Here is a 144,179-nt window from a genome sequence, read left to right as displayed (position 1 = left end):
AAAACAGACAAACAGACAGCAAGGAGGGAAGCCAGAGAGACATTCTGGACTGGAGATCAAGTGCGCGCTCTTGCACAGTGGGAGATGGACCACCATGCAAGGACGCCGCCAGGTATGTTACATTGGGCTTCTAGCTGTGTGTGGGACTTGTTCTATTAATCCATCTATACAGACCTCCATCAGGTTGCAAACTGAATATATTTTTTTCTGCATCTACCTCTGAAAAAATATTGGGCTTCTAGCTGTGTGTGGGACTTGTTCTATTAATCCATCTATACAGACCTCCATCAGGTTGCAAACTGAATATATTTTTTTCTGCATCTACCTCTGAAAAAATATTGGGCTTCTAGCTGTGTGTGGGACTTGTTCTATTAATCCATCTATACAGACCTCCATCAGGTTGCAAACTGAATATATTTTTTTCTGCATCTACCTCTGAAAAAATATTGGGCTTCTAGCTGTGTGTGGGACTTGTTGTATTAGTCCATCTATACTGACCTCCATCAGGTTGCAAACTGAATATATTTTTTTCTGCATCTACCTCTGAAAAAATATTGGGCTTCTAGCTGTGTGTGGGACTTGTTCTATTAATCCATCTATACAGACCTCCATCAGGTTGCAAACTGAATATATTTTTTTCTGCATCTACCTCTGAAAAAATATTGGGCTTCTAGCTGTGTGTGGGACTTGTTCTATTAATCCATCTATACAGACCTCCATCAGGTTGCAAACTGAATAAATTTTTTCTGCATCTACCTCTGAAAAAATATTGGGCTTCTAGCTGTGTGTGGGACTTGTTCTATTAATCCATCTATACAGACCTCCATCAGGTTGCAAACTGAATATATTTTTTTCTGCATCTACCTCTGAAAAAATATTGGGCTTCTAGCTGTGTGTGGGACTTGTTCTATTAATCCATCTATACAGACCTCCATCAGGTTGAAAACTGAATATATTTTTTTCTGCATCTACCTCTGAAAAAATATTGGGCTTCTAGCTGTGTGTGGGACTTGTTCTATTAATCCATCTATACAGACCTCCATCAGGTTGCAAACTGAATATATTTTTTTCTGCATCTAGCTCTGAAAAAATGTTTGGCCTTCTAGCAGTGTGTGGGACTTGTTCTATTAGTCCATCTATACTGACCTCCATCAGGTTACAAACTGAATATATTTTTTTCTGCATCTACCTCTGAAAAAATGTTTGGCCTTCTAGCAGTGTGTGGGACTTGTTCTATTAGTCCATCTATACTGACCTCCATCAGGTTGCAAACTGAATATATTTTTTTCTGCATCTACCTCTGAAAAAATATTGGGCTTCTAGCTGTGTGTGGGACTTGTTCTATTAATCCATCTATACAGACCTCCATCAGGTTGCAAACTGAATATATTTTTTTCTGCATCTACCTCTGAAAAAATATTGGGCTTCTAGCTGTGTGTGGGACTTGTTCTATTAATCCATCTATACAGATCTCCATCAGGTTGTAAACTGAATATATTTTTTTCTGCATCTACCTCTGAAAAAATATTGGGCTTCTAGCTGTGTGTGGGACTTGTTCTATTAATACATCTATACAGACCTCCATCAGGTTGCAAACTGAATATAATTTTTTTCTGCATCTACCTCTGAAAAAATATTTGGGCTTCTAGCTGTGTTTGGGACTTGTTCTATTAGTCCATCTATACTGACCTCCATAAGGTTGCAAACTGAATATAATTTTTTTCTGCATCTACCTCTGAAAAAATATTTGGCCTTCTAGCTGTGTGTGGGACTTGTTCTATTAATCCATCTATACAGACCTCCATCAGGTTGCAAACTGAATATATTTTTTTCTGCATCTACCTCTGAAAAAATATTGGGCTTCTAGCTGTGTGTGGGACTTGTTCTATTAATCCATCTATACAGACCTCCATCAGGTTGCAAACTGAATATATTTTTTTCTGCATCTACCTCTGAAAAAATATTGGGCTTCTAGCTGTATGTGGGACTTGTTCTATTAATCCATCTATACAGACCTCCATCAGGTTGCAAACTGAATATATTTTTTTCTGCATCTAGCTCTGAAAAAATGTTTGGCCTTCTAGCAGTGTGTGGGATTTGTTCTATTAGTCCATCTATACTGACCTCCATCAGGTTGCAAACTGAATATATTTTTTTCTGCATATAGCTCTGAAAAAATGTTTGGCCTTCTAGCAGTGTGTGGGACTTGTTCTATTAGTCCATCTATACTGACCTCCATCAGGTTGCAAACTGAATATATTTTTTTCTGCATCTACCTCTGAAAAAATATTGGGCTTCTAGCTGTGTGTGGGACTTGTTCTATTAATCCATCTATACAGACCTCCATCAGGTTGCAAACTGAATATATTTTTTTCTGCATCTACCTCTGAAAAAATATTGGGCTTCTAGCTGTGTGTGGGACTTGTTCTATTAATCCATCTATACAGACCTCCATCAGGTTGCAAACTGAATATATATTTTTCTGCATCTACCTCTGAAAAAATATTTGGGCTTCTAGCTGTGTGTGGGACTTGTTCTATTAATCCATCTATACAGACCTCCATCAGGTTGCAAACTGAATATAATTTTTTTCTGCATCTACCTCTGAAAAAATATTTGGGCTTCTAGCTGTGTGTGGGACTTGTTCTATTAGTCCATCTATACTGACCTCCATAAGGTTGCAAACTGAATATAATTTTTTTCTGCATCTACCTCTGAAAAAATATTTGACCTTCTAGCTGTGTGTGGGACTTGTTCTATTAGTCCATCTATATTGACCTCCATCAGGTTGCAAATTGAATATAATATTTTTCTGCATCTAGCTCTGAAAAAATGTTTGGCCTTCTAGCAGTGTGTGGGACTTGTTCTTTTAGTCCATCTATACTGACCTCCATCAGGTTGCAAACTGAATATAATTTTTTTCTGCATCTACCTCTGAAAAAATATTTGGGCTTCTAGCTGTGTGTGGGACTTGTTCTATTAGTACATCTATACTGACCTCCCTAAGGTTGCAAACTGAATATAATTTTTTTCTGCATCTACCTCTGAAAAAATATTTGGCCTTCTAGCTGTGTGTGGGACTTGTTCTATTAGTCCATCTATACTGACCTCCATCAGGTTGCAAATTGAATATAATATTTTTCTGCATCTAGCTCTGAAAAAATGTTTGGCCTTCTAGCAGTGTGTGGGACTTGTTCTATTAGTCCATCTATACTGACCTCCATCAGGTTGCAAACTGAATATATTTTTTTCTGCATCTAGCTCTGAAAAAATGTTTGGCCTTCTAGCAGTGTGTGGGAATTGTTCTATTAGTCCATCTATACTGACCTCCATCAGGTTGCAAATTGAATATAATTTTTTCTGCATCTAGCACTGAAAAAATGTTTGGCCTTCTAGCAGTGTGTGGGACTTGTTCTATTAGTCCATCTATACTGACCTCCATCAGGTTGCAAACTGAATATATTTTTTCTGCATCTACCTCTGAAAAAATATTGGGCTTCTAGCTGTGTGTGGGACTTGTTCTATTAATCCATCTATACAGACCTCCATCAGGTTGCAAGCTGAATATATTTTTTTCTGCATCTACCTCTGAAAAAATATTGGACTTCTAGCTTTGTGTGGGACTTGTTCTATTAATCCATCTATACAGACCTCCATCAGGTTGCAAACTGAATATATTTTTTTCTGCATCTACCTCTGAAAAAATATTGGGCTTCTAGCTGTGTGTGGGACTTGTTCTATTAATCCATCTATACAGACCTCCATCAGGTTGCAAACTGAGTATAATTTTTTTCTGCATCTACCTCTGAAAAAATATTTGGGCTTCTAGCTGTGTGTGGGACTTGTTCTATTAGTCCATCTATACTGATCTCCATAAGGTTGCAAACTGAATATAATTTTTTTCTGCATCTACCTCTGAAAAAATATTTGGCCTTCTAGCTGTGTGTGGGACTTGTTCTATTAGTCCATCTATACTGACCTCCATCAGGTTGCAAATTGAATATAATTTTTTTCTGCATCTAGCACTGAAAAAATATTTGGCCTTCTAGCAGTGTGTGGGACTTGTTCTGTTAGTCATCTATACTGACATCCATCAGGTTGCAAATTCAAAATAATTTTTTGTCTGCATCTACCTCTGAAAAAATATTTGGCCTTCTAGCAGTGTGTGGGTCTCATTGTATTAGGCCATCTATACCAAGCTCCACCAGCTTTTCAATTAATAATAATTTTTCGCTGCATCTAGCCCTGAAAATGATTTTTCTTCCCAATAGTGGTAGCAATAGAAATATGGGGCGCGCTCCTGGCTTACAAAAATATACGCTTCATAACAAAAAACACCAGCTTAGCGCACTGCATTAATAAGATGGCATCATCGTCTCTCCCAGTGCTAGGCCTACTACCCAGGCTAGCATTCCTTTGCCTAAAACACAATGTATGGGTCCGCGCTAGCCACTATGCTGAGGGGTCTAAAGCTGCTGCTAACGCTTTATAACAATTCAATTGGCAGATTTTCACAGAGCTCTTCCACAATGCCCACCCATCGGGACAACAGTTGCCCACCTTCCCTATGGGATCTAGTGGCGAATAGTTGATGCCATTAATCAGAGCGTCAGTTGCCCCATCGACGTGGCAAGCATACGGTAAGGCATGGGAAGAGTGGACACGACTCGTAGCAGGCAGACGGGTTGACCAATGTGAACAAGCCAGATCACAAGTCACCATAGAATTTCTCCACCAGCTAATGATGAGGGGCATATCAGGGGCGTCAGCTCAGCGGTGTCTGACCGGAGTAGCATTTCACTTCCAACTACTGAATTGGGGAGATGTGACAAAGATTCATCATCAGACAATCCATAAAAGGGTGGAAAAGGGGTCAGCCAAGTCAGGAGTGTAGACGTCCCGTCCCGTGTCACTAAAACTAATTTCTCACATCATATCCCTAATAGTGTTGAGCCACCCCCGTAGTGTTCGAGTTCGGTTCGGTTCGTCGAACACCCGTGTGTTCGCCGAACTGTTCGTCGAACTGTTCGTCGAACACCTTCGAACACCGTTAAAACCAATGGCAGGCAAACAAAAACACATAGAAACACATAGAAAACACCTTCAAAGGTGTCCAAAAGCTGACAAACTGCTCAGAAGACACAACTAACACATGGAAAAGTGACAAGTACATATAGTCATGCGAAAAGAAAAGAGGTGGAGGAGTAAAAGGAGGGGGAGACACAGATATAGGCATGTCATGCCCTTCTAAAATCCAAAAAGTGAGAAGCCGAGACGGCCAGTCCGCTCCTGCCCGTGCCACCTCCGTGTCGCCGGGTTTGTGCCAGAGCCGCGGTGAACCCTGACGGCCAGCCCCCCTCTCCCAATACTGGTGCCTGTCCGCTGGTGGGTCGAGAGAGCCCCCCTGTGGTGGAGGCAGCTCTAAGCTTTTTAATTTAAATTGTCCCTCTAATTTGAATGAATACACTTTAAATCCATTTACAAGGATCTATTGGAGGGCAAGTCTCATGCCAGCAGCCGCGTAATTCCAGCTCCAGTAGCGTCCACTAAAGCTGCTGCAGTTAAAAAGCTTTTATAAGGATCGAGCTCGGCTGTCCACCGCAAGGCATCCTAGTGCCAGTCCCAGCCCCTATGCCTTGGGGTGCCTCCTGATGCTCTTCACTGAGTATCCCGTGGTCCCGAAGCATTTCCTTTGAAAAAATTAAGTGTCCAAACTACAGGTGGTGTAGCTTGCTTAACAGCCGGGATAATCCGCTGACTAGCAGACACTGCTACTAGGCACAAAGTATTTCCTGGGCTAGATGCAGTTAAAAATTTGTAAGTAGATACTCTCGTTGGATGCTGAGAAAGCATTCCATAGAGTCTCCTGGCACGCCATATATGATTCTCTTAAAAAGCTTGGGGTAGGGGTCTAGGGGACCCTTTTATAGCCAAAATCACGGCCCTGTATCACAATACGTCACCTAGGCTGAAGATAAATGGAACTGTAGCACCGAGGGCTCGGTTGCTACAGACGTATTGCACCTCACCCAGAGGTGTGATATCTCACTCTCAGATAAGGATGGAGTGTGGATCAGGACCCGACACCTGCATGCATTACACCACATTGCCGTGGGGCAGGGCGACCAATATGCCCCTGAGATGGGCACGACAGTCCCTGTCCCTGGCTGGAGTGGGGGGAGGGAACACTGAGGAAGGGGAACCCTGCAGTGCAGGAGCAGGGAGGAAGCAGTTCCTGGGTGCATTGAGAAGGGAGTATAAAAGGTGGGCACCATCTTAGTTCAGTGCAGAGAAGTCTGAGCAGAAGTGGCAGGGAGCAGGGGCTCTGCATGAGCTCTGCTCCGGAGGCGGGCCTAGTAACAGAGGCCCAGGCCTGCAAGAGGGAGAAGGAAGGAAGAGGAGCGGAGAAGGCTCCAGGAACGAGGAATGAAGGGATCCCAGGGGTGCGGATGGGCGAGTCGCCACTGCACGCCCGAATCCACCTGCGTGGAGGGGTCAGGCCAAAGGGGGAGACCGGTCCCCGAACTAGTGGAGGCAGGAAACGACCCTCAGCTAGAAACCGGGGGCTCTGACATTTTATGTGGCGCAGCCCCTTGCTCCACCCGCTAGGAAGGCACCACATAGGGTCAGGGAAACTGGCGCCAAGTTTACCAAGAGGAGGCCCGAGGCAGCCGGACAGAAGTGTTGGTAAGAAAGGCCAGACAAAGGACACACAAAGGGGGTCCTCTGAAGCGCTCCAAAGTTATCTGGGAGTTGTCTGAGTCCCTCACCTGGTGAGCACAGTACGACGTGGGCAGCCGTTACCTGCAGACGTGGTCTGGATAATAGGAACTGTGAGTAAAAGCCCTGAACTGCATCACTGACTCCGTGTCGTTACTGCTGCTGCCCTGCACCATCACCCCCATCCTCCGCATACACTGCCCTGAGGCTATACTCCTCCCGTGGGGAGTTATGCTACGCTCTGCTGCACCCACAACACCAGCCTTAGCGGTCTGCCCTGTAGCGGCGGTTCACTCTGACCGCAATCCACGGGTGGCGTAGTTGGACATTTAAACATCAAAACCACATAAATAGTTCCGCCACTGGTTTGACCGCCCTGAGCCACGGAACCGGATCACCGCCACGAAGACTACAACCACCAGCATCCACCAAAAAGGGTCCGGCTCCGGGTGTCCCAAGGCCCAGGGGGTGCGTCAGAACATTTTCATCACCTTTCACAATCACCAATGGGACAAGGCAGGGATGTCCTCTGTCCCCTCTCTTATACATCCTAGTGACGGAGCACCTGCTCTCATCAATTCGCCATAACCCCAATATTAGGTGGATTGAGGTGGGAGGCACCGAGTACAAGTGCTCTCTATTTGCTGATGATGTCCTAGTATATATCACTCAATCACATATATCCATCCCTGCTGTTATGGCTGAAATAGATCACTTTGTTACATGGTCAAATTTTAAAATCAATGCAGCGAAGTCTGAGGCCCTCGATGTCTCCCTCCCTAAATCCATATAGGATTCCATCCAGTCCAACTTTCCCTTTGCCTGGCCCTCACAGGGTATCAAATACTTAGGAATTCCTATTCATAGAGACCTCTCCCATCTATGTTATCTTAATTTTGGGCCCTTTATTGAACAATTCCATACAGACCACGGTTGGCAAGTTAGAACTGTAAGATTCACTACGTGAACCACTGGTGTTTTGTGGAAAAGCACATGTACACCGCGTTCCAAATTATTATGCAAAAAGTGTTTAGGAGTGATAAGGGAAGAATTTGTTTGTTTGTCAGTTAAACTCATTGATGGTGATGTGTGTCAGGGCTCTTTATATCACTGTAAGCAATTGCAGACACCTGTGCTAATTAGTTTGGCAGGTGTGTCCAATGAAAGGCAAGACTACTTAAGAAGGCTCTCTCACATTATTAAGCAGCCTACATTTTCTGCCAAAATGGGAAAGAAAAAGGATGTGTCGGCTGCTGAGAAGCAACAAATTGTGGAGTGTTTAGGTCAAGGCATGACTACAATCAACATTGTGCGATGATCAGGATGAAGTGTCTTGGCAATCAAGAAGTATGTAGCTGATTCACAGTACACACGTGTGCGTGCTGATAAGGGCAAATTGAGGACTCTTTCCTACAGGCAATTACATCAGGTTGAAAGAGCAGCGGCAAAAAAGCCTTGTCATAGCAGCAGACAAGTTTTTGAAGCTGCTTGTGCCTCCAACATCCCCCGAACAACAAGATGCAGGGTCCTTCAGAGGTTTGCAGCTGTGCATACGCCATCCTGTCGACCTCCTCTATCCACTTCACACAAGCAGAAACGGCTCCAGTGGGCCAAACATTACATGAAGACTGATTTCCAAACTGTTTTGTTCACGGATGAGTGCCGTGCAGCGCTCGATGGTCCAGATGAATGGAGTGGAGGATGGCTGGTTGATGGACACCCCACGCAAACACGGCTACAGCGCCAACAAGGAGGAGGTGGAGTAATGTTTTGGGCTGGAATCATGGGGAGAGAGATTGTCGGCCCCTTTAGGATCCCTGAAGGCGCTAAAGATGAACTCCATAATGTATGTGGATTTTCTCAAACAGCACTTCCTGCCATGGTTCAAGAAGAAGAACCGTGTATTTCACAGCAAGATCATTTTTCTGCATGATAATGCACCATCTCATGCTGCACATAAAACATCTGCATCTCTGGCTGATATGGGCATAAAAGGGGACAAACTTATGGTGTGACCCCCATGCTCCCCTGACCTCTACCCCATTCAGAACCTTTGGAGCATCATTAAAAGGAGTGTCTATGATGGCGGGAGGCAGTTCACATCTAAGCAACAGCTCTGGGAGGGTATTCTGTCCTCATGCAAAACAATTGAAGCAGAAACCATCCAAAACCTGACAAATTCAATGGACGAGAGAGTTCAGAAGCTCCTTTCGAACAAGGGGTCCTATGTGAAAATGTAACATCACGTAGAATAAAGTTTTGAGTTGAAAACTGTTTGATTTCAGTTTCTAACAACATGCTAATGCTTATAATTTCAAAAATGACCATTTTTTTGGTCTTTATTAAAATGAAAAGGTTGATCGAAAAGTTTGGGGGATCTAAGAGTGTGGCAACCCAGTAGTCATGATTACTTCGAATTCTGACAATATGAGGGTCATGCTGCATGTAGTGCAGCAAGAAGGCACTTATGTGTCTTGCGCATCTCGGAGCCCCAAAATTATTTTCCGGGCTAGATGCAGCTAAAAATTATTTTTAATTTTAAATCTGGTGAAGCTTATTATAGATGGCCTAATAGGATCAGTGCTGCACACTGCTACAAAGCCCAAATTATTTTCCAGTCAAGATACAGATAAACATGATTAGTAATTTGAAAGCTTAAAATGGTTGGTAGGGTGATTTTAACCAATCATCAAGCTTTTACTCTCCCCAGGATGACACAGGGGTAGAAAAGTCGTTTCGGATCCATGATTTGTTCATCTTTATGAACGTGAGTCTGTCTACATTATCAGTGGAGAGCCGCGTGCGCTTATCTGTCAGAACACCACCAGCAGCGCTGAACACACGTTCAGACAGAACGCTGGCTGCGGGGCATGACAAGATCTCCAAGGCGTAAGTGGCTAGCTCCGGCCATTTATCCAGATTGGAAGCCCAAAAAGAGCAAGGGTCCAGTGACACAGTCGTGGCTTCAATGTTTACTTGGAGATACTCCTGTACCATCGTCTCTAGGCGTTGACTATGTGTCAGACTTCTTGTCTCCTGTGGCCTTGCAATGGATGGGCTAAAAAAGTGGTGAAATGATTCCGCAAAATTGATGTTACCAGCAGATACTGTGGTTCTGTTACGGTTTGAGTGCTGAACACTTGACGGTCCCACGGTTGGCAAGTTGGAACTGTGAGATTCACTACGTGCACCACTGGTATTTTGTGGAAAAGCACATGTAAGATTCTGCAACAGTCTCTGCTGATACTCCTGCATGCGTGCATCCCTTTCTATGGCAGGAATAGTTTCTGCAAATTTACTTTTGTACCGGGGATCTAACAGTGTGGCAACCCAGTAGTCAGGATTATTTCTAATTCTCACAATTCGAGGGTCATGTTGCAGGTAGTGCAGCAAGAAGGCACTCATGTGTGTTGCGCATCCAGGAGCACCAAGTCTCTGTTGTGTTGGTGGCGAGGTAACAATTATGCTTCCTTCCTCTGTCCTCTCCCCCCAACCTCGCACAACAGAAATGTGATCAAGGTCTCCCTCATCTGATGAGTCTTCCATCAGTTCGTCCTCCACTTCTTCCTGGGCTCCTGCACCTTCCTCACTAGTTTGGCTGCTACCATGCGCCCTGGTAAAATCATCTCCCCCACCCTCACATGCCTGCCGCCTTGGTGCTGCCGACCGTCTGGACCTTGCAGATGTTAGCCCTTCCGCATACAACTCCTCCTCCTCTACTTCCTCCACCTCCTCTTGTGCCACCACCTGACTCCGAATTCTGTTTAACATGTGCTCCAGCATGTAAATCACCGGAATAGTCATGCTGATAATGGCATCGTCAGCACTAAACATCTTCGTCGCCATTTCAAAACTGTGCAGAAGGGTGCATAGGTCCCTGATCTGAGACCACTCCTCCAGCGTGATTTGCCCCACCTCTGAATCTCGTTGGCCCAGGCTATACGTCAGAACGTATTGCACCAGGGCTTGTCGGTGCTGCCACAGTCGCTGCAACATGTGCAGAGTTGAATTCCACCGGGTAGGCACATCGCATTTTAGCCGGTGAAGTGGCAGGCCCAACGACTTCTGTAGAGATGTAAGTCGCTGAGCTGCGGGATGCGAACGGCGGAAGTGAGCACACAGCGACCGTGCCCTCTGCAGAAGGCCATCTAGTCCGGGATAGTGGGCTAAAAATTGCTGGACAACCAGGTTCAACACGTGAGCCATACAAGGCACGTGTGTGACATTGCCCCGGCGAAGGGCCGCACCCAGGTTTGCAGCATTGTCGCACACGGCCTTCCCTGGTTTCAGGTCCAGTGGAGACAACCATTCATGAAATTGGTTCTCCAGAGCTGACCACAACTCCTCAGCTGTGTGACTCACATTTCCCAGACATTTCAATGTAAAAACCGCCTGATGACGTTGAGCCCTACTGCCAGCATAGTAAGGAGGTGTGCAGGATCCCTTCTGCGCAGTTAGAAAGCTTGTGGCATGACCAGACAGGCTTTGGGTGCAGGTGGAAGACCGAGAGGAGGTTGAGGAGGCAGAAGCAGTGGAGGAACTTTGACATAAAGAGGATTGACGCACAACTCGTGGGGACGGCAAGACTTGGACAGCAGCCCCTTGTCCTGCTGTCACCATAGTTACCCAGTGCCCAGTCAGCGACATGTAACGCCCCTGTCGATGCCTACTCGTCCAAGTGTCTGTGGTGAAATGCACCCTGTCACACACAGAGTTTCTCAAAGAAGCGGTGATGTTGTGTGCGACATGCTGGTGGAGCGCAGGCACACCTTTCTTTGAGAAGTAGTGCCGACTGGGCATCTGGTACTGGGGCACTGCGACGGACATAAGGTCTCGAAAATCCTCTGTGTCCACCAGGTGGAAAGGCAGCATTTCTGTAGCCAAGAGCTTGCAGATGGTGAAATTCAACCTCTTAGCTTTCTCATGGCTAGGAGGAAATGGTCTTTTACTTGTCCACATCTGAGGGACCGAGGGCTGGCTATTGTGCTTAGACGGGGTTGATAAGGGTGTCCCCGGCAAACTGCCGGTCTGTGAGGAAGATGCAGGCGGACATGTTAGGTTGCCTTGATCCAAAGGTGGTGCTATCGATGTCGGACAGCGCTCAAGACCAGCTGGTGTTACCACCTCCAAAGAAAATGATGACCTGCCAATCACGCTGGCTGTTGCGGGTAAAGAGGTGGCAGGTCTGCGCCCCAAAACAGGTGTGACTGCTGTCCCCCCAGTCACAGAGGATGAAGAGGCCGCGGATGCACAAGATATGGCAGACGGTGGTTGGCCCGGCCGACTAGGCCGCATTGTAGCACACTGAGCTTCCCACTGCAACTTATGCTTCATGTCCATGTGCCGGTTCATGCATGAAGTACTCAAACTATGTATTTTTTGGCCTCTACTTAGCTTTTGCTGACAAATGTTACAGATAACACGAGTTGGGTCATCTTTATCGATCTGAAAAAATGCCCAGGCTATGCAAGGCTTAGCACCCATGCGACCTGAAGAGCCACCACGACTTGTGGTGAGAGGCAGAGTTGTGTTTGAGGATGCAGTTGTTGACGTGCTTCCAGTACTACGTCTCTGTCCAGGAAGGCGCAACCTGACCTCGTCGTCACTAGCATCTTCCTCCACCTCCTCTGCTGACCTCATCTCTTGGCTGACTGTGGGTTGACAGTAAGTGGGATCTCCGACCTCATCATCATCACCCTGTGCGTTATCACACCCGTCGTCCTCAGAGCCAACCTGTTCCTGCCCTGACAAAAAACTAAAGTTGTCGCTCCAATCAGGTATTTGAGTCTTATCATCGTCTTCCTCATTGTCTCCACCAACAGGAGTTACAGTTTGGGAATGAGGGTCTACATTATGGTCAGAACCTTCTGCGTCTGGTCCTGGATCCGACTCATAAAGATTCTGGGCATCAGTGCAGATCATTTCCTCGTCTGGATTCACAGAAGCGCTGGAGTCGACCTCTGATTCCCAGGCTATAGTATGAGTAAACAGCTCTGCAGACTCAACCATCTGTTCTACCTCATACTCAGACGGGCAGCTGGAGATTTGGGAGCTGTGAGGAAGCAAGTGCGATTTGGGTGACACCTTTGAGGACTGGAGTATTTGTGATGTTGAAGTTGATGTGGAGGAGAGCCCACTTAAAGGAGCACTTGATATCCGTTGAAGCACCTGCTGTTTTTGTGCCTCATCTGGAATTTGTAGCGATTGGCGTGGCCGTAAGAAAGGGATCTTATCACATTGTCCGCTAAAAGAAGTAGACATTTTAGTTTGGCTGGAAGATGGTCTTTCTTCTGCACCTACCCCACGGACACAACCTTTTTTCCCCTTCCCAACACGCCTATTCCCCTTTCCACCAGCAGCAGGCCTTTTTCCACTCATTTTGGTGGTTAACTAATTCACAACTCTGGAGTTGTTTGCACAAAAAAACAATGGATGGTAACCGAGCAGAGCTGAGTGGCCAAACTGTGGTATTAGGCCAAAACTATTGGCTGGGTTAGATGCAGAAAAAAATTATTTTTAATTTGCAACCTGATGGAGGTCAGTATAGATGGACTAATAGACCAAGTCCCACACACCGCTAGAAGCCCAAATATTTTTTCAGAGCTAGATGCACAAATTTTTTTTATTCAATTTGCAACCTGATGGAGGTCAGTATAGATGGACTAATAGACCAAGTCCCACACACTGCTAGAAGCCCAAATATTTTTTCAGAGCTAGATGCAGAAAAAAATTATTTTTAATTTGCAACCTGATGGAGGTCAGTATAGATGGACTAATAGAACAAGTCCCACACGCTGCTAGAAGCCCAAATATTTTTTCAGAGATAAATGAAGAAAAAAATTATTTTTAATTTGCAACCTGATGGAGGTCAGTATAGATGGACTAATAGACCAAGTCCCACACACTGCTAGAAGCCCAAATATTTTTTCAGAGCTAGATGCAGAAAAAAAATATTTTTAATTTGCAACCTGATGGAGGTCAGTATAGATGGACTAATAGACCAAGTCCCACACACCGCTAGAAGCCCAAATATTTTTTCAGAGCTAGATGCAGAAAAAATTATATTCAACTTGCAACCTGCTGGAGGTCAGTATAGAAGGACTAATAGAACAAGTCCCACACACTGCTAGAAGCCCAAATATTTTTTCAGAGCTAAATGAAGAAAAAAATTATTTTTAATTTGCAACCTGATGGAGGTCAGTATAGATGGACTAACAGACCAAGTCCCACACACTGCTAGAAGCCCAAATATTTTTTCAGAGCTAGATGCAGAAAAAAATTATTTTTAATTTGCAACCTGATGGAGGTCAGTATAGATGGACTAATAGACCAAGTCCCACACACCGCTAGAAGCCCAAATATTTTTTCAGAGCTAGATGCAGAAAATTTTTTTATTCAATTTGCAAGCTGATGGAGGTCAGTATAGATGGACTAATAGACCAAGTCCCACACACTGCTAGAAGCCCAAATATTTTTTCAGAGCTAGATGCAGAAAAAAATTATTTTTAATTTGCAACCTGATGGAGGTCAGTATAGATGGACTAATAGACCAAGTCCCACACACTGCTAGAAGCCCAAATATTTTTTCAGAGCTAGATGCAGAAAAAAATTATTTTTAATTTGCAACCTGATGGAGGTCAGTATAGATGGACTAATAGAACAAGTCCCACACGCTGCTAGAAGCCCAAATATTTTTTCAGAGATAAATGAAGAAAAAAATTATTTTTAATTTGCAACCTGATGGAGGTCAGTATAGATGGACTAATAGACCAAGTCCCACACACTGCTAGAAGCCCAAATATTTTTTCAGAGCTAGATGCAGAAAAAATTTATTTTTAATTTGCAACCTGATGGAGGTCAGTATAGATGGACTAATAGAATGATGCTATGCCCAAAAGATTTTACTTCACTAGGTGCAGTAAAAAAATTGGTATTCTATACACAGGTGGTATATCTTGCAACACAGATAGGCTACTCCACTGACTAACACACTCTGCAATAGGCCAAAAAGGATTAGCTTTGCTAGATTCAGCCAAATGCTGTGAAAAAAACTTGCACAGCACTGGCACAGACCTGCCTGGCAAAAACTGATAGAAACTGATGTAACCTAGTCCTGAAAAGGACTCCAATTACAATTAGTCTTTACTCCCACAATCTATCTATTTAAGAGCACAGACCTGCTTGATAAAAGTCGTAGGAAATGCTGTAACCTAGTCCTTAAAAGGACTGCAATCACAACTATTCCCTACTCCCAAGCTATCTGTATATTTGTGCGAAAATTGGCTTGAAATTAACAAGGTATAGCGCACACAGCAACAGCGGTGCCGTCTAACACGCAGCTGCAGCAGTGAGAAAATGGTGGCGACGGGGAAAATGGCTTGGTCTTATAGGGCAAGGACATGTGACATACACTGCCAATGACACATGCCATTGCTTGTGTGAAAAAAAAGCACTTCGCTCCGTGTGTGCGCTGCTGATAGGCTGATAGGCTGACAGATTGCACCTCCCCACTGCAAATGCGGGAAAGAGAAAAAAAAATGGAGATCTTCATTGTTCCTGCAGAGATCCATCCCCTGCCCCTCCCCCCGCCCCGCTGTACACTCAAACTGCGTATTAACATTAATTTTCATCATTACTGAGAAAAAATCCAGTTATGATTTTGGTGCACGAACAGTTATCGAACATAACCTCGAACAGCCGAATTTTTCTCAAATTGTTCGTGTTCGCCGACCGGCTCGAACACCGCCCAAAACAGCTCGAATTTGAGATTGGCGAACAGTTCGAGTAGAACAACGCTCATCTTTAATCCCTAACACCATTAACATGACACTCACAATTTGAAGCAACACTACTGTCTACTGCATTTGTGATCGCCTTCTTCGGGGCTTATTACACCAGGACGTAGTCATAGGCAATAATGCAATACGTCTACGCATACACAAATCGAAAATGGTTCCAGCGGGCAGGGGCACTTAGGTACTTCTACAACCCACAAACGGTACACTGAGTCGGGTAACAATAGTAAAACCATATCTAACCATCAGATCACAAAGTAATTTGTTCCTATCACACATTGATGGGACGCCATTATCAAGATACCAGTTCCAAGCTATATTTAATAAATGCATAACATCGGCAGGGAACCACCCCAAAGATTACGGGACACACTCATTCCGCATAGGCACGGCCACAGAAGCAGCAAGAGCAGGACTGTCAGAAACGGAAGTTCAGAGGATAGAGAGATGGTGATCCACGTGTTTGGCAACATACATAAGACCGGACTTGTTATCCTAACGTGGTTTGTTTCTTTTACAGGTGACGCTAAGCCAACAGTGTGGGTGATAGGCCACTCGTATATATATTGGGCAGATTAAAGGGCGAAAGTCCGCCCAGGCGGGAGGAAATTAGAGTTTCATAACACATATTTCAACTGGAGAGGTATTAGAGGCCTGCTATGGCCACAGGTACTAATGGAGGTAATCAAGGTAGGGAGAGAGGCAAGATGTCTGGTCATCTTAGTTATACAGGCCGGGGGAAACAACCTAGGTCATCACAAGAGCGCATAACTAATGGCAATAATGAAACTAGACACAGAGCGCTTCAGAGATTTTTTCACAAAACTAGCTATAGTATGGTCAGAGATTGTGCCGATAGCGGTATGGCAAGGTGCGCGAGACATCACGGCCATCGAACGGACAAGGCGGGTAATAAATATTCGGATGGCAAAATTTAGAAGAGACAGAGGCGGTGTAGTGGTACGACACCGACAACTGGAAGGAGATAAAGCAGGCCTCATACGGCCCGAAGGTGTTCACTTAATGGATATTGGACTGGACATATTCCTGTCAGGACTCCAGGACGGAGTGGAACAAGCGTTAAGAGTGATGGGTGGGGGTCAGAGTCCTGCATACGAGTACGCAGGATCCTCCGTGGCCTGGAAATAGAAAGGACATGTTGGAGAGTTACACTTGTTGGCCAAGTTGCCGGAGTGGAGACCCAGGGCATGCTGCAACAAGCTGAATTATTTTAGAAATAAAATGTCTTTCTAATGGAATGAGTATAAAGAGTTAATAAAGCTGTGACCGATCCTCACCCATCCAGTTGTAAGAGTTACATTATTGTATTGTCAAGGAAAGGGGGGCGGTAGGGGGGCTGAGCGTCTGGGTTTGGTTGGGGGTCCCCACAGTCTGCCTAGGCTAGATGCATTTAAAAATTCTTATTAGATACACAGGCGGTGCAGCTTGCTTCGCAGCTGGGCTACTACGCCCAAAGTATTGCTTAGGCTAGATGCAGTTAAAAATTCTACGCTGACTAGCAGACACTGAAGATTTGGAGCAGACCTCTGAGTAAACAGCTCTTCAGACTCAATCATCTGTGTTACGCCAAGCCATAGTGTATGTAGTTTCTTACAGTTAAAAGGGGGGGGGGAGCGACCCAACCCACCTGGAATTGACGATGCCAACGTCACGTAAGACACAGCAAGGGGACTCCAAAAAGAGTTTCCATTTTTTCCCAAAATTGTGGCACAGACACCACTTAACCCTAGAACGCATACCTGGGGCCTCGCAGTCCCGCCCTGTTAATTGTTTTCTCTTTTCTGCAAGATTACTTTAGTTAGAATTTTGAAACTCTAGGTATTCTTCATGTATATAGTTGTTTGTCATTTGAGTTTGAGTTATTCAATGTTATTTGCACACGGGCCTAAAAGGCCCCAGGTATATGAAAGTGTAGATTTTTATGGTCATGCGTTCTAGGGTTAAGTGGCATCAATTGCCCCACAGTTGCTTAAAACGGTTGGTGAGGTGATATTACCAAATCCTCAAGCTTTTAGCCTCCCAAGGATAACACAGGATTAGAAAAGTCCTTGTGAATCCATGATTTGTTCATCTTTATGAACGTGAGTCTGTCTACATTCTCAGTGGACAGCCGCATGCGCTTATCTGTCAGCACACCATCAGCAGCGCTGAACACACGTTCAGAGAGAACACTGGCTGCAGGGCATGACAAGATTTCCAAGGCGTGAGTGGCGAGCTCCGGCCATTTTTCCAGATTGGAATACCAAAATGAGCAAGGGTCCAGTCACACAGTCATGTCTTCGATGTTCACTTGGAGATACTCCTGCACCATCCTCTCTAGGCATTGACTATGTGTCAGACTTCTTGTCTCCTGTGGCCTTGCAAAGGATGGTCTAAAAAAGTGGTGAAACGATTTCACAAAATTGCTGTTACCAGCAGATACTGTGTTACTGTTACGGTTTGAGTGATGAAGACTCGACAGTCCCGCGGTTGGCAAGTTAGAACTGTGAGATTCACTTCGTGCACCACTGGTGTTTTGTGGAAAAGCACATGTAAGATTCTGCAACAGCGTCTGCAGATACTCCTGCATGCGTCAATCCCTTTTTATGGCAGGAATTATTTCGGCAAATTTACTTTTGTACCGGGGATCTAAGAGTGTGGCAACCCAGTAGTCGAGATTACTTCGAATTCTGCAATCTGAGGGTCATGTTGCAGGTAGTGCAGCAAGAAGGCACTCATGTGTCTTGCGCATCCAGGAGGACCAAGTCCTTGTTGTGTTGGTAGCGAGGTAAGAATCATGCTTCTTTCCTCTGGCCTCTCCCCCCAACCTCGCACAACAGAAATGTGATCAAGGTCTCCCTCATCTGATGAGTCTTCCATGCCCATCGCCAGTTCATCCTCCACTTCTTCCTCGGCTCCTGCACCTTCCTCAACAGTTTGGTTGCTACCATGCGCCCTGTTTAATCCCTCTCCCCCACCCTCCCATGCCTGCCTCCTTGGTGCTGCCAACCGTCTGGACCTTGGAGATGTTATCCCTTCCGCATACGACTCCTCCTCTACTTCCTCCACCTCCTCTTGTCCGACCACCTGACTCTGAATTCTGTTTAATGTGTGCTCCAGCATGTAAATCACCGGAATAGTTATGCTGATAATGGCATCGTCATCAGCACTAAACATCTTCGTCGCCATTTCAAAACTGTGCAGAAAGGTGTGTGGCGCCCCTGAGGGTGCAGTCACCACAGAGTTACTGCATCTCACCCAGAGGTATGGTATCTCACCCTCAGGTAAGGAAGGCGTATGGCTCGGGACCCTAACACCTGCATCCAACACATACCCGCAGTGGGGTTAGGGCGAGATTGCTCCTAAGGGAGAGCACAGTCCCAGGTCCCTAGCTGGTGGGAGGATCCTATGTAGTGGGTGCTTAGGGGAGCAGCTTAGGGGAGCACATGACAGGGAGAGTATAAATAGGAAGCCATCTTAGAAAGAGCAAGCCAGTCAGAGGAGGAAAAGTGACAGGAGCAGAGGCTCGGCATGAGCTCTGCTCCGGAGGCGGGCCTAGCCTGGGAGGCCCAGGACTGAAGGAGAGAAGAGAGGAGTGGGAGCAGGAAGGCTCCAGGAACCGAAGGGACCCTAGGGCTACGGGCCGTGCAGAAGGCCACCTGTACTCCCGCTGCTACCAGGAGGTAGAGGGGTCAGGCCAGTTAGGGGAACCGGTCCCTCAACTAGAGGAGAAACAGCAAGGCTCAACTAGAAACCGGAGGCTGCAGCATTTCATGTACTGCAGGCAAAAGTCCACACCAGTCTCACTAAGAAGGTAGCCACATAGGACCCAGGGGACGGAACACAAGTCGCCCGCCAAGGCCCGAGGATACCGGATAGAAGTGTCACTGGGTGTGAGGTGCAGGGAGAAGGCCAGAGAAAGGACACACAGAAGGGGGTCCTGCTAAGTACTCCGGAGCTATCTGGGGTTGGACTGAGCCCCTCACTGAGTACGCACAGCACGACGGGTGAGATAGCTCTGGTACCTGTAATCTGGACTGCAACAACTGTGAGTAAAGATCTTGGGACTGCATCACACGGACTCTGTGTTCATTACTGACTCCCTGCACTACAACCACCATCATCCACCCACACTGCCCTGAAGCTACACTCTTCCTGTGGTGAGTAATAATACCATTGCAGCAAAACCACCAGCTTCAGAGGACTGTTCCGCAGCGGCGGCCCCTTTGGTTGCACTCCACAGGTGGCGTAGTCGGACATTATAAAATCCATATATACAAATTACCGTTGGATTGACCGCCCTGGGTCACGGACCGGGTCACCGCCACAGTGACTACAACCCCCAGCGTCTACCGGCCCGGCTCCGGGTACCCCACGGCCCAGGGGGCGCGTCAACTTCATAGGTCCCTGATCTGAGACCACTCCTGCTGTGTGATTTGCCCCACCTCTGGATCTCGTTGGCCCAGGCTATACGTCAGAAACTATTGCACCAGGGCTTGTCGGTGCTGCCACAGTCGCTGCAACATGTGCAGAGTTGAATTCCACCGTGTCGGCACATCGCATTTCAGCCGGTGAACTGGCAGGCCCAACGACTTCTGTAGAGATGTAAGTCGTTGAGCTGCGGGATGCGAACGGCGGAAGTGAGCACACAGCGACCGTGCCCTCTGCAGAAGGCCATCTAGTCCGGGATAGTGGGCTAAAAATTTATGGACAACCAGGTTCAACACGTGAGCAATACAAGGCACGTGTGTAACATTGCCCCGGCGAAGGGCCGCACCCAGGTTTGCAGCATTGTCGCACACGGCCTTCCCTGGTTGCAGGTCCAGTGGAGACAACCATTCATGAAACTGGGTCTCCAGAGATGACCACAAGTCCTCAGCTGTGTGACTCACATTTCCCAAACATTTCAAAGTAAACACTGATGCCGTTGAGCCCTGCTGCCAGCATAGTAAGGAGGTGCGCAGTTAGAAAGCAGGTGGCATTACCAGACAGGCTTTGGGTGCAGGTGGAGGACCGAGAGGAGGTTGAGGAGGCAGAACCAGTGGAGGAACTTCTAGATAAAGAGGATTGACGTACAACTCGCGGGGACGGCAAGACTTGGACAGCAGCCCCTTGTCCTGCTGTCACCATAGTTACCCAGTGCCCTGTCAGCGACATGTAACGCCCCTGTCCATGCCTACTCGTCCAAGTGTCTGTGGTGAAATGCACCCTGTCACACACAGAGTTTCTCAAAGAGGCGGTGATGTTGTGTGCGACATGCTGGTGGAGCGCAGGCACACCTTTCTTTGAGAAGTAGTGCCGACTGGGCATCTGGTACTGGGGCACTGCGACGGACATAAGGTCTCAAAAATCCACTGTGTCCTCCAGGCGGAAAGGCAGCATTTCTGTAGCCAACAGCTTGCAGATGGTGAAATTCAACCTCTTAGCTTTCTCATGGCTAGGAGGAAATGGTCTTTTACTTGTCCACATCTGAGGGACCGAGGGCTGGCTGTTGTGCTTTGACGGGGTTGAGTAGGGTGTCCCTGGCAAACTGCCGGTCTGTGAGGAAGATGCAGGCGGACATGTTAGGTTGCCTTGATCCAAAGGTGGTGCTCTCAATGTCAGAGAGCTCTCAACACCAGCTGGTGTTTCCACTTCCCAATGAACTGACGACCTGACAATCACACTGGCTGTTGCAGGTAAAGAGGTGGCAGGTCTGCGTCCAAAAACATGTGTGACTGCTGTCCCCCCAGTCCCCCCACTCTTCGATCAACCTTTTCATTTTAATAAAGACCAAAAAAATGGTCATTTTTGAAATTATAAGCATTAGCAGGTTATTAGAAACTGAAATCAAACAGTCTTCAACTCAAAACTTTATTCTAGGTGATGTTACATTTTCACATAGGACCCCTTGTTCGAAAGGAGCTTCTGAACTCTCTCGTCCATTGAATTTGTCAGGTTTTGGATGGTTTCTGCTTCAATTGTTTTGCATGAGGACAGAATACGCTCCCAGAGGTGTTGCTTAGATATGAACTGCCTCCCGCCATCATAGACACTCCTTTTGATGATGCTCCAGAGGTTCTGAATGGGGTAGAGGTCAGGGGAGCATGGGGGTCACACCATAAGTTTGTCCCCTTTTATGCCCATATCAGCCAGAGATGCAGATGTTTTATGTGCAGCATGAGATGGTGCATTATCATGCAGAAAAAATGATCTAGCTGTGAAATACACGGTTCTTCTTCTTGAAGCATGGCAGGAAGTGCTGTTTGAGAAAATCCACATACATTATGGAGTTCATCTTTAGCGCCTTCAGGGATCCTAAAGGGGCCGACAATCTCTCTCCCCATGATTCCAGCCCAAAACATTACTCCACCTCCTCCTTGTTGGCGCTGTAGCCGTGTTTGCGTGGGGTGTCCATCAACCAGCCATCCTCCACTCCATCCATCTGGACCATCGAGCGCTGCACGGCACTCATCCGTGAACAAAACAGTTTTGAAATCAGTCTTCATGTAATGTTTAGCCCACTGGAGCCGTTTCTGCTTGTGTGAAGTGGATAGAGGAGGTCGACAGGATGGCGTATGCACAGCTGCAAACCTCTGAAGGACCCTGCATCTTGTTGTTCGGGGGACGTTGGAGGCACCAGCAGCTTCAAAAACTTGTCTGCTGCTATGACAAGGCTTTTTTGCCGCTGCTCTTTTAACCTGACGTAATTGCCTGTAGGAAAGAGTCCTCAATTTGCCCTTATCAGCACGCACACGTGTGTACTGTGAATCAGCTACATACTTCTTGATTGCCAAGACACTTCATCCTGATCATCGCACAATGTTGATTGTAGTCATGCCTTGACCTAAACACTCCACAATTTGTTGCTTCTCAGCAGCCGACACATCCTTTTTCTTTCCCATTTTGGCAGAAAATGTAGGCTGCTTAATAATGTGAGACAGCCTTCTTAAGTAGTCTTGCCTTTCATTGGACACACCTGCCAAACTAATTAGAACAGGTGTCTGCAATTGCTTACAGTGATATAAAGAGCCCTGACACGCATCACCATCAATGAGTTTAACTGACAAACAAACAAATTCTTCCCTTATCACTCCTAAACACTTTTTGCATAATAATTTGGAACACAGTGTACATGTGCTTTTCCACAAAACACCAGTGGTTCACGTAGTGAATCTTACAGTTCTAACTTGCTAACCGTGGTCTGTATGGAGTTGTTCAATAAAGGGCCCAAAATTAAGATAACATAGATGGGAGAGGTCTCTATGAATAGGAATTCCTAAGTATTTGATACCCTGTGAGGGCCAGGCAAAGGGAAAGTTGGACTGGATGGAATCCTATATGGATTTGGGGAGGGAGACATCAAGGGCCTCAGACTTCGCTGCATTGATTTTAAAATTTGACCATGTAACAAAGTGATCTATTTCAGCCATAACAGCATGGATGGATATATGTGATTGAGTGATATATACTAGGACATCATCAGCAAATAGAGAGCACTTGTACTCCCACCTCAATCCACCTAATATTGGGGTTATGGCGAATTGATGAGAGCAGGTGCTCCGTCACTAGGATGTATAAGAGAGGGGACAGAGGACATCCCTGCCTTGTCCCATTGGTGATTGTGAAAGGTGATGAAAATGTTCTGATGCACCCCCTGGGCCTTGGGACACCCGGAGCCGGACCCTTTTTGGTGGATGCTGGTGGTTGTAGTCTTCGTGGCGGCGACCCTGTTCCGTGGCTCAGGGTGGTCAAACCAGTGGCAGAACTATTTATGTGGTTTTGATGTTTAAATGTCCGACTACGCCACCCGTGGATTGCGGTCAGAGTGAACCGCCGCTGCAGGGCAGACCGCTGAGGCTGGTGTTGTGGGTGCAGCAGAGCGTAGCATAACTTCCCACGGGAGGAGTATAGCCTCAGGGCAGTGTATGCAGAGGATGGGGGTGATGGTGCAGGGCAGCAGCAGTAACGACACGGAGTCAGTGATGCAGTCCAGGGCCTTTACTCACAGTTCTTATTATCCAGACCACGTCTGTAGGTAACAGCTGCCCACGTCGTACTGTGCTCACCAGGTGAGGGGCTCAGACAACTCCCAGATAACTTTGGAGCGCTTCACAGGACCCCCTTTGTGTGTCCTTTGTCTGGCCTTTCTTACCAACCCTTCTGTCCGGCTGCCTCGGGCCTCCTCTTGGTAAACTTGGCGACAGTTTCCCTGACCCTATGTGGTGCCTTCCTAGCGGGTGTAGCGAGGGGCTGCGCCACATAAAATGTCAGAGCCTCCGGTTTCTAGCTGAGGGTCGTTTCCTGACTCCACTAGTTTCGGGGACCGGTCTCCCCCTTTGGCCTGACCCCTCCACGCAGGTGGATTCGGGCGTGCGGTGGCGACTCGCCCGTCCGCACCCCTGGGATCCCTTCATTCCTCGTTCCTGGAGCCTTCTCCGCTCCTCTTCCTTCCTTCTCCCTCTTCCAGGCCTGGGCCTCTGTTACTAGGCCCGCCTCCGGAGCAGAGCTCTTGCAGAGCCCCTGCTCCCTGCCACTTCTGCTCAGACTTCTCTGCACTAAACTAAGATGGTGCCCACCTTTTATACTCCCTTCTCAATGCACCCAGGAACTGCTCCTGCACTACAGGGTTCCCCTTCCTCAGTGTTCCCTCCCCCCACTCCAGCCAGGGACAGGGACTGTCGTGCCCATCTCAGAGGCATATTGGTCGCCCTGCCCCACGGCAATGTGGTGTAATGCATGCAGGTGTCGGGTCCTGATCCACACTCCATCCTTACCTGAGAGTGAGATATCACACCTCTGGGTGAGGTGCAATACCTCTGTAGCAACCGAGCCCTCAGGGTGCTACAGTTCCATTTATCTTCAGCCTAGGTGACGTATTGTGATACAGGGCCGTGATTTTGGCTATAAAAGGGTCCCCTAGACCCTTACCCCAAGCTTTTTAAGAGAATCATATATGGCGTGCCAGGAGACTCTATGGAATGCTTTCTCAGCATCCAACGAGAGTATCTAATTACAAATATTTAACTGCATCTAGCCCAGGAAATACTTTGTGCCTAGTAGCAGTGTCTGCTAGTCAGCGGATTATCCCGGCTGTTAAGCAAGCTACACCACCTGTAGTTTGGACACTTAATTTTTTCAAAGGAAATGCTTCGGGACCACGGGATACTCAGTGAAGAGCATCAGGAGGCACCCCAAGGCATAGGGGCTGGGACTGGCAGTAGGATGCCTTGCGGTGGACAGCCGAGCTCGATCCTTATAAAAGCTTTTTAACTGCAGCAGCTTTAGTGGACGCTACTGGAGCTGGAATTACGCGGCTGCTGGCATGAGACTTGCCCTCCAATAGATCCTTGTAAATGGATTTAAAGTGTATTCATTCAAATTAGAGAGACAATTTAAATTAAAAAGCTTAGAGCTGCCTCCACCACAGGGGGGCTCGCTCGACCCACCAGCGGACAGGCACCAGTATTGGGAGAGGGAGGCTGGCCGTCAGGGTTCACCGCGGCTCTGGCACAAACCCGGCGACACGGAGGTGGCACGGGCAGGAGCGGACTGAACGTGTCGGCTTCTCACTTTTTGGATTTTAGAAGGGCATGACATGCCTATATTTGTGTCTCCCCCTCCTTTTACTCCTCCACCTCTTTTCTTTTCGCATGACTTTATGTACTTGTCACTTTTCCATGTGTTAGTTGTGTCTTCTGAGCAGTTTGTCAGCTTTTGGACACCTTTGAAGGTGTTTTCTATGTGTTTCTATGTGTTTTTGTTTGCCTGCCATTGGTTTTAACGGTGTTCGAAGGTGTTCGACGAACAGTTCGACGAACAGTTCGGCGAACACACGGGTTTTCGACGAACCGAACCGAACTCGAACACTATGGGGGTGGCTCAACACTAATTAACACCCTTCATTACTTCCCCCCCACAAAAAAAAACCTCATTCCCTCTCCTATCCTTCGTGAGCACTAGGCACTGACATTGCCAATGTTAAGTCGCACCCCCCGCAGCCTCTAATCATTATAAACAAGCTCAATGACACTGCTAGACCTTAGTTCGCATCACGCATGCGCAGTGAATAGCGTCATAACTAGTGTTGAGCGAGCACTAAAATGCTCGGGTGCTCGAAGCTCGGGCCGAGCTCGCCGTGATACTAGGGTGCTCGACCCGAGCAACGAACCCAATGTTAGTCTATGGGAGACCCGAGCATTTTTGCGGCGTCAACCCCGGCAGTCTTTTAAAAGCCTAACAAGTGCCCAAAACGATAGTGACAGTGCTCAAATGACATGGGGACAGCATGGGGATCGCCCCAGGAAGCATTTCTGACCCCCAGGTCACTGCTGTCAACAACGTGGTCAGAGGAATTAAGCCACTTTTAAGGGCTCACAATAAAACATTCAAAAACGAAACTGAAACGGCTTTCCAGTGAAATATGTTAAGGAAGTTCCTTTCCAGGGTAAAGACTTGTGTATAATGTAAAATAAATAACCCCCCCCAAAAAAATACTCCTCCACACCTTGAGCTATGTTCACAAGTAGCATTTTTTATGCGTTTTTGCACTTTTGTATTGCTTTCAACCGTGACAAATGCATTCACCGGGAAATGTAATTTTAACATTTTACAACCTTGTCTGGCCATGTGCTGTGTGACACATGCATACAGTGCTGAAAAGACATGGGAACAGCATGGGAAAGACCCCTGGAAGCATCTCTGACACCCAGGTCACAGCCTAAAAGTGTGCCCATCAGAAGTCATCCTTGCCGCATCAGAAGATGCAGACTTGCAACTATCCCTGTGCAAGTCCTTGTCCCAGGGCAGAGTTCAATTGTACCTCCCCCATTCCTTGCAATGCAAGCGCAAATATGCAGCCAACCACCCACCCGCAGGCTGCAATACTATACTGCTAGCTTGCACTTGAAATGGGACCTTTTAGTTTGGAGGAGGCCACTACCTCATGGCTGCTTCGGCAGCGAGGTATCCATACTCAGTCCCCAGCCGCCCGGCGGCCGGGTGTCCACGCTCGGTCCCCAGCCGCCAGGGGGCGGCCGGGTGTCCATAAACAGTCCCCAGCCGCCCCTATTTCTCCTGTCACCTTCCCACACACTTTTCTTAGATTGGCCTGCTTTAGGGCAGCATTGGACGAGCCCACCAGAGAACCAGACATCTCCGGTGGGCTCTGGCTTCTCCATCAGGGGAGTTGAGAGTGCCAAGGTGAGGAGCATGATGATGATGATAGAAGCTAGCATCTGCTTTGTTTTCTTGGAATGCAAGCGTAAGTGTGCAGCCAGTCACCCACCCACCCACCCCCAGGCTGCAATACCATACTTCTAGCTTGCACTTGAAATGGGGCCTTTTAGTTTGGAGGGGTCCCAAGCTGGCCACTACCTCATGACTGCTTCGGCAGCGAGGTATCCATACTCAGTCCCCAGCCGCCCCTATTTGTCCCGGTGTGCCTTATACATAAGATTAAGCGCGCATACCAAAACATTACCTGTGCCCTCCCCAGTGCATTTAGTGGGAAGGAGAGCCTATTCCACTGTAGTGTGTGCATGCCAAACCCCTGTTCATGGCACATGCAAAGATGACTCCCACCCTGCACCTGTCGTTGCAGACTTGCAACTATCCCCGTTCAAGTCCTTGCCCCAGGGCAGTGTTCAATTGTACCTCCAGGCTGCAAGTATGCAGCCTGCCACCCACCCACCTCCAGGCTGCAATACCATACTGCTTGCTTGCACTTGAAATTGGGCCTTTTAGGCATGTGGAGGTAGAATCTGGCCACCATGTCATGGCTGCGTCGGCTGCCTTGTATCCATACTCAGTCCACAGCCGCCCGGCGGCCGGGTGTCCACACACGGTCCCCAGCCGCCCCTATTTCTCCTGTCAACTTCCCCCCACACACTTTTCTTAGCCCGGCCTGCTTTAGGGCAGCATTGGACGAGCCCACCAGAGAACCAGACTCCTCCGGTGGGCCCTGGCTTCTCCATCAGGGGAGTAGAGAGTGCCAAGGTGAGGAGCATGATGATGATGATAGAAGTTAGCATCTGCTTTGTTTTCTTGGAATGCAAGCGCATGTACAGTACAGACCAAAAGTTTGGACACACCTTCTCATTTAAAGATTTTTCTGGATTTTCATGACTTTGAAAATTGTACATTCACACTGAAGGCATCAATACTATGAATTAACACATGTGGAATTATATACTTAACAAAAAAGTGTGAAACAACTGAAAATATGTCTTATATTCTAGGTTCTTCAAAGTAGCCACCTTTTGCTTTGATGACTGCTTTGCACACGCTTGGCATTCTCTCGATGAGCTTCAAGAGGTAGTCACCGGAAATGGTCTTCCAACAATCTTGAAGGAGTTCCCAGAGATGCTTAGCACTTGTTGGCCCTTTTGCCTTCACTCTGCGGTCCTGCTCACCCCAAACCATCTCGATTGGGTTCAGGTCTGGTGACTGTGGAGGCCAGGTCATCTGGCGTAGCACCCCATCACTCTCCTTTTTGGTCAAATAGCCCTTAAACAGCCTGGAGGTGTGTTTGGGGTCATTGTCCTGTTAAAAAATAAATGATGGTCCAACTAAATGCAAACCAGATGGAATAGCATGCCGCTGCAAGATGCTGTGGTAGCCATGCTGGTTCAGTATGCCTTCAATTTTGAATAAATCCCCAACAGTGTCACCAGCAAAGCACCCCCACACTATCACACCTCCTCCTCCATGCTTCACGGTGGGAACCAGGCATGTAGAGTCCATCCGTTCACCTTTTCTGCGTCGCACAAAGACATGGTGGTTGGAACCAAAGATCTCAAATTTGGACTCATCAGACCAAAGCACAGATTTCCACTGGTCTAATGTCCATTCCTTGTGTTCTTTAGCCCAAACAAGTCTCTTCTGCTTGTTGCCTGTCCTTAGCAGTGGTTTCCTAGCAGCTATTTTACCATGAAGGCCTGCTGCACAAAGTCTCCTCTTAACAGTTGTTGTAGAGATGTGTCTGCTGCTAGAACTCTGTGTGGAATTGACCTGGTCTCTAATCTGAGCTGCTGTTAACCTGCAATTTCTGAGGCTGGTGACTCGGATAAACTTATCCTCAGAAGAAGAGGTGACTCTTGGTCTTCCTTTCCTGGGGCGGTCCTCATGTGTGCCAGTTTCTTTGTAGCACTTGATGGTTTTTGCAACTGCACTTGGGGACACATTGAAAGTTTGCCCAATTTTTTGGACTGACTGACCTACATTTCTTAAAGTAATTATGGGCACTCGCTTTTCTTTACTTAGCTGCTTTTTTCTTGCCATAATACAAATTCTAACAGTCTATTCAGTAGGACTATCAGCTGTGTATCCACCAGACTTCTGCACAACACAACTGATGGTCCCAACCCCATTTATAAGGCAAGAAATCCCACTTATTAAACCTGACTGGGCTCACCTGTGAAGTGAAAACCATTTCCGCTGACTACCTCTTGAAGCTCATCAAGAGAATGCCAAGAGTGTGCAAAGCAGTCATCAAAGCAAAAGGTGGCTACTTTGAAGAACCTAGAATATAAGACATATTTTCAGTTGTTTCACACTTTTTTGTTAAGTATAAAATTAGACATGTGTTAATTAATAGTTTTGATGCCTTCAGTGTGAATGTACAATTTTCATAGTCATGAAAATACAGAAAAATCTTTAAATGAGAAGGTGTGTCCAAACTTTTGGTCTGTACTGTATGTAGTAGCGGCTAGGCCTGAGGTGGTCAGCGTTTTGGCGCATATCCTACCTCCTCCGAGGATTGCTGGATGTTTTCCAGCTACTATCCCAGTTCTATGACTCCCATTAAAACAAAGCTTCTGGTGATAAATGATGGATGAGGTGGTGGCAAAGGAGAAAGAGCAGGAGGAACAGAGACCATTCACATCAATATCAGGCCAGTCAACCACATATGTCTTGTAGGATATGTTTCTGTAACAAAAGGAGCGGTTCGGCTACACAGTTATAGGGCATACAGTGAGTGCAAGCCTACCAAAAATTTTGAGGCACTCCAATGCCCCTTGGAAATGACATGGAGGTCAGAGGGCCTTAACTTAACCGTTTTTTCCATTTATAGCAACTGTGTCTCCTGTACACTGATGGCCTAAGTAGTGAATGGAAGGCTTTCCAAAAATTATGAGGAACTGCAATGCCCCTTGAAACAGACGTGGGTTACAGCGTACTAAAAACCTTCTACCCATTATTGAGAAGTGGGTCTCACTTAGTTTTCGCCTTTGCATTGAAAAGCAAAAGCTGACTAAAATTAGGAGGAAATTTTATGCCTGTTGGAAGAGTCGTGGAGGTTAGAGGTAATTAAAAACAACATTTCAATGCCCCTTGGAAGAGCTGTGGAGTTCAGAGTGGCTTAACAAGACGCTTTTAATGCCCCTCAGAAGAGACGTGGAGGTCCCAATAGCTTAACAAGACGGTTTTAATGCCCCTTGGAAAAGTGGTGGAGGTCACAGTAGCTTAACAAGATGGTTTTAATGCCCCTCGGAACAGAGGTGGAGGTCCCAGTAGCTTAACAAGACGGTTTTAATGCCCCTTGGAAAAGTGGTGGAGGTCACAGTAGCTTAACAAGACGCTTTTAATGCCCCTCAGAAGAGACGTGGAGGTCCCAGTAGCTTTACAAGACGGTTTTAATGCCCCTTGGAAAAGTGGTGGAGGTCACAGTAGCTTAACAAGACGGTTTTAATGCCCCTTACAAGAGCCATACAGTACAGCATCTTAAAAATATTATTCCCATTATTGGGGAGTGGGTCTCCCACAGTCTTTGATTATGCCTTCCAAGCAAAAGCTGCCAAAAATTAGGACGGAGGAACTTGCAATGCCCCTTACAAGAGCCATGCAGTACAGCATATTACAAACATTATTCCCATTATTGGGGAGTGGGTCTCCCATAGACTTTGCTTATGCCTTCCAAGCCAAAGCTGCCAAAAATTAGGACGGAGGAACTTGCAATGCCCCTTACGAGAGCCATGCAACACAGCATATTACAAACATTATTCCCATTACTGGGGAGTGGGTCTCCCATAGTCTTTGCTTATGCCTTCCAAGCAAGAGCTGCCAAAAATTAGGAGGAAATGCAATGCCCGTTCCAAGAGTCGTGGAGGTTAGAGTTAATTAAAAACAACATTTCAATGCCCCTTGGAAGAGCTGTGGAGTTCAGAGTGGTTTAACAAGACACTTTTAATGCCCCTCAGAAGAGACGTGGAGGTCCCAGTAGCTTAATAAGACAGTTTTAATGCCCCTTGGAAAAGTGGTGGAGGTCGCAATAGCTTAACAAGACGGTTTGAATACCCCTTGGAAGAGACGTGGAGGTCGCAGTAGCTTAACAAGACGGTTTTAATGTCCCTTGGAAGAGACGTGAAGGTAGCAGTAGCTTAACAAGACGGTTTTAATGCCCCTTGGAAAAGTGGTTGAGGTCACACTAGCTTAACAAGACGGTTTTAATGCCCCTTGGAAAAGTGATGGAGGTCACAGTAGCTTAATAAGATGGTTTTAATGCCCCTTACAAGAGCAATACAGTACAGCATCTTAAAAATATTATTCCCATTATTGGGGAGTGTGTCTCCCACAGTCTTTGTTTATGCCTTCCAAGCAAAAGCTGACAAAAATAAGGACGGAGGAACTTTCAATAATGGCAACACGGACCACGGTCACCCTGGTGGTATAATGGTGGTGGAGGCTGAGGATAAGGAGAAGAACATAAAACAGCCGAAATGAGGAAGCGTATACCCATGTGTGGGTGTGAAGCGGTGCATGTGAATACACCTCCCGAAATAACACAGTGGATTTGACTTTATGTTACTCTGCTGTCTTTTGGTGGTGATGAGAAGTCTGGCCCAATCCAGCCCTTGTTCATTTTGATAAGGGTCAGCTTGTCAGCATTGTCAGTTGACAGGCGTACACCAGACTATTTTCAACAGATATATTTGTGTCTGAACAATCAGGAGACACTATTACTGTTTTTCTTTACGGCAAAAAATGCCAAAAGCAGGATAATACAGAGATTTGACCTGTGGAACTGCAAAACCACACTTCTATTTCTCGGGCCTACACCAGACTATTTTCAACAGATATATTTGTGTCTGAACAATCAGGAGACACTATTACTGTTTTTCTTTACGGCAAAAAATGGCAAAAGCAGGATAATACAGAGATTTGACCCATGGAACTGCAAAACAACACTTCTATTTCTCGGGCCTACACCAGACTATTTTCAACAGATATATTTGTGTCTGAACAATCAGGAGACACTATTACTGTTTTTCTTTACGGCAAAAAATAGCAAAAGCAGGATAATACAGAGATTTGACCCATGGAACTGCAAAACCACACTTCTATTTCTCGGGCCTACACCAGACTATTTTCAACAGATATATTTGTGTCTGAAAAAATCAGGGAGACACTATTAGTTTTTTTTTCACGGCAAAAAATGCCAAAAGCTGGATAATAGAGATTTTTTACCGTGGAACAGCAAAACCACAGTTATAATTCACTGGTGTATACCAGACTTTTTTAAATAGATATATTTGCGGCTGAACAGTGAGCAACACACTCAAACTGGGTTTTTTTAGATACAAATGGCCCAAAAGTAGATAATATAGAGGTTTGAACCGTGGAGCTGCAAAACCACACTTCTGTTTCTCTGGCCTACACCAGACTATTTTCAACAGATATATTTGTGTCTGAAAAATCAGGGAGACACTTTTTTTTTGGGGGGGGTGGGGGGGTGGGGGGAGGACACCAAAAGGTTAATAAGACGGGTATTTGTACAGTGTGAAGGAGGAAAAAAAATTGAGGATTTAGATGACAAAAAAAGGATTTTTCCTGGCCCCCAAGACCTGGAGCTAAGTCCAGCAATTTTAGCAACAGGAGCACACAGGACTGTAATGCAGCATTTGCTGGTATAACCACTGCATCTCCTATACAGCCTGCCTGCCTGATTGCCTGATATCTGGGGTGGATATTAGTCCTGACAAGGACTGTTTGTTTGATCTGGCAGCCTTTACAGACCCTACACTAACTATTTCGCAGTATATATCTCTCCATAAATCAGCAGCGCTGTCCCTACACTGTCTGATCCCAGCCGTCTGTGTCCAAGATGGCGGCGCCCAGTTTTAAATACTCAAGGTGACGCTGTGCGGCCAGCCAATCAATGTAATGCCCACAACCAACATGGCTGCGGCATTACAGTGACTGGCTGGCAATCCCTGCATGTTCATTGGCTCTGTAAAGAGCGCCAAGCATGCAGCGCGGAGACCCGAGCTCCCGCCCGAGTAACCCGGAAATGCTCGGTGCTCGCCGAACATCCCGAGTAGCGTGATGCTCGTGCTAGTACCGAGCAGTGTCGAGCATGGTCGCTCAACACTAGTCATAACATCTCTATGATATCAACACACAAACAACCGATTTTTATTAAAAAACACTTAAAACACAACCTGTGTAGAAAATATTCAAATACAAGAGGTATGGGAAAATAACCCAGCAATGCAGAAAACCTCTAAACTTTGTAGGTACTGTGAAAAGTCAAGTATCTATTGAGTCCAGATAGAAAACAATACCTTAGGTCACTAACCACTGAATCAATATATTAATAAACAATCAATATTTGCAGTAAAAAACGTGACCTTGGCAGATGAAAGCATTATATATAGGATCAATGCATATAGTTACCTACAAAGTGAGTGGACCCAAAGCGTGTCCCTGCTCACCAGTAGCTTCGTCAGGGCACGTTGGGTCCACTCACTTTGTAGGTAACTATATGCATTGATCCTATATATAATGCTTTCATCTGCCAAGGTCACGTTTTTTACTGCAAATATTGATTGTTTATTAATATATTGATTCAGGAACTATAGGTTAAACCTTGGACCTGTCATCTCCTTTTGGGGTAATTTAAAACATTACAATAACTACCATAGTGCACCATCAATACAGACATCCAATGATAGATTGTATGATTATTCAACAGGTTCTAACACCACCTTACAGTCTTTGCCAACATCACATAGGCAAGCCTCTACGACCACCAGGATGCAAGACTTAAGGGTTAGTGCCCACGATGCAGATTTGATGCAGAGCGTTTTTGCCTCACTCTGGCAGAAAAAAATGCATGCAGATTTACATGCCTTTTTTCTGCCAGGGAGAAGCATTTTTTCAGCGTTTTTACATGCGTTTTCGCATGCGTTTTTTCAAGCACTTTTCCAAGCAATTTTGAGCATCACTTGGAAAAGTGCTTGACAAGTTGGTTACACAATATAAATCCATGCAACTGGCATGGATTTATATTGTGTGACCAACTTAGATGCTTTAAATGCTGCATCTATAGTAAATAAAAAGAATTAAAAAGTTGAAAAAAAAAAACCTGTATACTCACCTCTCCGGTCTCCTCCTGGCCGCATCCTCTCTCTTCAGCGTCCCGTGGTGTACTGGCAGGACCTGCGGTGACGTCATTTAGTCAGCTGATGGTCACGGGACCATCACCTCACCGCTGACGTCTGCGGTCGCGTGACCATCAGCTTATTAAATTACGTCACCGCAGGTCCTGCAAGTACACCGTAGGGCGCCTTGGAGATATGACGCTGCCGAGAGCAGACTGGAGAGGTGAGTATACAGTTTTTTTGTATTTTTAACTTTTTTATTTCTTTTTTTCACCGCGTGGTAGCCGGGATGAAGAGGAGTTGTAGTTTCCTCTTCATCCTGGGTACAACACGCACCGTGATTACGCCGCAAATTCGTGGCCATTGAATTAAATTGAAACGCAGCAAATCCACATATACCTGCGGGTTTGCTGCATTTCAATGTTCCTCAATGGCCACTAATTTGCAGTGTAATTGCGGTAGAAATGGTGATGCTGCGTTTTGAAACGCAATGAGAATTCGGCTCGCTAATTGCCGCATCATGTGCACAGCACATCCGAATTCACATTGCTTTGCATGGCAGACGGTTTTCCAAGCGTTTTCGCGGCCGTAAAAACGCCACAAAAACGCTACAAGAATGCTATGTGGGCACATAGCCTAACATGTACAAACACTCACTTCAAACAATCTGTCCACACAATAACCCACATGCAATTTCTTTCTACCTTTGAACTACTCTCATCTAGATTACCAAGTGATAGTTTATCTTATGAGCTTTCTCTACTTAAATGACACTTGACAAGTGTTCACAAAACATCTGTATATATTGTAAATATTGCAAAAATTGATTCTTTGCATTTATTTTATTATTTTTTTCATTCCTAGCAACATTGATCAAGGCCACTTGTTGGCCGAAACGTCAGCTTCTGCTTTGTCGTTCATTTCACGTTTTGACTATATTTGACTATATTGGAATAAATTATTTTCACTTCAAGCAAAACTATTCAGTAACATGTACAGTAATTACTACCTCTGGCAATGACAGTGATGTCATGCACCAATCATGGCGAGCACGCTGAACTCAGGTGCCGACCTATGCGCCAACTATAGAAGAGGATACCTAGTGCCAAGGGAGTGGAGGAAGCTAAGAAGAATCATTTTTTATTTTTTTAAATGTGTTGGAAAAGAGCGGCAGAACGGATGGAGGACATTATTACTGGGAGGGGCCCAGGATGGAGGACATTATTACTGGAAGGGCCAAAAAGGAATACTTTATACCAGGAAGGGGCCAAGGATGGAAGACATTATCCAAGAAATGGACCCAAGATGGAGGACATTATACCAGGAAGCGGCCTAGAATCAGTGATATTATTACAGGATGGTGACATTATTAAAGTAAATCTTTACAATTCTGGCCTTCATCATGGTACCATATAAGATTATTTAATTTGTACTGGTTAAATCAAACATGTGCTGAGACTGGTTCCAATAGGCAACAAAGACAATTTTCCTCTCAGACATTCTCAGATTTTAATACACAAGAACCCGCTGTGTCTCTCTCATCACTAATCATTTACGAAAATAAAAATAATAATTAAGCCTGAGCAAAGTAATAATGTGTGATAGTTAAATGAAAAACAATACATAAAAGCTAATTATAGAACAAACTCATCACTTTGTCATAATAAAACAGTGCTCATTTCATATAAACTGGCAAATGAAACAAGGGACAAAACCATTTTTACTGCCTTTAAAAAATAAATGTATTATTGGAGGTAAAAAAGTTTATCTTTCAGCTGATCAGATGATTATTTTATTTGCTCTGTTTAATAAGGTAAAAAAAATATTCATCAATCAGAAAAATGTAAGAGCTATGGTAACCTTTACACTGAAATCTTTTTCTTGTTATTTGCTTCTTAAATGCAAAATTCAGGAGACATTATTAAAAATTTCTTACCATTTTGCTGGTGTAACATTTACGTAACTCCTTCACATAGCTAGTGGTGTTACTGCTTCTGATAAAGATCCAACTCAACAGCACACTGCTCCTCAAGGGAGATCATTTGAATTTGATAATTTGAAGCTCCAGGGAGATAATTTGTATACTCGTGGTGCATTCTGGGAAGAGTGAAGAGTCTCCACGAGTCTGAAGATCTTTGGGCGTAGCTGGAACAAGCTGCTTGAAGGGCATCATCAAACCTGTTATTCCACAGAAATTAGTTTTGTTCAACAGTGGAGGGGTCCCCATGAACTCAAGGAACACCGGATTTTGGCCGTTGCAGCGGAAAGGAGGACATCGGAAAACCATGTGAATTTTGGCGCGATCTTCATCGCTTTGACATCATATAAAGATTAAGAACATGGAAGAGGCCAGTAGCCATTTGGTAAGCTGCATTGCATGCAACATGTTCTCAGTCTTACCAGTGGAAAACCAAACTTCACTTGCCAGAAATGCAAGCTTGTGTCCCTGTTGGAGGAAAAGTTGCAAAGTCCAGAAGAGAGAATAGCTACATTGAAAATTATTAAAGAAGGTGAGGAGTTCTTAGACAGAGCAGAAGTATATCTTCAGAATACAGAGAGAGAAGAAATTTGTAGAGCACCTGAAGAAACAGAGGAATGTAAGCATGTGACCCAGAGAAGCAGGAGGATTGGGAAGTCAGCACCCATACTGCTCAGGAACCAGTATCAGGCTCTCACGCAGGAGAACGATGATCAAATACAGGTGCATCTCACAAAATCAGAATATCATCAAAAAGTTAATTTATTTCAGTTCTTCAATACAAAAAGTGAAACTCATATATTATAACTTATATTATTATTATAAACAGAGTGATCTATTTCAAGTGTTTATTTCTGTTAATGTTGATGATTATGGCTTACAGCCAATGAAAACACAAAAGTCATTATCTCATTAAATTAGAATACTTAATAACACCAGCATGAAAAATTATTTTAAATTCCGAAATGTTGGCCTACTAAAATGTATGTTCAGTAAATGCATTCAATACTTGGTCGGGGCTCCTTCTGCATCAATTACTGCACCAATGCGGTGTGACATGGAGGCGATCAGCCTGTGGCACTACTGAGGTGTTATGGTCTGAAGTTGGGACCCGGTCCTATTTGTCTACCCTTTTATATGCATTACTTCAACTTTGATATACAGTAAGGTTTTTAATATAGACAGTGTAGGTACCGTCCCAATTTAGGGTCACCTTGTCGCTGGTGGGATGGCTTGTATACTTTTTTTGATCAAAAATAGTTCACTAAGTACCCTATATTTAATATGCAACTTTGCTTTACATTTATATATTATGATGGTAGGGTAAGAGATATATTTTTTGTCTTTTGTAGGTTTTGCTTCTTTTTGCTAGTGTGAACATGCTCCTATTTCTTGCATGTGTGCCATCTTAGACCTCAGTTCACATTGCTTGTTTTTTTGTCTTGTTTGCATTCTGTGCAAATTAAGGGTATGGCAAGTGTACCATCTTAGACCTCAGTTCACATTGCTTGGTTTTTTGTCTTGTTTGCATTCTGTGCAAACTAAGGGTGTGGCATCCCCTTTGTTGAGCTGATTGGTATATATGTAGCTTACCACGGGCCTAGGTGGTCTGAAGTTGGGACCCGGTCCTATTTGTCTACCCTTTTATATGCATTACTTCAACTTTGATATACAGTAAGGTTTTTAATATAGACACTGTAGGCACCGTCCCAATTTAGGGTCACCTTGTCGCTGGTGGGACGGCTTGTATACTTTTATTGATCAAAAATAGTTCACTAAGTACCCTATATTTAATATGCAACTTTGCTTTACATTTATATATTATGATGGTAGGGTATGAGATATATTTTTTGTCTTTTGTAGGTTTTAAATACAGAGGAAGCCTTTGCAGGTGTTTTTTGCTAATTATTCTAATTTACTGAAATAATTACTTTTGTGTTTTCATTTGCTTTAAGCCATAATCATCAACATTAACAGAAATAAACACTAGAAATAGATCACTCTGTTTGTAATGACTCTATATAATATATGAGTTTCACTTTTTGTATTGAATAACTGAAATAAATTTACTTTTTGATGATATTCTAATTTTGTGAGAAGCACCTGTACATCAAGATAAGACTTTGCCCTCAAAGAATAACCTTGTAAACACTCAGAGTCCTCTTGGTGTCATGCCAGGTGTGAGTGCAACACAGAGAGTCATGCCAGGTGTGAGCGCAACACAGAGGGGAAAGGGAAAGGGACCCCAGACACTAGGGAAAGGGGGAAGTGGTGACCTCCTAATCTGGACTAGCGTCACCCTGTCTCCCCCTAACATCCCTATACAGCCTCCGCAGCTCACCGATCTCGTGCCTCGCCCTACTATCCCTGGCGTAAGGCTAAAGCTGGGGGTGGAAGGAGATGAGCACTAGTCAACCTCTGCTAGCACTCTAAAGACAAAAGGGAATACAACACAGGGAAATAATAACTTAGCTTTAGAAGAACTCCAACAGGGCACTCGGCCTCAAGAATCCAGAGAGGACGTGAAAAGAGCGAACCAATCTGGGAACAATCGTTGGAGACGAGAATCTATTATCCTCGAAATCTCAAACTCCAAATTACCATCAACCATTACTGGGGACGGTGGTAGAGGTGAGAGCTCAAGAGGTTCTATGTACCTTTTGAATAAGGACCTGTGGAACACATTGTGAACTTTAAGGGCCCGAGGAAGTTCAAGACAAAATACTGCTGGGTTAATGACAGCGGTAATTTTGTAGGGACCAATAAACCTAGGTCCCAGCTTCTAAGATGGAACTTTCATTCTTATACTCTTGGTAGAAAACCAAGAGTCTACACATTCAGGTCCAGACCTGGCAAGAGTTTTCTGTGAGCCATACGTTTATACCTGTCACCCATAGTCTTCAAATTACACAGAACACCCTGCTACACTGAGGAGAGCGACGAAGCAAACTGTTCCTCTTCAGGAACTCCTGAAGCTCCTCCCCCACTGAAAATACCAAACTGTGGATGATAACCGTTTGCACCGAAAAACGATGACCTGCCAGTGGATTCTTGACGATGATTATTGATGGCAAATTCTGCCAGCGGTAAGTAGTATGCCCAATCCTCCTGATTTTCGGAGACGAAACACCTGAGGTATGTTTCCAAGTTCTGATTGACCCGCTCGGTCTGACCATTCGAATGAGGGTGGAAGGCAGAGGAAAAGGACAGCTGCACCCCCAGTCGAGAACTGAATGCCTTCCAGAACTTGGAAACAAACTGGGTCCTCCGATCAGATACCACATCGGAGCGAACCCCGTGAAGCTTCACAATCTTATTTATGAACACATGAGCAAGTGTCTTAGCATTGGGAAGTGCAGGTAAAGGGACGAAGTGAACCATTTTACTGAACCTATCTAGTACTACCAACACCACCGTTTTGCCTGCAGAAACTGATAGGTCAGTAATAAAATCCATGGACAAGTGTGTCCATGGCCTGCTAGGGATAGGTAGCAGAAGAAGATTACCAGACTGGTGTGCGAACGCGCGCAAATACAAGCAGCTACGTGTTCAATTACATCCTGATGCAACCCCAGCCACCAAAAACGATGAGAGAGGAGGTCCGCGGTTGCCTTACCACCTGGATGCCCAGCAACCACAGAGTTATGATGGTCCTTGATTACTTTATGGCGCAAATCAGGTGGTACAAATAATTTTCCTGAAGGGCAGGAGGCAGGGGCGTCCCCCTGAGCCTCCAGCACCTCACCCTCCAGTTCAGGAAAAAGAGCCGAAATAACTATCCCTTTCTGTAATATCGGGGCAGGGTTCTCATGGTCACCACCACCAGGGAAGCTCCGGGACAAAGCATCAGCCTTGACGTTTTTGACCCCTGGACAAAAAGTGACAACAAAATTTAACTTAGTAAAAAACAGGGACCATCTGGCTTGCCTAGGGATGAGACGTTTAGCTGACTGGAGATATGACAGGTTCTTATGGTCAGTAATAACAGGAATAGGATGGATAGCCCACTCCAACCAGTGTCGCCATTCCTCGAACACCAATTTGATCGCCAAAAGTTCACTATTACCCACGTCATAATTTCTCTCAGCCGGAGACAATTTTTTAGAAAAGAAGGCGAATGGATGTCATTTACTAGGGGAGGAACCCCGAGACAACACAGCCCCAACCCCAACATCCAAAGCATCGACCTCCACAATAAAGGGTTGAGAAACATCGGGTTGACTGAGAATAGGTGCAGTGGCAAAATGATTCTTTAAGGAAGAAAAAGCCTGGAGGGAAGCCTCCGATCAGTTGGAAAAATCAGACCCCTTCTTAGTCATGTCAATAAGGCGTTTTACTACCACTGATGATGAAACATGCACAATTGGACAGTAACATTTTTTTCACTACCACTGAGCAATTTTGGATGAATTTCCTGTAAAAATTAGTAAAGCCCAGAAAACGTTGTAGAGCCTTCAGGTTCTCAGGATGTTCCCAGTCAAGGACTGCACGGAACTTCTCCGGATCCAACCGAAAACCAGAAGATGACAACAAGTACCCCAAAAACTGCACCTCCTGAACAACGAAAACACATTTCTGTAGTTTGGCATAGAGTTTGTTATCCCTTAATATCTGGAGCACCTACTTAACATGCCCCCAATGGGTCTCAAAATCAGGTGAATAAACCAAAATATCGTCTAGATAGATCACCACAAACCTCCCCACCAAATGATAAAAAATATCATTTATGAAATGCTGGAATACCGCAGGTGCATTGGTCAAGCCAAAAGGCATAACCAGACTCTCGAAATGACCTTCCGTGGTATTAAATGCTGTCTTCCATTCGTCCCCTTCTCTGATTCTAACCAGATTGTAGGCTCTCCTTAAATCCAACTTGGAGAATACCTTAGCTCCCACAACCTGGCTGAACAAATCAGGAATCAGAGGAAGAGGGTATGGATCACGGATGGTAATTTGATTCAATTCTCAGAAATCTAAACAGGGACGTAGACCGCCATCTTTTTTCTTCACAAAGAAGAACCCTGACGCCACGGGCGAAGAGGAGGGTCTGATATGTCCCTTCTCCAGACTTTCCACAGTGAAATCCTTCATGGCTTGTCTATCAGGGCCAGAAAGATTATACAGTCTTGATTTCGGTAGTTTAGCTCCGGGGGTCAGGTTAATAGGACAGTCATATGCACGATGAGGAGGCAAATCCTGACAACCCTTCTCAGAAAAAACATCCTCAAAACCAGACAGAAAAGCAGGCAGTATCTCCACAGAGACAACAGCAATGGAAACATTCAGACAGTTCTCATGGCAGTAATCTCCCCATTCAATAATCTCCCCGGCTTGCCAATCCGCCAATGGATTATGTTTAACAACCCAGGGGATACCTAAAACAATCGGAGTAGGGAGATTCTCCAAAACATAGCAAGGAATGATTTCACAATGAACTGACCCCACCCTCAGTTTCACATTATGTACAATCTGAGTAAATGCATTCTATGCAAGTGGCGCCGAGTCAAGGGCAAAGATGGAAATAGGTTCAGCTAAAGCACTGCAAGCAAGACCATGAGTTTTCACAAACTCAGCATCAACCATTCTGACCCCGGCTCCACTGTCAACAAACACAGAAATTTTTTCGATTTTGTTCTCTAGCACCACCTCTGCAGTCAGGACAAAGCGGGAACTGCAGTTGGCCACAAAATGCACCCCTTGTTTATCCAACTCCAGACTACCAAGAGTTAATCGAGTCTCTTTTTGTTTAGGAATTGAAGGACAGGTCCCAACAAAGTGTCCCTTTTTCCCACAAAAAAAACATACGTCTTTTCTCTTGCAAATCTCGGGGGAGATGTATGATGTAGAGACACCCCCTAACTGCATAGGTTCCTCCACCTCCCCCAGTACTGGTTCACCTCCAGACCGCTCCCTTGGCAAATGTACACAACCCCGACAAGAAGGCCCAGGAGAAGGAGGTCGCACCCGTCTATCTCGAATGCACCTATCCAGACATATGGCCAAAGACATGGCAGCCTCCAGGGACTGAGGGGTATCATATACAGCCAAGGCATCTTTCAACCTTTCCGTTAGCCCCTCACAATATTGACTTTTAAGGGCTGAGTAATTCCATTTGGAATACGTTGCCCATCTACGGAATTTGGAGCTGCATGTTCCACTGACCGAATCCCCTGCTGAAGGTGACATAGCTTAGACTCAGCCAAGGCAACTCGGCCAGGGTCATCATAGATGAGAGCAAGAGCTCCAAAAAAACCTCCACAGATTGGAGACAAACCGAATCCTGGGGTAACAAAAATGCCCTGCAGTAGACAGATCACAATGCCAACCCATTGCTCCTCATTACCGGAGGAGTAGGGACGAAGCTTGAAATACAATTTGCATGCCTCCTTAAACACAAAAAACCTGTCCCTACCTCCTGAAAACATGTCCGGGAGGGCAACCTTGGATTCAGGCTGAACAGGCCTACCTGCAGAGACCCCCACATTGGCGGCCTGTAACCGCTGATACTGCTGCTGAACCTCACAGCGGAGGTCATTCACCTCCCATTGCGAGCTCTGCAACTGATCCCATACTAAAGGGAGTAAGGAAACAAAAAGGTGCACACCCAAAAACACACAAAGAAAAAAAAAATGTCAATCTTGTGTCGTTATTTTTCCAAAATGTGCTCAGCCGTTTATAATGTCACACCAGGTGTGAGTGCAACACAGAGAATCACGCCAGGTGTGAGTGCAACACAGAGAGGAAAGGGAAAGGGAGCCCAGACACTAGGGAAAGGGGGAAGAGGTGACCTCCTAATCTGGACTAGCATCACCCTGTCTCCCCCTAACGTCCCTATACAGCCTCCGCAGCTGTCGCCGATCAGGTGCCTCGCCCTACTGTCCCTGGCATAAGGCTAAAGCTGGGGGTGGAAGGAGATGAGCACTAGTCAACCTCCGCTAGCACTCTAAAGACAAAAAGGGAATACAACACAGAGAAATAATAACTTAGCTTTAGAAGAACTCCAACAGGGCACATTTCCTCAAGACTCCAGAGAGGAAGTAATGCTGCTTCAGCCACGTTCCAAGTAGAAATTAGTTAAACCGGCGATGCCCACCTTAACACACCATGTATATATACACCCAGGCTAAAGGTAGGTAGTTGTTGGTAGTGTTGAGCCACCCCCGTAGTGTTCGAGTTCGGTTCGGTTCGTCGAACACCCGTGTGTTCGCCAAACTGTTCGTCGAACTGTTCGTCGAACACCTTCGAACACCTTTAATACCAATGGCAGGCAAACAAAAACACATAGAAACACATAGAAAACACCTTCAAAGGTGTCCAAAAGCTGACAAACTGCTCAGAAGACATAACTAACACATGGAAAAGTGACAAGTACATATAGTCATGCGAAAAGAAAAGAGGTGGAGGAGTAAAAGGAGGGGGAGACACGCCTATAGCATGTCATGCCCTTCTAAAATCCAAAAAGTGAGAAGCCGACACGGCCAGTTCGTTCCTGCCCGTGCCACCTCCGTGTCGCCGGGTTTGTGCCAGAGCCGCGGTGGACCCTGACGGCCAGCCCCCCTCTCCCAATACTGGTGCCTGTCCGCTGGTGGGTCGAACCCCCCCCGCGGTGGGGGGAGTAACATCTGCAGAAGAAAGACCATCTTCCAGCCAAACTAAAATGTCGACTTCTTTTCGTGGACAATGTGATACGATCCCTTTCTTACGGACACGCCCATCGCTACAAATTCCAGATGAGGCACAAAAACAGCAGGTGCTTCAGCGGATATCAAGTGCTCCTTCAAGTGGGCTCTCCTCCACCTCAATTTCAACATCACAAATACTCCAGTCCTCAGAGGTGTCACCCCAATCGCACTTGCTTCCTCACAGCTCCCAAGTCTCCAGCTGCCCGTCTGAGTATGGGGTAACACAGATGGTTGAGTCTGCAGAGCTGTTTACTCATACTATAGCCTGGGAAATGGAGGTCTGCTCCAGAGCTTCTGTTAATCCAGACGAGGAAATGATCTGCACTGATGCCCAGAATCTTTATAAGTCGGATCCAGGACCAGATGAAGAAGGTTCTGAGCATAATGTAGACCCTCGTTCCCAAACTGTCACTCCTGTTGGTGGAGACAATGATGAAGACGATGATGAGACTCAAATACCTGATTGGAGCGACAACTTGACTTTTCGGTCAGGGCAGGAAGAGGTTGGCTTTGAGGACGACGGGTGTGATAACACACAGGGTGATGATGATGAGGTTGGAGATTCCACTTACTGTCAACCCACAGTCAGCCAGTCGATGAGGTCAATGGAGGAGGTGGAGGAGGATGTGACTAGCCTAGGGGATGGGGATGACTCGGTACCCGGGCCTTTGCCTGGCCTTGGGGATGTCGCGGTGGTCGGCTCCCTGGCCCGTACCCTGGGGTCACTCTTTAAAAGAGTGGATAATTGTTAATTTTATAAGAGTTCGTGACGCCACCTGTGGTATCTGGTGAGAAGCACCAGCGCTGCAGCAGTCCACTGAGACCCGTGATAAGGCAGCTCGATGGTATAGCTCCCCACAGGTGGAGCTAGGTCTCAGGGCAGCGTATGCAGGGGGAATGCAGGACAGGCGAGACCCAGCTGGGTCAGAGCAAGAACGGGAACGGACACGGTAGTCACTTCAGTACCTTTTACTGGAGGAAATTCAGGCACATCCCGGAGCACTGTAGGGTGAAGGGTGAATATCAGGATCCTCCCCAATGAGCGGGTGTAGGGCCTCCTGTTTCTTGCCTCTGCGTAGTAAGTTTCTGACCTGCCTGGAGCTAGGCCTAACTTTGTCACTGTCCTGCGCTGGCTGACCTTGTGGTAGGGCCTTCTCTTGGAGTTCACGCTCCCACTATGCGGGGCCTAAGCGTCTCCTGGCTCTGTTACGTATCAGCACCTTAGCGATCCTGGGACTTGTAGTTCTCCAGGGATTCCGGTTATGCCTTACTGAATCTAGCGAGCAGGAGCCTCGTGCTCCACTGCTGAACTATTAACTGAGTTCTCTAGACTAGACTGAGCTCCACTGCAGACTGACCTCTCTTAGGCTTCTCTACTGCAGGAACTCTTCAGAGGAACTGAACTGCCTAGCTCCACCTTCCCTATTTATATCCCTAACGGGCTCCCTCTGCTTGTCTGAGGTGGAAGGTGGAGATGTGTGAATGTTTATGGGGGCCTCTTGTGGAGGATTCCATCAATACACTCTTCTAGGATCTGTGATACCAAGCACAGCGGGGCGTCACAGATGCTATTGACGACGAGGTTAGGTTGCGCCTTCCTGGACAGAGACGGAGTACTGGAAGCAAGTCAACAACTGCATCCTCAACCACAACTCTGCCTCTGACCACAAGTCGTAGTGGCTCTTCAGGTCGCATGGGCTCTAAGCCTTGCATAGCCTGGGCATTTATTCAGAATGATAAGGATGACCCAACTCGTGTTATCTGTAATATTTGTCACCAAAAGCTAAGTAGAGGCCAAAAAATCCATAGTTTGAGTACTTCATGCATGTACCGTCACATGGATATGAAGCATAAGTTGCATGGGAAGCTCACTGTGCTACAATGCGGCCTAGCAGGCTGGGCCAACCACCGTCTGCCCCATCTTTTGCATCCGCAGCCTCTTCATCCTCTGTGACTGGGGGGACAGCAGTCACACATGTTTTTGGACGCAGACCTGCCACCTCTTTACCTGCAACAGCCAGTGTGATTGGCAGGTCGTCAGTTCATTGGGAAGTGGAAACACCTGCTGGTGTTGAGCGCTCTCTGACATCGAGAGCACCACCTTTGGATCAAGGCAACCTAACATGTCCGCCTGCATCTTCCTCACAGAGCGGCAGTTTGCCGGGGACACCCTACTCAACCCCGTCTAAGCACAACAGCCAGCCCTCGGTCCCTCAGATGTGGAAAAGTAAAAGACCATTTGCTCCTAGCCATGAGAAAGCTAAGAGGTTGAATTTCACCATCTGCAAGCTCTTGGCTACAGAAATGCTGCCTTTCCGCCTAGAGGACACAGTGGATTTTCGAGACCTTATGTCCGTCGCAGTGCCCCAGTACCAGATGCCCAGTCGGCACTACTTCTCAAAGAAAGGTGTGCCTGCGCTCCACCGGCATGTCGCACACAACATCACCACTTCTTTGAGAAACTCTGTGTGTGACAGGGTGCATTTCACCACAGACACTTGGACGAGTAGGCATGGACAGGGGCGTTACATGTCGCTGACTGGGCACTGGGTAACTATGGTGACAGCAGGACAAGGGGCTGCTGTCCAAGTCTTACCGTCCCCACGAGTTGTGCGTCAATCCTCTTTATCTCGAAGTTCCTCCACTGCTTCTGCCTCCTCAACCTCCTCTCGGTCCTCCACCTGCACCCACAGCCTGTCTGGTAATGCCACCTGCTTTCTAACTGCGCAGAAGGAATCCTGCACACCTCCTTACTATGCTGGCAGCAGGGCTCAAGGCATCAATATTTACTTTGAAATGTCTGGGAAATGTGAGTCACACAGCTGAGGAGTTGTGGTCAGCTCTGGAGACCCAGTTTCATGAATGGTTGTCTCCACTGGACCTGCAACCAGGGAAGGCCGTGTGCGACAATGCTGCAAACCTGGGTGCGGCCCTTCGCTGGGGCAATGTCACACACGTGCCTTGTATGGCTCACGTGTTGAACCTGGTTGTCCATAAATTGTTAGCCCACTATCCCGGACTAGATGGCCTTCTGCAGAGGGCACGGTCGCTGTGTGCTCACTTCCGCCGTTCGCATCCCGCAGCTCAACGACTCACATCTCTACAGAAGTCGTTGGGCCTGCCAGTTCACCGGCTGAAGTGCGATGTGCCAACACGGTGGAATTCAACTCTGACCATGTTGCAGCGACTGTGGCAGCACCGACAAGCCCTGGTGCAATACGTTCTGACGTATAGCCTGGGCCAACGAGATCCAGAGGTGGGGCAAATCACGCAGGAGTGGTCTCAGATCAGGGACCTATGAAGTTGACGCGCCCCCTGGGCCGTGAGGTACCCTGAGCCGGGCCGGTAGACGCTGGGGGTTGTAGTCACTGTGGCGGTGACCCTGTCCGTGATCCAGGGCGGTCAATCCAAGAGTAATTTGTATATATGGGTTTTATAATGTCCGACTACGCCACCTCTGGAGTGGGGCAAAAGGGGCCGCCGCTGCGGAACAGTCCTCTGAAGCTGGTGGTTTTGCAGCAACGGTATTATTACTCACCACAGGAAGAGTGTAGCTTCAGGTCAGTGTGGGTGGATGATGGTGGTTGTAGTGCAAGGAGTCAGTAATGAACACAGAGTCCGTGTGATGCAGTCCCAAGATCTTTACTCACAGTTGTTGCAGTCCAGATTACAGGTACCAGAGCAATCTCACCTGTCGTGCTGTGCGTACTCAGGGAGGGGCTCAGTCCACCCCCAGATAGCTCCGGAGTACTTAGTAGGACCCCCTTCTGTGTGTCCTTTCTCTGGCCTTCTCCCTGCACCTCACACCCAGTGACACTTCTATCCGGTATCCTCGGGCCTTGGCGGGCGACTTGTGTTCCGTCCCCTGGGTCCTATGTGGCTACCTTCTTAGTGAGACTGGTGTGGACTTTTACCTGCAGTACATGAAACGCTGCAGTCTCCGGTTTCTAGTTGAGCCTTGCTGTTTCTCCGCTAGTAATCCCGACTACTGGGTTGCCACACTCTTAGATTCCCGGTACAAAAGTAAATTTGCCGAAATAATTCCTGCCATAAAAAGGGATTGACGCATGCAGGAGTATCTGCAGACGCTGTTGCAGAATCTTAATTGTGCTTTTCCACAAAACACCAGTGGTGCACGTAGTGAATCTCACAGTTCTAACTTGCCAACCGTGGGACTGTCGAGTCTTCATCACTCAAACCGTAACAGTAACACAGTATCTGCTGGTAACAGCAATTTTGTGGAATCGTTTCACCACTTTTTTAGACCATCCTTTGCAAGGCCACAGGAGACAAGAAGTCTGACACACAGTCAATGCCTAGAGAGGATGGTGCAGGAGTATCTCCAAGTGAACATCGAAGCCATGACTGTTCCACTGGACCCTTGCTCATTTTGGTATTCCAATCTGGAAAAATGGCCGGAGCTCGCCACTCACGCTTTGGAGATCTTGTCATGCCCTGCAGCCAGTGTTCTCTCTGAACGTGTGTTCAGCGCTGCTGGTGGTGTGCTGACAGATAAGCGCACGCGTCTGTCCACTGAGAATGTAGACAGACTCACGTTCACAAAGATGAACAAATCATGGATTCGCAAGGACTTTTCTACCCCTGTGTTATCCTTGGGAGACTAAAAGCTTGAGGATTTGGTAAAATCACCTCACCAACCGTTTTAAGCAACTGTGGGGCAATTGATGCCACTTAACCCTAGAACGCATGACCATAAAAATCTACAATTTCATATACCTGAGGCCTTTTAGGCCCGTGTGCAAATAACATGGAATAACTCAAACTCAAATGACAAACAACTATATACATGAAGAATACCTAGAGTTTCAAAATTCTAACTAAAGTAATCTTGCAGAAAATAGAAAACAATTAACAGGGCGGGTCTGCGAGGCCCCAGGTATGCGTTCTAGGGTTAAGTGGTGTCTGTGCCACAATTTTGGGAAAAAATGGAGACTCTTTTTGGAGTCCCCTTGCTGTGTCTTACGTGACGTTGGCATCGTCAATTCCAGGTGGGTTGGGTCGCCCCCCACCCCCTTTTAACTGTAAGAAACTACATACACTATGGCTTGGGGTAACACAGATGGTTGAGTCTGAAGAGCTGTTTACTCAGAGGTGTGCTCCAAATCTTCAGTGTCTGCTAGTCAGCGTAGAATTTTTAACTGCATCTAGCCTAGGCAATACTTTGGGCGTAGTAGCCCAGCTGCGAAGCAAGCTGCACCGCCTGTGTATCTAATAAGAATTTTTAAATGCATCTAGCCTAGCCAGACTGTGGGGACCCCCAACCAAACCCAGACGCTCAGCTCCCCTACCGCCCCCCTTTCCTTGACAATACAATAATGCCTGTGTATCTAATAAGAATTTTTAAATGCATCTAGCCTAGCCAGACTGTGGGGACCCCCAACCAAACCCAGACGCTCAGCTCCCCTACCGCCCCCCTTTCCTTGACAATACAATAATGTAACTCTTACAACTGGATGGGTGAGGATCGGTCACAGCTTTATTAACTCTTTATACTCATTCCTTTAGAAAGGCATTTTATTTCTAAAATAATTCAGCTTGTTGCAGCATGCCCTGGGTCTCCACTCCGGCAAGTTGGCCAACAAGTGTAACTCTCCAACATGTCCTTTCTATTTCCAGGCCACGGAGGATCCTGTGTACTCGTATGCAGGACTCTGACCCCCACCCATCACTCTTAACGCTTGTTCCACTCCATCCTGGAGTCCTGACAGGAATATGTCCAGTACAATATCCATTAAGTGAACAACGTTGGGCCGTATGAGGCCTGCTTTATCTCCTTCCAGTTGTCGGTGTCGTAACACTACACCGCCTCTGTCTCTTCTAAATTTTGCCATCCGAATATTTATTACCCGCCTTGTCCGTTCGATGGCCGTGATGTCTCGCGCACCTTGCCATACCGCTATCGGCACAATCTCTGACCATACTATAGCTAGTTTTGTGAAAAATTCTCTGAAGCGCTCAGTGTCTAGTTTCATTATTGCCATTAGTTATGCGCTGTTGTGATGACCTAGGTTGTTTCCCCCGGCCTGTATAACTAAGATGACCGGACATCTTGCCTCTCTCCCTACCTTGATTTCCTCCATTAGTACCTGTGGCCATAGCAGGCCTCTAATACCTCTCTAGTTGAAATATGTGTTATGAAACTCTAATTTCCTCCTGCCTGGGCAGACTTTCGCCCTTTTTTCTGCCCAATACATATACGAGTGGCCTATCACCCACACTGTTGGCTTAGCGTCACCTGTAAAAGAAACAAACCACGTTAGGATAACAAGTCCGGTCTTATGTATCTTGCCAAACACGTGGATCGCCATCTCCCTATCCTCTGAACTTCCGTTTCTGACAGTCCTGCTCTTGCTGCTTCCGTGGCCGCGCCTATGCGGAATGAGTGTGTCCCGTAATCTTTTGGGGTGGTTCCCTGCCGATGTTATGCATTTATTAAATATAGCTTGGAACTGGTATCTTGATAATGGCATTCCATCAATGTGTGATAGGAAGAAATTACTTTGTGATCTGATGGTTAGATATGTTTTTACTATTGTTACCCGACTCAGTGTACCGTTTGTGGGTTGTAGAAGTACCCAAGTGCCCCTGCCCGCTGGAACCGTTTTCGATTTGTGTATGCGTAGACGTATTGCATTATTGGCTATGACTACATCCTGGTGTACTAAGCCTCCACTGGTGGTAATTTTGGATTGAGGGACTAATTCGCTTATGCATAGCGCCCCGAAGAAGGCGATCACAAATGCAGTAGACAGTAGTGTTGCTTCAAATTGTGAGTGTCATGTTAATGGTGTTAGGGATATGATGTGAGAAATCAGTTTTAGTGACACGGGACAGGACGTCTACACTCCTGACTTGGCTGACCCCTTTTCCACCCTTTTATGGATTGTCTGATGATGAACCTTTGTCACATCTCCCCAATTCAGTAGTTGGAAGTGAAATGCTACTCCGGTCAGACGCCGCTGCGCTGACGCCCCTGATATGCCCCTCATAATTAGCTGGTGGAGAAATTCTATGGTGACTTGTGATCTGGCTTGTTCACATTGGTCAACCCGTCTGCCTGCTACTAGTCGTGTCCACTCTTCCCATGCCTTACCATATGCTTGCCACGTCGATGGGGCAACTGACGCTCTGATTAATGGCATCAACTATTCGCCACTAGATTCCATAGGGAAGGTGGGCAACTGTTGCCCGATGGGTGGGCGTTGTGGAAGAGCTCTGCGAAAATCTGCCAATTGAATTTTTATAAAGCGTTAGCAGCAGCTTTAGACCCCTCAGCATAGTGCCTAGCGCGGACCCATACATTGTGTTTTAGGCACAGGAATGCTAGCCTGGGTAGTAGGCCTAGCACTGGGAGAGACGATGATGCCATCTTATTAATGCAGTGTGCTAGGCTGGTGTTTTTTGTTATGAAGCGTATATTTTTGTAAGCCAGGCGCGCGCCCCATATTTCTATTGCTACCACTATTGGGAAGAAAAATTATTTTCAGGGCTAGATGCAGCTAAAAATTATTATTAATTTAAAAGCTGGTGGAGCTTGGTATAGATGGCCTAATACAATGAGTCCCACACACTGCTAGAAGGCCAAATATTTTTTCAGAGCTAGATGCAGATAAAAATTATTTTTCATTTGCAACCTGATGGAGGTCAGTATAGATGGACTAATAGAGAAAGTCCCACACACTGCTAGAAGGCCAAATATTTTTTCAGAGCTAGATGCAGACAAAAAATTATTTTGAATTTGCAACCTGATGGAGGTCAGTATAGATGGACTAATAGAGAAAGTCCCACACACTGCTAGAAGGCCAAATATTTTTTCAGGGCTAGATGCAGATAAAAATTATTTTTAATTTGCAACCTGATGGAGGTCAGTATAGATGGACTAATAGAGAAAGTCCCACACACTGCTAGAAGGCCAAATATTTTTTCAGATCTAGATGCAAAAAAAATTATATTCAATTTGCAACCTGATGGAGGTCAGTATAGATGGACTAATAGCAAAAGTCCCACACACTGCTAGAAGGCCAAATATTTTTTCAGAGCTAGATGCAGATAAAAATTATTTTTCATTTGCAACCTGATGGAGGTCAGTATAGATGGACTAATAGAGAAAGTCCCACACACTGCTAGAAGGCCAAATATTTTTTCAGAGCTAGATGCAAAAAAAATTATATTCAATTTGCAACCTGATGGAGGTCAGTATAGATGGACTAATAGCGAAAGTCCCACACACTGCTAGAAGGCCAAATATTTTTTCAGAGCTAGATGCAGATAAAAATTATTTTTCATTTGCAACCTGATGGAGGTCAGTATAGATGGACTAATAGAGAAAGTCCCACACACTGCTAGAAGGCCAAATATTTTTTCAGAGCTAGATGCAGACAAAAAATTATTTTGAATTTGCAACCTGATGGAGGTCAGTATAGATGGACTAATAGAGAAAGTCCCACACACTGCTAAAAGGCCAAATATTTTTTCAGAGCTAGATGCAGATAAAAATTATTTTTAATTTGCAACCTGATGGAGGTCAGTATAGATGGACTAATAGAGAAAGTCCCACACACTGCTAGAAGGCCAAATATTTTTTCAGAGCTAGATGCAGATAAAAATTATATTCAGTTTGCAACCTGATGGAGGTCAGTATAGATGGACTAATAGAACAAGTCCCACACACAGCTAGAAGGCCAAATATTTTTTCAGAGCTAGATGCAGGAGGTCAGTATAGATGGACTAATAGAATGATGCTATGCCCAAAAGGTTTTACTTCACTAGGTGCAGTAAAAAAATTGGTATTCTATACACATGTGGTGTATCTTGCAACACAGATAGGCTACTCCACTGACTAACACACTCTGCAATAGGCCAAAAAGGATTAGCTTTGCTAGATTCAGCCAAATGCTGTGAAAAAAACTTGCACAGCACTGGCACAGACCTGCCTGGCAAAAAGTGATAGGAACTGATATAACCTAGCCCTGAAAAGGACTGCAATTACAATTAGTCTTTACTCCCAACCTATCTATTTAAGAGCACAGACCTGCCTGATAAAAGTCTTATGAAATTATGTAACCTAGTCCTTAAAAGGACTGCAATCACAACTATTCCCTACTCCCAAGCTATCTATAGATTTGTGCGAAAATTGGCTTGAAATTAACAAGGTATAGCGCACACAGCAACAGCGGTGCCGTCTAACACGCAGCTGCAGCAGTGAGAAAATGGTGGCGACGGGGAAAATGGCTGGGTCTTATAGGGCAAGGACATGTGACATACACTGCCAATGACACATGCCCTTGCTTGTGTGAAAAAAAGCACTTTGCTCCGTGTGTGCGCTGCTGATAGGCTGACAGATTGCACCTCCCCACTGTAAATGCGGGAAAGAGAAAAAAAAATGGAGATCTTCATTATTCCTGCAGAGATCCATCCCCTGCCCCTCCTCCCGCCCCGCTGTACACTCAAACTGCGTATTAACATTAATTTTCATCATTACTGAGAAAAAATCCAGTTATGATTTTGGTGCACGAACAGTTATCGAACATAACCTCGAACAGCCGAATTTTTCTCAAATCGTTCGTGTTCGCTGAACGGCTTGAACACCGCCCAAAACAGCTCGAATTTGAGATTGGCGAACAGTTCGAGTCGAACAACACTCATCTCTAGTTGTTGGGTCTTAAACACAGCCTCCTATCTAGGCAGCTGTCTGCATTGCCAAACGTGGAGACCTCCTGCAAACCACTGCAGGGCGACTGTCTGTCACCTCTAACACACCCGTGATACTTGGATGGAGAAAGGAAAATGTTGTGAAGAAGAAAGAGAGGTGGTCATGAGGGATTCCCTGTTGAGAGGAACAGAGGCTGCTATCTACAGACAGCATATAACCTCAAGAGAAATGTGCTGTCTTCCAAGTGCAAAAATCAAAGATGTGTCTGACAGAATATCAGGACTCTTCAGACCTACAGATGACTACCCATTCTTGCTAATGGAAACCATCTGCAGTGACTTTGAAGATTTAGGCAAAAAAGTGAAAGAACTGGGAATGCAGGTGGTCTTCTCATCCATCCTCCCAGTGAATGGCCATGGATCGGGAGGTGGAACAAGATTCTACAGGTAAACAACTGGCTACGTTGATGATGCCATCAGCAAGGATTTGGATTTCTGGATCACGGAGCAAATTACCTATACAATGGACTACTTGCTAGACTATTATTGAATTCACAGAATACCACATGTTTGGTGAGGATTAACTAATTAATCATGATCATCGCCCACCTTTCATCCCAATCGGGACATGATATTTTATGGAAAGCACACTCCATAGTAAATATATAACCTACAAGCACCATTCGGAGTCGTACGCTTGATAAAATAACAATAACTTTATTAAATATACATAAATACAATGATCACAAAAATAATTCAAAAATAAATACAGGTGTAATTGGAGAGACTCAAAGAGAGAGATGGGCTGCATCTGACCAAGACCGGAAAATACATATTTGGAAGTTGCCTTGGGAAGCGAAAGGCCATGGAAAGCCATACATCAAACAAATACTGTTGCGAGCTCAGCTATTAGAGGTGGAAAGAAAGAACAAAGACAAAAGAGTTAGAATAATAAAAATATTGGAGAAAGAGAAACAGATCACAAACTAATATGTTTCTATACAAATGCACAGAGCACGGGCAACAAACAAGGAGAATTGGAGCTACTAACTCAAGAAAAGAAAAATGATGTCATCGGTATCACTGAAACTTCGTGGGACGATACACATGACTGAAATACAAGGCTAGAAGGATTCAACTTATTTGCAAGGAACAGACTTAATAAACAGGGAAGAGGTGTCACACTGTATGTTAGAAAAGCGTATATCTCCACAGAGATTGAAGCTTCAGAGCCTGGGAGTTCTGTGGAAACTGGGCAAGAATACAGGGAGAGAACAATGGAAAGGATGGAAAGGACACCATTGTAGGCGTTTACAATAGGTCACCTTGAAAAGCTGAAGATATGGATGAACTCTTTATGCATCAGATGGCCAAGTTATCAAAAAAATATGATGTAGTGATCATGGGAGATTTCAACTATCCAGACATTTGTTGGGAATCTCTCTCAGGTAAAAGTAACAGGTCCAGCAAATTCTTATCCTCTCTTGCTGACAACTTTATCTTCCAAAAGGTAGGAGAGAAAAAAGGGATCTGCTACCTAGGATCTAATCCTCATAAACAGGGAGGAAATGATTGAGGAGGTAAGGGTGGCTGGGACCCTAGGAGGCAGCGAATATGCTATCATAAAATTTTGGATAGCGAGTGGAGGAAGACCTGTGAAGAGTCAGACTTTAAGGTTGGACTTCAGAAAAGCAGATTTTAAAGGACTCAGAAAGAGGATAGGAGGGATCCAATGGCTGGATGTTCTTAAGGACAGAAATGTCCAGGAAGGATGAACATTTTTGAAAAATTAGATTCTCAAAGCACAATTGTTAACAATCCCTAAAAGAGGGAAGAATAGGAAGCATTTAAGGAAACCAGGAAGGATGAACACAGAACTTAAACACATTCTAAAAAGTAAGAAAGAAATGTTTATCAAATGGAAAGAGGGAGGCATATCTAAAGAAGAATATAATGCTGTCTGCAGAACCTGTAGGGCACGTATCAGAATAGCTAAAGTTGATAATGAATTAAGGCTTGCAAGAGATGTCAAAAGCAATAGGAAAGGATTTTGGGGGTATGTGAAAAGTAAAAGAAAAGTTAAAGATTCTATAGGAATTTTACAGGATGAAATGGGAAAGTGGTAAAAAAATAATGTTGAGAAGACCAAACTTTTAAATTCCTATTTTGCTTCTGTGTTCACTAAGAAAGTAAATGTAACATCAACTGATCTTCACTGCACTTTTGAAGGGACAGAAGAGTCTACACTATCTATAAACAGAGATAGTGAGGGAATACTTAGCTAACAAATGAATTCAAGTCTCCAGGTCTAGATGAATTACATCCTAGGAGGGTACTGAAAGCGATAGCAGAGGAAAATATTGAACCACTCTTCATAATCTTTGAAAATTCTTGGAGAACAGGAGAAGTACCAGAAGACTGGAGAAGAGCGAATGTTGTCCCTATCTTCAAAAAGGGTAAGAAGGTGGACCCATGGAGCTATAGGCCTGTGAGCCCTACTTCTTTACCAGGAAAGATCTTTGAACAAATTATTAAACAGCATGTATGTAAGTACTTGGATAAGAATACAGTAATTAAGCAAAGCCAGCATGGGTTTGTAACTAATAAGTCATGTCAAACTAAGTTAATTTCCTTCTATGACATAATCAGTGACTGGGTGGGTCAGGGAAACGCAGTAGATATAGTATATCTTGACTTCAGCAAAGCATTTGACAAAGTATCTCACTTATTTATTGTACTCACTTATATAGCGCCATTAATTCCACAGTGCTTTACAGACATTATGGGCACTGTCCCCATTGGGGCTCACATTATAAATTCCCTATCAGTATGTCTTTGGAATGTGGGAGGAAACCCAAGAACCCAGAGGAAACCCATGCAAACACGGGGAGAACATACAAACTCCTTGCAGATGTTGTCCTTGGTGGGATTTGAACCCAGGACCCCAGCGCTGCAAGGCTGAAATGCTATCCACTGAGCCACCATGCTGCCCAATGTGAAGGAACGGCACCAGAGAGACCCCGCAGAATCCCGCTGTCGCCGCTTCTTCCGGTCACCCGCCGGACATCACACTCTGCCAGACGGAGCACGTGATACGGATCTACCCTTTGCACTAATCTGACGTTCCGCACCCCCTCAAGGACGCGTAAGGTCAGATTGACCCAGTTCTACACTGTCACCTCCTGTCTACACGGGTACAGAGAGGCACCAGGGGGTGGGACAAGGTGGTCCACTCATACTATCCTTATTCAAAAAATAACCAACTATGGAATGAACAAGACAACTGTTAAGTGGATTCATAACTGGCTTAGTGGTCAGACCCAAGAAGTGGTCATAAATGATTGCACATCCAGTTGGAAAAATGTCACAAGTGGGGTACCACAAGGTTCTGTCCTGGGCCCTGTGATGTTCAACATCTTTATCATTTATTTAAATGAAGGAATTGAGGGTAAACTGATTAAATTTGCTGATTTGCTGATGATACAAAGCTAGGAGGGATAGGTAAGACTAGAGAAGAGAGAGAGAGAATTCAAAAAGATCTACACAAACTGGAACTGTGGGCAGCAACTAACAGAATGTTTTTTAACAGGGAAAAATGCAAAGTCCTTCATCTGGGCAAGAAAAATGAAAAAAGCATAAGCAGAATGGGAGGAGTAGGGCTAAGAAACAGCACATGTGAAAATGACTTGGGTATACTAATAGATCACAGACTGAACATGAGTCAACAGTGTGATGCAGCAGCAAAAAAGACAAACACAATTCTGAGTTAGATTAACAAAAGCATACAGTCTAGATCACGTGAAGTAATTATCCCCCTCTACTCCTCTTTTGTCAGGCCTCATCTGGAATACTGTGTCCAGTTCTGGGTACCACATCTTAAAAAAAGACATGAAGAAACTGGAGCAAGTTCAGTAAAGAGCGACCAGAATGGTGACCGGTCTGCAAAAAATGTCCTATGAGGAACGGTTAGAGGATTTAGGAATCTTTAGCTTGCAAAAGAGAAGACTGAGAGGAAACTTAATAGCTGTCTACAAATGTCTCAAGGGCTGTCATACTGTAGAGGGATCAGCTTTATTCTCTTTTGCACAAAGAAAGACTAGAAGCAATGGGATGAAACTGAATGGGAAAACATAGAGATTAGATATTAGAAAAAACTTTTTGACAGTTAGGGTGATCAATGAGTGGAACAGGCTGCCACAAGAGGTGGTGAGTTCTCCTTCAATGGAAGTCTTCAAACAGAGGCTGGACAGACATCTGTCTGAGATGGTTTAGTGAATCCTGCATTGAGAAGGGGGTTGGACCAGATGACCCTGGAGGTCCCCTCCAACTCTAACTTTCTATGATTTCTTACTCTGTCTCTCTTCTCCCCAGTGTTGAAAATAGTATCGCTGAGGGGGCATGACAAATCAGAGAGAAAAGAGGGTAACAAGAAACCATCAATTCTTCATTGAAGGCAGATCACACAATCTGTACCGAATGACAACAAAGAGAAAAAAAATATGCACAGCAGATTCTGCAAGGAAAGGTGGGGGGAAATCAGACATTCCTCAGCATGGGCTGTGAAAGAGGAAGTTAGCACAGCAATGAAGCTGTGCTAACACATGAGAAATAGTTATGCCTGCAGCAACCTGGATGAACAAAACTTCACATGCAATTTGTATTGCCAGGAGGAACAATCTCTACAAATGGGAAAATATTAATAACAGATGGTATTTAAAAGAATAAATAAATATACACATTATAATATTTTTCTCTGTCAATAGTGTCCATAGCCTTTAAAAGATTTTTCCGAGAATAAATGTCTGACCACCACCACTGGGATACCAACGAAGACCAGAATAATGGTCCTGTCTTCCCCATTTGAGTGGTGCAGTACTTCAGCATACACACATTGCTTTTCTATCCAAATTCTAGTTAAAGAATAGCATTAGTGCAATAGGACTCTGTCACTGCAGCGGTCGTCTGGCAGCTCTAAAACGGCTACCATGAACAGGCAAAGCATAAGCCACTACATTTCTCAGCTCCTAGGGGTTTCCCTGGCTTTCACACTTTAAACCTTGTACAGGGATTTGGACTTACATAGGGGCCCCTGAGTTGGGGCCATGGAGTCAGTTGATGGCCGATCATGAGGGTAGTCAACGTAATAAATCAGAATGTGGAAGAATGTTACAGGAAATGAGCTGTTGTCAAATAACATCAACCTGAACAAGCAAGCAGGAGCAGATAGCAGAAGTCCTGAATAGTGTTGAGCCACCCCCGTAGTGTTTGAGTTCGGTTGGGTTCGTCGAACACCTTCGAACACCCTTAAAACCAATGGCAGGCAAACAAAAACACATAGAAACACATAGAAAACACATAGAAAACACTTCAAAGGTGTCCAAAATCTGACAAACTGCTCAGAAGACACAACTAACACATGGAAAAGTGTCAAGTACACATAGTCACGCGAAAAGAAAAGAGGTGGAGGAGTAAAAGGAGGGGGAGACACAGATATAGGCATGTCATGCCCTTCTAAAACCAAAAAAGTGCGAGGCCGACACGGCCAGTCCGTTCCTGCCCATGCGACCTCCGTGTCGCCGGGTTTGTGCCAGAGCGGCGGTGGACCCTGACGGCCAGCCCCCCTCTCCCAATACTGGTGCCTGTCCACTGGTGGGTCATGCGAGCCCCCCTGCGGTGGAGGCAGGTCTAATCTTTTTAATTTAAAATGTCTCTCTAATTTGAATGAGTACACTTTAAATCCTTTTACAAGGATCTATTGGAGGGCAAGTCTCATGCCAGCAGCCGCGGTAATTCCAGCTCCAGTAGCATTCACTAAAGCTGCAGTTAAAAAGCTTTTATAAGGCTCGAGCTTGGCGGTCCACCGCAAGGCGTCCTACCGCCAGTCCCAGCCCCTGTGCCTTGGGGTGCCTCCCCGATGCTCTTCACTGAGTGTCCCGGGGGCCCGAACCATTTTCTTTGAAAAAATTAAGTGTCCAAACTACAGGTGGTGTAGCTTGCTTAACAGCTGGGATAATCCACTGACTAGCAGACACTGCTACTGGGTACAAAGTATTTCCTGGGCTAGATGCAGTTAAAAATTTGTAATTAGATACTCTCATTGGATGCTGAGAAAGCATTCCATAGAGTCTCCTGGCACACCATATATTATTCTCTTAAAAAGCTTGGGGTAGGGGTCTAGGGGACCCTTTTATAGGCAAAATCACGGCCCTGTATCGCAATACGTCACCTAGGCTGAAAATAAATGGAACATTTTCATCACCTTTCATAATCACCAATGGGACAAGGCACAGATGTCCTCTGTCCCCTCTCTTATACATCCTAGTGACGGAGCAACTGCTCTCATCAATTCGCCATAACCCCAATATTAGGTGGATTGAGGTGGGAGGCACCGAGTACAAGTGCTCTGCATTTGCTGATGATGTCCTAGTATATATCACTCAATAACATATATCCATCCCTGCTGTTATGGCTGAAATAGATCACTTTGTTACATGGTCAAATTTTAAAATCAATGCAGCGAAGTCTGAAGCCCTCGATGTCTCCCTCCCCAAATCCATACAGGATTCCATCCAGTCCAACCATCCCGTCCAAGTTTGGCTGGTGTGTCCAATGAAAGGCAAGACTACTTAAGAAGGCTGTCCCACATTATTAAGCAGCCTACATTTTCTGCCAAAATGGGAAAGAAAAAGGATGTGTCGGCTGCTGAGAAGCAACAAATTGTGGAGTGTTTAGGTCAAGGCATGACTACAATCAACATTGCCAAGACACTTCATCCTGATGATCGCACAATCAAGAAGTATGTAGCTGATTCACAGTACACACGTGTGCATGCTGATAAGGGAAAATTGAGGACTCTTTCCTACAGGCAATTACGTCAGGTTAAAAGAGCAGCGGCAAAAAAGCCTTGCCATAGCAGCAGACAAGTTTTTGAAGCTGCTGGTGCCTCCAACGTCCCCCGAACAACAAGATGCAGGTTCCTTCAGAGGTTTGCTGCTGTGCGTAAGCCATCCTGTCGACCTCCTCTATCCACTGTACACAAGCAGAAACGGCTCCAGTGGGCCAAACAATACATGAAGACTGACTTCAAAACTGTTTTGTTCACCGATGAGTGCCATGCAACGCTCGATGGTCCAGATGGATGGAGTGGAGGCTGGCTGGTTCATGGACACCCCATGCAAACACGGCTACAGCGCCAACAAGGAGGAGGTGGAGTAATGTTTTGCGCTGGAATCATGGGGAGAGAGATTGTTGGCCCCTTTAGGATCCCTGAAGGGGTAAAGATGAACTCCATAATGTATGTGGAGTTTCTCAAACAGCACTTCCTGCCATGGTCCAAGAAGAAGAACCGTGTATTCCGCAGCAAGATCATTTTCATGCATGATAATGCACCGTCTCATGCTGCACATAACACATCTGCATCTCTGGCTAATATGGGCATAAAAGGGGACAAACTTATGGTGTGACCCCCATGCTCCCCTGACCTCTACCCCATTCAGAACCTCTGGAGCATCATCAAAAGGAGTGTCTATGATGGCGGGAGGCAGTTCACATCTAAGCAACAGCTCTGGGAGGGTATTCTGTCCTCATGCAAAACAATTGAAGCAGAAACCATCCAAAACCTGACAAATTCAATGGACGAGAAAGTTCAGAAGCTCCTTTCGAACAAGGGGTCCTATGTGCAAATGTAACATCACCTAGAATAAAGTTTTGAGTTGAAAACTGTTTGATTTAAGTTTCTAATAACCTGCAAATGCTTATAATTTCAAAAATGACCATTTTTTTTGTTCTTTATTAAAATGAAAAGGTTGATCGAAGAGTGTGGGGGATCTAAGAGTGTGGCAACCCAGTAGTCAGGATTATTTCGAATTCTGACAATCTGAGGGTCATGTTGCAGGTAGTGCAGCAAGAAGGCACTCATGTGTCTTGTGCATCTATGAGCCCCAAAATTATTTTCCGGGCTTGATGCAGCTAAAAATTATTATTAATTTGAAAGCTGGTGGAGCTTAGTATAGATGGCCGAATAGAATCAGTACTGCAAACTGCTACAAGGCCCAAATTATTTTCCAGCCAAGATACAGATAAACATGATAAGTAATTTTAAATCTGGTGGAGTTTAGTATAGATGGCCTAATAGAATCAGTACTGTACACTGCTACAAGGCCCAAATTATTTTCCAGCCAAGATACAGATAAACATGATTAGTAATTTTAAATCTGGTGGAGTTTAGTATAGATGGCCTAATAGAATCAGTACTGCACACTGCTACAAGGCCCAAAGTATTTTCCAGCCAAGATACAGATAAACATGATTAGTCATTTTAAATCTGGTGGAGTTTAGTATAGATGGCCTAATAGAATCACTACTGCACACTGCTGCAAGGCCCAAATTATTTTCCAGCTAAGATACAGATAAACATGATTAGTAATTTGAAAGCTTAAAACGGTTGGTGAGGTGATTTTAACAAATCATCAAGCTTTTACTCTCCCCAGGATGACACAGGGGTAGAAAAGTCGTTTCGGATCCATGATTTGTTCATCTTTATAAACGTGAGTCTGTCTACATTATCAGTGGAGAGCCACGTGTTCTTATCTGTCAGCACACCACCAGCAGCGCTGAACACACGTTCAGACAGAACGCTGGCTGCGGGGCATGACAAGATCTCCAAGGCGTAAGTGGCGAGCTCCGGCCATTTATCTAGATTGGAAGCCCAAAAAGAGCAAGGGTCCAGTGACACAGTCATGGCTTCATTGTTTACTTGGAGATACTCCTGTATCATCGTCTCTAGGCATTGACTATGTGTCAGACTTCTTGTCTCCTGTGGCCTTGCAAAGGATGGGCTAAAAAAGTGGTGAATTGATTCCGCAAAATTGATGCTACCAGCAGATACTGTGTTTCTGTTACGTTTTAAGTGCTGAACACTCGACGGTCCCACGGTTGGCAAGTTGGAACTGTGAGATTCACTACGTGCACCACTAGTGTTTTGGGGAAAAGCACATGTAAGATTCTGCAACAGTCTCTGCTGATACTCCTGCATGCGTGCATCTCTTTCTATGGCAGGAATAATTTCTGAAAATTTACTTTTGTACTGGGGATCTAACAATGTGGCAACCCAGTAGTCAGGATTATTTCTAGTTCTCACAATTCGAGGGCCATGTTACAGGTAGTGCAACAAGAAGGCACTCATGTGTCTTGGGCATCCAGGAGCACCAAGTCCTTGTTGTGTTGGTGGCGAGGTAACAATCATGCTTCCTTCCTCTGCCCTCTCCCCCCAACCTCGCACAACAGAAATGTGATCAAGGTCTCCCTCATCTGATGAGTGTTCCATCAGTTCGTCCTCCACTTCTTCCTGGGCTCCTGCACCTTCCTCACTAGTTTGGCTGCTACCATGCACCCTGGAAAAACCATCTCCCCCACCCTCACATGCCTGCCGCCTTGGTGCTGCCGACCGTCTGAACCTTGCAGATGTTAGCCCTTCCGCATACAACTCCTTCTCCTCTACTTCCTCCACCTCCTCTTGTGCCACCACCTGACTCCGAATTCTGTTTAACATGTGCTCCAGCATGTAAATCACTGGAATAGTCATGCTGATAATGGCATCGTCAACACTAAACATCTTTCTCGCCATTTCAAAACTGTGCAGAAGGGTGCATAGGTCCCTGATCTGAGACCACTCCTCCAGCATGATTTGCCCCACCTCTGGATCTCGTTGGCCCAGGCTATACGTCAGAACATATTGCAGCAGGGCTTGTCGGTGCTGCCACAGTCGCTGCAACATGTGCAGAGTTGAATTCCACCGGGTAGGCACATCGCATTTTAGCCGGTGAAGTGGCAGGCCCAACGACTTCTGTAGAGATGTAAGTCGCTGAGCTGCGGGATGCGAACGGCGGAAGTGAGCACACAGCGAAAGTGCCCTCTGCAGAAGGCCATCTAGTCCAGGATAGTGGGCTAAAAATTGCTGGACAACCAGGTACAACACGTGAGCCATACAAGGCACGTGTGTGACATTGCCCCGGCGAAGGGCCGCACCCAGGTTTGCAGCATTGTCGCACACGGCCTTACCTAGTTTCAGGTCTAGTAGAGACAACCATTCATGAAACTGGTTCTTCAGAGCTTCAGAGCTGACCACAACTCCTGAGCTGTGTGCAGGATCCCTTCTGTGCAGTTAGAAAGCTTGTGACATGACCAGACAGGCTTTGGGTGCAGGTGGAGGACCGAGAGGAGGTTGAGGAGGCAGAAGCAGTGTAGGAACTTTGAGATAAAGAGGATTGACGCACAATTCGTGGGGACGGCAAGACTTGGACAGCAGCCCCTTGTCCTGCTGTCACCATAGTTACCCAGTGCCCAGTCAGCGACATGTAACTCCCCTGTCCAAGCCTACTCGTCCAAGTGTCTGTGGTGAAATGCACCCTGTCACACACAGAGTTTCTCAAAGAAGCGGTGGTGTTGTGTGCGACATGCTGGTGGAGCACAGGCACATCTTTCTTTGAGAAGTAGTGCCGACTGGGCATCTGGTACTGGGGCACTGCGATGGACATAAGGTCTCGAAAATCCTCTGTGTTCACCAGGCGGAAAGGCAGCATTTCTGTAGCCAAGAGCTTGCAGATGGTGAAATTCAACCTCTTAGCTTTCTCATGGCTAGGAGGATATGGTCTTTTACTTGTCCACATCTGAGGGACCGAGGGCTTGCTGTTGTGCTTAGACGAGGTTGAGAAGGGTGTCCCCGGCAAACTGCCGGTCTGTGAGGAAGATGCAGGCGGACATGTTAGGTTGCCTTGATCCAAAGGTGGTGCTATCGATGTCGGACAGCGCTGAACACCAGCTGGTGTTTCCACCTCCAAAGAAAATGATGACCTGCCAATCACGCTGGCTGTTGAGGGTAAAGAGGTGACAGGTCTGCGTCCCAAAACATGTGTGACTGCTGTCCCCCCAGTCACAGAGGATGAAGAGGCCGCGGATGCACAAGATGTGGCAGACGGTGGTTGGCCCGGCCGGCTAGGCCGCATTGTAGCACAGTGAGCTTCCCACTGCAACTTATGCTTCATATCCATGTGCCGGTTCATGCATGAAGTACTCAAACTATGTATTTTTTGGCCTCTACTTAGCTTTTGCTGACAAATGTTACAGATAACACGAGTTTGGTCATCCTTATCGATCTGAAAAATGCCCAGGCTATGCAAGGCTTAGCACCCATGCGACTTGAAGAGCCACCATGCCTTGTGGTCAGAGGTAGAGTTGTGTTTGAGGATGCAGTTGTTGACGTGCTTCCAGTACTGTCCAGGAAGGCGCAACCTGACTTCATCGTCACTAGCATCCTCCTCCACCTCCTCTGCTGACCTCATCGACTGGCTGTCTGTGGGTTGACAGTAAGTGGGATCTCCAACCTCATCATCATCACCCTGTGTGTTATCACACCCGTCGTCCTCAGAGACAACCTCTTCCTGCCATGACAAAAAACTCAAGTTGTCGCTCCAATCAGGTATTTGAGTCTCATCATCGTCTTCCTCATTGTCTCCACCAACAGGAGTTACAGTTTGGGAACGAGGGTCTACATTATGGTCAGAACCTTCTGCGTCTGGTCCTGGATCCGACTCATAAAGATTCTGGACATCAGTGCAGATCATTTCCTCATCTGGATTCACAGAAGCTCTGGAGCCGACCTCTGATTCCCAGGCTATAGTATGAGTAAACAGCTCTGCAGACTCAACCATCTGTTCTACCCCATACTCAGACGGGCAGCTGGAGACTTGGGAGCTGTGAGGAAGCAAGTGCGATTGGGGTGACACCTCTGAGGACTGGAGTATTTGTGATGTTGAAGTTGAGGTGGAGGGGAGCCCACTTAAAGGAGCACTTGATATACGTTGAAGCACCTGCTGTTTTTGTGCCTCATCTGGAATTTGTAGCGATTGGCGTGGCCATAAGAAAGGGATCTTATCACATTGTCCGCTAAAAGAAGTAGACATCTTAGTTTAGCTGGAAGATGGTCTTTCTTCTGCAGATGTTACTGTTGCTTTAACACCTACCCCACGGACACAACCTTTTTTTCCCTTCCCAACACGCCTATTCCCCTTTCCACCAGCAGCAGGCCTTTTTCCTCTCATTTTGGTGGTTAACTAATTGACAACTCTGGAGTTGTTTGCACAAAAAACAATGGATGGGAACCGAGCAGAGCTGAGTGGCCAAACTGTGGTATTAGCCCAAAAGTATTGGCTGGGTTAGATGCAGTAAAACTATTTTATTACATACACAGGTGGTGGAGGTTAGTATAGATGGACTAATAGAACAAGTCCCACACACTGCTACAAGCCCAAATATTTGTTCAGAGCAAGATGCAGATAAAAATTATTTTTAATTTGCAACCTGGTGGAGGTTAGTATAGATGGACTAATAGAACAAGTCACACACACTGCTACAAGCCCAAGCCCAAATTTTTTTTCAGAGCTAGATGCAGATAAAAATTATTTTGAATTTGCAACCTGGTGGAGGTTAGTATAGATGGACTAATAGAACAAGTCCCACACACTGCTACAAGCCCAAATATTTTTTCAGAGCTAGATGCAGATAAAAATTATTTTGAATTTGCAACCTGGTGGAGGTTACTATAGATGGACTAATAGAACAAGTCCCGCACACTGCTACAAGCCCAATCCAAATATTTTTTCAGAGCTAGATGCAGATAAAAATTATTTTGAATTTGCAACCTGGTGGAGGTTAGTATAGATGGACTAATAGAACAAGTCCCACACACTGCAACAAGCAAAAACCCAAATATTTTTTCAGAGCTAGATGCAGATAAAAATTATTTTTAATTTGCAACCTGGTGGAGGTTAATATAGATGGACTAATAGAACAATTTCCACACACTGCTGCAAGCCCAAGCCCAAATATTTTTTCAGAGCTAGATGCAGATAAAATTATTTTGAATTTGCAACCTGGTGGAGGTTAGTATAGATGGACTAATAGAACAAGTCCCACACACTGCTACAAGCCCAAGCCCAAATATTTTTTTCAGAGCTAGATGCAGATAAAAATTATTTTGAATTTGCAACCTGGTGGAGGTTAGTATAGATGGACTAATAGAACAAGTCCCGCACACTGCTACAAGCCCAAATGTTTTTTTCAGAGCTAGATGCAGATAAATATTATTTTGAATTTGCAACCTGGTGGAGGTTAGTATAGATGGACTAATAGAACAAGTCCCACACACTGCTACAAGCCCAAGCCCAAATATTTTTTCAGAGCTAGATGCAGATAAAAATTATTTTGAATTTGCAACCTGGTGGAGGTTAGTATAGATGGACTAATAGAACAAGTCCCACACACTGCTACAAGCCCAAGCCCAAATATTTTTTCAGAGCTAGATGCAGATAAAAATTATTTTGAATTTGCAACCTGGTGGAGGTTAGTATAGATGGACTAATAGAACAAGTCCCACACACTGCAACAAGCCCAAATATTTTTTCAGAGCTAGATGCAGATAAAAATTATTTTGAATTTGAAACCTGGTGGATTTTAGTATAGATGGACTAATAGAATGATGCTATGCCCAAAAGGTTTTACTTGGCTAGGTGCAGTAAAAAAAATTGGATTCTATATACAGGTGGTGTAGCTTGCAACACAGATAGGCTACTCCACTGACTAACACACACTGCAAGAGGCCAAAAAGGATTTGCTTAGCTAGATTTAGCCAAATGCTGTGAAAAAAACTTGCATAGCACTGGCACAGACCTGCCTGGCAAAAAGTGATAGGAACTGATGTAACCTAGCCCTCAAAACGACTGCAATTACAATTAGTCTTTACTCCCAACCTATCTATTTAAGTGCACAGACCTGCCTGATAAAAGTGATAGGAACTGATGTAACCTAGCCGTCAAAAGGACTGCAATTACAATTAGTCTTTACTCCCAACCTATCTATTTAAGAGCACAGACCTGCCTGATAAAAGTGATAGGAACTGATGCAACCTAGCCCTCAAAAGGACTGCAATTACAATTAGTCTTTACTCCCAACTAGAGATGAGCGGTGTTCGACTAGAACTGTTCGCCAATCTCAAATTCGAGCTGTTTTGGGCGGTGTTCGAGTTGTTCGACGAACCCGAACGATTTGCAAAAAAATTCGGCTGTTCGAGGTTATGTTCGATAACTGTTCGTGCACCAAAAGCGTGTCCTACATGTCTGGCGCTATTTAGAGCACCAATCATGCAGGGATTGTCTGCCACTCACTGTAATGCCACAGCCATGGTGGTTGTGGCATTACAGTGATTGCCCAAATCGATGGGAACAGTGCCAACAGTGAAACATGAAAAGCCGGCAATTCAGCAGCGGCATACACCGGTACCCGACAATTTAGAACCGAAAGAATAGAGCTTCACACATAGATTAGATAGATATAAACATGTCAGCCACATATATACGAAGTACAGTGAAAGTGCTGCTTACTGTACTTGTCATTTAGTGTAAAGGATTTATTAAAAAAAATAATAGTGTTTTCATGCACTGTCTCTTTAAAAAAGTCGGCCGGCAATTCAGCATCTGTACCCGACAATTTATAACAGACAGAATAGAGCTTCACACATAGATTAGATAGATAGAAACATGTCAGTCACATATATATGAAGTACAGTGATAGTGTTGGTTACTGTACTTGTCATTTAGTATTAAAATAAAGGATTTATTATTAAAAAAATTGGTGTGGGGTTCCCCTTAATTTTAGGCTCTAGCGGAGGTTAAGCAGACGACTGGGGCAGATGTTTGAAGCCTGGGAAGGGGGTAATACCCACGGAGCTTCCCAGGCTACTAATATCAGCCCCCAGCTGAATACATAGCCTTTACTAGCTATTAAAATGGGGGACCCCCCCAAAAAAATGACGTGGGGTCCCCCCTAATTTAATAGCTAGCAAAGGCTAGGCAGACAGCTGGGGGCTGATATTAATAGCCCAGGAAGGGAGCCATGAATATTGGCCCCCTCCCAGGCTAGAAACACCAGCCGTCAGCCGCCCCAGAAATGGCGCATTCATAGGATGCGCCAATTCTGGCACTTAGCCTCGCTCTTCCATGCTGCCCTGGTGCGGTGGCAGGGGGTAATAGGGTTGGGGTTGATGTCAGCTTATAATGCCAGCTGACATCAAGCCCAGGTTACTAATGGAGAGGCGTCTATAAGACACCCCCATTACTAACCCCATAGTCAAAGTTAAAAAAAACACAAACACCCAGAATAAAGTCCTTTAATTGAAATAAAGACACATTCCTTTATTGTTCTAAATTAAACTATACTTACCGTCACGCCCATTGCAGCTGAAGCCAACGATCTCCTGCAATAAAAGAAAAATAATAAAGCAACCTCATCCTTACCTTTCCATGGTTCCCACGACAGCTTCAGCTCTTCTACATCGAGATGACAGGCTGGACCGCAGCAGAACGCTGCCATCCAGCCTGTCATCCCGCAGACACTGAGAAGCGCAGGCATGCTTGCGCTCTGCAGTGTCTGGCTGTGACGGCATCCAGATGAGCCGAGTTCATGTCCAATGAACTCGGCGCACCTCATGCACGTCACTGACAGCGTGGGAGAATTCTCCTGCACTCAGCACTTCAGCGTGAGAATTCTCCCACGCTGTCAGTGACGTACATGAGGTCAGCTGAGTTCATTGGACATGAATGAGCTCACCTCATGCACTTCACTGACAGCGTGGGAGAATTCTCACACTGAAGTGCTGAATTAAGGAGAATTCTCCCACGCTGTCAGTGACGTGCATGAGGTGCGCCGAGTTCATTGGACATGAACTCGTCTCATCTTTATGCCGTCACAGCCAGACACTGCAGAGCTCAAGCATGCCTGCGCTTCTCAGTGTCTGCGGGATGACAGGCTGGATGGCAGCGTTCTGCTGCGGTCCAGCCTGTCATCTCGATGTAGCAGAGCTGAAGCTGTCGTGGGAACCATGGAAAGGTAAGGATGAGGTTGCTTAATTATTTTACTTTTATTGCAGAAGACATTGGCTTCAGCTGGAATGGGCGTGACGGTAAGTATGGTTTAATTTAGAACAATAAAGAATTGTGTGTTTATTTCAATTAAAGGACTTTTTTCTGGGTGTTTGTGTTTTTTTTAAATACTTTACTAGAAATTCATGGCGGTCATGTCTAATATTGGCGTGACCCCATGAATTTCGGGCTTAGGGCCAGCTGATAATGCCAAGCTGGCCCTAACCCCTTTATTACCCAGTGAGCCACCGCACCAGGGCCCTGGATGAGTTGGGTACAGCGCCAGAAGATGGCGCTTCTATGAATGCGCCATTTTCCGGGGTGGCTGCGGACTGCATTTTGCAGCGGTGGGGACCCAGAAAGCTTGGGCCTCCCTGCGCTGCAGATTCCAGCCCCCAGCTGCCTAGTTGTACCTGGCTGGACACAAAAATAGGGCGAAGCCCCACGTATTTTTTTTTTTAATTATTTCATGAAATTCATGACATAATTAAGAAAAAAAGGGCTTCCCTATATTGTTGTGTCCGGCCAGGTACAAATAGGCAGCTGGTGGTTGGGGGCAGCCCATTCCTGCCTGCTGTACCTGGCTGGACACAAATATAGGGCGAAGCCCCACGTCAATTTTTTTTTTAATTATTTCATGAAACTAGATGGTGGCCCGATTCTAACGCATCGGGTATTCTAGAATATGTATGCGGCAGACCCGACGCAATCAGCAGAGCGGTGTTTAAATTTGGCGCCAAAATCGCTGACTGGTCGCGGCCAGCAACCGCGACCAATCAGCAAAACGGTGTTGAAATTTGGCGACTATATCGCTGATTGGTCACGGCCGGCGGTCACGACTAATCAGCAGAGCGGGGTTTAAATTTTGCGCCAATAATGCTGATTGGTCGCGGTCTCGACCAATCAGCAAAGCGGTGTTTACATTTTGCGTCAATAATGCTGATTGGTTGCCGTCGCAACCAATCAGCAAAGCGGTGTTTAAATTTGGCGCCAATAATGGTGATTGGTCACGACCGCGACCATTCAGCAGAGCGATGTTTAAATTTGGCGGCAACAATGTTGATTAGTCGCGGCCGGCGGTCGCGACCAATCAGCAGAGCGGGGTTTAAATTTGGCGCCAAAATCGCTAATTGGTCGCGGCCGGCAACTGTGACCAATCAGCAGAGCGGGGTTTAAATTTGCCGCCAATACTGCTGATTGGTCGCGGCCGGCAACCGTGACCAATCAGCCGAGCAGGGTTTAAATTTGGCGCCAATACTGCTGATTGGTCGCGGCCGGCAACCGTGACCAATCAGCCGAGCAGGGTTTAAATTTGGCGCCAATACTGCTGATTGGTCGCGGACGGCGACCGCGATCAATCAGCAGAGCGGTGTTTAAATTTGGCGCCAATAATGCTGATTAGTCACGGCCGGCATCCGCGACCAATTAGCAGAGCGGGGTTTAAATTTGGTGCCAATCTCACTGATTGGTCGCGGCTGGAGTCCGCGACCAATCAGCAGAGCGTTGTTTAAATTTGGCGCCAATCTCACTGATTGGTCGCGGACCCCAGACGCGTCCAATCAGCAGAGCGTTGTTTAAATTTGGCGCCAAGCTCGCTGATTGGTCGCGGCCGCTATTTAAATGTGGCGCCCAAATCGGTGATTGGTCGCGGGCAGCGTCCGCGACCAATCAGAAGAGCGGTGTTTAACTTTAGCGCCAAGATCACTAATTGGTCGCGTGCGGAGAGCGCGACCAATCAGCGAATCGTATTGGTGAGGACCGGGGAGCGCCGCTGCCTGGTTGGATACTTCCGCTGCGAGAACCCGGGACATGAGCGACTGGTCGCAGCAGAAGTATCCCGACCCGCAGCGCAGCTCCCCGGTCCTCCCTTGACACCCTAGCCGCTGATGTCCCCACAGTATCCGCATGGTGTTACAAAGATTCGGACATCTGTGTTAAAAATTGCTGATTGGTCGCTGGCGCTGCCAGCGACCAATCACCGATTTTGGCGCCACATTTAAATAGCGTCCGCGACCAATCAGTACAGCGGTGTTTAAATGTGGAGCCAAGATGGGTGATTGGTCGTGGCCGATATTTAAATTTGGCGCCCAAATCGGTGATTGGTCGCGGGCAGCGCCAGCGACCAATCAGCGATTTTTAACACAAATGTCCGGACCTTTGTAACACCATGCGGATACTGTGGGGAGATCAGCAGCTAGGGTGTGAAGGGAGGACCGGGGAGCGGCGCTGCGGGTCGAGATACTTCTGCTGCGAGTACCCGCTCATGTCCTGGGTTCTCGGAGCGGAAGTATCCAACCAGGCAGCGCCGCTGACATCCATGCGGCTAGGGTGTGAAGGGAGGACCGGGGAGCGGCGCTGACATCCAATTGGTCGCGGCCGCTATTTAAATGTGCCGCACAAATCGGTGATTGGTCGCCGTCTTGACCGCGACCAATCACTGATCTTGCCGCCAAAGTTAAACACTACTGTGCTGATTGGTCGCGGACGCTGCCCGCGACCAATCACCGATTTGTGCGCCAAATTTAAATATCAGCCTCATGCACGTCACTGACAGCGTGGGAAAATTCTCCTGCACTCAGCGCGAGAATTCTCCCACGCTGTCAGTGACGTACATCAGGTGAGCCGAGTTCATTGTCGGCTCATCTGGATGCCGTCACAGAGAGACACTGAGGAGCGCAAGCAAGCCTGCGCTTCTCAGTGTGTGCGGCATGGCAAGCTGGATGGCAGCTTTCTGCTGCGGTCCAGCCTGTCATCTCGATGTAGCAGAGCTGAAGCTGTCGTGGGAACCATGGAAAGGTAAGGATGAGGTTGCTTTATTATTTTTCTTTTATTGCAGGAGATCGTTGGCTTCAGCTGGAATGGGCGTGATGGTAAGTATGGTTTAATGTAGAACAATAAAGGAATGTGTCTTTATTTCAATTAAAGGACTTTATTCTGGGTGTTTGTGTTTTCTTTTAACTTTGACTATGGGGTTAGTAATGGGGGTGTCTTATAGACGCCTCTCCATTACCAACCTGGGCTTGATGTCAGCTGGCATTATAAGCTGACATCAACCCCAACCCTATTACCCCCTACCACCGCACCAGGGCAGCGTGGAAGAGCGAGGCTAAGTGCCAGAATTGGCGCATCCTATGAATGCGCCATTTCTGGGGCGGCTGACGGCTGGTGTTTCTAGCCTGGGAGGGGGCCAATATTCATGGCTCCCTTCCTGGGCTATTAATATCAGCCCCCAGCTGTCTGCCTAGCCTTTGCTAGCTATTAAATTAGGGGGGACCCCACGTCATTTTTTTGGGGGGGTCCCCCATTTTAATAGCTAGTAAAGGCTATGTATTCAGCTGGGGGCTGATATTAGTAGCCTAGGAAGCTCCGTGGGTATTACCCCCTTCCCAGGCTTCAAACATCTGCCCCAGTCGTCTGCTTAACCTCCGCTAGAGCCTAAAATTAAGGGGAACCCCACGCCAATTTTTTTAATAATAAATCCTTTATTTTAATACTAAATGACAAGTACAGTAACCAACACTATCACTGTACTTCATATATATGTGACTGACATGTTTCTATCTATCTAATCTATGTGTGAAGCTCTATTCTGTCTGTTATAAATTGTCGGGTACAGATGCTGAATTGCCGGCCGGCTTTTTTAAAGAGACAGTGCATGAAAACACTATTATTTTTTTTAATAAATCCTTTACACTAAATGACAAGTATAGTAAGCAACACTGTCACTGTACTTCATATTTATGTGACTGACATGTTTCTATCTAATCTATGTGTGATTCTCTATTCCTTCTATTCTAAATTGTCGGGTACAGATGCTGAATTGCCGGCCGGCTTTTTTAAAGAGACGGTGCATGAAAACACTATTATTTTTTTTAATAAATCCTTTACACTAAATGACAAGTACAGTAAGCAACACTGTCACTGTACTTCATATATATGTGACTGACATGTTTCTATCTATCTAATCTATGTGTGATTCTCTATTCCTTCTATTCTAAATTGTTGGGTACAGACGCTGAATTGCCGGCCGGCTTTTTTAAAGAGACGGTGCATGAAAACACTATTATTTTTTTTAATAAATCCTTTACACTAAATGAGAAGTACAGTAATCAACACTGTCACTGTACTTCATATATATGTGACTGACATGTTTCTATCTATCTAATCTATGTGTGAAGCTCTATTCTGTCTGTTATAAATTGTCGGGTACCACTGCTGAATTGCCGGCCGGCTTTTTTAAAGAGACGGTGCATGAAAACACTATTATTTTTTTTGATAAATCCTTTACACTAAATGACAAGTACAGTAAGCAGCACTTTCACTGTACTTCGTATATATGTGGCTGACATGTTTATATCTATCTAATCTATGTGTGAAGCTCTATTCTTTCGGTTCTAAATTGTCGGGTACCGGTGTATGCCGCTGCTGAATTGCCGGCTTTTCATGTTTCACTGTTGGCACTGTTCCCATCGATTTGGGCAATCACTGTAATGCCACAACCACCATGGCTGTGGCATTACAGTGAGTGGCAGACAATCCCTGCATGATCGGTGCTCTAAATAGCGCCAGACATGCAGGACACGCTTTTGGTGCACGAATAGTTATCGAACATAACCTCGAACAGCCGAATTTTTTGCAAATCGTTCGGGTTCGTCGAACAACTCGAACACCGCCCAAAACAGCTCGAATTTGAGATTGGCGAACAGTTCTAGTCGAACACCGCTCATCTCTAGCAAGGACATGTGACATACACTGCCAATGACACATGCCCTTGCTTGTGTGAAATAAAGCACTTCGCTCCGTGTGTGCGCTGCTGATAGGCTGACAGATTGCACCTCCCCACTGTAAATGTGGGAAAGAGAAAAAAAAATGGAGATCTTCATTATTCCTGCAGAGATCCATCCCCTGCCCCTCCCCCCACCCCGCTGTACACTCAAACTGCGTATTAACATTAATTTTCATCATTACTGAGAAAAAATCCAGTTATGATTTTGTTGCACGAACAGTTATTGAACATATCCTCGAACAGCCGAATTTTTCTCAAATCGTTCGTGTTCGCCGAACGGCTCGAACACCGCCCAAAACAGCTCGAATTTGAGATTGGCGAACAGTTCGAGTCGAACAACGCTCATCTCTAATTTTGACTTGTTTTAAGGACATTACATCAAAGTTGGATCAGCCTGTAGTGTGTTTTTCCACTTTAATTTTGGGGGTGACTCCAAATCCAGGCCTCCATATGTTAATAAATTTAATTTCCATTAATGATTTTTGTGTGATTATGTTGTCAGCACATTCAACTTTGTACAGAACAAAGTATTCAATGAGAATATTCCATTCATTCAGATCTAGGATGAGTTATTTGAGTGTTTCCTTTATTTTTTTGAGCAGTGTATATCGTCCTGGTGCCAGTCAATAACAGGTTTATGTTTACATAGCAAAGGCATGCCTAAAACCACGGCCACATACAGGTTATCAAGGACAAAAAATGACATAGATTCCAACCGTTTACTGAAAAAAGGACTAAACATTAGTGATAAGTAGTGTTGAGCCACCCCCGTAGTGTTCGGGTTCGGTTCGGTTCGTCGAACACCGGGATGTTCGAGGATCTGTTCGTCGAACTGTTCGTTGAACACCTTAGAACACCGTCGAACACCGTTAAAACCAATGGCAGGCAAACAAAAACACATAGAAACACATAGAAAATACCTGCAAAGGTGTCCAAAAGCTGACAAACTGCTCAGAAGACACTCTCTTTAAAAAAACCGGCCGGCAAATTCAGCAGCGGCATACACCGGTACCCGACAATTTAGACAAGAAGGAATAGAGCATCACACATAGATTAGATAGATAGAAACATGTCAGTCACACATATAAGAAGCACAGTGACAGTGTTGGTTACTGCACTTGTCATTTAGTGTAAAGGATTTATTAAAAAAAATATTAGTGTTTTCATGCACCGTCTCTTTAAAAAAGCCGGCCGGCAATTCAGCATCTGTACCCGACAATTTAGAACAGAAAGAATAGAGCTTCACACATAGATTAGATAGATAGAAACATGTCAGTCACATATATAATAAGTACAGTGATAGTGTTGCTTACTGTACTTGTCATTTAGTGTAAAGGATTTATTTAAAAAAATAATAGTGTTTTCATGCACTGTCTCTTTAAAAAAGCCGGCCGGCAATTCAGCAGCGGTACCCGACAATTTAGAACAGAAAGATAGAGCATCACACATAGATTAGATAGATAGAAACATGTCAGTCACATATATATGAAGTACAGTGATAGTGTTGGTTACTGTACTTGTCATTTAGTATTAAAATAAAGGATTTATTATTAAAAAAATTGGCGTGGGGTTCCCCTTAATTTTAGGCTCTAGCGGAGGTTAAGCAGACGGCTGGGGCAGATGTTTGAAGCCTGGGAAGGGGGTAATACCCACGGAGCTTCCCAGGCTACTAATATCAGCCCCCAGCTGAATACATAGCCTTTACTAGCTATTAAAATGGGGGACCCCCCAAAAAAAATGACGTGGGGTCCCCCCTAATTTAATAGCTAGCAAAGGCTAGGCAGACAGCTGGGGGCTGATATTAATAGCCCAGGAAGGGAGCCATGAATATTGGCCCCCTCCCAGGCTAGAAACACCAGCCGTCAGCCGCCCCAGAAATGGCGCATTCATAGGATGCGCCAGTTCTGGCACTTAGCCTCGCTCTTCCACGCTGCCCTGGTGCGGTGGCAGGGGGTAATAGGGTTGGGGTTGATGTCAGCTTATAATGCCAGCTGACATCAAGCCCAGGTTAGTAATGGAGAGGCGTCTATAAGACACCCCCATTACTAACCCCATAGTCAAAGTTAAAAAAAACACAAACACCCAGAATAAAGTCCTTTAATTGAAATAAAGACACAATCCTTTATTGTTCTAAATTAAACCATACTTACCATCACGCCCATTCCAGCTGAAGCCAACGATCTCCTGCAATAAAAGAAAAATAATAAAGCAACCTCATCCTTACCTTTCCATGGTTCCCACGACAGCTTCAGCTCTGCTACATCGAGATGACAGGCTGGACCGCAGCAGAACGCTGCCATCCAGCCTGTCATCCCGCAGACACTGAGAAGCGCAGGCTTGCTTGCGCTGCTCAGCGTCTCTCTGTGACGACATCCAGATGAGCCGAGTTCATGTCCAATGAACTCGGCTCACCTCATGCACGTCACTGACAGCGTGGGAGAATTCTCACGCTGAAGCGCTGAGTGCAGGAGAATTCTCCCACGCTGTCAGTGACGTGCATAAGGTGAGCTCATGTCCAATGAACTCAGCTCACCTCCTGCACGTCACTGACAGCGTGGGAGAATTCTCCTGCACTCAGCGCTTCAGTGTGAGAATTTTCCCACGCTGTCAGTGACGTGCATGAGGTGAGCCGAGTTCATTGGACATGAACTCGGCTCATCTGGATGTCGTCACAGAGAGACGCTGAGCAGCGCAAGCAAGCCTGCGCTTCTCAGTGTCTGCGGGATGAGAGGCTGGATGGCAGCTTTCTGCTGCGGTCCAGCCTGTCATCTCGATGTAGCAGAGCTGAAGCTGTCGTGGGAACCATGGAAAGGTAAGGATGAGGTTGCTTTATTATTTTTCTTTTATTGCAGGAGATCGTTGGCTTCAGCTGGAATGGGCGTGACGGTAAGTATGGTTTAATTTAGAACAATAAAGGATTGTGTCTTTATTTCAATTAAAGGACTTTATTCTGGGTGTTTGTGTTTTTTTTAACTTTGACTATGGGGTTAGTAATGGGGGTGTCTTATAGACGCCTCTCCATTACTAACCTGGGCTTGATGTCAGCTGGCATTATAAGCTGACATCAACCCCAACCCTATTACCCCCTGCCACCGCACCAGGGCAGCGTGGAAGAGCGAGGCTAAGTGCCAGAATTGGCGCATCCTATGAATGCGCCATTTCTGGGGCGGCTGACGGCTGGTGTTTCTAGCCTGGGAGGGGGCCAATATTCATGGCTCCCTTCCTGGGCTATTAATATCAGCCCCCAGCTGTCTGCCTAGCCTTTGCTAGCTATTAAATTAGGGGGGACCCCACGTCATTTTTTTGGGGGGGTCCCCCATTTTAATAGCTAGTAAAGGCTATGTATTCAGCTGGGGGCTGATATTAGTAGCCTGGGAAGCTCCGTGGGTATTACCCCCTTCCCAGGCTTCAAACATCTGCCCCAGCCGTCTGCTTAACCTCCGCTAGAGCCTAAAATTACGGGGATCCCCACGCCAATTTTTTTAATAATAAATCCTTTATTTTAATACTAAATGACAAGTACAGTAACCAACACTATCACTGTACTTCATATATATGTGACTGACATGTTTCTATCTATCTAATCTATGTGTGAAGCTCTATTCTGTCTGTTATAAATTGTCGGGTACCGCTGCTGAATTGCCGGCCGGCTTTTTTAAAGAGACGGTGCATGAAAACACTATTATTTTTTTTGATAAATCCTTTACACTAAATGACAAGTACAGTAAGCAGCACTTTCACTGTACTTCGTATATATGTGGCTGACATGTTTATATCTATCTAATCTATGTGTGAAGCTCTATTCTTTCGGTTCTAATTTGTCGGGTACCGGTGTATGCCGCTGCTGAATTGCCGGCTTTTCATGTTTCACTGTTGGCACTGTTCCCATCGATTTGGGCAATCACTGTAATGCCACAACCACCATGGCTGTGGCATTACAGTGAGTGGCAGACAATCCCTGCATGATTGGTGCTCTAAATAGCGCCAGACATGCAGGACACGCTTTTGGTGCACGAACAGTTATCGAACATAACCTCGAACAGCCGAATTTTTTGCAAATCGTTCGGGTTCGTCGAACAACTCGAACACCGCCCAAAACAGCTCGAATTTGAGATTGGCGAACAGTTCAAGTCGAACACCGCTCATCTCTAGTGATAAGCGAGTGTATTCGTTACTATTTGCTATTTGCACAGATAGTACGGTATTCGGGTTACTCGTTATTCTGCGAGTATATGTGTACTCGCCTCGCTATATTCGGATGTCCTGCCCTGCAGTTTTGGAACCTTCTTTGCAGCCCCTAAACATGCTGGGCTTCTTAACCAATCACAGTAGTGCCGCAGACATCTTGGTTGTGGCATTACTGTGATTGACTGGCCGCCCTGCGTCATAGGGTCTATTTAATCACTGCCGCCGACATTTTGTGCACATTGCATCTGGAGCCTGCATTCTATAAGCATAGGGAGAGATCGCTGAGCTGCTAGGGAGAGTGTTTAGGCCTCTTGATAAAACAAAAGCCCTTTTAAGGGCTACCTGCAGTGTATACTAGTTCAGTGTAGAGTAGGGAGGTAGAGATACTCGAGCAGGGACAGTTTAAAGGAGCCGCTCACTAGCTCCATAATACCACCAAAAAATAGCTCTTTTCAGAGCTGAAGTCACACAACAAAGTCAGAGTACAGGGAGGGAGAGATTGTATATTAGGTAGGGAGAGGTTAAAGTGTTCTTCTAGTGTCCATCTTAAAACAGCTCTTGTCAGATGCAAAGCAATATTTTTCCAGCACACACAGAAGTAGTGTGGCACCCCAGGGGTCTGGTTGCCACAGTAATAGAAATATTATGTCTGAGAGCAAGTGGGAGGTTTCTCTGGTCAGGAGCCCTAACCATGCAACACGGCCCACCCAGACCTGGGAGGGGAGGAATCTGCCCTTATAAACTGGGTCTGGGGCGGGATTAGGAGTGAAGTTCCAGACACAGGGAGAGTTACAACAGGAACTCTGTAGGAGCAGGAGCAAGTGCCAGAGGCTGGAAGCTAGAAATCTCACCTTGGCTGAAGACACTAAACCCGGACACGGAGTCGGAGGCTGTGGGGACATCCAGGTCCAGCAGCAGAATCCAACCGGCAGGGGATTCCATGTCCTCTGGCCTTAGAAGCCCAGAGGCACGGTCACAAGCAAGGGACCAGCACCGCCATCGTGAAGCGGAGGCTAACGGAAGGCCCCAAGTCACCGGCCATACGGGTGAGCACCACACGGTATACTCAGGGACGTGGGCTACTTCTACCCGCATAGAGCAAGGTAGCCAGGAAAGCGTGCAGATAGTCGGGGAGGCCTACAACTCCACCTGGCCAGGGGAGATCCTACTTGCTTACAGACTGACCAGGCCCCTACTGCTAACCAGTACTCCTGGGAGGGTCTGCGTTATACCATCAGTAAAGACCCTGAACTGCACCACACGTCTCTGTGTTTCATCGCCGCACCAGCACCATCAGTCCTGGGACGCTCACACCATCACTCCCATCATCCACACAAGCTGCCCTGAGGCAATACTTCTCCCGTGGGGAGTTATCCCATACTCGGCTGCGCAAACAACATCAGCCTCAGCGGTCTGCAGCGCAGCGGCGGTCCCCACTGACCGCAATCCACGGGTGGCGTAGTCGGACATTGTTATTACCAAAGACTTCCACTGGTTTGACCGCCCTGGGCACGGATCGGGTCACCGCCACACTGAGACTACAACCCTCAGCGATCCGGCTCCGGGTATCCCCTGCACAACACTGGCCCAGGGGGCGCGTCAACTTTGGCGTAGACGGCAGGATTTCGTGCCCGCTACCACCGGGTACTGCGTGCCTGAAAAAGACTTTTGTACTTACCTGTGGCGAAGTTTCCCGCCATCCGGAGCCGTTTCCCGCCATCGGACGCCATCTTGGGTCGTTTCCCGCCGTCTTCTGCCGTCTTCCCGCCATCCGCAGCTGCTTCCCACCTTCGGACGCCATCTTCGGGACGCCGCACGGGAAGAAGAGGGGCGTGGACGCCGAAAGCACGCGAGATCCGAAGCTCTGCCCCACGCACTGACGCTGCGCAAGGTCCTGGAAGGGAGGAAGAGCGAGGCTGACGTCATCGGAGCGCGACGCCAGGTCCTCTACCCCGACGATTGACTGCGGAGCCGCGGCCTACGGAAGAAGAGCATCGCAAGGTAGGCCACGGTCCACTAGGGGCGAAGGAGGATGTCGGACACCGAGGGGAGCTCCACCGCCACACCGGCCGCCAGCGCAACTGCTGCAGCGGTCATGCCATTCACCATGCCCTATATCCCGGGGGCAACCAGGCTACCCCAGTACTCAGGGGAGTCACATACCCTGAGTGACTTTAGGGAAAGACTGGATAGCCTCTTCCAGGTATACCCCCTCACGGAAGAGCAAAAAGTGAGCATCCTGGTGGCCCAGTTAATCGGGGCAGCCCAAAGGGAGGTAAAGTCCTGGTCACCTGGGAAGATGAGGACTGTCAGAGAGATACTAACCCGGCTGAAAGACACATTTGATACCCGCACCTCAGCCGAAATAAAGCTCAGATTTTACGGGTGCAAACAATGGGCACATGAAAGTATAAGAGACTATGCCCTAAACCTACAAGAGGCCCTGAGAGCCATTAAGCAGGCAGACCCTGACAGCGTGGGAAATGAAGACAAGCTGTTGACCGAACAATTTATTGAGGGTCTACTGTGCAATGCCCACCGAACCCAGTTGCGGGCAATGGCCTTACAGGACCCTGACCTGGACTTTGCACAGTTCAAGGACAGAGCCATCCGGGTGCTCCGAGAACCGGCACCAGGTGGCGCTGTGACCCACGGGCGTCCTGCTATCACTTATCACCAGGACGCGGCGCCCTTGTCTGCAGGGCCTGTGGGAGCTGATGCGCAGGCTTTGAACAATGACCTTGCAACAGACCTGCACCATCAGGTCCAAGAGCTGACTAAGAGCGTTGCCGCGCTAACCAGAACTGTGCAGTCTTTACATGTCTCTTCTCCAGGAAAGATCCAGCTGGCATCCGGACCAGAGGACGTCCCGTGGCGCCGACTGAGGAGGTCCCCACCGGCCAGAGGAAGACCCAGCGACCGATACAACGAGGACGGACGACCCATCTTCCGCCGCTGCAATCAACCCGGACATACGGCAAGGTACTGTCATTTAAACGGGCACAACCTGGGGTAGAGGGCCAACCCCCAGGCATAAGATCATCAGGCCCATCGAACTGGCGTGACAAATACGTAGGGGGACGTCCGGTCTTGCCTGTGGTACTGGATGGCATTCCTATGAGTGGCCTACTAGACACCGGGTCACAGGTCACCACCATCCCGTACGTGCTCTTCAAGCGGTACTGGAATGACTCGGACATAACCCACTACCCAGATGACGACCTGAGCATTATAGCCAGCAATGGTCAGCCCGTGCCACAGATAGGATTTAAGGAAGTGACCATCAAGGTCGGTAAGGTTGAACTGCCGCCACAAGGACTTATCATTGTGGACATTGACAGTCGCGAGAATCACCCAAAAATAACCCTAGGTACTAACGAAATTGAAAACTGTCTTGCAGAGGTGATTCTTATTTTGCAGCAGGTTGCCAAGAACGCCAGTTCCAGCCAGCAGCGTGTTCTCCAAAAAGAGATCCGGGCACTGATGAAGCGACAACAGGTGGAACTATCTGGTGGTGAGATAGGTAGCGTGAGAATGTGTGACCCGTTCCCTATTGCCATGCCCCCGAAAAGTGAGATGATGATTTGGTGCCGGGCAGCTATTGGTCTAAAAGGTAGAGACTACCAAGCAATGGTAGAACCCGTCGACTCAGACAGTAGGCCCACCATTTTGACAGCACGGGGGGTGGTCGATGTACGCCATGGGAGGGTGCCCGTCCGCATCATAAATATCGGGGAGAGAGAAGTATACCTGCCCCGGTATGCCACGCTAGCCAAATTGTTCACCATCAACCAGAACTCTGTACAAGCCGTGGAACCCTTGCCTCCATCTCAACAAGAGGAAGATAACGGCTCTAAGAAACCAATGGAGGACTGGTGTCAGCAACTGCATTTGGGTACTGACTCCACTCCCTCACACCAAAAACAGGGAGTCTATTGGGTGGTTCAAGAGTACGAGAGAGTGTTTAGTAAACACCTGCTAGACTTTGGGCGAGTAAAGGGGGTAGAACATCACATCCCAACGGGAGACCATCCTCCCATAAAGGAGAGATACCGACCCGTACCCCCTGCACACTATCAACACGCCAAGGGGATGCTAAAAGACATGAAGGAGGCTGGGGTAATTAGGGACAGCTTTAGCCCCTGGGCAGCTCCAATAGTCTTAGTGAAAAAGAAAGACAACACCATGAGAATGTGTGTAGATTACAGGAAGGTCAACCGTATCACACACAAAGATGTGTACCGTTACCAAGGATAGAAGAGTCCTTAGCTGCATTAAAATCTGCTAACTTCTTTTCTACTTTGGATCTCACTAGCGGGTACTGGCAGGTTCCTGTAGCAGAGGCGGACCGGGAGAAGACCGCATTCATCACCCCGATGGGACTCAGCGAATTTAACTGTATGCCGTTCGGGCTCTGCAACGCACCAGGAACCTTCCAACGGTTGATGGAATGCTGTCTGGGACACCGGAACTTCGAGACGGTCCTATTATACCTGGACGACGTCATCGTCTATTCCAAGACCTATGAGGACCATCTGGAACACCTGGCAGAAGTGTTTGAAGCCCTGGCGAACTATGGCCTAAAGGTAAAACCCTCAAAGTGTCATCTACTGAAGCCAAAGGTACAATACCTGGGACACGTGGTGAGTGCTGACGAAGTGGCCCCCGACCCTGACAAGATCACCGTGATTAAGGACTGGCCAAGACCATCCAGCATAAAGGAAGTGCGGCAGTTCCTCGGGTTGGTAGGCTACTACCGAAGATTCATTCCCGGTTTTACCAAGAAGGCAGCTCCTATGCAGGACCTCCTGATAGGCCAGTCCAGGAAGGCCAAAAACCAGAAGCCACCCTTCAAATGGGAAAAGCTGGAAGAGGAGTCCTTCCGCCAGCTGAAGATGGCCCTCACGGGGGATGAAATCCTGGTGTACCCTGATTACAGCCAGCCCTTTATCGTCCACACGGACGCAAGCAACATCGGGCTAGGAGCCGTACTGTCCCAGATCCAGCAGGGGAGAGAACGGGTAATTGCTTACGCCAGCCGAAAACTGCGACCCACCGAAAGAAACCCTGAGAATTACAGCTCGTTCAAGCTAGAGTTCCTGGCAGTGGTGTGGGCAGTAACCGAACGTTTTAAGCATTACCTTGCCTCTTCCAGGTTCACCGTGTACACGGACAACAACCCGTTGACACACCTGGACACTGCAAGACTGGGTGCCCTGGAGCAGAGATGGATGGCCCACCTGTCCAATTATGAGTTCACATTCAAATACCGGGCAGGGCGCTCCAATACCAACGCGGACGCCCTGTCCAGGATGCCAAACCTACCGGACTAGGGGAGGATCCAGAAGAATTGGAAGAGATCGAACTCCCTGCGTTTCACCGTCATGGGATTACCCAGTATTCCCACAGTGTGAGGGGCCAGCGATCCGCTACGTTCAACCCCTTACCCCACTACAACTGGGCGGAGACGCAAGACAGTGACCCCGCAGTCCGTCTGGTGAAGGAGATGCTGACCCAGGCTGACGCCCGCCTGGACCCAGACGCCCCGGAAGAGACCAAGCAACTGTGGACGGAGAAGAGCAGACTGTTTCTCTACAAGGAGAAGTTGTGCCACAGAATGGTCAATTCCCGGACACATGAACGGATCTGGCAGGTGGTGGTACCGAGACGGGACGCAGCTATGGTGCTGGAGGCCTACCACAATGGGGCAGGGCACTTCGGATGGAAGAAGCTGGAGTTCCTGCTGCGTGAACGGTTCTACTGGATAGGCATGAGAGGAGCCATTGAGAGGTGGTGTAGAGACTGTGGCCCTTGCAATCTAAGAAGAAGGGACCCTGCCAGCCAGAGGACTCCCCTGCAGCCCATCATCACCAGGCAGCCGCTGGAACTGGTCGCTCTGGACCATGTTAAACTGGCTCCAAGCAGATGCGGGTATGTCTACGCCCTAACCATCGTGGATCACTACTCCCGGTTCCTGGTGGTGGTCCCTGTCAAAGACCTGACGGCTCAGACAGCAGCCAGAGCCTTCCAGCTGCACTTCTGCTGCCCACACGGGTACCCGGACCAAGTGCTGACGGACCAAGGACCAGCCTTCGAAGCGGAGGTCTTCCAGGAGTTCTGCAACCTGTATGGCTGCAAGAAGATAAGAACAACGCCCTATCACCCCCAAACCAATGGACTCTGCGAGAAGATGAACCAGGTGGTGATAGATCTGCTAAAAACATTGCCCCTGGAAGAACGCAGTCTGTGGCCTGAGAAACTGCCCGATCTGGTGGACCTGTATAACCACATCCCGGTAGGTTCCACCAACTGTACCCCGACTTACCTAATGCGAGCAAGACCTGGTAAGCTCCCTGTTGACCTGGATATGGGAGTCCTGATACCCGAGGACACCTCGCCAGAGACAGACTGGGATACAGAACGGCAGCAGCAGTACCGGAAGGTACAGGAGAGCGTCGAGCGAAGTCTCTGTCAATCAAGAGAAAGGCAGGAGAGGACGTATAACCAACATGCTCCCGCTGTTCCCCTGGTACCTGGAGAGCAGGTCATGAAAAGAAAAAGGCGGCTCCATAAGTTGGACGACCAGTGGGAAAAGGACCCGTACACCGTACTGCCCTCAAGCCACAATAATCCAAAGCTGTACGTCATCAGCAAGGATGGAGGAGAGACCACAGCCACTGTCTCCAGAGACCACCTGAAAAAGTGCCCCGAGAAGTTGCAAAGCACGGATGAAGATCAGGAAGACCCTCAACCCATAGAGGAAAAGGAGGAAATGATCAGCACCGTACTCGGAGACTTTCCCCGGTCCTGGACACAAGTAAACAACGCTATCGTGGTGCCCGTCCTCACCTTTCTCCAGCCAGCCCCTCAAGTGCCTACAGAAGACCAGGTAGAGCAGGAAGAGCAGCCGGCCCAGGAGGCAGAAGAGCCCACACCAGCAGCCCAGGAGAATCAACCCTCTGCTAGTAGTGAGCCTGCCGTGCCCCTAGTGAGCCAAAGAGTGCGCAGACAGCTGCCCAGCTTACCCATAACACCTCCTACACCCTGTAGTGCAGGACCAGTTAGTGAGCTCCGTAGGTCCACTAGAGTCACTAGAGGTCAGATGCCCGCTCGCTGGAAAATATAAACTAATGCACTGTTTATGGTTTATGTTTGTTGCCTGTTATTAATTATGTTTCTCAGTTACCCTGCAGATTTCTATGGACTAACAGGTTATGGACGCTGGATAACCGGAACAGTTTTGTAGATAGTTGCACCTTGGTGCCTCTTGCGAAGACGGCCGCGGAAGAGAAAACCTGTCTGGCGTGGCCTCCTTGCGGCCCAAAGTAGCTAGCTCCAGCCTTGCAGCCACGCCCAAGGCCAATGCAAGGGGTTTGCTTTAGACAGGTCCCCTACCTCGCTTAAGACTTCACCTTGGGTGATATGGACACCCGGTTGCGGACACGCCGTGACCTTTAAAGAACTAAAGCTTCTTGTAAATATGTTATTGTGTTATTGTTATACCCTGTATATATGTTTCTTTAAAAAATGTGTTTAGTCCTGGAGTACTAAAATTTACTAGGGGGGAATGTGGCACCCCAGGGGTCTGGTTGCCACAGTAATAGAAATATTATGTCTGAGAGCAAGTGGGAGGTTTCTCTGGTCAGGAGCCCTAAGCATGCAACACGGCCCACCCAGACCTGGGAGGGGGGAATCTGCCCTTATAAACTGGTCTGGGGCGGGATTAGGAGTGAAGTTCCAGACACAGGGAGAGTTACAACAGGAGCTCTGTAGGAGCAGGAGCGAGTGCCAGAAGCTGGAAGCTAGAAAGCTCACCTTGGCTGAAGACACTAAACCCGGACATGGAGTCCGAGGCTGTGGGGACATCCAGGTCCAGCAGCAGAATCCAACCGGCAGGGGATTCCATGTCCTCTGGCCTTAGAAGCCCGGAGGCACGGTCACAAGCAAGGGACCAGCACCGCCATCGTGAAGCGGAGGCTAACGGAAGGCCCCAAGTCACCGGCCATACGGGTGAGCACCACACGGTATACTCAGGGACGTGGGCTACTTCTACCCGCAGAGAGCAAGGTAGCCAGGAAAGAGTGCAGATAGTCGGGGAGGCCTACAACTCCACCTGGCCAGGGGAGATCCTACTTGCTTACAGACTGACCAGGCCCCTACTGCTAACCAGTACTCCAGTGAGGGTCTGTGTTATACCATCAGTAAAGACCCTGAACTGCATCACACGTCTCTGTGTTTCATCGCCGCACCAGCGCCATCAGTCCTGGGACGCTCACACCATCACTCCCATCATCCACACAAGCTGCCCTGAGGCAATACTTCTCCCGTGGGGAGTTATCCCATACTCGGCTGCGCAAACAACATCAGCCTCAGCGGTCTGCTGCGCAGCGGCGGTCCCCACTGACCGCAATCCACGGGTGGCGTAGTCGGACATTGTTATTACCAAAGACTTCCACTGGTTTGACCGCCCTGGGCACGGACCAGGTCACCGCCACACTGAGACTACAACCCCCAGCGATCCGGCTCCGGGTATCCCCTGCACAACACAGGCCCAGGGGGCGCGTCAGTAGCATATTGTCCTTTTTTTTTTAGCACCGGTCTATTTTCCCTGCTGTTTTCGGGGTCAGAGCCTGGCTTCTACTGTCCACATTAGTCCACTTAAAGAGGCGTTTGGTGCCGTACACAAAGCAGTCATCCAAACATTTCTTATTGCCTGCTACAAAGCACGCACCAGGCCATTTTAACTACTATTTTGGGGTGTCAGCCGGCCTTCTGTCCATATTAGTCCACTTACAAAAGTGTTTTGTGCCCTACACAAAGCAGTAGTCCAAACATTTTCTACTGCCTGCTACAAAGCACGCACCAGCCCATTTTAACCACTATTTTGGGGTGTCAGCCTGCCTTCTGTCCATATTAGTCCACTTAAAAAATCATTGAGTGCCCTGCACAAAGCAGTAGTCCAAACATTTCCTACTGACTGCTACAAAGCACGCACCAGGCCATTTTAACCACCATTTTGGGGTGTCAGCCTGCCTTCTGTCCATATTAGTCCACTTAAAAAATCATTGAGTGCCCTGCACAGAGCAGTAGTCCAAACATTTCCTACTGCCTGCTACAAAGCACGCACCAGGCCATTTTAACCACTCTTTTGAGGCGTCAACCTGCCTTCTGTCCATGTTAGTCCACTTACAAAAGTGTTTTGTGCCCTACACAAAGCAGTAGTCCAAACATTTTCTACTGCCTGCTACAAAGCACGCACCAGCCCATTTTAACCACTATTTTGGGGTGTCAGCCTGCCTTCTGTCCATATTAGTCCACTTAAAGAATCATTGAGTGCCCTGCACAAAGCAGTAGTCCAAACATTTTCTACTGCCTGCTACAAAGCACGCACCAGGCCATTTTAACCACTATTTTGGGGTGTCAGCCTGCCTTCTGTCCATATTAGTCCACTTAAAAAATCATTGAGTGCCCTGCACAAAGCAGTAGTCCAAACATTTCCTACTGACTGCTACAAAGCACGCACCAGGCCATTTTAACCACCATTTTGGGGTGTCAGCCTGCCTTCTGTCCATATTAGTCCACTTAAAAAATCATTGAGTGCCCTGCACAGAGCAGTAGTCCAAACATTTCCTACTGCCTGCTACAAAGCACGCACCAGGCCATTTTAACCACTCTTTTGAGGCGTCAACCTGCCTTCTGTCCATGTTAGTCCACTTACAAAAGTGTTTTGTGCCCTACACAAAGCAGTAGTCCAAACATTTTCTACTGCCTGCTACAAAGCACGCACCAGCCCATTTTAACCACTATTTTGGGGTGTCAGCCTGCCTTCTGTCCATATTAGTCCACTTAAAGAATCATTGAGTGCCCTGCACAAAGCAGTAGTCCAAACATTTTCTACTGCCTGCTACAAAGCACGCACCAGGCCATTTTACCAATATTTTGGGGTGTCAGCCTGCCTTCTGTCCATATTAGTCCACTTAAAAAATCATTGAGTGCCCTGCACAAAGCAGTAGTCCAAACATTTCCTACTGACTGCTACAAAGCATGCACCAGGCCATTTTAACCACTATTTTGGCTGTGACAGCTAGCTTGGCTTGTGCCATTAACACCTGAAAATCTGTCAACAAAACCCAAAATGCCAAAAAAGCCTCTTGTTAAGGGACGTGAACGTGGTGTTGTCAGTGGTGCGCGAGAAGGCACTCAGTCTGTGTCAGGTCAGAAGAAGCTTGATGAAACGTAAACGTGAGTGGAAGCCAGAAGAGTGAGAGCAGATTCTGTCTTGGATAGCAGACAAGGCCTCTTTTTCAAGCAGCAACAAATCTTCCACGACCACACAGTCTACTGTGGATACACAGAAGGCTGGCCCATGCAATCTTGTAGCTGGTTCCCCTTCCTTCCGCCATTATCAGTGACAGGGGACATATGACCCCAAGCTTGGCGACTCCGAGGATCTGTTTGGTACGTATCCTTTGGTTGGCTCTGGCCTATCACCGTGCAGCATTGAAGAGGGACAAGAGGAGGTGGCGTGCGTTGATGCTCAAGTACTTGAGGACCTACGGCCAGAAGAAAGACACTTTGCGGAACGTTATTTACTGTCTCCAGAGGTGGAGGCGGATGATGATGAGACACAGTTGCCATCAGGTCAGCCTACAATGTCAACTGGGAAGGAGGATGAGATGGAAGACGAGGTGGTCGATGATGAGACCAATGATCCGACCTGGAAGATTGGCATGCGTAGCCATGACAGCAACACACAGGAAGATGGATATGTAGCACCAACACAGGCACCAAGGGGTCGTGGTTTTACCCAGAGTGAGAACTGGGTCAACTGTTCCCAAGAGCACCCCCACTGTGCGCCAAGTCAGGGCAAGGGGGCGTACAGCTGCTGTGTGGAATTTTTTTTCTGAAAGTCCTTCAGAGAAAAACATTGTAGTCTGTAGCATATGCCATAACAAGTAGAGCAGAGGCCAGGGCAAAGGCAACCTAAGCACCACAAGTATGCAAAACCACATGGCAGCCAAGCACCCTAGTAGGTGGGCGAAACACCAGGGTACCAAATCTGCGTCTGCGGGTCAAACCAATGCCATGTGGCCCGGGCTATGTCCTTCCGAATTTGCTGCTCAGGAAGCAGGCGCTCATACCTTCTGCACACAAGCTGTGGTTGCTCACAAACAACAAACATCAACCACATCCACTTCCTTGTCAGAGCATCCAATTGTCCATGCCTGAGAACTTGGAAAGAAAGCGTAAATACCCAGCCACGCACCCACAGGCACAAATACTAAACTCGCACATTGCAAAATTGCTAGTTGTGAAGATGTTGCCGTTTAGGCTTGTGGGAGCACAGTCTTTCCGTGATCTCTTGGCTGTGGCTGCCCCATGATACAGTGTTCCCAGCCGCCACTATTTTGCCCAGTGTGCCGTCCCTGCGTGACACAAGCACGTGGTAAACAATCTGAACCGTGTTCTCACCAATGCCGTAACCGGGAAGGTCCACCTAACAACAGATACCTGGACAAGTTGTTGTGGACAGGGACGATACATTTCTGTCACGGCACAGGTGAATAGCGGGCCCAACTTCAGTCAGGGTTTCCGCCTCTTCATATTCCACTTCCTTTCTCCCCTCCTCCTGCTCTTCATCCTCTGCTGAATTACCCTCCCCATCACTGCCAAGCTGGGACCTGTGCAGCAGCACATCAGCAAAGCGGCAACACACTCTGCTGAAGCTGATCTGTTTAGGTCAGAATGCACACACTGCAGCAGCGTTGTGGCAAGCTTTAAAACAACAGACTGATCAGTGGCTCTCCCAGCTGCACCTCCAACCCGGTCTGGTCATCAACGATAATGGGCGTAACCTGGAGGCGCCTTTAAAGGTCAGCAAACTGGTACACGTGCCATGCATGGCTCACGTGCTGAACTTAGTTGTTCAGAAAGTTCTGAAAACTTACCGTGACTTACCGTACCTACTTGAGAAGGTGCGCCGTATTAGCGCCCATTTCCGCCATTCCTCTACCGCTTTTGCTGCTCTTACATCGCTGCAAAAGCGCTTGAATTTGCCAAGTCACCGACTCATTTGCGACCTGCCCACGCGGTGGAACTCTACCTATTATATGTTGGCGAGGATTAGTGAACAGCAGAGGGCAGTAGCTGAATACCAGCTTCAGCATGCCCGTCAGACTGAGAGTCAGCCACCACACATAAAAACTGTCAAGTGGGTGTGGATCGCTGACATTTGTGAGGTTCTTGAGAACTTTGAGTACTGCAACAACCTCATGAGTGGTGATCAGGCTATTATCAGCATAACCATCCCGCAGCTGTGTCTCTTGAAACAATCACTGCGTAATATCAAAGAGGAAGCTTTGAGTGCCCAGCATGTTGCTATGGAGCCAGATTTCTCAATCGGTGTTACTACCCAGCCCAGTCAATATTCTAAGGCAACAATGGGTGATGAGGAAGAAGATAAGGAGGATGAGGAGGGAGAGGACTTGTTTTTCTGTGCTACCGAGGGGACTCGTAATGCTACAGAGGGGACACCTAACCCAAGCTTCATGTCTGTCCAGGCTGAAAGGACTGGAGAGGAGGACGAGGAGGTGGAGGAGGAGGAAGAGGAGGCAAGTCAGCATGAGGAGAGGATGGGTACTTTTTCTACTGTTGGGGACACAGAACATTTGCCTTTTTGCAGCTTAGCCCACATGGCACAGTTCATGTGTAAGTGTCTGTGGCAAGACCCTCGCGTGATACACATTTTATCCAACAACCTATACTGGTTGGCCACCTTTCTCGATCCACGGTACAAGGAAAAATTTCCTTCTCTCCTTTTGGAGTCACCAAAGAGTTTTACAATGGAATCGTTCATGAGGGCCGTTGTAGATCAGTTGCTGAAAACATCACCCTCAGACAATGCTGGTGGCAGAGGTTTGGCAGAGGCTTGCTCCTTTCAACACCAAGGGATAATGGGGAGAGACATGAACACCAGCTCCAACAGAGGTGGGGGGAAAATGTGCACAAATTGGGCAATTTTCAATAAATCAGCACAACAGCAAGGGCTTTCTGTGCCTGTAACAATGCCAAGGAGGGATAAGTTGCAGAAAATGGTCAAGGGGTACTTAAGTGACCATACGTGCGTCCTTTCTGACGCTTCAGTTCCCTTTAATTATTGGGTGTCTAAGCTGAACACTTGGCCCGACCTCTCCTTATATGCCTTGGAGGTGCTGGCCTGCCTGGCTGCTAGAGTGGTGTCTGAGCGTGTTTTCAGTTCCGCTGGGGCAATCATCACTGATAGGCGCACACGCCTCTGCATGGAAAATGCAGACAGACTTACTCTGATTAAATTCAACAAGGACTGGATATCTCCACAGTTTGTAATCCCTCCAGATGACAGCAAGCCAACCTAAATGCACCAAAAATGCAGATTCATGCTACTGCTGTTAACGTCACCCCCTTCCCATAAAAACCCATTTCCTTCCTTCGTCAACCATGACTCAGCCCATAGGGCTAATTTTTACAAACCCTATGCACATTGTGCAGTGAACAAACTAGGACAGTATTCCTACTCCAGCCAAACTATTATTTGTGATTGGAGGCCCTTGGGATGTTGGCTTCCTGCGTCAACCATGACTCAGCCCATAGGGCTAATTTTTACAAACCCTATGTACATATCCAGTAGAAATTTACACTGACTGTTGATGACCGACTGATGGCCCTCTGAAAACTTGAATTGAGGGCCACAACTACGACAGTACTCCATCGTAGATAATGTTTGACAAGGGAGGCCCTTGTCATGGAATCTCCCTGCACCTATGACACAGCGCCCAGGAGTAATTTTTGGAAACACGATGCACATTCTGCACTGGACCAAGTAGTACAGTATCAAGAAGTCTTCTCTTCCTATATAATCTGGGGAATATTGACAATCAAAATCTCTGAGCAATTTGGAGAAGCTTCTCCAACCCATCCTGGAGGGGGGCACCATATATCCTTTGTCCTTTGACTTGCACAAGTGATATATTTGAGCTCGTAATCCAGTTGACTAGTGCAGCTTTATTTTTCCGGTTCACAGAGTTCAGCCATACCTGAGGATTGCAGGCCACTCTCACTGCTATCTTCTAGTTCTCCATGTCTCTTGGCCTTTTTCTCTGTAGTCTCTGCCCTTAAATGAGTTAAATAATAGAGTGAGGGCCCTACAATATGAATAAGTGAGGGAACTCTCAAATGTATTGTACACAATAGGGACCTCCAAAATCTCTAGAGGAGGGCACTTCAAAATGTATGTTACAAGGCCACACAAGGGCTCTCACAATACTCAGCTTTCCTGCCTACTGCAGGGCCTCTGAATATTTGAATTTAGGGCCACAGTATCACATGGTGGTGGAGGAGGAAGAGGAGGAGGAGGGTCAAGCCCAACGCTACAATGGGCACATTGTAAACTGCTATTGAATATGTATTCCACTATTTGAGTGTCAATGATGGAAGGACCGCCCAAATGTCTAAGTAACAGCTGTCCCTCCAAAATGCATGTTGCAGAGCCACCTGAGGCCTCTCAGATCAAAGATCAGCATACCTACTAGTACTTTCTAGCTGTGCTTGTAAAGTGCTGGAGAATAGCGAACTAAAAATTATGTATGACAGAGGGACCTACAAAATGTATAAGTCAGGGCCCTCCCAATTGTAAAAGGCGAAAAAAAAGCCACAACAGTATGTGTGAACAAAAGGCTAAAAGGGATATTTTTTTGGTTTCTCTGGTTTATTTAGCCTTATATACAAGTGATTGTGCAGGAAAATCTGTTTCTTAACCTTTGTGGCCTTTTAAATGCAATTTAGGTTAGGTTTGGTAGCTGTTCTTGTGTGTCTGTAAAAGTGGCGTAATACTGCGACAAACTTATTCCCAGAAACCATATGTGAGTCATAAATGCATGCAGGCACATTCTCCAGGCTCTTCCCATTCTGTTTCATCACTTTCCCATCCTTTTCAGCATTTTCCTCAGGCCCCCAGACTCCTTTGTAGGGTCCAGCACAAAATTACTCGCATTTCCCATTGACTTACATTGTACTCGCTATTCGGAACGAATACACGATTATTACAAAGTACTCGTTACGAGTATAGCGATTGCACATATTACGGTACTCGCTCATCACTACTAAACATCAATAAAAACATCACTGTAAGAAAGAAAAAGCATCCATACTTGCAATACCATGTCCAGACACAAATGCACAAACAGGTTGCCGCCCAATGACAAAGTCAGGGGCAGCACATGTGCAAAATACTTTAAACAACCAGTTACTAACCCACCAAACATCTGTGGGATAGTTGCCTTAGTATTCTAATTGTACATAGCCTTGTATAGGTTGTCATTCATACCATTACGTGAGATGCACCTCTATCCGTATAACAGACTATTACCAATGCCCATCCTATGAATTCAGAAACAGAAAAAGCAGATAAAAGAAAAACTGACGGCACTTCCAATACAAGAAATAGGTGTGAACAGGTACTTACTAGGAGAAGCTACCTCCATATACAATTAACAAAGTAGCACTCTGTAACGCTAAGTATGTAAATATGAAGTATGAAATATGAATAGCATTACTGCTGTAGAAAATAGAAATAAATGAGAAATCTTAGCGCATAAATTGGCCAATTCATGTGTACCTGGCAGCCGCGGTAAGGCGTTTCTTAATGTCAGGACCCTACCAATGTGAATACCTCTCTAAGGGACATCCGTCTGCTTATGTGTGGGAAAGTAAGATCCTACTGCAATTAAAACCACCTGCGGCATAGGGGTGGAGTGCTCAGTCAAAGCTTAAACATAGAAACAGAAAAAACTGACGTCACTTCCAATGCAAGAAATAGGTGTGAACAGGTGCTTACTAGGAGAAGCTACCTCCATATGCAATTAACAAACAAAGTAGCACTCTGTATCGAAAATAGAAATAAATGAGAAATATTAGCTCATAAATTGGCCAATTCATGTGTATCTGACAGTCGCGGTAAGGCGTTTCTCCATGTCAGGACCCTACCAATGTGAATACCTCTCTAAGGTACCTCCTATGGCATCAGGCAGGCTGCCAATATCATATGAACACCCTCAGGCCAGACACCCCACTTTACCCAGCCACCACTAGAGAGACCCGTCCTGCAACCTGTATAAAAACGTGCAAAAAAGGTGTATGAAATACATGAGGTATTGGTCAATATTTTGGAAGAGTCACATAAGCTCGCAACTCACATCAAGGGTCCGCATTATCTTACGAGTACCTACACTTAATTCAAAAACAATTCACTGAAAAAAGGACTAAAAATAAAAAAAAATCACTGAAAGAGAGAAAAAGCAGCCATAATTGCAATACCATGTCCAGACACAAATGCACAAACAGGATGCAGTCGGTCCCCCATGATAAAGACATGGGCAGCACAAGTGCAAAATACTGAAAACAACCACTTGCTAACCCACCAAACATTTTGCACCTGTGCTGCCCCTGCCTTTATCATGGTCCCTAGTCACCTTAGAATCAACAAAATTTGCTGTGGAACCGCAATTAATAAAGGTCTCAAGCCACACATTTTTCCTAGGGGATGCCATGACCTTCACCATTTAATCTCTGTACAGGGATATGGACTTTCACAGGGACCCCTTGTAGTTAGATAGCCGAGTCAGAATGCAAAATAATGGTCAGGAAACAGGCTGCAGTCAGACAACAAGAAAATAAGCAAGCAAGCAGGAGCAGATAGTATAGGGCCTGAACCAGAGTAGAACAAACTATATCTGACAATTACCAACTGGTAGCATTACATTACTGGGATGCAGTGTTATCCAAATGGCTGGAGCAGGGAGCAGATTACTCCAGCTGGACTACAGACATTGCCTGACAAACAGGCAATTCCTGCATGTGTTGCGGCTGTCTAACAGCCGAGGCGACGCAAACCTATTTTGTGAGCGTGCCGAAGATACTCGGTTAGCACCCGAGTGTGCTCGGATAACCCCTTATCCAAGCACGTTTGCTCATCACTAGTTGGCACCTTTGCAAAATTGTGGGTAGAAACTTAGTTTCAAGCTTGTAATGCTTGTTCAAACTCACCTATGGCAAATAATAGGTGTGGGCAACATGAAAATCACACCTGAAACCAGATAAAAAGGGGAGAAGTTGACTCAATCTTTGCATTGTGTGTCTGTGTGTGCCACTCTAAGCATGAAGAACAGAAAGAGAACTGTCTGAGGACCTGAAAACCAAAATTATTGAACAATATCAACAATCTCAAAATTACAAGTCCATATCCAGAGATCTTGATTTTCCTCGGTGCGCAACATATTCAAGAAGTTTACAATCCATAGCACTGTAGCTAATCTCCCTGTATGAGGATGGCAAAGAAAAATTGATGAAATATTGCAACGCAGGATAGTCCAGCTGGTGGATAAGCAGACCTCATCAAGTTCAAAAGAAATTCAAGCTATCTGATGACATTTGAATGAAATGAAACGCTATGGCAGGAGACCCAGGAGGACCCCACTGCTGACACAGAGAAAAAGCTAGACTGTAGTTTGCCAAAATGTATGAGAATAAGCCAAATCCTTTTGGAAAAGCATCCTGTGGACAGGATGCTTTGCTATGATTATGGGCATCTAGGACGCTGGAAATGCGTCAGTTTTTTATCTTTGTATGTCAGGTTTTATGGTATAAAGAAATAAAATACTGCTTTTATTTTACCTGTGGAAGTGCCTCTTTTTTCCCTTTTCCATTGTCACTGAGCCACACCATTTGGAGTCATGGCACCCACCAGTTTTCCTCCCATGGACTTCCAACCTACAAAGCGTGGAAAGGTCTTATTCTTTTTTCTACATCATTCTACTGTTTTGGAAAAAGGGAATGAAGTCTACAAAGAAAACAACACAGTACCTACAGTCAAATATGGTGGAGGTTCAAAGATGTTTTGGTGTTGTTTTGATGACTCTGGCACCTGGTGTCTTGACTGTGTGCCCAGTGTCAAAAAGCTGGGTTTGTGTCCTAAGTCATGGGTCTTCCAGCAGGACAATGAACCCAAACATACTTCAATAACCACCCAGAAATGGATGGAAACAAACCACTGGAGAGTTCTGAAGTGGCCAGTAATGAGTCCGAATTTAAATCCCATTGAACACCTGTGGAGAGATCTTAAAAATGCTGTTGGGAGAAGGCACCCTTCAAATATGAGAGACCTGGAGCACTTTGTAAAAGAAGAGTGCTCCAAAATTCCACTTGTTGATGGTTATAGGAAGTGATTGACTGCAGTTATTTATTCCAAAGGGTGTGCAACCAATATTAGATTGAGAGTGCCAACAATTTTGTCCAGCCTATTTTTGTGTTTTTTTGTGAAATTATTTTCCATTGTGTGTATTGAAACAACCCAAAAAAGCATAAAAAAGGCAAATTGCACATAAACATATAACAAAACGTGTAATTGCAATGATTTCCTGGGAGAAATACTTTCATTTTTTTGAATAATTTCAAGGGTACCCACACCTTCGACCATGACTGCATACTGTATATATGCCCAGAAACATTTCTTACACAGAGGCCCCAAGCTGTCAGTGTCCACCCCTGCAAATGACTATCCAAATTTTCAAATTTGCTCATGAAAAATGAGCGCTGGTGTCTGAAAGAATACTGTGAGCAAGTTCTTCGGTATTTCCTTGTAGTGAATTTGGAAAATCTAACGTATTATTTAGAGTGATTTCATATCATCCGAGCAGAGCTTAAATGTGTTTGAGTAGATAAGATTCAGGTCATTGGCCACTTTGACACTCCACTTGAACTGAAGTTTCATTGCCTCCTGCTGAAAGTCCTATATCTTTACCATTACCTTTAATGTCCACTTGCAATGTAAAGCATGAGGGATAAAATTAGAGCAAAATCTGGGACTTTAAATAAGTTACTGATCATAGTTCAACTAGATGCCAAAATAGGAGCATTCCATGGTGAAATCCTGGTGATAAGGAACACCTGCTGGAGCTGTACTGGTCAGGCACAACTCTAATAAGAAAAAACCCACTAAGGGTACATTATGTTGTGGTGGGATGCCTTTTACGCTTTTTGATCAAATAGTGTTAACTAAGTATCCTATGTTATTTACTTGTACTATTACTATTTACTTAATTTACTTTTTATAGGATATATGTTCATTTTGTTTTTTTTCTTCGGTTTTGTGTGTGAAAAGACCACATTGTGAACATGTGTAGCACCCTGAGGATTCGGCTGCTACAGGGGTATTGCACCTCAACCCAGAGGTGTGATATTCCACTCCCGGGTAAGGATGGAGTGTGGAACTGAGCTCGGTAGGCTGCATGCACTACATACATCCCATTTCCGAGGAGCAGACCGACGGTACTCCCACTTAGAAATGTGCAGGTACGACCGAGTCTGTTCCTGGCTGGAGTGGGAGGGGGGTGGAACATCCCATGTAGTGTAGGGGCAGATAGGGGAAGCAGTCTGGGTAGTGATAGGAGCTCATTGGGTGCTGGTCACCTGAGCTCACACATAGAGGGATATATAAGGTGGGCACCAACTAGAATCAGGGTCAGTTGTAGAGAACAAGTCAGTTGGAGAGGAGCCTGTCTGATGCAGAGAACAAATCGGCAGAGAGAAGGAAACAGCAGCCCTGGAGAGAGAGAGAGTGGAGCAGAGAAAGACCCAGAGGGGGAAGACTGAAGGGACCCAAGAACCCAAATTAGAGCACCGGGTGAGGAGTCAGCAAAAGGGTACCGGAACCCAAACTGGTGGGGGTAAAAACAATCCCCAGCCAGAGACCGGAGGCCGTGGGCAGCATCTGCCATGGCCACCCACCACATTCACCCCGAAGGCACACCACATGAAGGGTCAGGGAACCCAAGGCCAAGGGTGTCCCAACAGCAGGCCCGAGGGAGCTGGACCTAGGTGGATCACTGGTGGGGACGGCTGAAGAAAGGACAGAGGGAGAGCTCAGGGCCACGCTCCGGACTTGTTTGGGGGTTGGCTGGATCCAGGACCTGGTGGACGCAGCACGGCTCGGGTGGTCACTAGCAGCTGGAGTGACCAGTACAACATCTGCAGTAAGTAAACACCCTTAACTGCACAACCCGACTCTGTCTTCACTGCCGTCTGCACTACACCACCACAACCCCCATCCTCTGCGCCTGTCCCCTCTGAGGCTATACCCCTCCCGTTGGGGGTTACCATCACAAGCTGCGCACCCACCATCAGCCTCAGCGGACCCTGCTGCAGCGGCGGCCACAGTGACCGCATCACAACGGGTGGCGTAGTCGACACAAAAGAACTTTAGTAACATCTGTAGAACTGCCACATCACACTGAGCTTGACGCCCTGGGCACGGGGCCGGGTCACAGCCGCTCGGAGACTACAACCCCCCCCATCTGATCCGGTGCCGGGTATTCCCCTCAAAAAGGAATATGTCCCAGGGGGCGCGTCAACTTTGGCGTAGTCGGCAGGATTACGTGCCCACAACAACCGGGTACTGCGTGCCTGAAGAAAAGTGCAAGTTTACCTCAGAAAGAAGTCTCCCGCCGGTTCCGGAGGGTCCACGCCATCGGACCCCATCACAGGTCGTTTCCCGCCGATTGTCCGCCATTTCCAGCTTGTTCCCGCCATCTGCAGAGTTTCCCGCCACTGGGCGACGCTTCCCGCCAAATCCGAAGATTTCCCGCCTTGGAAGAGCAGCGGACGCCATTATGGGCGTGCCAAAGGAGGGCAAGAGGCCACCTCCCATCGTGGGCCGGGACAGAAAATGGCGCCAAAAGTGGAAACCGCCCCCACCAACAGAGACTGTGATGTTGGAGGTGTCTGTCAGCGTGAAAGAACTACCCCTGGAGCTGACAGTCACCGAGTGGCCCCGGGACCGCCCTCGAAGTGGGAGGAGACGAAAGAGAAGAGAAAAGATGGGTGCCGCTTGGAGCAGTCTGGAGCGAGCGGACCCGGAGGCAAGAGGTCTAACGAGGAGTAGCGGAGGAGCTCACCCGGAGATGGAGAGAAAGCAGAACAGCACCGGCCCGCTGGCCAGGAGTCTGCTAGAGACCGAGGAAGGAGGGCAGAGCAGCACCGGCCCGCTGGCCAGGAGCCTGCCGGAAGAAGAGCAGAGCAGCACCGACCCGATGGTCAGGAGCCTGCTAGAGTCCACAACCCCGCTAGGTCTAGCGGAGATCTTAGCGCAGCTCCCCCGAGACCGGGAGTGTGCACAAACTGCCTTGGAGGGCCTCGCAAGGAGGATGGCCCGGGTACAGCGTGAGATACTGGCGGAGTGGAGCCGGGAGATGGCCCAGCAAGCTGGAACCCGTCCACGGAGCATGCTCCCCTGGGAGAGGACACCAACTGCCTCTACGGATGACGCGGGAGGACCCAAGGTCGGAGACGGCGCTGAGAAGGGAGCCGAACGTATGAAGGCAGGTAAAGGGGACGCTTATACCCCATACCGAGAGACCGCCCACCTGCCCCGGTTCCCCGTCGCAGAGCCCGAAAGTCCCCCGTCCGTGCCCGTAACCGCCATGTCACCGCTAATGACTAGGCCCCGACCAGAAGCCACCGCCGCGACCCCTGTGACGTCACACGCACCGACCCGGAGCGTGACCAAGCAGGAAGAGCCTCCGGCCTGGTCGCAAGGCCCGGTACTCCCGGGCCCCGCATCACCAACAGCGCCCCCTACCTCCGCGGAACCTCCGGCCTGGTCGCGAGGCCAGGTAGCACAGGGCGCCGCCGTATTAACGGTGCCCTTTACGTTCCAAGTGCCCCAGGCCTGGCCGCAAGGCCTGGGCGACCTGGGCGCCACCACCACTGCGCCCGCACCCGCAAAACCAAGGGTGCCGAGTTTGGGAAAGGACCTCTTCAGCCAGCTCACATGGCCGGACGGGCGGCCCTTTATCTGGCCCGAGGAGTTTTGTGAGCTGGAGCGGCAACAAAGACTAGGGCCCTTGTGTGAGCCCCTGATCCCGGCTCCGAAGCCCGTGACTCGGGTCTCGCCTCCTTTAGAAGAAGCCCAATTCGTGTGGGACCCCACGGGAGAAGATTTGATGGGGTTCACCGGAGAAACTCGGGCAGTCGCCGCTGAGCGTACTGAGTGTTGTCGTCAGCAGCTAGCAGAGTTTGCGAGAGAACGGGAGGAGAGGCGGGTCAGAGAACAACAGGCCCAAATCCGGAGCGCGGAGCAGAAGAGCCGGACTAGGAGGAACCCCCGTGCAGCGCACTGTCCCCGCACCATCGGGACGGTGATAAAGTTCAACCCGCAGCATGGGTGGGGCTTTATTCGGGACCGTAACAACCGCGGTGACGTTTTTGTGACCCGCAGAGACGTCGAGTCCCACCTGCCGGAAGGTCACAAAGGTCGTGACCTCTACGTCGGAGACGAGGTCACTTTCACCCGGCACAAGTGTGCCAAAGGACCTTACGCCCTCCACGTACACCGCTTGACGGAGGAGGAGTTGCGGTACGGGGAGGAGGAGCCAGAGGACCCGGACGGGTCTGAAGCAACACCATATCACCAAGAAAAAGCAGGAGGGAGCCGTCGTTGAGGACGGGAGTAGAGACTGTATATAGTTGCCCGTCGGGGCACAGTGAACCGTTGCTGCTAAAATAGTCCCCGTTGGGACCAGTGAACTGTTTACCCGTTAACCCCTTAATCCCACAGGCTGAGGACTGTGAGCAGCCATTCCCTTCCCTCTACCTGGCCGAGGACTGAGAGCGGCCACTATCCCTGTAAATAGTTGCGCGTCCTAAAGCGCCCCCTACCGGTTTTATAGGAAAACCAGTTTTTTCTAAGAGACTGTCGCACGTTTCCCGGACACACGTTGCACAGTGTCCGGAGGAGGAACCAGAAACAAGAGACGACGAGAATGTTATATGAAAAGTTTTATATATATATAATGTTTTATATGTTTTATATGTTTATAAAAATTTGTATGTTTTTGGTGTTATTTATGTCTTACAGCCCGAGGACGTGCTGTGATTTACCAGGGGGGAATGTAGCACCCTGAGGATTCGGCTGCTACAGGGGTATTGCACCTCAACCCAGAGGTGTGATATTCCACTCCCGGGTAAGGATGGAGTGTGGAACTGAGCTCGGTAGGCTGCATGCACTACATACATCCCATTTCCGAGGAGCAGACCGACGGTACTCCCACTTAGAAATGTGCAGGTACGACCGAGTCTGTTCCTGGCTGGAGTGGGAGGGGGGTGGAACATCCCATGTAGTGTAGGGGCAGATAGGGGGAGCAGTCTGGGTAGTGATAGGAGCTCATTGGGTGCTGGTCACCTGAGCTCACACATAGAGGGATATATAAGGTGGGCACCAACTAGAATCAGGGTCAGTTGTAGAGAACAAGTCAGTTGGAGAGGAGCCTGTCTGATGCAGAGAACAAATCGGCAGAGAGAAGGAAACAGCAGCCCTGGAGAGAGAGAGAGTGGAGCAGAGAAAGACCCAGAGGGGGAAGACTGAAGGGACCCAAGAACCCAAATTAGAGCACCGGGTGAGGAGTCAGCAAAAGGGTACCGGAACCCAAACTGGTGGGGGTAAAAACAATCCCCAGCCAGAGACCGGAGGCCGTGGGCAGCATCTGCCACGGCCACCCACCACATTCACCCCGAAGGCACACCACATGAAGGGTCAGGGAACCCAAGGCCAAGGGTGTCCCAACAGCAGGCCCGAGGGAGCTGGACCTAGGTGGATCACTGGTGGGGACGGCTGAAGAAAGGACAGAGGGAGAGCTCAGGGCCACGCTCCGGACTTGTTTGGGGGTTGGCTGGATCCAGGACCTGGTGGACGCAGCACGGCTCGGGTGGTCACTAGCAGCTGGAGTGACCAGTACAACATCTGCAGTAAGTAAACACCCTTAACTGCACAACCCGACTCTGTCTTCACTGCCGCCTGCACTACACCACCACAACCCCCATCCTCTGCGCCTGTCCCCTCTGAGGCTATACCCCTCCCGTTGGGGGTTACCATCACAAGCTGCGCACCCACCATCAGCCTCAGCGGACCCTGCTGCAGCGGCGGCCACAGTGACCGCATCACAACGGGTGGCGTAGTCGACACAAAAGAACTTTAGTAACATCTGTAGAACTGCCACATCACACTGAGCTTGACGCCCTGGGCACGGGGCCGGGTCACAGCCGCTCGGAGACTACAACCCCCCCCATCTGATCCGGTGCCGGGTATTCCCCTCAAAAAGGAATATGTCCCAGGGGGCGCGTCACATGCTCTTACACATTGCACAAATACCAGCTTATACTGTGACTCATTTCTTTGGTTGGCATAACCTAAGATAAAATGAAAGGGAGCAAAAAATACCCTGTAATATAAATGAATAGTAATAGTACATGTAAATAAAATAGGGTTCATAGTTAACACTATTTTGATTCAAAAAGCACAAAAGCCATCCCATCGTGACAAGGTGTACCCAATCGGGATGGTACCTAGCTCACTATGTGTCAGCAGACTTCCAAATAGAACAGGACCAGGCATAACAAGACCGGGTCCCGACTGTGCAGCCACCCGTCCATGGAAAGCTATCAACGCCTGAGGAAGAAATCAGATCGATTTTGAAACGCGTTTCTGTCTTTTAATCAATGTTCATTAGAACTCGATATATCCTCATAAATAGGAGTCCTTAAAAGCAAAACATTTGATCTAACCCTTCCCTTAAAAATGAATAAAAATAATTTGAAGAATAAATGTTCGTTGCTTTTCTACACCTTCTCTTTATTGTCTTCATTGTGACAATTTGTTCTTCTTAATGTTTGGTTCACAATTGATCATAGTTCAAAGAACAGATAAAAAAGGCAAAGCTGTAAACAGTAGAGGAAATAAAAAACAGTTAGGCACCACCCAATAGTGATAAATTAATTTTAGGATCCAACAATGTCTTAAACAATGTTTTTACGGCTTCAAAATAAATGTAGCTTGCATTTTATTTAATACTGTTATGTCACAATAAGAGAAGGAATGCATGATAAAGGATTACCTGGGTTATCTTTCTATCCTCTATAGAACACTCCGCTGAAGTTGTTGTTTCATATGTTTATGTCTGACTGGCGACTGTAGTGCAATAATGTTCCCTGGGATAGAATTCATTTACTTTCAGCCCAGGCTGCTAATGTATATAAGATAGACTTTTGCGAGCACCAGAGCATCTTACATTCATACAAATAAAACCTGCACCGAACTCAGTAGAAATGATGAGTCATCCATTAAACTCTTCAGAATTAACCAGTGTCTGTTGTGTTATCCTCATAAAGAGACGAATTGCCAGCAATGAGTAAAAATTAGGAGATGTCCTAGTTTGACAGCGAAGTTTTGTGTCTCATGCTGAATTTGAATTGCACCCTAAACTGTAGTGCTTTTCCTTTAACTTTTGACTTTGGCTTAAAATCACAATGAATTATCCTGTTTAAAGAATTTTAATAATACAGAAATTAGTGTTTTTTATCCTTTTCCTCACCTGATGATTTTCCATCTTTGCTCTTTTGTCGCCCTGTTCCACCTTCCAAGAGCCATAATCTTTTCATTTTTCTGTCAACGCAATTGTTTTTTAGATTTTGCTTCTACAGCGTTTATTATACAGTAGAAATGACATGGCAATATGACTCTCCAGATCAGTACAATTACGGTGATATTGCATACTTTTTAAAATTTAAGTGGTAAAAAAAATGGGAATTCGGAAAAAAAAAATGCTTGCATTGTCATTTTCTGAGACCCATAATGTTTTACATTTTTATTCGATATTGCTATTTGATGGTCTGTTCTTGCGCCCTGAACTGACATTTTTATTGATATCATTTTGGGATAGATACAATGTTTGATTGCTTCTTATTGCATCTTTTTGCAGTGCTGTGTTAATTGAAAAATTGCAGTTCTTGCATTTTGAATTTTTTGTCATTGAAGCATTTACAGGTCAGGTAAATTCATTTTATACTTTGATAGATCAGACTTCTATGGATATAGCAATGACACATACAGGTGCATCTCACTAAATTAGAATATCATCAAAAAAGTTAATTTATTTCAGTTCTTCAATACAAAAAGTGAAACTCATATAATATATAGAGTCATTACAAACAGAGTGATCTATTTCAAGTGTTTATTTCTGTTAATGTTGATGATTATGGCTTACAGCCAATGAAAACACAAAAGTCATTATCTCAGTAAATTAAAATAATTAACAAAAAACACCTGCAAAGGCTTCCTAAGCATTTAAAAAGGTCTGTTTCAGTAGGCTCCACAATCATGGGGAAGACAGCTGACTTGACAGATGTCCAGAAGGCAGTCATTGACACACTCCACAAGGTCCCAGAGTTCCAATTTTCATTTGTAAATCAAGGTCCCAGAGTCTGTAGGAAGAGGAGAAGCACACAATCCAAGCTGCTTGAGGTCTAGTGTGAAGTTTCCACAATCAGTGATAGTTTGGGGAGCCATGTCATCTGCTGGTGTAGGTCCACTGTGTTTTATCAAGACCAAAGTCAGCACAGCCATCTGCCAGGAAATTTTAGAGCACTTCATGCTTCCCTCTGCCGACAAGCTTTTTGGAGATGGAAATTTCATTCTCCAGCAGGACCTGGCACCTATCCGAACTGCCAAAAGTACCAATACCTGGTGTACAAACAAGACATAGAGAATCTATGGGGTATTGTCAAGAGGAAGATGGAGACACCAGACCCAACAATGCAGATGAGCTGAAGGCTGCTATCAAAGCAACCTGGGCTTCCATAGCACCCTCAGCAGTACCAAAGGCTGATCGCCTCCATGCCACGCCACATTGATGCAGTAACTGATGCAAAAGGAGCCCCGACCAAGTATTGAGTGCATTTACTGAACATACATTTTAGTAGACCAACATTTCGGATTTTAAAAACATTTTTCAAGCTGTTGTTATAAAGTATTCTAATTTACTGAGATAATGACTTTTGTGTTTTCATTGACTGTAAGCCATAATCATCAACATTAACAGAAATAAACACTTGAAATAGATCACTCTGTTTGTAATGACTCTATAGAATATATGAGTTTCACTTTTTGTATTGAAGAACTGAAATAAATTAACTTTTGATGATATTCTAATTTAGTGAGATGCACCAGTATGTGTTTTGGGGGTGTTTTAAATGGATTAAAATATGCATTATGAGGAAGAAAAAGCAGCACAGAAAGAAAGTGCACACCCAAACATAAAAAATAATAATGGGATAAATATGGTTTTATTGATGAACAAAAAAGTGCTTACAAACATAAAAGGTTAAAAACAAGTAAAAACACAAAAAATGACAAAAAGCAGGGGATGGACATAATAATTCAAATAGTACATCGATACATTGATCGGAGCTCCACCCTCAGCTGTTAAAGGCACATGACAGCTGATTAAATCAGCTGTCTTGTGCGGGGAAAAATGCCGGCTCAGCGTCGGAGTCCGCATCAAAGTCAAGGACACGAGATATGATGTAAATATATATCATATGTCATGAAGGAGTTAAAGACAGGGAGCCAACATATGAGGTATTATTATGTCATGGTCGGTAAGAGGTTATGGGAGAGTTGGACTACTACTAATAATACATAAAGTTTGGAATCTTAGTTAGAGTTAAGCTCCGTATTATACATAAATTTTGAAGCATTGTTTGGGCACATATGTCAGGGTATGATAAAGTATCGCTTGCCGGCGAGCTGCCATAGGCGGCGCACATCTCGGCGCAGAGTGCCTTCGTGGTGCTGCGGAGTCCCTGGTTTCTTGGTGCTGTGGAGTTCCTCCACATATTTTGTGACATTGCGACGTCATCGCGTATGCGCCGGCATTCATGTGCACCCCTTTTTAATAAAATGAATTAAATGGGCTTGAGGTGGATGATGATGATTTGGGGGTGTGGGACGGGGACAATGAATGATGATGTATTGAGGTGGGTGAAACGCAATAATCATGAATTGAGGGGATGGGACAGGGGACAGTGAATGACGATGCATTGAGGTGGAGAGAGAGCAATAATGATGAATTGGGGGTGTTGAACGGGGACAGTGAATGACAATGTATTGAAGTGGGGGAGCGCAATAATAATGAATTAATGGTGTGGGGCGGGGAGAGTGAATAACGATATATTGAGGTAGGGGAGCGCAATAATGATTAATTCTGGGTGGGGGACAGAAAATGATGAATTGATGGTGGAGGACGGGGACAGGAGACAGAAAATGATTGAAGGTGGGGGAGCAAATGATGATGAATTGAGGGTGAGGGTGGGAGAGAGAGAGGACAAGAAATAATGAAGTAGGGTGGAGGGGGGTATGTAAATATAATGAATCGGGGGAGCGGGAGGTGTACAGTGGTGGGCGGTGTTGTGGATGCAGGAGTGCGGCTGGTATTGAATTGGGGGAAAGAGTACAAATGCTAATTAATTTATATATTTATTGGGTGGGGAAAGTGGCTATTTATAGTTAGTGGGGGCTGAGTGGTGGATTACAATTTATATTTGGAATGGTGGGTTGCATAATAATTATATATTAATGGTGGATTCACGTCTGTATTCAGCTGCGTAGTGTAGAAGTTGGTGAAAAATTGGGGAATGTGTGCTTGAAGTGGTGGTCTAGATAACTGTGTGTTATTTTATGCAGAGACAAGTCCTGGCTGGAAGAAGTGATGGTGGTCTGTGCTGGATGAAGAAGAAAAGCGAAGATGAAGGACTTCAACTAGAGACGGCACCGGTGAGTCAGTGTGTTACCTGTACACTATACGCTGTATACTATGTACAGAGCTCCTCTGTATAATGCCACTGGCGATCCCTGTATTACCTGTACACTGACACTATATACAGAGCTCCTGTCTATGTCAGTGGTGATCTCTGTATTACCGGTACACTGACCCTATATACAGAGATCCTGTGTATTATGTCATCAGTGATCACTGTATTACTTGTACACTGACACTATATACAGAGCTCCTGTGTATAATGTCACTGGTGATCACTGTATCACCTGTACACTGATATTATATACAGAGCTCCTGTGTATAATGTCACTGGTGATCACTGTATTGCCTGTACACTGACACTATACACTGTATACTATGTACAGAGCTCCTGTGTATAATGACACTTATGGTAATATTAGGGCAGCACAGTAGCTCAATGGTTAGCACTGCAGCCTTGCAGTGTGGGGGTCCTGGATTCAAATCCCACCAAGGACAACATCTGCAAGGAGTTTGTATGTTCTCTGGTTTCCTGCTACACGCCATAGATATACTGATATGGAATTTAGAGTGTGAACCCCAATGGGGACAGTGCCGATATTGTCTGTGAAACACTGTGTAATTAATGGCGCTACTTAAGTGAGTAAAATAAATAAATAAATATTAGTATTGTGTTTTTTTACTAATGATCAGTATTGTAGTATTCTGTCACTGTGTATTCGGTAATATGTGGTCTGGTCATGATGTGGTGGTATTAATTCCTTGTATGTGGTATTATTTGGTCACTATGTGGTGGTAATATGTGGTTTGGTCATGGTGTGGCGGTATTTGTCCCTTGTATGTGGTATTATTCAATGACTATATGGTGATAATATGTGGTCTGGTTATGGTGTGACATTTGTCCCTTGTATGTGGTATCATTGGTCATTTTAAAAAATGTATGTGACACATTCCATTAAAGAAAAATAAATAAAAATATGCCTAAAAAGAGTATTGGATATTTTAAGAAATGTTTAATAGGTTAGAGTAGAGTAGAGCCCTGCTAAAGAGTCTACCTTGTCATGGTGGCAGCTTAAAAAATCTTTTGGCCAAAACAAAAGCTAATGGCTATGTATGTGATATGGTGTTCGATGGGAACTGTTAATGTGTGATTGGTGAGGATGTGGTGCAGAAGTGGAGTTTTTCCAAGAGTGTGGGGTGGGACTGTGGAAGGTTCGAGGGGTGGAGGCAGAGCTGGGGTGGAGCCTGGGCAGAGTCTCAAGGGGACCCCAAAATTTTGCCAGTATGGGGCCCTGAAATTCCTGGTGGCAACCCTTAGAATATGTATTGTAGTGTGTGTGTTTTAGCGTACTTACCTATCAGCACCTTCTGCTTTTCTTCTCAGTGATGTCACCCCTCATCAGACCAGCCAGCTTACTATGTGCTCTATGTGTGTCGGAAGTCTCTATTACAGTATAAGCCTATGAAGTCTCGTTCTGACGCTACATAGAATTACATTGTAAAAGCCACTTCTGGGTCACACAGAGCGTGCTGTGACCCAGCCAGTCTGCAGAATGGTGATTTCACTGTGAAGAGGAGAAGAATGATGCTTGATCCCAGAAAGAGTGGCGTTGGATGAGTATATTTATGTACATTACATGCATATATACACTCATTTAATAAAAAAAATTGAAAGGGCTTCTTTAAACTGATTTAAAAGGGTTTTTTTTTCCAAAGAAAGAAATCATAAATTAGTTTGTAATAACAAGTTACATAACAGACTAAAATGGCTGTATTTGCCAAGTGTCCCATTCCCCCAACAGCCGCTTTATCCCTGTACTCAGCAGCTTTGTTTCTAGTCCTCTTCTTGACAAAAGATAATGTTTCCTTTGTTGATATGTGAACAAAACCTTGTGTGAAGGGGAGTCCAGATTGACTACTAACTAGAAAGCTGATCGAGTCATGCTTTATTAAGTATATAAATTTCTTCACTCAGCATATTTTGGTCTTTTAGGAACGCACATATTTCAGTCACTTTTAGTGCATGTCATTTTAATTCCTATACATCTGTTATACTTTTTTAAACTTTTTTTTATGTTCTCTATTTTTTTTTTTAGTTAATTTTTTATTCCACATTTTTTCACATAAATCATGTTACTCCTTATAATTTACCTTACAGGTAAAAAAATGGCTACAAGAAATGAATTTTCATACTGTATTGTAGAGAATGGAAAGAACTTGAATCACAGTAATTTAACCATTTAGATGTTGCTGTCAATAGTTAACTGCGGAGTCTAAGAGGGTTTGTTCTGTTACCCCATTGGCATTCCTGAATCATGATGAGAGGTGCTGATTGGTTGTCATGACAACCGGGAGTCTGACAATGACAATATTAAATTTTCTCATATCTTCTCTTATTATAACCCCTTGAGAAAGTGGCTAACTAATAAGTGAAATGCACGTCAGGGTTCTTTTAATCCATCTCTCCTGTCAGCTGGTACCCACCACCCCATACCGGTAAGAGTAAATCCCCCCTTAGCCCATTTTGACAATTACTAGTGTCACATTTTGGTTATATTACTATTAACAGAGGCTATAGCTCACTTACCTGCATTGGTGGGTTCCAACTTGCCTGCACTGCACTTTGCTATTTAGACATATATCATCTTGTGTGGTTGTTGTGTACTATGTCTGACATTTTTTCATTTTTTTGTCATGAAATTCTCTAATATGTTTGATAGTTTTCAATGTGTAATAAATATGAGGCTTGATACCAATACAACTCTGTTTCCTCCAAGTTAATGATTTGTACATATGAGTTGGTGCATTTTGGTGATTCACGGCACCCATTGGTGCCCTGCTCTTCGTGTTTTGTGCATTATATTGGCTTATTGTGTACTTAGATAGATAGATATATGCTGCAGATAGATAGATGGCTGTGACTAGAACAGTGATAAAATTTCTCACATATACAGTACAGACCAAAAGTTTGGACACACCTTCTCATTTAAAGATTTTTCTGTATTTTCATGACTATGAAAATTGTACATTCACACTGAAGGCATCAAAACTATGAATTAACACATGTGTAATTATATACTTAACAAAAAAGTGTGAAACAACTGAAAATATGTCTTATATTCTAGGTTCTTCAAAGTAGCCACCTTTTGCTTTGATGACTGCTTTGCACACTCTTGGCATTCTCTTGATGAGTGTCAAGAGGTAGTCACCGGAAATGGTCTTCCAACAATCTTGAAGGAGTTCCCAGAGATGCTTAGCACTTGTTGGCCCTTTTGCCTTCACTCTGCGGTCCAACTCACCCCAAACCATCTCGATTGGGTTCAGTTCTGGTGACTGTGGAGGCCAGGTCATCTGGCGTAGCACCCCATCTCTCTCCTTCTTGGTCAAATAGCCCTTACACAGCCTGGAGGTGTGTTTGGGGTCATTGTCCTGTTGAAAAATAAATGATGGTCCAACTAAACGCAAACCTGATGGAATAGCATGCCATTGCAAGATGCTGTGGTAGCCATGCTGGTTCAGTATGCCTTCAATTTTGAATAAATCCCCAACAGTGTCACCAGCAAAGCACCCCCACACCATCACACCTCCTCCTCCATGCTTCACGGTGGGAACCAGGCATGTAGAGTCCGACTGTTCACCTTTTCTGCATCGCACAAAGACACGGTGGTTGGAACCAAAGATCTCAAATTTGGACTCATCAGACCAAAGCACAGATTTCCACTAGTCTAATGTCCATTCCTTGTGTTCTTTAGCCCAAACAAGTCTCTTCTGCTTGTTGCCTGTCCTTAGCAGTGGTTTCCTAGCAGCTATTTTACCATGAAGTCCTGCTGTACAAAGTCTCCTCTTAACAGTTGTTGAAGAGATGTGTCTGCTGCTAGAACTCTGTGTGACATTGACCTGGTCTCTAATCTGAGCTGCTGTTAACCTGCGATTTCTGAAGCTGGTGACTCGGATAAACTTATCCTCAGAAGCAGAGGTGACTCTTGGTCTTCCTTTCCTGGGGTGGTCCTCATGTGAGCCAGTTTCTTTGTAGCGCTTGATGGTTTTTGCAACTGCACTTGGGGACACTTTCAAAGTTTGCCCAATTTTTCGGACTGTCTGACCTTCATTTCTTAAAGTAATGATGGCCACTCGTTTTTCTTTATTTAGCTGCTTTTTTCTTGCCATAATACAAATTCTAACAGTCTATTCAGTAGGACTATCAGCTGTGTATCCACCTGACTTCTGCACAACACAACTGATGGCCCAACCCCATTTATAAGGCAAGAAATCCTACTTATTAAACCTGACAGGGCACACCTGTGAAGTGAAAACCATTTCCAGTGACTACCTCTTGAAGCTCATCAAGAGAATGCCAAGAGTGTGCAAAGCAGTCATCAAAGCAAAAGGTGGCTACTTTGAAGAACCTAGAATATAAGACATATTTTCAGTTGTTTCACACTTTTTTGTTAAGTATATAATTCCACATGTGTTAATTCATAGTTTTAATGCCTTCAGTGTGAATGTACAATATTCATAGCCAAGAAAATACAGAAAAATCTTTAAATGAGAAGGTGTGTCCAAACTTTTGGTCTGTACTGTACATGACGAGGTCATGTAAGTTTTATTTGAATAGTAGGGGGCCTCTTTGAATGTAATACAGGATACAGTAGCCCTTGTTCTAATAGCAGTTTCACACTCACAGAGAAATGTGCAGGACACATGTATACAGTCATATGAAAAAGTTTGGGCACCCCTATTAATCTTAATCTTAATGTTTTATAAAAATTGGTGTTTTTGCAACAGCTATTTCAGTTTGATATATGTAATAACTGTTGGACACAGTAATGTTTCTGCCTTGAAATGAGGTTTATTGTACTAACAGAAAATGTGCAATCTGCATTCAAACAAAATTTGACAGGTGCATAAGTATGGGCACCTCATCAGAAAAGTGACATTAATATTTAGTAGATCCTCCTTTTGCAAAAATAACAGCCTCTAGTCGCTTCCTGTAGCTTTTAATGAGTTCCTGGATCCTGGATGAAGGTATATTTGACCATTCCTCTTTACAAAACAATTCCAGTTCAGTTAAATTTGATGGTCGCCGAGCATGGACAGCCCTCTTCAAATGATCCCACAGATGTTCAATGATATTCAGGTCTGGGGACTGGGATGGCCATTCCAGAACATTGTAATTGTTCCTCTGCATGAATGCCTGAGTAGATTTGGAGCAGTGTTTTGGATCATTGTCTTGCTGAAAGATCCATCCCCTACGTAACTTCAACTTTATCACTGATTCTTGAACATTATTGTCAAGAATCTGCTGATACTGAGTGGAATCCATGCGTCCCTCAACTTTAACAAGATTCCCAGTGCCGGCATTGGCCACACAGCCCCAAAGCATGATGGAACCTCCACCAAATTTTACTGTGTGTAGCAAGTGTTTTTCTTGGAATGCTGTTTTTTTGCCGCCATGCATAACGCCTTTTTGTATGACCAAACAACTCAATCTTGGTTTCATCAGTCCACAGGACCTTCTTCCAAAAGGAAATTGGCTTCTCCAAATGTGCTTTTGCATACCTCAGCCGACTCTGTTTGTGGCGTGCTTGCAGAAACGGCTTCTTTTGCATCACTCTCCCATACAGCTTCTCCTTGTGCAAAGTGCGTTGTATAGTTGACCGATGCACAGTGACACCATCTGCAGCAAGTTGATGCTGCAGCTCTCTGGAGGTGGTCTGAGGATTGTCCTTGACTGATCTCACCATTCTTCTTCTCTGCCTTTCTGATGTTTTTCTTGGCCTGCCACTTCTGGCCTTAACAAGAACTGTCCCTGTGTTCTTCCATTTCCTTACTATGTTCCTCACAGTGGAAACTGACAGGTTAAATCTCTGAGACAGCTTTTTGTATCCTTCCCCTGAACAACTATGTTGAATAATCTTTGTTTTCAGATCATTTGACAGTTGTTTTGAGGAGCCCATGATGCCACTCTTCAGAGGAGATTCAAACAGGAGAACAACTTGCAAGTAGCCCCTTTAAGTAGCTTTTCTCATGATTGCATACACCTGGCTATGAAGTTCAAATCTCAATGAGGTTACAAAACCAAAAAAAGTGCTTTAGTAAGTCAGTAAAAAGTAGGTAGGAGTATTTAAAACAAGAAAATGATAAGGGTGCCCATACTTATGCACCTGTCAAATTTTGTTTGAAAGCAGATTGCACATTTTCTGTTAGTACAATAAACCTCATTTCAAGGCAGAAACATTACTGTGTCCAACAGTTATTACATATATCAAACTGAAATAGCTGTTGCAAAAACACCAATTTTTATAAAACATTAAGCTTAAGATTAATAGGGGTGCCCAAACTTTTTCATATGACTGTAACATACAATAAAATTGACTTTATTGATTTACATTTTAAAAATACACATACAGTAAATCCATACAAATATACAGACAAAACAAGAAAACACATGGGTCAGTCAAGCAGGGTACAAAATGAATAATTCAAAAAGTGCTCTGAAGGGATAAAACTCCGATGGTAAAACTATGCCTTATAAGTATGCCAGCATGGCCTCATATAAACCCAGGAATGCTTACCCCTCAACCCTATTCCAGCCAAAGAGGTATAAACAAAAATAATTAACAAAATATTGTAGCTGAGAGGTTAAGTCATTTGCTGATGCAACCAAAAACACCACATGCACGCTCTGCCAACTGCTTTGTTACCCCAGATGACACATTTGATGAAAAGTGCATTTATTTGTGTATTTTAAAAGTACATATCAATAGTTAATTTTGGTACACACTACACTTGTGTCTGAAAACATGACATATACTGTGTATAAACATAAATATACACAGTGTATGTAATATTTTTGGTATAGAGTAATCATTTATAAAAAAAATACCAAGCCAAGCTATGTAGACTTTCTCCATGCTTAGTGAAATAAGTAAAATAATGTCATTAGCATCACAAAAAATTAGATGTACAAGCACAAGCAGATGTCGAGTTAGCTGGAAACAGTGTGGTTTTGTGACGCAAAGAGACGTTAATGGGACAAAAGAGGCATTGTAATTATTGTCTTCATAACCTTCGCAGAGGAGAAATACAAGTACTTTATAGTGAAAACTGTTCATTGAATGAGACAAAATAATATATAAATTTTCACAGTTATACACAGAGTGGAAAAGCATAAGATTTTTTATATGACTTCTTGGTGTATGCAGTAAATTGGCAGTTTTGTCGAATATATTTGTGTTGTTTTCTTCAGTGTGGAGAGAAAATGATACTGGAAGCTTTAATAATATATGTTTGTTTTGGAAAAAAGACAAGACAAATATTGAATGGGAGATAGCACATTAATTGTACTGCAGGTGTTTGTCTAATAGAAGCGGTCATAACCTGTACTTGTTACAAATGCCTTGCGCCTTAGTAGTACGAGAAAACATAGGGATTACTTAAAAGCTAACACAGCTGTCAAAAGAAAACTATGGAATTATTATATTGCTGTACATGGTTGGCTAGATATAGGAATGGTTAAATACTACTGTGTATTACCCAGATAAATAGTGCCTTAGAGCTACCAGAAAATCTTCAATAGAAATGGTTCCATTCAATGATGTTATGAAGTGCCCAGATACTATGATGGTGAACAGTACCCAAAAAGTGATGCTATAAGCCAGATATATGATATACATAGAGTGGTTACTTGCCATATTGAGCTATTCATATTGTGCAGTGCTACACTGTGCCTAGATAAATAATGCATATAAAGGCTATGCAGTTTCTTACAGTGTCTAGAGTCACCATCCAAGACCTGTAAACGAGAGAAAAAAAAAGTGTAGGGAACCAAGATGCTGATGGACAGTATTCAGAGATAGATGAGAAGAACAAAATTCCTTTATTAGCACAAGTGAATTTGTTTTCTCCGTGAGTATGGCATTCTATGGTGACTAGAAGAAAAACATCCAACAAAAAAAGCAATACTCCAGGCATGAAATAGTGCACATTGACAATTTTGAAAAACTACAGGTCCATCTTTAATATGTCAGAAAGATACAATACATGGTAGCCAGTCTTTAAAAAGACTATAAAATTAAACAGGAACCACAACTCCTAGAGACTATAATGCTCTCCAAAACCAGTAAACAAATCCTTTAAAAAATTATAGATGTTAGAGCCCAGCTAAAGAATATGGCACTAAAACAATACTATGAAAAAGCTAATAAACCCCACACATTATTAGCTAAACTACTTAGAAATCATACGGAACAATCTTCTCTTTACGCTTTACGTAAAAGAAATCAAATAACATATGACTCAAAAGAAATAGCAGATATATTCTATGAGTATTTCTCAGAACTACAGTTGTGCTCAAAAGTTTACATGCCCTGGTAGAATGTTTCATTTCTTGGCCTTGTTTCAGAGAATATGAATGATAACAAAAAACCTTGTTCTCCACTCATGGTTATTGGTTGGGTGAAACCATTTATTGTTAAACTATTGTATTTTCTCTTTTTAAATCTTAATGACAACCAAAAACATCCAAATGACCCTGATCAAAGCTTCACATGCCCTGGTGATTTTGGCCTGATAACATGCACAGAATTTGACACAAATGGGTTTGAATGGCTACTAAAGGTAACATCCTCACCTGTGACCTGTTTGCTTGTAATCAGTGTGTGTGCATAAAAGCTGAATGAGTTTCTGGGATCCAGACAGACTCTTGCATCTTTCATCCAGCCACTGACGTTTCTGGATTGTGAGTCATGGGGAAATCAAAATAATTGTCAACGGATCTACGGGAAAATGTAGTTGAACTGTATAACACAGGAAATGGATACAGAAAAATATCCAAGGAATTGATAATGCCAGTCAGCAGCATTCAAACTGTGATTAACAAATGGAAAATCAGGGGCTCTGTAAAAACCAAACCACGGTCAGGTAGACCCACAAAAATTTTGGCCACAACTGCCAGGAAAATTGTTCAGGATGCAAAGAAAACCTCACAAATAACATCAGCTGAAATTCAGGACTCTCTGAAAACTAGCGGTGTGGCTGTTTCAAGATGCACAATAAGGAGGCACTTGAAGAAAAATGGGCTGCATGGTCGAGTCACCAGAAGAAAGCCATTACTGCACAAATGCCACAAAGTATCTCGCCTACAATACGCCAAACAACACAGAGACAAGCCTCAACACTTCTGGAACAAGGTAATTTGGAGTGATGAGACCAAAATTGAAATTTTTGGCCACAACCATAAAGGTTACATTTGGAGAGATGTCAACAAGGCCTATGATGAAAGGAACACCATTCCTACAGTAAAGCATGGAGGTGGATCGCTGATGTTTTGGGGATGTGTGAGCTACAAAGGCACAGGAAATGTGATACAAGTTGCAGGAAAGATGAATGCAGCAGGTTATCAGCAAATACTGGAGGAAAATTTGCACTCATCAGCCTGGAAGCTGTGCATGGGACGTACTTGGACGTTCCAACATGACAACGATCCAAAACACAAGGCCAAGTCAACCTGTGATTGGCTACAGCAGAACAAAGTGAAGGTTCAGGAGTGGCCATCTCAGTCTCCTGACCTCAATATCATTGAGCCACTCTGGGGAGATCTCAAGCACGCAGTTCATGCTAGACAGCCCAGGAATTTACAGGAACTGGAGGCTTTTTTGCCAAGAAGAATGGGCAGCTTTACCATCTGAGAAAATAAAGAACCTCATCCACAACTTCCACAAAATACTTCAAGCTGTCATTGATGTTAGAGGGGGCAATACATGGTATTAAGAACTGTGGTATGTGAACTTTTGATCAGGGTCATTTGGATGTTTTTGGTTGTCATTAAGATTTAAAAAGAGAAAACACAGTAGTTTGGCAATAAATAGTTTCACCCAACCAATAACCATGAGTGGAGAAAAAGTTTTTTTATTATCATTCAATTTCTCTGAAACAAGGCCAAGAAAGGAAAAATTATGCCGGGGTATGTAAACTTTTGAGCACAACGGTATACTCACTTCCTAACCTCTCTGACCCTAACCTCACTACAAGGGATAATCTCATTAGTTATTTTCAAAACTCATGCCGCCTACCCACTCTCAATACAGAGGCAACTACAGCCCTGAATGCGCATATTACAGAGGAAGAGATCTAGGATATAATCCAACATCTACAGGAAAACACGGACCAAGATGGTTTACCCTACTTATATTATAAAACCTTCCAAAATTAAGTTCTTCCTACCCTGATGGGTAGGAATTTAAACTTTCCCTTTTTGCGGATGACATGCTCTTAACTCTTACCAACCCCCACCTTTCTCTTCCTAACCTACATTCCCTTCTGGTAAAATTTAGTAATCTGTCACGTTACAAAACGAATAAAACTAAAACTAAAACAGAGGATCTCCCAGTAAATATTGAGATACCCAATTGAATCTCCCCCGCAACAATTTCAAATATCACTGGAAAGATGATAATCAGAAATATGTGGGAATTAATCTCACAACTTAATTTTCAACTCTATATAAAAGTAACTTTCCAACACTTTATAAAGAAATCCGCTCCCTCTTGACAAAATGGATGTCTTTACCTTTATCTCTGTTTGGCTGTATTTCAGCAATAATAATTACCATCCTTCCAAAACTACTATGCTTACTTGAAACCTTACCCATACCTGGTCCACTCAGAGAATTAAAATCACTTCAAACACCTATTTTGAAGTTCATATGGGCAGAGAAACATCACAGAATCTCAATTTCAATCATGCTGATGAATAAAAATTCAAGTGGTTTGGGTGTACCTCACTTTGTACACTATTATTGAGCTACTCATCTCTGGAGAATCCCAGTATGGTCATCTAAACCCATCTGTACAAAATGGATGGAAATTGAAAAATTCTGCCACATCCTAACTCTCTGATATGGAAAGGCCCATATTATCCCCCTTCAAATGAGGCCCAGGGAACCTTACCAGAGATATCTGGAAGACTTGTTCTAAAAAAATAAAATTGTCATCCACAAGTTTTCCCCTTGCATTCTTCTTATTTCATCCAAATTTCCCTGATGGCTTACCTTCATATTTAAAAAGTATATGGACCCATACCCGTCTGTTTAATTTTGCAGATATAAATAATAGTGATGAGCGAGCATACTCGCAAGTACTCGGTACTCACCCGAGCATCTCAGTACTTGAGATGCTCGGAGCTCGCCGAGTGCTTCCGAGATGCTCGGGCGAATGTTCGGGTCCCCTCCCTGCATGTTTGGCACTCTTTAGAGCGCCAATCAACATGCAGGGATTGTCTGCCACACACTGTAATGCCGCAGCCATGTTGGTTGTGGCATTACAGTGATTGGCTGGCAGCACAGCGTCATCAAGTCTATATCTGACCTGGCGCCACTTTGCTCGTCAGTCTACTCCTCAATTAGGCAGTGTAGGGGGAGGTGCTGCTGAGCTAGGGAGAGATTTGGTTGTTTATTAGTTAGTGTAGGTGTTCCACAAGATTCTCTACACATATCCATCTCAACTAACAGTCCTTCTGAGGAATAATCCAGCTGCAGCGATATCAGTGTAAGGCAGGCAAGGGTATATAGCAGACTGCAGTGCACATAGCAAGAGGGTCCATTCCAGTTCTGTCTGCTGGTGCTTTTACAGATATTATATTTGTAGAAATAGCCCCAGGTATGAGGGGACAGGAATATTTATTTTTATCTTAATCCTGATTATTTGCTTAAAAAGCAATCCAGAGAACACCGTTTTTCTGCGCCATTTGCTTGTTGGCACTGCAGAATACAGCCAGGTCCTTTCCATATTACAGCGCTAAAAATCCAGCGATTTAAAACTCTGGTTTGTCCATCACACGGATCACATATAATTGCGCTGAAAATTCTGCCATTTCTGGCCTCCATTGAAATTTTGTTGCAGTGTGTCAGTGAACTTATTGACACGAGGTCGCTGTTAAAAATAGTTACCTACAGGCCAGCTATTTAAAACTGTGGTTTGTCCATCACACGGATCACATATAATTGCGCTGAAAATTCTGCCATTTCTGACCTTCCTGTCCCAATTACTAGGGGACCGCAGAACACGACTATTGAATACAGAGCAATGTGAAAACGTTATTGGTTGGATAGCAGATAATGCTTCCAGTCACTTAGCCACCACCACAACCTGTCTTCCACACGGTCAAGTCTCAGTAATAGTACAACTGTTAGGTCTTCCCGAGTCTGGTTGTCTTGTAAAGACTTTGCCGATAACCCCAAAAAGGCCATTTGCACCACCTGCCAGGCCAGCATCTACAGGGGTAGCAAAACTACCAGACTGACCACCACCAGCATGATCAGGCACATGGCAGCAAAGCACCCGACTTTGTGGGCTGAATCCCACGGTCCAGGAACAGTGTCTGCGGGTGACACCATTGCTTCTTCTGCTGTTGTGCATGAAAGTCAACCCCTGTCCACAGTGAAGCTGTGTTACACAGCGATACGCGTGGGGCTTATCAATCGATCCACACATGATCCATAAGTGGTGATATGGCTATGTATATACAATGATTGGTTTTACCAATCGACCCTCATCTGGTTATTGGGCAGTGATATAATTATTTATATGCATTTGATTTGACTGTGATATTGTTTATTTGGACTATGTTTGAGGGACACAGATTCATGCAATTGCTATATGCAAGGTTAGTCCACGGTTTGGGCTGATATATAATGAGGGCTTACAGTGTATATTGAGTAATATTGGAGCACTGTGATATGAAATGTGAAGCTCTGAACTGAATATTGGCATTGAGGATAGATGATATTTATTATTATTGTGAATTTTTATATATTTTCCTCGCAATTAATTGTATATGATTATTATATGAATATAAATTAATTATTATATCTATATCCTGTATACAGCCAATCATGCATTGTGGTATTTGGGTGTTGTTAATCATGTGTGTTGTGTTTTAGTGTTTTTAAAAGTGTATAATAAAGCTTGTATATTTTTTTACTTAATATGTATTGAGGTGTGCGCATTTCTACATATGTACCTTCCTGTTTCTCTTGGCTTTGGTTTAAATGTTTGGGTACATCATGACGCACCCTAAATTTGTGATGGGGCTGTGCATCCTTTTCTTTAGTTTTTTCATTTTAGAAAGTCAGCTACACCTTCCACCGCTCTTGCCTTGCTTCAGCAGCGTTTGCAGCTTCCGGGTCACCGACTGGTGTGCGATGTCCCCACGTGTTGGAACTCTACACTGCAGATGTTGGGAAGGATTTGTGAGCAGAAGAGGGCAGTTGTTGACTACCAGGGAATTGCATGTTTCGCCCCCAGCAGTTCGCCTCCAGCAGTTCGCCCCCAGCAATTCGCCCCCAGCAATTCGCCCCCGGGTACATTTCGCCCCCGCACATTTCGTCCCCAGCATTTGGCCCCCAGGATGTTTTGCCCCCGCATATTTCACCCCCGCACATATCGCCCCCGGGGGTGAACTGCTGGGGGCAAATTGCTGGGGGCGAACTGCTTGGGGCAAACTTCCTATAATCGACTACCAGCATCAGGAAGGCTATCAGTATTCAGTTCAGACTCCACACATAAGACCTCATGAGTGGGCATGGATGTCAGACATCTATACCATCCTCCAAAACTTCGAGGACTCCACCAAGATGGTGAGCGGTGATGACGCCATAATTAGCGACACCATCCCGCTTCTCTGTCTTCTGAATTGCTCTCTGCTCACAATCAAAGAGGATGCATTGCAGGCAGAGCATGTTGAGATGGAGCAAAGAACTATACAGGGTGATTACACACATGATTACACACAGCCCAACCTCATCTCATCCCAATGTGGATTGGATGACAATGAGAAAGAGAAGGAGGAAGAGGAAAAGGAAGAACAGGAGCTAGTTTCATGCGCTATAGACGCTACTATCTGCACAACTGTCACACCATCTGTTCAGTGTGGATGGCCTGAGGACAGGGAGGAGGAGGAGGAGAGCATGGTCAGTCGTCCTCTTGGTGAGGACACGGAAGTCTTGCCTGTTAGCAGTCAGGCACGCATGGCTGAGTTTATGTTACACTGCCTTTTGGGTGACAGTCATTACTGGTTGGTGACACTTCTAGACCCACACTACAAGGAGAACTTTATATATCTTATTCCTGAGGCAGACTGGTCTACAAAAATGGGGCAGTACCAGAAGGCCAATGTTGCAAAACTTTTAAAAAAATTCCCATCTGAAAACGCTGGCGGCAGAGGTCACAGTTCGTTGGACAACCAAGGACTACAGGCGAGAGAGACATAAATCCAATCCAGCAGAGGCAGGGGAACACTGTCAAAGTTCTGGGAGAGTTTTCTTAGCCCCTCCCATCGAACAGGCCCTGAGGGGCGGGCACTATCACAAGGAGTGCATAGATTGGGAAGATGCTGAGGGAGTACCTTGCCAACCGTACCAACTTCCTCTGTGATTCCTCTGTGCCTTAAAATTACTGGGTATCCAAGCTGGACATGTGGTATGATCTGGCTCTCTACGCCTTGGAGGTCCTGGCCTTCCCTGCCGCCAGAGTTTTATCAGAGCGGGTTTTTAGTGCCGCTGGTGGAATTATAACTGATAAGTGCATCCACCTGTCAACTGAAAATGCTGACAGGCTGACTTTTATAAAAATTAACAAGGGATGGATTGGGCCAGACTTCTCAACAACACCGAATGATAGCAGCATAACATAAACTCAAATCCAGTGTCTTTTTTTGGGAGATGTATTCCCATGCACCTTTTCACACCCACACATGGGTATACGCTTCCTGATTTTGGCTATTTGCTCTTGTCCTCCTCCTTCTCCTCATCCTCAGCCTCCACCGCCATATCACCAGGGTGACCATGGTCCGTGATGCAACACCCACATAATTTTTTTAAAGGGTGTTTATGATGCCCGTAAAAAAAAAAATTCTACAGCATGTTCATGTATACCCCCCAGTGGTAAATGTTTGTCAGGGCATACACTTAGTGCATGGGCATTATAAGTATAGGAGACCCGCTCCTTTCAAATGGGAACATTTTTTTATGAGGCCCTCCTCCACGTCTTTTCCAAGGTGCATTGGAGTGCCTCTCAATTTTTGGCAGCCCTTGCATTCACTGCATAGGCTAACACTATGGGAGACCCACTTCCTAATAATGGGAACATTTTTTCATGAGGTCCTCTACGTCTCTTCCAAGGGACATCGGAGTGCCTCCCAAATTTTTTTTCAGCCCTTGCATTCACTGCATAGACCAACACTATGGGTGACCCACTTCCTTATAATGGGAACATTGTTTTCAGGAGGCCCTCTGACCTCCATGTTTCTTCCAAGGGGCATTGGAGTGCCTCCAAATTTTTGGAAACCCTTGCATTCACTGCAAAGGCACACACAATGGGAGACCCACTTTCTAATAATAGGAAAATTGTTTTCAGGAGGCCCTCTGACCTCCAGGGCTCTTCCAAGGGGCATTGGAGTGCCTCCAAATTTTTTGCAACCGTTGCATTCACTGCATAAGCAAACACAATGGGAGACCCACTTCCTTTTAATGGGAACATTTTTTTTCTGGAGGCCCTCCTCTACGTCTCTTCCAAGGGGCATTGGAGTAGGTCCAAATTTTTGGCAGCCCTTGCATTCACTGCATAGGCAACCAGTATGGGAGACCCACTTCCTAATAATGGGAACATTGTTTTTAGGAGGCCCTCCTCTAAGTCTCTTCAAAGGGGTATTGGGGTGCATCCAAATTTTCAAAGGGGTATTGGGGTGCGTGCAAGTTTTGGGCAGCCCTGCCACTCACTGCATACGCAATAACAGTATAGGAGACCCATGCTTTAGTAATGGGAACAACAAAGCATAGCCAGCTGATGGCTCTCTAAGAATAGTGAGGGCCAACTGCTGGCCCTTTAGGAATAGTAAAGGCCACCTGATGTCCCTATAAAAATAGGCTTTGTGACTTTCAGAGTTCCTCCTTCATAAATGAAACAGGATGTGTCTGATCATGTCTCACACACCACATGGCCAGATAAGGTTATAAAATGTTAAAATGACATTTCCCGGTGAATGCATTTGTCACGGTTGAAAGCAATGCAAAAGTATTTTTGGTTTTGGTTATTTATTTTTCCTTATATACAAGTCATTACCCTGGAAAGGATGTTCCTTAACATATTTCCCAGGAAAATCCATTTTGGTTTCATTTTTGTATGTTTTATTGTGAGTCCTTAAAAGTGGCGTAATACCTCTGACAACGTTGTTGACATCAGTGACCTGGGAGTCAGAAATGCTTCCAGGGGTTTTTCCCATGCTGTTCCCATGTAATTTGAGCACCCTTCTCATTGATTTGGGCAATTTGTAGGCCTTCTGCAGACAGCCAGGGGGAGCCGCCTGGGAAATGCTCGAGTTTCCCGTAGACTTGCATTGGGCTCGTTGCTCGGGTCGAGTACCCGAGTATTCCAATGTGCTTGACCTGATGATGAGATGAAGTCTGGGTTATCTGTACATAAACGCTCGTTATTTCAATACATTAAGATTCTGCATTTTGCATCATCCTTATTTCACACCTTACAGGTTTCCCATCCAATGCCCTTTGTATGTCTGTGTAGAATTGGCCCGTTGATGATGAATATCATACTGCTACTAATGAAAATAGGGTTGCGAACCCCCTTGGGATGCTTTCTGGATACCCCTGAATATTTGAAAACCAGCTTACTCATTCTCCTCCTCATCTTTACATCCCAATAATTACATTTATCCTTTTCCTTATCTGTCTATTGTAAGCCTTGTACGTCTTCCCCCATTCTCAGATTGTTAAGTATCAGAATTTTTGGTTAATATCATAATCCAATACATATCTATTATGTATCTGGTTTAATCTGTTTTCATTGAAATCTTGTTGTATGCTCATATACTTGCCTTTTTATTTTTCTTCTTAAAATTGATATTTTGTGAAACATAAAAACGTTACAATAATAATTTACAATTAAAAAAAGATACAATATTACAATCATTATTAAAATTTCTCAGAAACAAATAAATGAAAACATTACCATCAGAGATAACTCCTGCTAAGATGAGGAAAACCTTTTGAGTTACTTATTTTAAGTAGGATATAGTTTGCAATTCTTTGTCAGATTTTTGTCCTTTTTGGAACAACTGTGAAATAATTAAAAATGTTAAACATATTGACTAGTGATGATTAAATCTTTTGAAATTTGAATTTGACAGGTTCAACAAATTTTTCTCAAAAATTCAATTAGCAGCTAATCAAAATTAGCTAAAAATTGTAATACTGCAAAGCCTCCAATCGCCCTGAAAATACAGTCTGAGGTATACAGTGCTGGCCAAAAGTATTGGCACCCCTGCAATTCTGTCAGATAATACTCAGTTTCTTCCTGAAAATGATTGCAATCACAAATTCTTTGATATTATTCTCTTCATTTAATTTGTCTTCAATGAAAAAAACACAAAAATAATTGTCCTAAAGCCAAATTGGATATAATTCCACACCAAACCTAAAAAAGGGGGTGGACAAAAGTATTGGCACCCTTTGAAAAATCATGTGATGCTTTTCTAATTCGTGTAATTAACAGCACCTGTAACTTACCTGTGGCACCTAACAGGTGTTGGCAATAACTAAATCACACTTGCAGCCAGTTAACATGGATTAAAGTTGACTCAACCTCTGTCCTGTGTCCTTGTGTGTACCACATTGAGCATGGAGAAAAGAAAGAAGACCAAAGAACTGTCTGAGGACTTGAGAAACCAAATTGTGAGGAAGCATGAGCAATCTCAAGGCTACAAGTCCATCTCCAAAGACCTGAATGTTCCTGTGTCTTCTGTGCGCAGTGTCATCAAGAAGTTTAAAGCCCATGGCACTGTGGCTAACCTCCCTAGATGTGGACGGAAAAGAAAAATTGACGAGAGATTTCAACGCAAGATTGTGCGGATGGTGGATAAAGAACCTCGACTAACATCCAAACAAGTTCAAGCTGTCCTGCAGTCCTAGGGTACAACAGTGTCAACCCGTACTATCCGTCGATGTCTGAATGAAAAGGGACTGTATGGTAGGATACCCAGGAAGACCCCACTTCTTACCCCGAGACATAAAAAAGCCAGGCTGGAGTTTGCCGAAACTTACCTGAGAAAGCCTAAAACGTTTGGGAAGAATGTTCTCTGGTCAGATGAGACAAAAGTAGAGTTTTTTGGGAAAAAGAATCAACATAGAGTGTATAGGAAAAAAAAAGAGGCATTCAAAGAAAAGAACACAGTCCCTACAGTCAAACATGGCGGAGGTTCCCTGATGTTTTGGGGTTGCTTTGCTGTCTCTGGCACTGGACTGCTTGACCGTGTGCATGGCGTTATGAAGTCTGAAGACTACCAACAAATTTTGCAGCATAATGTAGGGCCCAGTGTGAGAAAGCTGGGTCTCCATCAGAGATCATGGGTCTTCCAGCAGGACAATGACCCAAAACACACTTCCAAAAGCACTATAAAATGGTTTGAGAGAAAGCACTGGAGACTTCTAAGGTGGTCAGCAATGAGTCCAGACCTGAATCCCATAGAACACCTGTGGAGAGATCTCAAAATGGCAGTTTGGAGAAGGCACCCTTTAAATATCAGGGACCTGGAGCAGTTTGCCAAAGAAGAATGGTCTACAATTCCAGCAGAGCATTGTAAGAAACTCATTGATGGTTACCGGAAGCGGTTGTTCGCAGTTATTTGGGCTAAAGGTTGTGCAACCAAGTATTAGGCTGAGGATGCCAATACTTTTGTCTGGCCCATTTTTGGAGTTTTGTGTGAAATGATCAATGATTTGATTTTTGCTTCATTCTCTTTTGTGTTTTTTGCTTGCAAGCAAAGATAATAATACCAAAGAATTTGTGATTGCAATCATTTTCAGGAAGAAACTGAGTATTATCTGACAGAATTGCAGGGGTGCCAATACTTTTGGTCAGCACTGTACTAGCAATGTGATCTTACCATACAAATGGATAGTAGTAACCAACAATCCATTTAAGAACATGGTACACTGACAGAGTTTTAATATTTTCTAAATTAAAAATGAAAAAAAGGTTTCAAAATTATTCCTTGTACAGTAGCACGTAAAAGTTTGAACTTGCTTAATTGTTCACAATAACAGTAATTTAAATCAGGGGTGCCCAAACTTTTAGATGTCTCTGTAGTTATTCGTAATCAAACAGACTATTCTTTGCAAAACACTGGCTTTAAAACTGACAGTGTCTCTGTCAGAGATAACATCATCCTGCTATATGCCAGATATTCCATAATGAACTCTGCTTCCTCCACACTAAAATGTTTACCGAAGGCAATGGAAGACAATCGTGGACTCCATTTGATAATTCTACTGCCTGGGTGGCAGGTGCCAGTCAAGATGATGCTTCTGCTGCTAGCGACTTCCTCATTCTTAGTTGTGGTATGGGATTTCTTTCTTTTACACTACCTGGTCCATTGCCATTGCCACCTTTTCATTTACCATATATTTTGTATAATTAACTATTGACAATCTTTTCAACTTCAATTTTGCAGCCTTTTCCAAAAAGGACATTACACAAAATCCTAGAAAGGTAGGCACACATATAAAAGGCAAAATGTGGCAGCAGGCCGCAGTATTTGTGTGGCATGTATGGTTGTCAAATGGGACTAGTAAAACAGATGTACAAAAACCAACATACACAGTCAAATGTTTATATTTTTAAAACTTTTTTTATTTTTTTACAAAATTCAACCCCTTTACCAAATATTATGTGATAAGAAATGCCATGTAGCTACACATTCATAAAACAGCATGTATATTAGTGTGGCATGTAGAGATGTAAAATTTGACTAGTAAAACAGATGTGCAAAAAAAGTTGCTTCTGACACACACACTTTGTGAGGTAGAAAGTCTGCATTTGGTGGATTTTCTTTCGTATTTAAAAAAAATATTCCCCCTTTCATAAAAATAAATTGCACAAGAATTACAAAACCTCAGTAATCACTTGTTACAAGCAAGTACACAGTCTCTGACTGACACTGATTCAGATTTTTTTTTTCTGAAAAAAAAATTGTGCTGCCTTGTTGCTGCTGTCCAGTGCATTATGAATGAAGAATATTTGTAATTGTAATTCAAATTCAGCAGCACACCATATTACTGATCAATCATACTGAATCTGTCATCGCTGCTATCTATTTTTCTTTTACCCTATTAATTAAATCTATGTATTAGTCTAAGGCTACTCTGCTTATCTTCTTCACAGCAACAGTTGTACAACACATTACTGTGTCACGTATGTCCTATGCTTTAGAGCTTTCTCTTTCTATTTCTATTGCTGACCTCTGAGCTCAGACAGCCTTCTACTCTTCTAAATCACCCTAAAATTGCTGCTGCATTCCATGCCTTAGATTTTTTACAGGCTATAAGAGATTTTCCTGATTTGCTGCGCTATACTATGTGATTTAATAGCTTCAAGGCATTATGGGGAAGCTCATGTGGTTGCACCTAAGATCATGTCAGCAATCTTCTGCAATGTGTAAAAGAGCGGGCATTATTTTTCACATAAGTCGAATCACACAAACTGTTCAAAATTCAAACTGTTCAAAATTTCCTGTAGCTGAGAATTTCATAATAATATTCAGCTAGAATTTGAATTGCATTAAATCGATTCACTCATCAATAATATTGACTTTTTGAAAAAATGTAGTACATGGAAATAATACATGCCACATAAGGGTGGATCACAGAAAGCAAAAAAAGCAGCAAGCCAAGGTTCATCTCCAGTTTCATGTGTGGAAAACAACTATAAGGCTGTGTTCACACGATGCGTATTTCATGCGTTTCCGCGGCGTTTTTGCAGTTGCGTAAACGCTGCGGAAACGCATGAAAAACGCATGGTAGAAGGGAAGCAATGTTCCCCAATGGAAATCCGCATGTGCTGTGCCCATGATGCGGATTTTTCCGCAGCGTTAACGCTGCGGTCAAAAATCCGCAGCATGTCAATTAATTTTGCGGAAACGCGGCGATTTCGCCGCCATTGACTTGCATTAGAACGCGCCAATTCCGCAAGACAGCATTTGTACTTGCGTAATTGGTGCGTTCTAATGTGCGGATGGTACCCGGGTGTGGAGGAGAGGAGAGTCTCATCCACACCCAGGTACCATTAAAAAAGCTGTAAAAGAAGAATAAAATAAAAAATAAATGTATTCTTACCATCTGTCGGCCCGCACAGCGCTCCCGCTTGGTTCCCGGCACTTGCAGTGAGTTGTAGGACCTGCGGTGACGTCAGAGTCATGTGACGGGTCACGTGACGCTGACGTCGGCAGGTCTTTCAATTCAAAGTTGCCGGCGAGGGAGAACAGATTGAGCAGGACAGCGCGGGCCATCGGAGGTAAGTATATACACTCTCTCGGTTCACACTGTATAAATCCATGCTGTTTGCATGGATTTATATAGTGTGACCTAGTTATCAAGCACTTTCCAAGTGATGCTAAAATCGCCTGGAAAGCGCTTGTCAATCTGCATGCGGAAACGCATGTGAATCTGCATGTGGATCCGCATGTATTCTGCAGGAAAAACGCATGCACAATCTGCATGCGTTTTTTCTGCCAGGGAGATGCAGAAATGATGCAGAAATTTTCTGCTTCATTTCTGCATCGTGTGCACATACCCTAAGTGTTAGCTGTAATAAATTACTTGTGTATTGTAATAATATGTATTGCTGACTGGCGTTAAGGTGGAAATACATTTTGAATCTGAGTCACTAGCTATGATACTGTTTCCCATGGTAATAACTTGAAATGATCTTTATAAAATATTTCTGTAATGATGCTCATTAGAACGCTGAGACTCATTTCCTCTGTTCATTAGGCATATTAGACTACTCATGTGTCTGCATTTCAATTGGGATATATGCAGAAAACTAGCACAAAAAAGAGGAGCAGCTGTCTATAACAACTTATTTATTAGGTGCCATACATAAAAAAGGAAAGTGTCGCTGATTTGCTATTATGTTTGAGTTGTCGTTTTACATTGCATATAAAGAAAATAATCCCATGTTATATTAAAGGGTTGTGCCTAGAGATAATCAAATATTTTGAAATTCGAATTTGCAAAAGTTGAAGAATTATTTCTCAAAAACTGATTTGTAGCAAATCATTTCACAGCAAATTGCAATACTGCAAAATCTTAAATTGCCATAAAAAGGCACGTGTAACACTCTAATATCCCCTAGGATTGTATCCAACCCCTTTCAAGCTTTTTTTTTTTACCACAAATGCAGCTCTATTACTGTCAGTGACCTCACCATAGAAATGGATGGTTACCTGGTAATAACCAACAGATCAGTGCACTAACAGACTTTTCATGTTTTTTTAAATTAAAACCGGTCCAAAAATTATCGGTCTTAGTCATTTGTGATCAGTCAGACTATTCTGACTACAACTAAGGGCAAGTGCAATGCAAGAAAACATCGCATTGCACACTGACTATTGTTATTCAATGAGGCAGTGCCAATCTGCGATTTTTTCCTCAGCTGTAATTGAGCAAAGAAAAAATTTGCAGCATGCTGCAAGTGGATGCGAGAATTGGATCATACTCTCCAATGCAAGTCAACGGGTGAGAGAAAAAAATCAGATGGCACGTGGACCATGCGTGTGCTGTCCGATTTTTATACACATATCTCAAAGGACCCATGAAATTTCATCAGCAAAGTACAGTAAATTCACAGCCACAACCCTGAAAATAGATCGATGCTTGATAGATACAGTGGGGAAAATAGGTATTTAATACACTGCCGATTTTTAAAGCTTTCCCACCTACAAAGAATGGAGAGGTCTGTAATTTTTATCATAGGTACACTTCAACTGTGAGAGACAGAATCTAAAAAAAACCCCAGAAAATAACATTGTATGATTTTTAAATAATTAAATTGCATTTTATTGCATTAAATAGGTATATGATAACCTACCAACCAACAAGAATTCTGGCTCTCACAGACCTGTTAGTTTTTATTTAAGAAGCCCTCCTGCTCTGCACTCATTACCTGTATTAATTGCACCAGTTTGAACTCGTTACCTGTATAAAAGACACCTGTCCACACACTAAATCAATCACACTCCAACCTCTCCACCATGGCCAAGACCAAATAGCTGTCTAAGGACACCAGGAACAAAATTGTAGACCTGAACAAGGCTGTGATGGGCTACAGGACAATAGGCAAGCAGCTTGGTGAGAAGGCAACAACTGTTGGAGCAATTATTAGAAGACGGAAGAAAGACAAGGTGACTGTCAATCTTCCTCGGTCTGGGGCTCCATGCAAGATTTCGCCTTGTGGGGTAAGGATAAATCTGAGAAAGGTCAGGAATTAGCCCAGAACTACACAGGAGGACCTGGGCAATGACTTGAAGAGAGCTTGGACCACAGTCTCAAACATTACCGTTAGTAACACACTACACCATCATGAATTAAAATCCTGCAGGGCACGCAAGATTCCCCTGCTCATGCTAGCACATGTCCAGGCCCGTTTAAAGTTCACCAATGACCATCTGGATGATTCAGAGGAGGCATGGGAGAAGGTCATTTTGTCAGATGAGACCAAAATAGAACTTTTTGGAATCAACTCCACTGGCAACGAAGATGAGTACAACCCCAAGAATACCATCCCAACCGTAAAGCAAGGTGGGGAAAGCATCATACTTTAGGGGTGCGTTTCTGCATATGGGACAGGACGACTGCACTGTATTGAAAGGAGAATGCGGTCATGTATCCCGAGATTTTGGCCAACAACCTCCTTCCATAAGAGAATTGAAGATGGTTTGTGGCTGGGACTTCCAGCATGACAATTACATGCAGCTACAGCAACTAATGAGTGGCTCTGTAAGAAGCATTTCATGGTCTTGAAGTGGCCTAGCCAGTCTCCAGACTCAGTGTTGCCCAGTGACAGCCCCGAAACCCGAAATATCTGGAGAAGATCTGTTAGGAGGAGTGGGCCAAAATCTCTGCTGCAGTTTGTGCAAACTTGGTCAAGAACTACAGAAAATGTCTGACCTCTGTAAAACAAAGGTTTCTTTACCAAATATTAAGTTCTGTTTTCTATTATATCAAATACTTATTACGTGCAATAAAATGCAAAATAATTATGTAAAAATCATACAATGTGATTTTCTGGATTTTTTTTAATATTCTGTTTCTCACAGTTGAAGTGTACCTACTATAAAAAATACAGACTTCTCAATTCTTTGTAGGTGGGGAAACTTGCAAAATCTGCAGTGTATCAAATACTTATTTTCCCCACTGTATTTAGATAGAATAGATAAATAGAATAGATAGATATTCTGTAGATATATAATATCACAAGCCCCCACATATAATAAACTTGCACCCTTTAGGGCCTTTCATGTGGCACTAAAGGGTGTGTAGCTTTGTTTAACCAAATAAATAATTAAAAAAAGATGTGGGGTCCCCCCTATTTTATGAAACCAGCAAAGCTAAAGCAGACAATTGTGGGCTGATATTATCAGGCTGGGAAAGTCCATGGTTATTGGCCATTCCCACCCGAAAAATACTAGCCTGCAGCTGCCCCAGAAGTGACGCATCATGTTAGATGTGCCATTTCTGGCATTTTGCCCGGATCTTCCCTATTGCCCTGGTGTGGTGGCAATCAGGGTAATGGTAGTTTGGGTTCAGGTTAGCTGTGATTTGTCAAAAACGTCAACTTGTCTCGCAAAAAACAAGCTATCACATGACTCTGTCAGCAGAAATATAGAAAAATGATAGCTCTCAAAATATGGCGAGGCTTTTGCAATGAAAAGTGTCTTTTAGTGTGTAATAGCAGCCAAACATAAAAAACCCGATATAAATTTGGTATCGCTATAATTGCACCGACCCAAAGAATATAGTCATCTAATCACATACTACAAGAGGAACGGCATAAAAATTAAATAAAACCAATTCGGCACCGGCTGTTGATTTGTTCATTCTGCCTTAGAAAGATTGCAGTAAGGCTCAACTCATTTTTCCAACAAAATTTACAAAACCATTTTTTTAGGGACCATATTATATTTGAGGGGTTTATATGATTTTGAGGGGTTTATATGACATAAAATACCCAAAAGTGACACCATTCTAAAAACTTCACCCCTCAAGGTGCTCAAAACCACATTCAAGAAGTTTGTTAACCCTTCAAGTGCTTCACAGGAATTAAGGGAATGTGGAAGGAAAAAAATGAACATTTAACTTTTTTTCACAAAAATTTTACTATAGACCCAAATTTCTCAATTTTCACTAAGGTAACAGGAGAAAATAGACCCCAAAATTTGTTGTGTGATTTCTCCTGAGCACGCTAATAACCCATATGTGGGTGAAAACCACTGTTTGGGCGCACGACAGGGCTCGGAAGGGAAAAAGCGCCATTTGACATTTTGAATGTAAAAGTTGCTGGAAGCATTAGAGGACGCCATGTTGCCTTTGGAGAACACCTGATGTGCCTAAACAGTGGAAACCCCCCAACAAGTGACACCATTCTGGAAACTAGACCCCTCAAGAAACTTATCTAGATATTTGGTGAGCACATGGAACCCCCAGGTCATATCGAAGAAATTTTGCCACTATCATGAAGTACAATATGTCACACAAAAAATCAGAATCAGTGGGATCCTTTGAAGCGTTCCAGAGTTATTACCTTATAAAGTGACAGTGGTCAGAATTCTAAAATTTGGCCAGTCATGAAGGTGAAAACAGGCTCGGGGTGAAGGGATTAATTGCATCTGCTGCTGGTTAACCCATTGTTTGCTACCAGCATGATGAACTGTTCTTAGAGATTATCCTTGATATGTTACAAGCTGCTGTGGCTTTTACAACTTGCATCTGTTCTTGTCAACCCATTGTTTTCTGTAAGCATCACAATCTGTTATTAGAGTTAGTTCACATTATGCTGCAGTGGACTTTGCTACATACTTCTGTGTGCTGCTTCTGGCCAGCTATTTTCCTCTGCATCTGCCATCCTGATTCTGTGGCTTCTGGTGTGTACCACCTCGCTTTTTGTCTGCTTTCCAGCATAACCTGTTCTCCATGTCATCACTGCTCTACATGCCTTTCTACCCTGATTTGCAGCTTCATGAATCAACACACTGAGTGAGTCTAACAGTATAATTGTAATTCAAATCCAACAGGTCAGAGGCAAGCAACACCATATCATTGATCAATCACACACAGTCTGTTACTGCTGTTGCTAGTACCTATCTCCTTCCCCTATAGTTGAATCGTTGTATTTTTTACAGACTATTAATCTCAACTTCTCCACTGCGTCAGTTGTACAACACATTACTGTCTGGAGTATATTTCCAGTGCTTAAGGGCTTTCTCTTCCTATATCCATTGCTGAGCTGTGAGCTCTGACACCCTCTAATTATCTTAAAACACCCATTAGACCCTCCTGATTGAATCTGCTATACTATATGATGTGAAGGCATTATTTGTATGCCTGTGAGAGTGCGCCTAAAGTCCTGTTAGCCTTCTGTTTTTTTTTCAATCTTCTGCAATGTGTAAAAAATGGCTAGTTGGCTAGCATTTTTTTATGATTTATGGAAATTAAATTGAAAATTGTTTGATTTTGCGGTGCTTGCAAATTTTATGATATTTGAATTGAATTTTGTTTGTGTGAGGAGCTGGCCTTGTTCTAAGACTATTGAACCAATGGAAGTAGAACAGAGTCCGCGGCTCTAACGGATGCAGAATTTTCGTTTGTATTATTGTGATTAACTTGTTATGTTTCATTTGAGTTCATGTTTCAGCTTGCTCAACAGTATGTACACTAATTTCACTTGTAAAGTGTCCAGCATTCCAGTAATCTCATTAGTATCTCAGGAGCCTCCAGCCATTGTTCTAACAGCCACTAGTCATATTGTGGGGATAAGGATTGTAGACACAGTGGAGCTGTCACTACAGGGGGGGTCACACATGCAGTCTCTAGTGAAGGGCATCTGGAATATTTTTCATTGTTTCAGCTAAAAGCAAATGCTTAAGAGGGGATGTGAACACTTCTGACCTTTCAGGGGGCTGATCCCAGAGACGGAGGAGCCACATGTTTTGTCAGGAGTTGGTGAAATGCCTTCAAATTGATAGGATCTAGGCTGAGGACCTGGAGCCATTGATTATGACCTATGGAGTGTGGAGATCGGTTGCCGGATGGTCTGGACACATGTGCTACAATTGTGGAATTTTTCATCTGGATTGGATGAACTTTCTTAAAAACTATGGCTGCTCGATACATGGGCTTCGATCGTGTTATCTTTCATCTGGAGGAGCGTTGCCTGTGGCTACAGACTATAATGGAGGGAGATACGAAATCTGTGGGCCAACCAAAAGCTGGGAGACAGTGAGTATCAGCTGGTATGGGGACAGTGGGACTACCAGTCCCAGGCTGGCAACTTGTGGACTGAGAGCATTGTATTTTGGCCATTTTACCTGGAATTGTTTTAAACCCATGAATGTAAGGAATAAAATCTTGTTGCATCTTTAACCTGCTTAGGTGATTATTACGACGCACAACCTCAGATCTTCACAGCTGGCATCTCTCATCTCTAGTTATTCCCAAAATAGAAAGTTACCCCCTAACATATGGAAATAACTCTTGCTGCGGATCGGACTGCTGGTACCCCAGCGCTTCCAAGAACAGTGCTCTGTAGTGTCCAGTCTTGAATGGCGCTTAGGTGTGTATGCTCTACCTCAGCTCCATTCATTGTCTTTGGTTGAAATGGCCGAGAGTACTCACCTTGCTCCAGCAGTCCCAAAAACAGTAAATGGAGAGGATTGAGCAGGCGCACATCCACTCCATTCCACATGGGGTTCTCTACGGTCTTTTTCACAAGGTTCCTAGCAGTCAGACACCCATCGATCAGCAAGATATGGATAGGGGATAAGTTCTTTATTTTGGGAATACCAATTTAATCCCTTCAGCCCCCCAGCCTGTTTTCACCTTCCTGACCAAGCCAATTTTTTCAATGTCACCTTATGAGGTTATAACTCTGCAATGCTTCAACATATCCCAATAATTCTGAGATTGTTTTTTGATGGCATGTTGTACTTCATGTTAGTAGTACATTTTGGTAGATATGATTTACGTTTATTTATGAAAATATGAAAAATTGGACAATAAATTTGAAAATGTTGCAATTTTCAAACTTTGAATTATTATGCCATTAAACTTGTGTCACGCAAGGTGTGGGAAAGACTAAGTGCAACACAGGGAAAAGGGAAAGAGAGCCCAGACACTAGGGAAAGGGGGGAGTTGAGACCTCCTAGTCTAGTCTAGTGTCACCTTGTCTCAACTACCATCCCTATAGTGGCTATTTACCAATCGCCGCACGCGAGCCTCGCCCTGACTCTCCCTGGCATATGGCTAAGGCTAGGGAAGGAAGGAGAAGCACTAGCTGATCTCCACTAAACTCTATAGACAACAAGGGTGGATAAACAGGGGGGAATTGCTTAGATTTAGATGACTCCAATCAAATGAGTACACGGCCTCAAGCTCCAGAGAGGACGAAGTACTGCTCTTGCTAAAGCCTCACAAGTAGTAATGAATATCACCGGCACCTCCCTCTCTGACACACCAGGTATTTATACACCCAAGCAAGGGAGCTAATTAGCCAGATGGAGGTAGCCGCTAGGTCCTAGAGACAGCAAGCCTCTAAGAAGATGTCTGTAATGCCAAATGTAGATATCTCCTGCAACCAACTGCAGGGCGATTTTCTGTCACCTCTGACACACCCGTGACAACCAGATAGTTATATCACATAAAATAGTTTTACCACACGTCTACTCTACATCCGCATAATTTTTTAAACATTTTTTTTTCTAAGGAAGTTACAAGGGTTAAACGTTTATCAGCAATTTTCTAATTTTCCTACTAAATTTATAAAACCATTTTTGTTAGGGACCACTTCGCATTTGAAGCAACTTTGAAGAGCCTATATGACAGAAAATACCCAAAAGCAACAGCATTTTACAATCTACTCTCAAAATGCTCAAAACCACATATAAGAAATGTAATAACCCTTTAGGTGCTTCACAGGAATTAAAGCAATGGGGGAGGAAAAAATGAAAATTTTACTTTTTTCTACAAAAATATTGTTTTAACCCCAAGTTTTGCATTTTCGAAAGGGTAACAGTAGAAAATGGACCATACAATTTGATATACAGTTTCTCCTAAATACACCGATGCCCCATATGTGGTGGAAAACTACTGTTTAAGCACACAGCAGGGCTCAGAAGAGAAGGAGAACCATCCGACATTTGAAACGCAAAATTGGCTGGAACAGATAGCGGACATCATGTTTCGTTGTCAGAGCCCCTGATGTGCCTAAACAGTGAAAAAAAACACTACGAAGCCAACAGCCCTCAATAAATGTATCTAGAGGTATGTTGAGCACCATGAACCTGCAGGTGCTTCACAGAATTTTATAATGTTGAGCCGTGAAAATAATAAATCACATTTTTCCCACAAAAAATGTTGCTTTAGCCTGAAATTTTTCTTTTTCACAAGGGTAACAGAAGAACATGGACCATACAATTTGTTGTGCAATATCCGTTATATACACCAATAGCTGATACGTGGTGGAAAACTACTGTGTGGGCACACGGCACGGCTGGAAGGGATGAAGAGTCAATTGAGTTCTGAAGGGAGATTTTGGCTGGAATAGATTGCGGACGACATGACCCATTTGAAAAGCCCCTGATATGCAAAAACAAGCAGATCCCCCCCCCCACAAGTGACCACCTTTTGGAAACTACACCTCTTGAGGAATTCATCTAGAGGTGTAGTGAGCATTTTTGACCCTCAGGTGATTCACAGAATTGTATAACATTGGGCAGAATTAATGGAAAATTACCATTTTTTCCAATAAAATGTTGCTTTGCCCCCAAGTTTTTAATTTTCAATAGAAAATGGACTTTACAAATTGTTTAGCAATTTCTCCTGAGTATGCCAATAACCCATATGTGGTCGAAAAGTACTTTTAAGGCACAGTGGAATGCTCAGAAGGGAAGGAGCGCCATATTGGAGTTCAGATTTTGCTGGAATGGTTTGAGGGTGCCATGTCATATTGGTGGAGCCCATAAGATGCCAGAACAGCAGATACCTCCATAAGTGACACCATTTTAAAAACGTCACCACTCAATGAATTTACCTAGGGATGCAGTGACTATATTGATAACACATGTGCATTACAGAATTTTATACCATTGGGCAGTAAACAAAGAATAATTATATTTTTACCACAAAAATGTTGGTTTAGCCCCATGTTTTTAATTTTTATAAGGGCTAATAGGAAAAATTAGACCACATAGTATGTTGTGCAATTTCTCCTGAGTGCGCCAATACCCTACATATATTAGGAAAATACTTTTCAGGAACAGTGAACAGCTCAGAAGGGAAGGAGCACCATATTGTAGTGCAGATTTTACTGTTATGGTTTGCGGGTGCCAAGACCCACTCTGGAAGAGTACCTGAGGAATCATAGCAGCAGAACCCCTCATTAGTGACCCCATTTTACAAACTACATCTCTCAATGAATTCATCTAAGGGTGAAGTGATCATATTGATACTACGGGTGTGTCACAGAATTTTATACCATTGAGCAGTGAAGAAAAAATAAATATATTTTTTACCACAAAATTTTGTATAAACCCCAGATATTACATTTTCACACAGGTAAATGGGTAAAAATGTCACCAAATTTTGCCTCTTCTGAATGTCGCTGTACAGTACTGCTTAGCCACATGGCAAGAACAAATTATCATAGGATAGTTTGCGAACTCCATATACAGAGCTCCTAAGTGCCAGAAGAACAGAATCTTCCCTCAATTGATACCATTTTGGAAATTACATCCCTCTGGGAATTTATCTACAGGTGTAGTGAAGATTTTAACTCCATGGGTGTTTTCCAGAAACAAGCAGCAGTAGATGTAGCGGAGTGAAAATGCAAATCTGCCATTGTAGTGCCCATACATTGTAGTGCCCATACATTGTAATGTCCATACATTATGCCCAGTTCATGGTTCTGGAGACTTTGACTCCATAAATTAAGTGGGCTCTCATCGCTACAGAAATACCATACATGTGGATGCTAAATGTGGTTTAGGCACACTGGGGCGCAGAAGGGAGGATGGCATTTGGATTTGGGGGCACAGAATTTGCTGGATTTCTTTTGCAGGGTGAGTAGCCAAAGTACTTTTTCAGAGTCTTTGTGCTACCAATAACGTGGCAGCCCCCTATATTTCCCTTAACAGATGATGGACCTGAGTGGGGACTTGCTTTTTTTGTGGATTGAGTTGAAGCTTTTATTGGGAACATTTCACATAGGTTTCCATCTAAATCTCCGAATGACATGATTCAGATAAAAACACCCGAGGGATCCATTCACTATCATGACGCAGCAGAGTTACTCTGGAATCCACCTGGCCTCTGTTCAGCGAAGTCCTTCTTTTCAGAGAAAACAAAACTGTGGCTGTCCATTCTTTCATGCACACTTAAAAAGACGGACACTGCCAGATCATAGACAACATGGCATCCACATTGTCTCTATATGCCTCATTATAGGGAATCTTCCATTGGGGTTTCAGTCTGAATCACATATTTCAGAGATATACAAGTAAACCCCAGTATATGCGCTCTGTGTATAGAGCAGGATAAATGTGAGCCGAGCCTTACTGCGATCTTTGGGAGGCAGAATGAACAAATCAAGAGCAGGTCATGAATTTGTTCTATTTATTTTTTACCCCATTCCCGTGCGGTGTAAGTGATTAGACACCTTAATTCTTCAGGTCGGTGCAATTACAGAAATACCAGATGTAAATTTTTTTATGTTTAGCTGCTATCACACACTAAAAACACTTTTTTTGGAAAAAAAAAGTTTTTGCATCATCATATTTTGAGATCTAGAATTTTCCTATATATCTGCCGACAGAGTCATGTGAGGGCTTATTTTAGCGGAACAATTTGAAGTTTTTATTGGTACCATTTTTGTGCACATATCATTTTTGGATTGTTTTCTATTCCGAATTTTGTGAGGCAGAATTGTTTTTTGCTGTTCACCATGTGGTAAAAGTGATAAAGCATCTTTAGTTTTCGAGTCAATACACTTACTGCAATACCACATTTATAACATTATTTATGTTTTGGCGCTTTTACAGAATGAAAATTATTTTAAAGAAATAATAATTGTCTTTGCATCACTATGCTATGCTAAGAATGATACTAAAACCAGAGATGGACTAGTGTATGGCTCTATCACCATATACAAAATTATTGTTGAGACAGCTTCAGTTTTCAATGAAAGAAAAACTACTGCACTCCCGTAGCTATACCAATAAATAACCTGGCACTCAAATGACTCGTTGATTCTTTTTGTAAATTGTATTTAATGAAGGGATTATTTTATAGTACAACAAGCAGACGTTTCGGTCGCAAAGGACCTTCATCGGTGTACTACAGAAATGACAAATAAACAGAAATAAGTATCACGTAAATTACTACATATACAGGATACAATATGAAATAATTTCAATAAAGTAAAATGAAAATAAAATAAAACAAAACATGACGATTTGTTTTATTTTATTTTCATTTTGCTTTATTTTAAAAATAAGATGGTTTTTCAGCTACTGAGGTATAGAGTTTGTATTTGGCAAAAATAAAGATCTGTCACTGTTAAATAAGTTTTTTTGGCAGAAGTAATTATTGAGGTGTTTTTTTTCATTTTGTGAGCTTGAGGCTTGAATTTCATGCACTTCGGTTTCATATTCAAGAAATTGCATATTTAAGAAATTGCATTTCAAAAAGTAATTTTGAATTTGCCAGATTACATAAGTGGATTGATACTAAAGATTTCATTAAAAGTAACATCTCATATTACCGGCATTCAAACTTGCTATCACTGTTCTAGTGACTATTTCCATCTTTATCCTTTTCGTTACAGTACATAGGATGTCAGTCTCAATGAAAGGGTTGTAGTTGAACTTTAACAATTGTTTGTAAACCTGGTATGTAGTGATTTAAAATGTCAGACAATTGTAGCAAACCTGATGATACACATGAGTGAAGTAAACTAAGAGATGATTACCAGTAATTGACCTTCACCATGGCATGCCCAAACAATAAGAAGAGCAGAGTGTTACCATTCCATATGTCAATAGCTGTATCCCTCTGTCCCTACCATTTCCAACATTTCAAGGAGGAATAACACAGAAATTGCGCAATGAAGAAAAATAAAATTCTCCAGAATTATCATTTCACGAGGGATACTAGTCTTTAATGAGAACCTGTCATCAAGATTTTATACCCCAAACTAATGACATGTATGTAAAGGTGATTTAATGCTGATTATAACCTTACCTTTCATGTGCAGATCAGTTTGCTGATTAGAGCAATCTATAGTTGAAATTGTATACTAATGAGTTGCAAATGTGGGTGGGCACTGCACTCCTCTCACCCTATTCCCCACCCGCTGCCTGCATCCTGTCTCTGACTTCAGTAACCTATCAGTTAGTCAGATCAAAGGCAGGCAGCGGGTAGGGAATAGGGAGAGAAACATGTCACATTAGATTATGGGTTCCCAACCTTTTTCTATTGGGACATCACAAGCTGAAACAAAGTGATTTCTGGTTGGGAATACTGATCGTAATCCACGGTTGTAAAAATAACCTTTATTTATGTTACTTATATAGCACCATTAATTTCATAGCGCTTTACAGACATTATGGGCACTGTCCCCATTGGGGCTCATAATCTACATTCCCCATTAGAATGTCTTTACACTGTGGGAGGAAATCAGAGAACCTGGTGGAAACCCACACATGCACGGGGATAACATACAAACTCTTTGTAGATGCTGTCCTTGGAGGGATTTGAACCCAGGACTCCAGCTCTGCAAAGCAACTGTGCTAACCACTGAGCCACGTAACAATTTGTCTTTTAACCCATTAGTGACAAGGCCAATTTTTTCATATGACATGTGACACTTTATATGGCAATAACTCTGGAATGTTTCAACATATTCCATTGATATTGAGATTGTTTTTTTGTGACACATTATCATGTATGTTAATGATAAAATTAGTGTGCATGATTTGCGACTGTTTGACAGCTTTAATACATGTGAGGAATATCTGCTTCTTACACATTCCTCACATGTATTAAAGCTGTCAAACCTTCGCAAATCATGCACACAGGAGTAATTCAAACATATCACCGAGCACGCTATAAATACTCGGTGCTCGTCCGAGCATACTCGGCGAAAGGGTTAACAGAACATACTCGCTCATCACTATTAATAATCCTTCAGGAGCTTTTCAGGAATTAATGCAAAGTGGCATGACAGGAATGATAAAGTTATATTTTTACCACCTAAATGTTGCTAACTTCTGAACTGGTCACTATAGTTGGCAATATTGTTAGTTAACAATGACCTTGTCTGAAAAAGCCAACGCGAAACGCGCGTCCAAGGTTCTTTCCTCAGGTCACTGCAGCTATATCCCACTATGGGTAAGTTACCAATATGCATCTAATATGGTGACCGTATGGACACGGTGGCTCTGGGCTATTGCTTAGCACTGTGCACAATGAGTTTTCTGCCTATACACATGTTTATAGCCTGTGTTCCTGTGCATGTTGCATCTTGTCTGTTGGATTAGCCTGCCTTTTAATTCAGAAATTATGAGCTTATTATATATATACTTATTTAATACGTATGTAGGTGGCCAACAGAATTGACATTATGGCATGTTGTATTGATTTCAAATATACAGGTGCATCTCACTAAATTAGAATGTCATCAAAAAGTTAACTTATTTCAGTTCTTCAATACAAAAAGTGAAACTCATATTATATAGAGTCATTACAAACAGAGTGATGTATTTCAAGTGTTTATTTCTGTTAATGTTGATGATTATGGCTTACAGCCAAAGAAAACACAAAAGTCATTATCTCAGTAAATCAGAATACTTTATAACAACAGCTTGAAAAATGTTTTTAAAATCCAAAATGTTGGCCTACTGATATGTATTTTCAGTAAATGTACTCAATACTTGGTTGGGGCTCCTTTTGCATCAATTACTGCATCAATGCGGTATGGCATGGAGGTGATCAGCCTGTGGCACTGCTGAGGTGCTATGGAAGCTCAGGTTGCTTTGATAGCAGCCTTCAGCTCGTCTGCATTGTTGGGTCTGGTGTCTCTCATCTTCCTCTTGACAATACCCCATAGATTCTATATGGGGTTAAGGTCAGGCGAGTTTGCTGGCCAATCAAGGACAGTGATACTCTTGTTTTTAAACCAGGTATTGGTAGTTTTGGCAGTGTGGACAGGTGCCAGGTCCTGCTGGAGAATGAAATTTCCATCTGCAAAATAGCTGGTCAGCAGAGGGAAGCATGAAGTGCTCTAAAATTTCCTGGTGGAAGGCTGCGCTGACTTTAGTCTTGACAAAACACAGTGGACCTACACCAGCAGATGACATGGCTCCCCAAACCATCACTGATTGTGGAAACTTCACACTAGACCTCAAGCAGCTTGGATTGTGGCCTCTCCACTCTTCCTCCAGACTCTGGGACCTTGATTTCCAAATGAAAATTGGAACTCTGGGACCTTGTGGAGTGTGCCAATGACTGCCTTCTGGATATCTGTCAAGTCAGCAGTCTTCCCCATGATTGTGGAGCCTACTGAAACAGACTAAGGGACCTTTTTAAACGCTTAGGAAGCCTTTGCAGGTGTTTTTTGTTAATTATTTTAATTTACTGAGATAATGACTTTTGTGTTTTCATTGACTGTAAGCCATAATCATCAACATTAACAGAAATAAACACTTGAAATAGATCACTCTGTTTGTAATGACTCTATATAATATGAGTTTCACTTTTTGTATTGAAGAACTGAAATGAATTAACTTTTTGATGATATTCTAATTTTGTGAGATGCACCTGTATATAGCGTGTTACTAGATACTTGTGCTGCATAACCTAGGGACTGCATTGATTCATCTTTGATCTCACCTCTGTTATTTAGTACCTTATGTAATTTTTATTGTATTTTCACTATAGTTGGCAGACTCTAAGGCCATTATTTGGCTGTGAATTGCCATGGCAACCATCAGATTCACACAATCATGATCTCAGGATGCCGACTGGGTTGAAGAGGGAGTCCCGGCACTCTGTTTACCATATAAATGCTGTAGTCACTATTGACAGCAGAATCTCAGGGATTAAATGACCATGGTCGGTCCCAATACCAATCGTGACTGATACAGCAGGATGTCAGCTATAGTGTACAGCTGACAGCTGCTGCATTTTCACCTATCAGGAGCTGCTATTCCTTTGCCTGTGCATATAGTCTCCTCCATACAAACTGCCTTTGCAGTTGCACCTTCAAAATGAAGCTAGCCTCATAGCTTGAGAAGCTGAGCGATCAATTACAGAACCTCTTTTAAGACATAGTATTCTGAGGTTTTCTGATTTTCATTATTGTGTGTGTTTATTAATGTAGTGTAAACATGTGCCAATAATGCCAAATACATCACTCTGTATTCTGTATCACCTTGACTTTAGAAACTGTATTGTTAGAGGTAGCTTTTCCTGCCTTATGAATATAAATTTCTCATACCCTTAGATGAAAGATTGTTCCTCTATTATTTATAGAACAAACATGTAATGTAAAATGTCTAATAATTAACACATTTTCTAATATGCCTAAACATGTTGACAATCCTTTGATTTGCACCTTTAACCTGTCATAATGTGTTATTATTCTCAAGGAATATTCCTACACTACAGATGTCACAATGTGAATATATTATTATTAGTACTCACACACCGTATTTATACTTGCATATTTTTAAAAGATATTATTGCTGATGGCATTGCTATGCAAAATGGATATGCAGATCTTTTGTTTACATGACGAACCACTGGGGCAATGGATGTTTTCCAGGGTTGTCAACCGTCTGTAAATTCCTGGACAATCCATAAAGTCGGGAACTGTAAAAAAAAAAATTGATACATCCATGATTTGTTATGAAGCCAGAATCACTTAGGGAGCTATTCATCATAGTTTTTTCACCAGATTTCTGGCAAAAAATAGCTTTGAAAAGTCGTAATTTTTTTGTGCAAAAAAAATGCGACTTCTGGCATTTTCACACCATTCTCTCCCAAGCTCTAACAAAGTGGGAGAAGCTGAGGCGGGGTTGGGATCATGACGGGAGGTTCACTAAGCCAGAAATCTCACTCCAACATAATGCACAGAGCTCTCGTACTTGGTATGAATAGTCATTCTGTGCTGAGAGAATCCCTTTAAGGTAAGAAAACACATCAATCATCACTGAAACACCTTGCAATTAAG

The sequence above is a fragment of the Phyllobates terribilis genome, unplaced genomic scaffold (genome assembly GCF_046119375.1).
Source record: "Phyllobates terribilis strain yellow unplaced genomic scaffold, ASM4611937v1 Scaffold_3__8_contigs__length_932513732, whole genome shotgun sequence".
Taxonomy (NCBI): Eukaryota; Metazoa; Chordata; class Amphibia; order Anura; family Dendrobatidae; genus Phyllobates; species Phyllobates terribilis.
This window is presented reverse-complemented; position numbering follows the sequence as displayed.